This window comes from Spodoptera frugiperda, chromosome 14 (genome assembly GCF_023101765.2).
Source record: "Spodoptera frugiperda isolate SF20-4 chromosome 14, AGI-APGP_CSIRO_Sfru_2.0, whole genome shotgun sequence".
NCBI lineage: Eukaryota > Metazoa > Arthropoda > Insecta > Lepidoptera > Noctuidae > Spodoptera > Spodoptera frugiperda.
In genome coordinates, this window is record NC_064225.1 from 2,809,048 (window position 1) to 2,930,943 (window position 121,896).

Consider the following 121,896-nt stretch of genomic DNA (forward strand, 5'->3'; position numbering starts at 1 on the left):
TTCAAGAGGAATGTTTTTATGTATAATACATGCACAATATATCACTATTGCACCCATGCGAAGCTGGGGCGAGTCGCTAGTCAAATATAAAACAAAAAACTACATACTAGAGAAAGATTTACCAAGCAAGACATTCAACTTTGATAAATATTTGAAACCAATACCTACTATATTAGTCACATTCCTATTTATTAACCTTAGGAAACTAGTTTCATAAACCTGTTCGTAAAAACCGCATCAAGTAGATAGGTAAGAAGACTCATTTGAGCGGTGATATTGACACATCAACCGGCGTGGGGGGCAAAAATGATCGGCGCTAGCGGAGGATTTATCTTCAACAGATTTTTGTTGGCAGTCAAAGTATTAAAAAAGGGCTTCACTAACAATGGCATAACTGTGTCTTTTAGCTGATTGTAAGATATTTTTAGGGTTAGCTTTAGAATATCTTAATTTCTCATGAAGAATCACATACATAATTCGCTTAGTGAGAAACAATGTTTGACAGTAACTATGATTATACTAATATTATCACAAAGGACAAAATCGGGTAGACGAAATAAACCCAGAAACTAAAACACAAAATAAATGTGGGTAAACTAATAAATTAATCAATCAGAAATATAATAGGATAAGTTTCTTATTATAATAAAAATTGGCGTGTGATAGGCTTACAATTATGCGTTTATTCAACCTCAAATTATACATAGCTAGTGTTTGTACTCAATTTCATAATCACATCACACAACAGCCTATAAGTGGCCACTGCTGACCAAAGACCTCTACTCACACGAAGTAGTTTTGAGCATTAATCACCACGCTTATTATTATTAGTGCTCAATGCGGGTTGGCCATTTCAAACTTATAATAAGAAATTATAAGCCCAGGTTTCCTTACGATGTTTTCCTTTACCGCTTGTCAGTGGTGTCTAAATAATCTTTAGAAAGTACATTTAATTTGGAAAAAGTCATATTGGTACCTGCCGTTGGTAGGTTTCGAAACCGCAATCTCATGCATGAGAAGTTTAAACCTTCGAGCCACCAGGACATCATAGTTTTCGAGTATCATACTAGTTTTATAATAATATCATGAAAGCGAAAGAGGTATATACCTAAGACTCGTAACATTTGGCGTTCCATTGTCTCTGTCTACCCCTATAGGAGACAGGCGTGAGTAGTCTATGTATGTATGTATTAATTTTATTTTCACACTACGCTTTTCTCCTAATTTCAGGGTCTATTTACAAACACTTTCTCATGTATATATTACACTCAGATTCAGAACAATAAACAATTGGTGAATCACAAAGAATGAGCTATTGTCTTGGCTTGTGTATCGCAACCTGCTACACGTTGCACAGCAGTAGTAGCTTACAGTTTGAGTGTGTGAGTGACCAGGTGATACGGAGTCACATGGTTCAGTAAGTATGTGAGTGGCTAGACTGTATGGGGTCAGACAGACTGACAGACCTATTCGATAAAAAAATCTTTCATGAGACATTATATTGTCTACCTATATTTATGATTAACTACGTCTTGCCACCACGTTTTCGACTAGGTTCTAGCCAGTTTAAGGACTCAATTTAATGAGCAGCACTGCTCGACAAACGATACGACGAGATAGCTATACGACAAACTCGTATGAGATAGCTATACGATATATGTACGTATTACCTTGCAAATTACGTAAGTAAGTGAGCCGTTAAAAATATAAGTAGGATAGAGAAAAAGGAATAGTGGGTAAGTAAGGTCCTAGGTATGTTGTCCTCCCGCGCGTGCGGCGCATCGCGTTCCGCGCGCGCCTCAGAGAGCCATCAGACCACCACAGATGGGGCCCAGTAGGGTTGATGCCTGATCCGGAGCTGCGGACTACCTAGCATGCTACCGGTGCTCCGGCTCGAAAAACAGGAGTAGGAACGGGGTGGTTTTTAGTCAGTAAGAGTCTAAAACTCTTTCTCGCCTCGCCCAAGGTAGAAGTCATTGGATGATCTTCCCCTCTCAAAACGAAAAGGTATGTTGTATAATATTAAATATGTTAAAAGGCCGGCCGGCTTAATAAGGATAGGTTGAGGTTATTCGTCATAAAACCATTTTGGTAGATGACCTCAGGTACGATAATAATATATATTATGATATTAATTGAATATTTAACTATACAAGTGCATTAATTTAAATACCAAATTTAATATTATACCGCACCGTGCATTAAAATTCAAATGCACATAAAATACCTTAATGTAGACATGTACCTACTTGCATTTAATTGGAATAATTAGTCTTTAATTTATTATTTAACCGTTACAATGCAAGTACCTACATAGTAACCAACTTTTAATAAGGAAAAAACAATTCTGTTGATACAGGCACTAAGTACTAATTTCCATGAAGTTGTCCTGTAAATGTTTTCCTAAAGAGTTACTGGAATATTTCTGTGTACCAAAGCCATTACTTAGGTACTTTTCCAGTGCACACCCTTGGAGCTATGAGGTAATTTTTCCACCACATCACATCATCAGTAGCCTGTTTCCGTCCACTGCTGGATATAGGTCACTCTAATGACTAATAGGACGCCATTCAGTTTGATCTTCAGTTCTTCGTATCCAGTCATTTTGTGGGTATCGTCACTCCACCTAGTTATAGAACACTCTTTCTTTCTGTGGAAGGAAATCATCCAATTACTTCTCCCAACTTGCTTGGCTAAACCACCGCGGTGTTCCTCCACTGCCTGTGGCCGTGATCCAGGCTCACCGCACCAACTAAAAACCAGCCTGTTCTTACTTCTGCTTTCCGAGCTCAGGAATCATTGCTGAATTTATATTAAAATACCACGGTTTTTTTGAGTGGGGGAAAATCATTCATTGGCTTCTCTCGCCTTGGTAAGGCGGAGGGACTCTCAGACTTTTACTGACTAAAAACCACCCCGTTCTTCTCCTTTTTTAACATTTAATGGGTCGACTTTTGACCGCTATCTCGCCTGATGGTAAGTGATGATGCGGCCTACGGTGGAGCACGTTTGCCCATAAGCAACCTATTCACTCGGGCCTTGAAGACACCCAGGTTTTACTTATCAGGAAACACAGACTCCTGCTTTTCCAAGCGGAGCCCCGGTAAACCCGCTAGGTAGTCCGAAGCTCCGGATCAGGCATCAGCCCTACTGGGAACCATCTGTGGTGGTCTGATGGCTCTTTGAGGCGCGCGCGGAATGCGACGCGCCGCACGCACGGGTCTGGTTCTGGTCGGGCGGCGAGCTACCCTTGCTCGCCGTCTGCAGGCCCGCACTTACGGTGGCCGGAGAATTAAAATAGCACATAAAATACCTCTTTTATACATAGCCACAATAATCTTTTAATAATTCTGACGCTCGTGTAGGTTTTATATACGATTTCCTTTAGCAACTACATAATATAAGTATACGCCATTACCTCATATCTATATTTATCCCTTAGGTACCATACCGTCATCGACGATAACAGGACATGCGTGAAAGTTATTTTCCTGTAGTTAATTTAAATTATTACATTAAAGTATAAATTATTAAAATACAATATATTTATATGTTAAGTCAGAGTTATACTCTCATGAGACATCATTATTATTAGGTATATTACTGTATAACTGTTTGAACTATTTCACGAGGTAGCACGACTGGTTTCAAGCTACGCTAGGGACTCATAGTTATGTCACACTTTATCACGGTGATATTATTATATTGTGCGATATTTTTTTAAACGTTGCTCTACATTAGGATTTCTTTCGGTGTCTTGGGTGCGTTTACAAACATACAAAATCACATGCACATGTTACCCAGCACTAAAACAAAAAATTTGAGGATCGCACAAAGAGTTGCTCCATGCGGGAATAGCCGGCAAAAGCCGGCAACACGCTTGTAACGCCTTTGGTGTTTCAAGTATCCATAGGCTGCGGCGATGCTTACAATCAGGTGATACGTCTGCTTGCTTGCGTGTTTCATAAAAAAATATAATAAAGTAACCGCTCTCGACTATAACCGCCTTGTTGGTCAAGTGGTCGCAAGTGCGACAAGGGGTCTCGGATTCGACTCCCGGGTCGGTAAAGTACTACTGGGCTTTTTTCGATTTTTCGAAAATTTCTCAGTAGTAGTACGGAGTCTTGAATTGTGCCCAGTATATGGCAATAGGCTCACCTCCTATTACATGGGACTTATAACACAAATGGTAAAAAGTGGGTGTACATTGTATAACGGCATTACGTGCCGTAATGTGCACCTCTGGTACCCCTTTGGGGATAAAATGCGTGTCGTTGTTATTATTATTATATTATAAAGTAACTGTTTAAGTACTTATGCACGCGACATGAGTCATTTCCGTCTAGAGACTAATCTCTAAGGTCATTACGTTGGTCATACTAACAAGTATTGTGGAAAATAAACTCTGTGTCAAAGACTAAAGGTTGGTTGTTATTTATCTACTTATATGCCTAATGTAATTCTAGTCATTAGACCTAAATGATTAAAGAAAATATACCTTGTATTGATGGAAAAACGATTGCTTTTTGTATATCAAATCTTGTACAAGTCTGTGGTTTGGTTATATCTTAGACTTTTGTACACGTCGTGTCCCTTGAGTAGGTAGGTACATCTATTTGTAAGTAAAATTAAACTCAATAGTAGTAGGTAGTAAGTCAGAAAAATTAAGCAATTTTCAACCTTATCACTTTTATAATAAAGGCATAATAGGTAGCCCTAAGCTTCAGTTAGGTACTACATACTCCAGCTCTTCCAAGTGAAAAGCAATTTATTTTTTCTCCAACCGAATTACATTTTGGTCAACAAAACATTCTTTTTTACTGTTATGATTAGGCCCAAAATCGCTTGAATCAAAAACATAAAAAAATGTCCAAAACGCACGACGCTTGATACGAAAAATAATTTAAAAATCAGAAACGCACAACGGTACCTTTTCAATTTAAAAACTGGGGTCGTTGAACTGTTGCTGTCAAAAAAGGTTGAACACATGGCCTCCATTCGAGAACCTTTTTTGCGTCATCAGCTGACCCAATTGTTTTTAAATACTTAATTATTGCCTCTTATGAAACATGTAATTAGATAGGTAGATACATTAAATACCCTTATGTATATAGGTAGGTACCTAGACCTACATAATTATATTTGTACGCGGACCTGCGGACTACCTAGTGGGTTTACCGGGGCTTCGATTCGAAAACCAGGAGTAGGAACGGCGTGGTTTTTAGTCAGTAAGAGTCTGATACACCTCGCTTCGCCGAAGGCGGAGAAGATATTGAATGATTTTCCACCTTCAAGAAAAAAAATATTTGTGGTATTGTTACTCATTAAGTATTAATCAAAAAGGTTTTTGAAAATTCACCACAAACCCACATGGGTTTTTATAATAATTAAATAGTCCTTAACCTAATTCAGAGTTCAAATTTTTCCCAATTATTCCGGGAAAATATTATTTTTTCAATCCTCAACGTAATTAGCAACATAAAAAGCGATTGAATGAAATATTAACGACTGCACGGTTGATGCTGTGGTTGGGCTACCATCTGCTGTGCAACGGGTAGCGGGTCCGATTCCCACAAGCAACTCTTTGTGTGATCCACAAATTGTTGCTTCTGGTCTGGGTGTCGTGTGTATGTGAACTTGTATGTTTGTAAACGCACCCGCGACACAGGAGAAAAGCCAAATCCCTAGGGCAACCTTTTTAAAAAAATAAACGTCACGACAAGGCTCTTAAACTATAGGAAAATCGGAGCTACTAATGGCCCACTGAGTAAACGGGGCTCCGGCTCGAAGCAGGAGTACGATCGAGGTAGTTTTTAGTTAGTAAAAGTCTGACACTCCCTTTCGCCTCACTCGAGGCAAGAGACATGGGTGAGTGAGTATGGGAAAATCGCTAGGTTTGTTGGTAGTTATGTCATACTTACTCATACTTAATTATAAAACAAAATTGAAAATATTCCTTGAAAATCCATTATTGACTGGGAAATTTTGGACCATACTCGTAGAAACCCCACCACAAATCCTGCAAAAAATCAGCCGCCTTCCAATAGTGGTTAACCTACAAAAAATCTGGTATTTTTTAATTATATTATAGTATATTCGTAACTAAGTATTATCTACTTGCGTAAATAATAACCACAAATAAGTTTAACGTAATGCTTAATAAATAATTTAACCGCAGACTACCTACACATATAAAAAATATAACTTGCAACTAAAATCAAAGTCATCGTTGTATTTTCCATTTTTGTTTCCAATTGCTGTTAATAAAAGCATTTGTCTTATATACGTAATATACTAACTGATGCCTGCGGCTTTGCTTACGTAGATTACTGACTTTGTGATTAAGAAAAGAAGCCTAAATTATTTATTCGTACATCAGGTATCTGCAAATAAAAGTGCCGTCTAAATCGCTCCAGCCATTTCAGAGACCATTTCAGTAGGGCTGACGCCTGATCCGGAGCTGCAGACTACCTAGCGGATTTACCGGGGCTCCGGCTCGAAAAGCAGGAGTAGGAACGGGGTGGTTTTTTAGACAGAAAAAGTCCGACACTCTCTCTCGCCTCGCCCAAGGCGATAGAAGACATTGGATGAGTTCCTCTGCTTCAAAAACTAAGTTACTCTTTAGTACATCACTTGACCATAAAAGCACCGTCAAAATTGATTCAACCATTTCAGAGATTAGCCAGAAAAAACAGAAAGACAGATAAACAGACAAAAATATAAAAATTATATTATTTTGGTGTATGTATCGTATGTATATTCATAATTATGTATGTAGTAAAAAGCGGTTATTTCAATATTACAAACAGAAAGTCCAATTTTATTTATTAGTCTAGATTGTATAATTATAATGTTGTTACGTAATGTAACAAAATACCTACGTGTTTCCCCTCATTGGTCGGGGTTATTACATAATATTATGTACCTATATCGTTATTTCCTGTTATTAGCTAGATATAGACAAAAGTGCATCTGATTTTAGTTATTATAGTTAGGCAGTTGTCCCACCAACGGCGAGTGAACGACTAACTATCGGCTATTTTCTCGCTCAAGAAACGTACAATAGATATACTTTCCGTGTAAACAAAAGAGATGCATATACAAATAGTTGATCGCTGACTGTTCACACTGCCGGCGAGTGCTCGCTTCACTAGTTTGTCAAGTTGACAAGAGCTATGAAAGATAACACTCGCTCGGCGACACTCGCCAAGCTTATTAAAACTCACGCCGAGCGAGCAACCAGTGGTCATTTCTCTACAGTGCGTATCGTAGTGCGAGTAATCGCCCGCCTCACTCGCACACTCGCTTATAGCCGAGCTACACAAATATCAGAACTACACACTCGCTCGCCACGTCTCGCTTAACTCGTTTCTAGTTCTAGCTCTACTCGTTACTCGTTCATCGTTGCCGGTGGGACAACTGCCTTACAGGGCAAATTGATACAGGCTTCTGGAACTCTAAGTGATGACAAAAATAGGTATTTTTTTAATATCCTAAGCATATTTTTAACCTGAAAAAAAACCTACACAATAAAACAAACTTAATTGTGCGGCTAAAATGAAAAAGAAACTATCTATACTTCTATACTAATATTATAAAGCTGAAGAGTTTGTTTGTTTGTTTGTTTGAACGCGCTAATCTCCAGAACTACTGGTTCGATTTGAATAATTCTTTTTGTGTTGAATAGTGCATTTATCGAGGAAGGCTATAGGCTATAAAACATCACGCTATAGCCAATTGGAGCCGAGCAGAGCGGGTGAAACCGCGCGGAAGTAGCTAGTATATTATGATATAAAAGGACGAGATCTGCATGTTTTTTATTGTTATAAAACGAGCAGACGGGTCACCTGATGCTAAGCAATCGCCGCCGCCCATGGACACCCGAAACACCAGAGGCGTTATAAATGCGTTGCCGGCCTTTTGGGGGTTAGGAATTTAAGGGTTGTTGGGGAATCGGACATTGAAAAGATTGGGAAGGGACCACCCTTTCCTTGTGCCTCCAGTAACCTCACTCACTCAACAAAACACAACGCAAGCGTTGTTTCACGTCGGTTTTCTGTGAGGCCGTGGTATCATTCCGGTCAAGCCGGCCTATTCGTGCCGAAGCATGGCTCTCCCACACTTAAACACTTAATGTTCCGTTAAAATTGAAAGGGTGCCCTAAGTGAGGATTTCCCAAGACTCGCTAGTATCGGGAATCCCGAGAAATTAATTTGCGCGTAAGAGGTCTCGGGCATTAACCAATACCTTGGCAAACATGGCTATTCCAATAAAAAAGTGCTGGGAAATATCAATGGGAAGGAGGTTGTGAGTTCCTAAGCTACTATAAGTACTTACATTAGCCATAGTTTTGTTTTAATACTAAACTTTGGCCCAGTGCCGGCGTAAGGGCCACTGACACCCCGGGCAAAAATATTGTGGCGCCCACTTGAGGGAAGCAATATCAAGTGTTAGTAGTAGTTTTTAATTTTTTTGGCGCCCCTCAGAATTTGTCGCCCTGGGCCATCGGCCCATGACGCCCCCCCCTAACGCCGGCACTGCTTTGGCCTAACAAAACTGCGAAGAAAAATAAAAAAAGAAAAAAAGTTATATAAGAAGTATAATATGCTCACATGGGACTTATTTATAACACAAATGGTGAAAACTAGGCGTACATTGTATAGCGGCATTACGTGCCGTAATGTCCACCTCTGCCTATCCCTTCGGAGATAAAAGGCGTGACGTTGTCAAGAAGTACAAGCTTATTATTTTCTTTTCTTTTTATCCAATGATAGCTTCTGATTTATTTCATTCGTGGGATCAAAGAAAGTAGTTCAATAATCCTGGGACATGTCGGACTTCACTTGTTTCGTATTCTCACGGTTGTATAGGTCTTATGCCCGATTACTCAAACGCCACTTAATTTTAACTTGTACTTAAATATCGTGCTATCTCTGTCATTTTATAAAGAATTGATAGTGACAGAACTACATTTGAGAGCGTCTTAAAATTGAGTAGCGTTTGAGTATTCGGGCATTAGGTATACTACTGCAATAGTAACTATAGTAGCTCAAAATAGTAAACGAACAAAAACGTTACCTACAGAAAAAATATTTAAAAAAGGCAGACAAAAAATAACTATCCAAATCGGTACAGCCGTTTGGTAGTTACGCGTCGCGTACAAACATTTCGGCGAATAATTCTGTATACGTAGATATAATACGAACATAATAAGCATAGTAGTTAATGTTGAATCAAGTGTGACCATGTATCTCGAACCGGTTTCTTTAAATATATAGTTTTTTTTTCTTATAATCACAACTTCAGAGTCAGGAAAACCCCCGATAGGGCTGTCAGAGCTAAACTTTAAAATAAAAATGGCGATTAAAAGTTTAATTCTGAATGAATAATGATTATAGTGGTCACTTATTTGCGAGTAATTATCTTTGCTAAAAGACAGACTAACGGACAATTAAATTTTGTTTGTTCAAGAGTACCTAGGTAACGATTAATTGAAGTCAATGCTTCAAAGAGACATACTTTCGTGAGACATACTAAATTAATGATTATATTATCGGCTTACTCACATAACTGTTTGACGAGGAATTCGACTAGTTTCAAGCCATGCTAGAGGCTCATATTCATGAACAGCATTCCGCGACACAAAACGCGGCGATTGTCGTGTCGCATCGTGTGTAAAACTAGTGGAGTTCCTCGTCAAACAGTTACGTGAGTAAGCCGATAACATAATAATGAATCAATGATTTGACTTGGACTTTGCAAGTGTGATTGTTGAATCGGAAACAACAAAAATTCTTTATTCTATATTCCCTGTTCCGTAGTCGCCTACAAATACAACAACAATACCTACGAGTTAGAAAATTCTTCCTTCTTCTGCCTGACTCATAAAGTACAATTTAATCTAAGTAGCAAGATTTTAACACTCATTCAAAGTGACTCAATAGTAAATTGGAGAATCCATTGTAACACCTAAGAGTAACATACTAGGGTTACCACAGATGGTGCCCAGTAAGGCTGATGCCGCTGATCCGGAGCTGCGGACTACCTAGCGGGTTTACCGTACCTCCGGCTCGACAAGCAGGAGTAGGAATGGGGTGGTTTTTAATCAGTAAGAGTCTGACACTCAGGGCAGGAGAAGTCATTAGATGATTTTCCCCCCTTAAAAGTAAAACATCTTAGCTATTCCATTCGATGCTAAATCGATAACTCAAATACCTAATCGATTACTTTTTCACGGTTAAACTAAATCGAATTAAGCTGACGATTCATAGACGCAATTGCCATAAAACTATTGTAATTTACGATTCACTTGCGTCATAAGATGATGATGAATTGTTATTTAAAGTACCTAACCTAGGTAGTAGGTATTATAATGCACTAGCTCCCTTCTATATCTGTCTTCATGAAAAAGTTGAATATTTAATCATGATTAAGCCTTTGAGTGCTGACAGAAAATACTTGAAAGGCAACTAATGCTACTGTGGTTCATAAATTGTCCCCCATGATGACTTGCGGCGTTCAACGTGTTAATCATAATATCTAGAACTACTGCATGCGGTCCGAACGCTGGAAGTGCGCATCGCGCTGTGAAACCTCGTCGCATCGCGCGCTTGCAGCTCGCAGTCGGCGCGCCGTAAGCACGCTGACAGCTAGCGGTAGCCACTATTCCAAAACCACGCCATACCAGAGCCTAACCGGAGCCGTATTTGTTAGGTATGTGTGTTTTATCCTTTACTCAGCTTTTACGACAACCAGTGAAATAATAGATGGCAGTATGTTTAAAATTTCTACCTTACCTGGATACTACCTATTCTGACGTCACCACGCGGCTTGCAGTAACTTAGGTATCAATAATTTCCATGACGTAACGTCTGTATCAAGATTATAATGATTAAGTACCTCCACGTGTTGGTTACACTTCGACCTTCCAAGCTAATTACTAATGAAATTTCTAATTGAACTGTAACAATCGACATGTATTGGAACGATATACGCAAATTGGCTTTGCATTGCTTATGATGTAAGGCATTTTTGCGGATGAAGCTGCGACGTTGTGAGAAAGAAGCTAGCTTATATGTATATGTCATTCTTCAACCTCCTAATTATCTCTGGTTTAAAATCGTAATAATAGGTATCCTGGCTTTGACTACGTGGTTGTGAGAACGAAGATAACTTATACAGAGCATTTTTCAGGTCTTTAACTATGTTTGGGTAATTATCAACAAGGTATAATAGAAAACCACTCGTTTTGATGTAAAAGCTAAGACAAACAAACATGCACACAATACTGATATATTTTACAATTTTTGTCTCTCTGCCTGTTTGTCAAATCAAAAACGACGAAAGCGAATCTCTGAAATGGCTGGACTGTTATTTTTGACAGGCAGCTGATGTGACCAAGTTATTGTTTGGTAACTTAGGCTTCTTTTATTAGTCACACAGTCCATAATCCACAAGCGAAGCTACGGGCATCAGCTAATAATAAAATAAACATTCAGTTTAAAATACAGTAGGTAAGAAATACTTGGAAAAAATGTATTTACGAGTAGGTGAGCATAGTCATATTAGGTACATCAAAACATAAACAACATTATGTCATTTCGTTGCAACCATCAGCATTTAGTAATTCATGAAGTTACTAAGGTACGTAAAATTAATTATTATCCTGTTTTTTTTCTCTATAAATGTATCTACCTACAAACCTTATATAGCTACCTTGCGGGTCGCCAGATGGAGATTGCTCATTTTAGCCTAAGGTTTTCATTCATTAGGTAAATGAATTTTTGTTACATCTAAGTTATATTTGAATTGCTATAAAAAAATAAAACCTTAGAATGTGCCAGATTTCCGATGAAGAGTTTTATACCTTTTTTTTAAACTATGCCCCAGATTAGGATTTTCTCCTGTGTGGTTTACAAACATACAATTTCACATACACATCACACCCAGACCCGAAACAATAATTTGTGGATCACACAAAGAATTACTCCGTGCGGGAATCGAACCCGCTACCCGTTGCGCGGCAGCCAGTTGCCCAGCCACCGCACCAACCATGCAGTCTAACAGTCAGTTTTAGTTAGTAAGAGTCTGACCGTTCCTTCTCCTGCTTTTCGAGCCGGAGCCCCGGTAAGCCCGCTAGGTAGTCCGTAGCTCCGGTACATACATATATACTAAGATCTCACAAATTATATCCGGGTGAACAAAAATTGTTAACTGGTTTTATCACATGTGACAACCCTACACCATTTACAGAGGTCATTAAACGTCGTCCATAAGTCGAGTATGGCGTTCTGGGAAAACCAATTACTTGCGAACAAGATTACGCAATACTACACCTTGTTTGTTGTACGTTATGATTCATTTTCCATTGGGTTTGTCACGGCCAGTTGGTCACCTCAGATCGATAATTTTATTTGTTTTTAATGTTGCGTTGTAAGTGTGAAATAGGGTAGATGTAGATGTCCGTCTTGTAGAATACTTTTTAATATTAGACACGTTTTTTTTTAATTTTCTTACGAAAACAATTACTTTCAAAGATATATTGATTTGTTATATAGCGTGATGTCACTTCTAGAGTCGTTTTATACGAAGAATTGACGTATTTCTAAACTTTTATTCGTTTTATCTAAGTATTGTTGTTATCTTATGAGACAAACAAAAAACGTGTCCAATATTTTTTCATAACCTAACCGACGGTCTAAATAGAGTTTTAATTTTCATCATACCTATTGTTGGTTTTATGTTAATGCTGTGTAATTGTACCATTTTAGGTTAATCCCCAAGTTGTTTTGCTAAGTTTGGGGTTTATAGCAGGTTTGGTGAGGTCCCGTTCGGTGAGGTCTTTGTTAAGTAGTAGACGTCTATAGGCTGATCATGATGCAGAAGAGAATGCCTAGTTTACGTCATTTGTTTCGCGGTTTCTAAGTATGACGGGGTATGATGAAATATAAAAATCTGTTTAATCCGTCAGTTAGGTAATGAAAAAATATTAGACACATATTTTTTTTATTTTATCATATGACATAATAATACCTAGATATGTGTAACGACATCCAAGTTTAGGAGAGGGAGCTAATTCGTGATTTCTACTTATAAAATGTGAATATACCTAGAAGTGATGCCACGCGATATTTCAAAGCAATATATCTTTGTCTTTATCCCTGAACAGCTAGAAACAGCAAAAATAATATCAATCAGTCAGTATTGTAATACTATATTTCCATCTATACTAAGGCCAAGATTGATTGAAAATGTTTGTAAAAAAATATTTGACAGTACTAAATACCACTTTTCTGTGCTTCTATACTTTTGATGTCACTCAGGTATTCTTAAAATAGACTGACTGCCGTACTGAGAGACAGTCTATGATTACCCAAAGTATTTCTTACTACCTAACGTTTATGTTCAGAAAACAATAGGGTAGATGACTAATTTTTATTTTAATGTCCGTCTTGTAGATTATTTTAAAATATTAGACACGTATTTTTTATTCTCTTACGGAAACAAATACTTTCGAAGATATATCGATTTGAAATATCGCGTGACGTCACTTTAGAGTACGTTTTATACTCTATAGTGACGTAGTTAGCTCCCACTCCTAAACTTTGATTCGTGTTATCTAAGTATTGTTATCTTATATGACAAAATAAAAAAATACGTGTCTAATATTTTTTCATTACCTAACTGACGGACTAATTAGATTTTTAATTTTCATACCCCGTCATCATCCCTATTGCTAGGGACTGGGTTAAGCAATTAATAAACGACTCTGAATACAATAGTAAGAAAGCTAACGTGAATGGAGAACAAACGAGACAGTATTCCATTACCCTTTTTATAGTTTTTCATCGATCTTGCCTTAAGCAGATATAGTAACTTGAACAAAACGCTCTTTACGTAGTTTGACTGCCACATAAAGACCTGTGAGATGCATATGTTGACGAACAATTTAATAGGAATTTACATTTTTATCGCAGTATGACGTGTATAAATAAACTTTACTTATATAAAACTATTAATAAAATGTTTATTCCATTATTTTAATGAACTAACAACAACGATCACTGGCGATAAGCATATCGCTCACTAGCGTCATCTAGTAGCAAGATTGAGAATAGCTGTCGTTGCTTAAACTTGGTTTTTGGAATTGTTTTAAGTGTGATTCATAGATGGCACTGTTATATTATGGCAAAACCTTTTATGCAAAAGGGGCTCATAATAGTTCAGCTATGTACCGTTGTTACTACGAGGTGTTTGATGGGAAGCAAGCGAGAAGATGGATCACCTAATGCCAATTGATGAGAGGCGGCTATGGACACTCAACAACATGGACACCCATACCAACACTAGTGGGGTTATAAGTGCGTTGCCGGCATTTTCGGAGTTATAAGGTATTCGAAGAATGAAGTTTTTGGGGAGACGGGAAGGGGCAGGATTGATCCTCTGATATCTTCACTCACACAGCGAAGCACAACGCAAGCATTTTTTTCACTCATGAAAAACACTCCGGGCGTCGGAAAGTGCGGATCTGCGAAAATTCCTAGACAACTTACAACATTACAGCTCTTCTATTGCAAGAAACATGGAGCTGTTCGTACAGAATTTAATACAAGATTTTTTTTATTAATTTTTTTATGTTTGATTTCCGTTGAACAGTGCTGGCGTTGGGGGGGGCGGGATAGGCGATGGCCCAGGGCGACAAATTCTAGGGGGCGCCAATAAAATTAAAAACTACTACTAACACTTGATATTGCTTCCCTCAAGTGGGCGCCACAATATTTTCGCCCGGGGTGTCAGTGGCCTTTACGCCGGCACTGCCGTTGAAATATTTAGCTGTAATATGGTTCTGTGTATGAGAATTACTAGTTTCATTTAAGTAATATGACTGATCTCCACATTGTATGAATAAAGAAATAAAATATCAGTTTATATTTCGGACATCACATTTATTATCATCTATCAATAGTAATCATATTATAGGTATATGGCTACACGGGATACATTTTGGCAGTTTTTATTTAATAATAACTATAATAAAGTAATAATAACACACTTATTTACTAATAACAGACTTTACATATATACTACAAGCGTTTTATTTACATATTTAATTCTAATTAGTAAGCAAAGACTGATTTCGCAATATATAATTAGTTTCTTAAGAAAACATTAATTTTATTTTGTTCTATACAATATTAGACATTATGTAAATGCATTTAAGTATCATTTTCATTTGTAAAGTAAAAGAGATGAAGACATTTCTTCTATCATTTAGGTAATTTTACTTTGTTTTATACAATATTAGATGTTATGTAAATGCAATTAAGTGTCATTTTCATTTGTAAAGCAAAAGAGAAGACGACATTCCTTCTATCATTTAGGTAATTTTACTTTGTTCTATACAATATTAGACATTATGTATCTTTTTCATTTGTAAAGTAAAAGAGACGACGTCAATGTATCGGACTGACATAAATGACATAATAATTAATATAAAATGTCCATATTAGGGTCATTTTCCACCAGAGATGTGTTACGTTGCTGTGATTGCGTTTGGCTTCCACCAATCACATTCTTTGGTACACATAGTTATTAGCGCTGGTGAAACGGATTCAGCTAAACTATGTTATATTTATATGGAACGATGCGTGCTATCGATGGCATCCCTACTATCAATACATCGCATACTCGAGCTGCGCATCTTCCTCGCACAGCAATATAGCTTAGTATCAGTGGAAACGGTCACATAGTTTCACAGCTTAGCTATTACATTTTTGTAGCATAGCTACATAACACATCTGGTGGAAAAGCAACCTTAATCCCATACATTGACTTTTCTATTTGTCTTTATCGATCTCCATAATAATTAATTTTACAAGAATTATTTAATAATAGGCTACACTTAGACCAATTTTGTTTAGTTACAATTAATAATTCTATTTTTTAAACATACATTAGGATGAAATACTTACAATTAGGTCCAATTCATTCATTAATTTCTATTATTTACTAATGTAGAAAACAATTTACAGAGTATGTAATAGGTAAATAGAAGGGCTTAATAACTGATAACCAGCTAGATATTTTGCTGCGGACTACCTAGCGGGTTTACTGGGGCTTAATATGATGTTGTTTTACTTTGAACGAAAACGAAATGAGAGCGCTTTCGACGCCCTATATATATATATATACTCTACTATACTCTTACTGTCGCACTCAGATACATTTAATAATTATTTAAACTATTCCTTAGTAACGATTTTGTATCGAAAACAATTGCTAAGGACTGGGTTAAGTAACCATTAAATGACTCTGAGTGTGGCAGTTAATGCGAGTTTGTTTTACGTTTAAGGGGATCGAAACGAGAGTGTGTCCGGCGCTAGTTTCTCTGTGATTATATTTTCACAGTTTCTAGTAATACTAGAAACCAGTGTAACTGTAAAACTATTTCTGTCTACCCCTTATAAAAATTACAGGTGTGAGAGTATGGCGTTCCATTGCCTCTGCTAACCCCCATGGGAGAGATGCATGAGGTTATGGATGTATGTAAATTTGAAAGTATTATATCTTGGAACGACTATGACATAAAACATATTTATATAAGTTCGAGTAAATTAGACTGAAAATTACCTTTCACCAAGTACATATATAGCGAAGAAAATAATGTCTGACACAATGACGCAAGATAGCCATACATACATGACGCGTCATTAAGTTTCAACAATTTAATGACGCGACATTTCTAGTTTACCTTATAATACAAAATGTACTAAACAGCATGTCATCGTTCTCCTAACCGAGCAAATACGTATTAATGGTGACTGAATCGATGGTGTCATTAAGATTATTTAATGACCTCATGAATTTAATATGACTTCATGAATTTAATATGACATCATCGTTTTATAGGAATTTGAAGAATAACAATTCTTGTTTAGTAATTATTAATATATCCTTTTACCTGTTTGTTTAATTAAGTATGGAAGTTTATCTTTTCATATATTTATTTATAACACTCTAAAATTATATTTTTAAACATTACTTATAAAAATAAACAAAATAAAAATAAATAAAAATAAACTTATAAAATAAGAAGTTTATCTTTATTATTAGTAAATTGAATTGAAAAAATATTTATGTATTAAAATCTTTAATTAATTCTGGAGTCGGACGTTTAATTACTTATTTGTTTAGAAATGTTACTAGGAAATATTTTTCAGTTTGTATGAATGTAACGCTTGAAATATCATGAAATACGTGGTGGAGGTGGATTCAAGATTCCACTTGGTACTTAATTGGCGAGAAAAACGACCGAGAATCGTGAGATTTTTGCCCGCTATAGCCGCCCAAAGCCGCTGCAACTCCCATGCACCAGGATCTATAGTAGATACAACCATGTAAACACTGGAGCATTGAAGTCTGGCACGCCAGAGACATGAATAACTGACTTGAATTTTGCTATGAAATAAATCGGAGGTCAAGAAAAACGATAGTTTTCACTTCCCACGGTGAATATAATTCGCGAAAACGGAGTAATCTTGATTAAGAGGAGGCCGAGATCCACTTGTGAAAAACAGTAATAAGAGGTATCGAGATCGCCATCTGACCATCAACAGAGGGCTTAGAACGAGTTTATTTTCCTTTTAGCGAGATGGAAATGAGAGCGAGTTTGGCGATTGGTTCATTCATTCGCACCGTCCTATCAATACCTTTAGTACGAATTAATCAAAAAATTCGTTGAGCGAAATCGAAATGAGACTGTGTCCGGTATTCTGATTGGTCAGTTTATTCGAGCCGGCCAATCAGAGCGCCGAACGGGCTCTCGTTTCGTTTTCATTTAACATAAAGCAAACTCGTACTAAGGGTACAGAGAGTCGAACGAACTCTCGTCTCGTTTTATCATATCGGATGTTAAACAATGATGTAACCGACTATAATTAAGCGAACAAAACCGCAACAAAGAGCTAGTATTAACATCACATGATATCAATTTGCACATACTTAGTTACGTTAAGGAAAAACTTTATTTATGTAGTGAATAACAAAATAACAATTTTAATTATTATTCATGTTTGTGCAATTTATATTAATATTGCACCATTGTTTATTGAGTCTGCATTATTTTTATCGCAATTATAATGACGTGGTGGTCATGTTATATCTAAATGGAGAGACAATATAATGTAGGTTATATTTGTATGATTCATGTCCCCATTATGTTGCAATATCGATATAATAGGGATGATGACGAGGTATGAAAATTAAACAACTATTTAGTTCGACAGTTAGGTAATGAAAAGATATTAGACACGTATTTTTTCATGTTGTAGTATTTTGTAAGTGCAAAGTTTCAATTCTTTGCTGACTAGATTAGGGAGGTATTTACAAAGAAAATACTAATAAATATCATTCATAGTGACTGTCGTGGTAACTCGGAGGTTAAAGACCAATGGCAAGTACCAATGTGACTTTTTCCGAGTTATATGTACTATCTAAGATTATTTAGACACCACTGAGAAATGGTGAAGGAAAACATCGTGGGCTTATAATTTCTAATTATAAGTTTGAAATCGCCAACCCACATTAAGCAAGCGTGGTGATTAATGCTCAAACCTTATCTGTGTGAGAAGAGGCCTTTGGTCAGCAGTGGCTACTTATAGGCTGTTGATGTGATGATTCATAGTTTTAGACATCGAACAGCTTGTTAGTAATATTTCATGTTTTTGATATTGTTAATTTACATTTAAGGATAGATTGTAAACATCTTACTGTCGCGCTCATCGACATTTAATGATTACTTAAACTATTCCTTAGTAAGTTCTGATAACAATTAGTATAAGGACTGGAATAAGTAACTATTAAATGACTCTGAGTACGGCAGTTAGTTTTAGAAAACTTCCAGTTTTTAAAGAAGCAGAAAAGAAACACAATTTTTATATTGACAATGATTTGAAACTACTTACAATCTATATGTACAGAGATCTACTTAAAACTAAGATACATTTAAGAAAACATTTCTTAGAACATTGTATTCTATAACTTATTACTATGACTTACAAGGTTTACATTGCATTGCTAAGCACTTATATTAAGAATTTAACACTATAATTACAATATTAATTAACTATTATATTATGATACAGGAACAAAAACTCTATTACTTAAGTATTAAGTTGCCAATTTGCGTAGCGGTGATTTTTTGGTACAATGTATACATATAGGCCCTAAAGTCCCTAGACAAACTTGTTGTTTTGTTATTTGCATGAAAACACGGGTGCTTTTCCACCAGAGATGTGTTATGCTACGTTGCTGTGGATGCGTTTGGCTTCCACCAATCATATTCATTTGTACACATAGTTTAGCACTGGTGGAAACGGACTAAGCTAAGTTTATTATATGAAAAGATACGTGCCATGGATGCCCGCTATGGATGCGTGCTATGGATGTGTGCTATGTATGGCTTCCCTACTATCGATACATCACATACTCGAACTGCGCATCTTCCTCACTCTGCTACGTAGCTTAGTATCATCTTCGTAGCATAGCTACATAGCACATCTCTCGTGGAAAAGCACCCAAAACTCTTTATGGTTTTGTTATTGAAATGAAACCTCATCAAACCTCATTTTAGGTATATTATAATTTAATTCAAACTAAGAAAATATAAATATGTATTGCACGCATGTTTTGCGCATTGCATCGCATTGGTAAATAAAACCTTATTTACCAATTTCGACGTCACATTGCAATGCTATTTACGTAAACGTTAGTTTTCCCTTACAAAACAAAAATACGTGGCACGTAAAATATTATCGTACGATTATGAGTAATCAATCACCTCATAATTTCCATTACCAGACTTGTTTGGACATGTTCGACCTAGAGATAAGTTCTATACATGTATAAACAGGTAAGGCTAATAAATTATTAACTCATACCATGTTTGCAACAGTGCCGAAATATCGGAAATTCGTAAAAACTAATAAATATGGTAGAAATCCCGTTTCGAGCATGTCAAATGATAAATGATAAATAAAAGGCATACTTTTGCTGAACGTGGAAATCAAGCCCCACTTATATGTATAGAGGATGCCCAAAGCCCATGTACGTTATGGCCATAGTAAATGGACTCTCACGGCTGTTGATGTTGACGAAAATGATGATGAGCTTGAACTTTTTATACAGTGATCTAACGGTTTTATGCGAAGAGTTCTCATATTAACTGCTCTAGGGTGATTGGACTCCAGAGTTGCGGCCTACCTAGCGGGTTTACGGGAGTTCCGGCTCGAAAAGCAGGAGTAGAAACTGGATGGTTTTTGGTTTTGATGCAAAAGAAGGAGCCAAACCTTGTGCTTATTTATACAACATTAATTTTATGGGGACTTGTTGAAACATGTTAATATAAGTTTTGCTTTCAATATACTTCGTGTATAAATAGGTAACACATATTTCTTTGCATACTCTGGAATCACCATGACTACATCATTGACGCGGTGGCTGGGCAACCAAAAAAAAACACTATTACATCCTAAACTAACCTTAAAATCTTAGTATTAATTTTTGTACATATCAGCCAAGACCTTTTCCATAGGGGTTTGTCCAATGGTCTTCGCGAAGAATTCTCTTTCTAACTGCTGTGGTGTGACTAGACGTAAGAGAGGGAGTAAGAGAAGGAGTCTTCCGAACCTGGCCGGAGCTGTTCCATGAGCCGTACGAGCATGCGTCATCAGCATCACCTGGGCTTGGTCTTGGAGATTTTCTATTTGCAGCGGGTCTTTTAGGCCTCTGGTTTCTGTGAAGTAATGTTTTGTGTGTTAGTAGTGATTGTAGGGTTAGTAAAGGGGCTACCTAGCGGGTTTACCGGGGCTCTGGTTCGAAAAGCAGGAGTAGGAACGGGGTGGTTTTTAGTCAGTAAGCGTCTGACACTCCCTCTCGCTTCGCCCAAGGCGAGAGAAGTCATTGGATGATTTACCTCGCTCAAAAAAAAGGGTTAGTAAAGGGGAAGACAGACAGAGAAAACCCAAGTAATTTTATTTTACACGCAAAAAAAAAAACATTGACAGGTACAGTTTTTGCAGACATTTGACAATGTATGGATTTTATATGCGGTGAAATGGGAGTTTGATCTACAATGGGATTTTAATTTCTCTTTTAACTGGTGAAAAGTTTATAGCGCAATTTCATGTATTTTATTTTACAAATATTGTGTAAAGAAAAGTTTAAAATGCATTTGAATTGAACCTTTGACGGAATATTTTGATATTTATTTCAAGTTGTTTTTTTACTGCCTTATGAAAATGCGGTCACAAACCGCATTGGAAATTATTGGGCTTTACCGTTACAAAATTCTCACTTATATCATTTCGTCTTTATGACCCACTAAATAAGCCTACAAGTCCTATATTAATTTAAATAGTCTAACTTATAAATAAACTTTAAACAAAAGTATCTCATATCCTTTATTCAATGAATTAGTCTAACTTACTGATTATATTGACTGCCTCGCTGGCTGAGTGGTCGCAAGTGCGACAAGGGGTCTCGGGTTCGATTCCCGGGTCGGGCAAAAGTATTGCTAGGTATTTTTCGGCTTTTCGAAAATTTCTCAGTAGTAACACGGAGTCTGGAATTGTGTCCGGTATATGACAATATGCTCACCCCCTATTATATGGGACTTACTACATAAATGTATATTGTATGGCGGTGTATAAATGTACGTGTCGTAATGAGCACCTCTGCCTACCCCTTCGGGGATAAAAGGCGTGACGTTGCTTTTCTTTTTAGTCTAACTTACCAGATTTGAATAGAACGATAGCCTTCATGCAAGCGAACTCGGCGGGATCGACGAGCACCGTCCTGTACCTAGCCAGCACTTCCCTCAGACGGCGCAACGTGGCCGAGTCCACTCCGTTCTCTGCAAAACCATTTATAGTGATGCAATGAAGGCGTCGTATTCTTTCTGTGTACAAAGTTTTTACGTGAATTTTTGATGTCGGTGTGTTTTTTATTAATGTTTGAAGGTGGAATGATACAGATAAGTACAGAAAATGGTGGATAATTGAGGGTTGATGGAATACTGCAATAGATTTACAACCTTAGAATTTTGTGATAAACTTGAAAATCTAAAAAATTATCGATTGAACAGTTTTTGACTTTTGTTGTTGTCGTCGTCGACAATGTATAAAGATTTTTTTATAATAACTATCGTGAGACTAAATTAACTAAATAATCACGGTTTACTCACGTACATTAATGGAGAAAAGCTCTACTAGTTTCGAGTCACAGAGTGCTTTTCATCATGAGGGACACGTCTGCACATGCTGCTCAAGATGAAGAGTCCCTCTGTGACTCCATTTATGTACGTGAGTGAACCGTGATTTTTAGTCATTGATTTTTAAAGTTATCGGTAGTAGTAAGTAGTAGTACCAAGCCTACATAGTTTGTTGCAACAGGCTCAGTTCATTCGTGGTTCTAAGAGATAAAAGATGGTGGTGGAGTGTCAATTACAAAGTATAACCTATCTACCTTGGTCAAGTTGATCACTTCCAAAGAGCGCAGCGCACGCAGCGTCGAGTGGCAAACACCATTGTATGGCATTCAGTAGGAACAACTCCGACCACGCTTCTTCTAAGAGAATCACCTAGAAATAAAAATAAGTATTTGAATATTAAAGATGTAAGAAAGATAAAGGCCTATATTTAAAAAAAGTATGCACAAAAAGGTAATATTTGAAAGTGAGTTAGTTTCAACTCTGCTGAATGAATTTCCAATACTTTAATCCCAGCAGGTTAGCAACGAGCAGACGGATCACCTGATGGTAAGCAATTGCCGCCGCCCATGGATACCCGAAACACCAAAGGCGTCACAAGTACGTTGCCGGCCTTTTGGGGGTTAGGTATTTAAAGGGTTGTTGGGTAATCGAGAATTAGGAATGGGGGAAATCGAGCCTGCGGTAACCTCATTCATACAACGAAACACAACGCAAGCATTGTTTCACGTCGGTTTTCTGTGAGGCCGCGGTATCACTCCGGTCGAGCCGGCCCATTCGTGCCGAAGCATGGCTCTCCCACACTTTACACCATTTTAGTTTTCAGAGAGGAAGGCTACCGTAAAATGATGTTGCGCCATCATATTAAACATGTTTGTACATGATCAGAAACGTACTTGTGACGCATATTCACAATGTTCGGATATGGCAGTAATTGTCATTGTTTCTCCCTCTCTTTATGGGAGACAGGTATGACGGTGCGCGAAACCCCACTTTTCTGCTTGGTAACATGATACTCAAATTGGTGTTTGTAACCGCAAGCTTCTAAAGGGGAAATCGAATCTGTTGTAATGTAGCAACAAGCCATAAACAGACATATAAAACCACCATCATCAACCAAAGTGTGTCAATAAAGACCATTTTTTGGGCTTGGGTTTTTTTTTTTGAGGGGGAAATGATCCAATGACTTCTCTAGCCTGAGGCGAGAGGGAATGTCAGAGTCTTAGAATCACCGCGTCTTGTATCGTGGAATGCTGCTCATGAATATGAGATTCTAGCATGGCTTGAAACTCTGGAGCTGCGAACTACCTAGCGGGTTTACCGGGGCTCCGGCTCGACAAGCAGGAGTAGGAACGGGGTGATTTTTAATCAGTAAGAGTCTGACAATGACGTCCTGGCGAGAGAAATCATTGGATTCCGCCCTTAAAAAAAACATGGCTTGAAACTAGTCGAGTTCCTCGTCAAACAGTTACGTGAGTAAGCCGATAATATAATGATTAAGGTACAAACCTGATCTCTAAAAGCGAGGCTGGCGAAGGAAGGAAGGTTCTTCGCCCATTTCACAGCCATGAAGAGCAGTCGAGCCGCCGACTCTGCTGCACTCTCTACTCCTAAAGGCCTGGAAATTAAAAAAATAATACGCTTAAAATAATCATGAGTTGACAGGTCGTGAGTTGAATCTTTGGATTTCAAAATTATTGGTGATAATACCGAAACACTGTGAATGATACTTGTTGTCTGACCAAAGATTAATTATCAATGAACAGACGTAGGAAAATTTAACAAAAAAAGTATATCGACAATCTCTGTCTGCCCATTCCATCAATATAACGTGAAAAGAAATATTAATTAAAGGACTAGATATAAATTGTATTTTGTAACACATATAAACATAAAATATAACATAAAAATATATTTGTTTAGATATTGATCATCAAATAGGGACGATGACAGGGTATGAAATTAAAAATCTAATTATTGCGTCAATTAAGTAATGATCAAGTATTAGATACGTATGTTTTAATATGTCATATAAGATAAGAGCGGGAGCAAATACGTCATTTCTACGTATAAAATTTACCTAGAAGTAACTTCACGCGATATTTCAAATCGATATATCTTCAAAAGTATTTGTTTCCGTAAGAAAAAAAAAATACGTGTCTAATATTTTAAAATAATTTACAAGACGGACATTAAAATAAAAATTAGTCATCTATTCGACTAAGATCTTTTGTTCGGCTAGAAACGTCTACGATATTGCTACATTCGACTACGAAATGCTACGAAGGGCTACGCTGGGCTACGAAAAATATTAATACCTGTAAGAAGCGCAGTTTTGTTGGTAGTTGATGGCGGCCGGTGGAGAGTATGAGGTGGAATCTTCTTCGTTAGTCACGTCGATACTGTCATCTGGAATTTTATTGTGAAATTGGTATTTAGACATATTTTATTAACGGTAAAAGAGAAAATATTGTACACATAGCTTAGCCCTAGTCGAAATGAAAAGGCTTCCCTACTGTTGATACATCGCATACTCGAGTTGTGCATCTTCCTCGCACAGCTACATAGCTTACTATCAGTGGAAACGGTCACATAGTTTCACAGTTTAGCTATTATATCTTTGTAACATAGCTATGTACATAGCACATCTCTGGTAGAAAAATACCTTTCAACATGAGTACTTAAGTTAGTAGCAATTCAATTAAGCAATCCCCAATTCTTACGTCTAATTTAAGTGTGGGAGAGCCATGCTTCGGCTCGAATGGGCCGGCTCGACCGGAGTGATACAGAAAACCGACGCTTACATTGTGTTTCATTGTGGGATTGCTTGCCATCAAATGATCTATCTGCTCGTTTACCGGCTTATACCATAAAAAAGGTTTCAAAGTAATATAAGTGTCCTCACCATCACTATCAGTATGCACGTTTCCCTCCTCATTGTGGTCGTGTGAGGAGTCCGGTTGAGGTTGCTGCGTCGGTTGGGGCGGCGGCAGTGGAGCGTAGTGGGGAGACAGCAGTGGATAGCGAGCTGGCGATAGTGCCATCGCCAGGGATACTGGTGGTCTGTGGAACAATTTATCATTTGTTTATTTTATTGTATTTTATTAGAAGTGTGTGTAAAATGCAATGTAACATTTACTTTGTATAAATTATGTTGTAAGTCCCATGTAATAGGGAGTGAGCCTTTTGCCTTATATTGGGCACAATTTTATTCTCCGTGCTATCACTGAGAAATTGTCAAGAAATAAAAAATCTCCCATGGACTGCCTAACGTTGGTCGAATGGTCGCAAGTGCGTACCCATCCAAGGGGAACTCGGGCATAAGCATTGCTGGGCATTTTTCGGGTTTTCAAAAATTTCTCAGGAGTAGTACGGAGTCTGGAACTGTGCCCAGTATATTGCAATTGCCTCACCACCTATTACATGGGACTTATAACACAAATTATAAAAAGTGGGTGTACATTGTATAGCGGCATAACGTGCCCTAATATGCACTTCTGCCTATCCCTTCGGGGATAAAAGGCGTGACGTTGCACAAGCACAATAATACTACCAAACAAGTACTGCTCAGATAATGCGACCACATACGTCACTTACCATTACTTTAACAAATATTTTAAACCCACAAGTTACGTCATACGAACTATTTAACGTTAGAACAGAACATATTTTCTAACCACAAGTCTGCATAGCACATTAAAATAAACGCATAAATGCACATATATGAACATTCATTTAATTTTCCTCTACATACCATCACCAAGTAAAATTAAGGTAAAAGTCAATTTAAAAACATATAACTACGTAATATTAAAACCACAAAAGGGATGATGACGGGGTATGTAAATTAAAAATCTATTTAGTCCATCAGTTAGGTAATGAATAAATATTAGACACGTATATTTTTATTTTGTCATTTATTAAAGTTTAGGAGTGGGAGCAAATACGTCATTTCAACGTATAAAATGTACTTAGTAGTGGCGTCACGCGATATTCTATTCTATAATATAAAAATAAGTCGGGTTTTCCTTCCTGACGCTATAACTCCAGAACGCATGAACCGATTTCCACGGTTTTGCATTCGCTGGAAAGGTCTCGGGCTCTGTGAGGTTTATAGCAAAGAAAAATTCAAGAGAAAAGCAGGAAAACAGGGAAAATCATTGGAGGCGAAACCGAGTTCGCCAGTTTTCTAGTTTCAAATAAAACTATCTTCGAAAGTACCTATTTGTTTCCGTAAGAAAACAAAAAATACGTGTCTAATATTTTAAAATAATCTACAAGACGGACATTAAAATAAAAATGAGTCATCTACCCTATTATCTCGTAATCGCTGACGTCTATAAGTTGTAGGTAAAATGCCACTGAGTCACCTTTGATGACGCCTGCGAGACGTAGCGAAGGTAAAAATAGAACATTTTATATCAAAGTCTATCCTTAAGCGAATCAATCTATTTATATCTTGTTTGACGTCAAATGTGTTTAGTAATAACTGTGAAAGGAGGTTTGTTTGTTAAGTTTTTTTAATATTATATCCCCGATTCCCCAACAACCCTTAAATTCCTAATCCCCAAAAGGCCAGCAATGCACTTTTAACGCCTCTGGTGTTTCAAGTGCCCAAGGGCGGTTTGTTTTTGCCCAAGTTTGAAATCGCCAAGCCGCATTAAGCAAGCGTAGTGATTAATGATAAAACCTTCTCCGTATGAGAAGAGGCATTTGGTCAGCAGTGGCCACTTATAGGCTGTTGATATGATGTGATGATATGATTTTATTTAAAAAGTTCAGGTTTATCTGGTCCCTGTCAAATGTGTAGTAATAGTGCTTTAACAATGTGGAAAGGGTAGTGAAAACTATGAATGGCCAAAAACTGAATGCCGATAAGCACGCCACGGTTTTCCAATCCACATATGTATGTACATTTTTAGAGAAATACGGGTGTAAAAAAATTGTAAAATACATAGTAACTTTCCGCTCGCAGTTTTGGACACGTTTTTTTAAGGGTTGGGGCAGATTTCCAAAAATAAAAGACGCACAATTTTTTGTTGCTTACAAATAGTCCATATATACTAGAAGAATGTTCCATACAAACTCCCACTCCCCATAATAATATTTGGCAAAGTCAAAGTGACAAGAAAGATGGAAAGAGACCAAAAGTAGCCATGTCACTCTACAGCGCGTTATAAAAAAAGGACAAACAAACAAATACAGTTTCCCATTTATAATATTAAGTATGATTGCAATTATGCTTACTGGAGCAAATAATTAATTAGGCTTTTCAAATATCAAAATTCTGGCAACCTCATATCTAGTCACAGGGAGTTCATAACTCACAAAAATAAATTTCATCTTTCATCTCACAAGCAAAGCCGCGAAATCTTGCAATGCTATCCCAACAACCCTTTACAAACACATAGAATTAAAAGTTCATCATAATACAGAGGATAATTAGCTATAAATAACCAGCTCATGACGTCAAGTTGTCGAGCCGTGCCGATCAAGTGACCGTCAACTTTGATCAAAGGTTGCCAGCCACTGACCAGTGGCGCTTGACGTCCTACGGCGGGTGAATGAGCCGCCATCTTGCTACCGTTTTCTACTCGAATGACCGTTATTTTAAATTGTTTTTGTTTTTAAATTTAAATTTGGTATTTGTTTAGGTTACTTGTTTATTTTTGTGGGTTTTTGTAGTTGTCTAGCTTTGAGAACTGAACAACTTACTTACTGTTTTGTGGATAGGGCGTGAAAATCTAGATGTACTGCTACAACTATCTCGTATGAAACTAGCTGTTGTTGTTACTGTTAGCAAAGGTATTTGTAGTTTAATAGAGACTGATTATTGTTCGTATCCATCATTATTATCATTATTTTATGGTACATGTACCCACACAGTCTCTTTTATTTACCTATTATTGGAAGCAAATATCACAGGTTACACTTAGGACCCACTTAGTCCCAAGTCAAACCGTGGTGCTTGACGACTGGGCTGCTCCCAGTTGTGCAGTATTTTTGTGGCTCTATCTCCTGCATTAAATTCACCGAGGAAAGTAAAAAATATCGTTTTTTTCTTATTCTCCGATAATATCTTCTGATCAATTTTGTTGCGGGATCCAAGACATATTCATGTCCCTAACGGACTACGCGCCGACTTCAGTATTTCATGGTTGTTTCAACAGAACCCTGATTCATATTATAATCTCTTTGGCATATCATAAACATTCATACACAACCCTGAAATAAGAACTCGATCAAAATAACAAAAGCTCTTACCTTTACTATTCATGGCAATAAAAACTGAATCTACTATTCAAATTGGCAATCATGGCTAGTGCGTTCCCATGTCCCAAATAAGTGTGGTGTTAATACTCTCATGGTTATGTTAAATTCATGGGGTTTTTATGGATAGGGGGCAAGTGAAGGTGAGACTTACAAAATATGATTATATGTATCTAGAGTAGCGTTGAAAGTGATTGGATGGAAAGTTTTAGGGGGTCTTTCTATTTCATTGGTTATATTTATGTATTAGGTTTATTGATTTCCAGAAATCTCATGCTAATGTGGGTGAAGGTAGGTTTTGACGCTTTGAATACTATTTTTGGGAATATATAGGTATTTTTATGGAATGGATGATAAACGAGCTATTAGCAGATAGATCACCTAATTAGTTAACAGTCAATCTAGCTAGCGACTTTTTATTTTAATGTCCGTCTTGTAGATTATTTTAAAACATTAGACACGTATTTTTTATTTTCTAAGGGAAACAAATACATTCGAAATGGGATTCACTTCTTGGTACATTTTATACGTAGAAATGACGTTTAATTGCTTTCACACCTAAACTTTGATTCCGTTTTATCTAAGTATTGTTATCTAATATGGCAAAATTTAAAAATACGTGTCAAATAGTTTTTCATTTTCAAACTGACGTACTAAACAAATATTTAATTAATAATTTCCATACCCCGTCATCATCCCTATTCAACTCATACTAAAATCCTTTCGTGCAGCAAGCTAGTAAATGCTAAGCAAAAATAAATGAACACAAATTGTCAAACAATGCTTGTGTGTCTGTAGTCTTTGACTTGTCTCTTGGAAACTGCGTGAAACAGTGCGGAACGCGCTCTGTTTTAGATGAATTTTTCATTGAAGCTGTTTCTAGTCGCTTTTGAAGATATTGTTTTGTACTATTGTCGTGTTTGCTTGAACTATATTCTAGTAAGTATATGATATTTCTGTCATATTAAAAAGAAGTTCGTTTGTTTAGATTAAATAGTCTCTGTAAGTACTGAACCGAATGGAAAATCTTTTGCGAACGCTGCTCATGATGAAGAGTCCCTCTGTGACTCGAAACAAGTAGAGGTTTTCTCCATTAATGTACGTAATTGGACAGTTTTAGCTCAAATTGGGATACTTACTAATCAGGGACAACGTCTGTTACTACAGCTTGTTTAATATTCCAAACAAAATCAACTCTGCATTTGGCGTCTTTATTTTTTTATTCTAACTGCTGCACTCAGAGACATTTAAAGGTTACTTAAACTATTCCTTAGCAACGATTTTGTCTCAAAAACAATTGCTAAGTATTGGGTTAAGTAACTCCCAACCTTTCCTAAGTATATGAGACAACGATAGAATACACATTGTATCGTCACACTAATCAGTGCTTCAGCATACGACGGGTTAAATGACTCTGAGTACGGCAGTAAGCGTTTGACATTCTCAGGTCTTGCCTTGACGAGGTCTCCACTCTTCAACACGTCTACTCCGCACCACAAGTAAATCAATAGCATTATTTTATTAAAGAACTCACCCAAACACTCCGACGGCCACGGCGGCTTCTCTCAAAGCTCTCTCCTGGTCCATGTCTCGCAATGCTTCGGGTCTGATGGTGGCTGTGTTGCGGGGCTGACGCTCGTTCTGTACCGCTGCAGAAGATAATGTTGTGTTAGTAAATTAGTTATAATGTTTACAGGTACTACCTTATTAATGTAGCTATCTCAAACTTTTAGATGTTTGTTCCCGTGTGAATGTTATAAAGTTCTCAAAATCAAAGTCAATATCAAATCATTTATTCCAATTAATCCACATATTGATAGAAACCGGTAATAACTGTATCGGTAGTAGTTTCATCTGTGCTTTTTCTGGCTTTTAGGTAGTCTCAAGATTTTACATACTTAAATTCGAACACAATTTTATTATATTATTGAGAACATTATTATCACAATCTAAAGCCATAGCTCGGAAAATCTTTACTAGACAAATGATAGGTAAATAACTTCATGATGTGAAGTATTGTATATTAGCTTAAGCAGTAAAATTACGCATGTATTTTTTTACTAATAAATTAACAAATTAATAAATAAATAAATGTGGAGATATCTCCAGCCCTGAAGTAATTTTTGACCATTCGACGATTAACAAAGACGCAATCACAAACACCTATAATTTACCTACACCACGCAAGCCTCACAGATGCATATACTAAGTATATAACTCTATACATGTACGTTATGATTGATAGTAGGATACAGCGAGCAGAGATACGTGCGCTCTGTAAAAATAAAACTCTTTTGCGACACTCGCCCCTTTGTGTCGTAGGGCTGGCACGATGACAAAATGTTAAGTTGCATGTGTTTTTTGTGCAGTGTGTTGACTGTAAGCGGCTTACAGCAGAGTAGAATATATTTGACACTAGCCATTCTCTGCCATATAAGTACTGTCTTAGGAATTGTACGTTCCGATCGATCAGAAACGCTTTCTAATAAGAAAAATAAGGATAACAAAAACTTTACCTCAATGAAATGTAATATCTACATCTACACTAATTTCTCTGTTTGTAATATTGACATAACCCCTATTTACTACTTGCGTATGAATATACGATACATAAACCAAAGAATATTATTGTCTGTATGTTTGTTTTGGCTAATCTCTGAAATGGCTGGACCGATTTTGACGGGACTTTTATCGGTAGGTAGCTGATTTATTAAGGAATAATTGGCCATTTTATTTCAAAAACAAGATTCTGTCTGATATCATTATTCTACGCGGGCAACAGCTAGTATGTGACATATAAATCAATGATTGCAGTAAAACAATTCTTAAATAATACACTGTCAACCCTATAGCACTTATATTCAATCCACGTCAGTGGTCTAGTAACTTCCCGGGTCGGGCAAAGTTGACTGCACGGTTGGCGTATTGGCTGGGCATAACAAGTCGCTATTTCGATGCCTGCTGAGAACATCCCTTTGTGTGTTCTCCAATCCACAAATTATTAAGTATTTCGGGTCTGAATGTAATATATGTGTATTTTGTAAGAATTTATATATTTGACAATAGGGTAGATGACTAATTTGTCTGTCTTGTAGATTATTTTAAAATATTACACATGTATTTTTAATTTTCTTATGGAAACAAATACTTTCGAAGATATACATATTGATTTGAAATATCGCGTGACGTCGTCTATTAAAGGTGCTCCCACACAGCAGTTATATAACGTTATACAACATTGTGTAACATTTATAATAGCATGTAACATACTCTACAACCACTGTTATAATTTGTTTAAACACAAATGTTATTGTTACACATTGTTGTATAACGTTATATAACCGCTGTGTGGGAGCACCTTAAGTACATTTTATACATAGAAATTATGTATTTGCCCCTACTCCTAACCTTCGATTCGTTTTATTTAAGTATTGTTATGTTAAATGACAAAATAAAAAAGCCACGTGTCTATTATTTTTTAATTATCTAACTGACGGACTAAATAGATTTTTAATTTTCATCATCCCTAATCAAGACAAGACTACAATGAGAAAATTCTAATGTAAGAGACTATGTTTAAAAAAATACTATCTATCTATTAGTATTTTAAAATTGACAGCCTATCAATACGTCTACTCATATCTAATCGATCCCAAGATCCTTGAAACAATGACTCATCAATCAACAGACGTTTTAAATATGTTAATACCGAACCAATATGCAATTCACACCTCTACTAACCCCCATTCTACACAACGCTTGAAGTTACAAACAACCGCTGCAACTAATAGACAGACATTTGAACAAGAATTAATGCTCACACACACACATACACACACACACCCACACTATCACACCCACACCCCACTACACTTACACTATAAATCAAATCGCCCCTCCCACATCCGGCCGCAGCCATCTTTGAGATCTCACTTCCGGTGTTGGGAGAAAGCAGGACGGATATACCATAGTTTTATATGGGAGTGAAAGAGATGGATAGATGTTTCTGATTTTTGATTGATTCTCGAATTTGTATAGAGCTTTGTGGAGCTTTCGCGAATGGGATCATTGGGTAGGATTTATATATTTTTTTGTTTGTTTTAAGTAAATGTTGTGTTGTGAATTTGGTTTGAAGTACTTTATTGTGAATTGTAATTGGTTTATTTTAAAAATTGTTCTCTTGTTATCTTTTGCCATTTTTGAGCTTATGATTGTGGAAAAGGTATTAGGTATAAGATCGATGTCTTAAGGCCTGTGTACTTTTGTAAGTATAATGAACAAAGACATAATAGAGGTGATGACGGGGTATGAAAATTAAATACCATCAAAAACGTCTTGTAAAAAATCCTCCCGCATCTCATTTTACATAATTGACAGTTGTTGTACTTAGGAACGATGAAAATTAGGAATGCATTGATTGCCTGAAAGTTCCTTTGACGTGATTACCGAATCTCCAAACAACAGTTTAATGGCGTCAAATCCTTTCTTTCCTTTCCTTAGACTTTTCTAGATTATTTTAGAATAAGAATAATAATTTATGTAAGTAACAAAAAGCTTTGTTTGATTACACTAATATTACTTGTATATGTGAAAGTTTGTTTAGTTGTTTGGATGTTTGTTTGTCATTCACGCTGAAACTACTGAACGGATTTTGATGAAATTTGGTTTGCAGACAGGGTATGAGTTAAGTCGAATGATAGCCGCTGGCAGAAGTTAGGACTACATAGAAACTGTACAGTCGAACTGTACAATTAAGTCGTGAGTCCCTACAACCTACACACGTAAGATGTGTAAGCATAAAAATCACGCTTTTCCTACTCCTGCTTCGAGCCGGAGCTTCGGTAACCCATTAGGTTGTTCACAGGTGAGGAAAGTATGTATAACTGTTGGGACTCCTCGTTGGACACCATTGCTTGTTTGATCATATAACTACGTCCATTTAGGGCGTCTATGTCAGCTTTTGTCTCGATACTTATGTCATCTATTTTATAAAAAGTACGCAATAAAAACAAATGTAGCAATAATCCACTAAACATTTGCACAGAACAATCATAATTTAAAAATAAAATCACAAGGATCAGGTGCATATTCCAACCCCTAAACTGAAACGAACTAATAAAAATATATCTGTCTCTTTTCCCCTCACACAAAGTCATATATTACCATTTCACTTATAAACGACTTCTGTCAAACCCGGCGACTTAATGGTTATTGATTTCGATTTAATGGCGAGGGGATTTGAACTGTATTTTTATGATGGGTAGGATCAATTTTGTTTGAATGTAGCCAATGGAGCGTGGAGTATGAGGTTGTGGCCCGCAATTCAGCGATAATGTGTAGGACGTGTGGGGACTTTAAACAAAATATACTTGAAAACAATATTTACAGTGGGTAGGTAAGGGTGGCGAGTAATACAGATGCAAAATTTTGATATACTGAATGCATTATTATAAAACAAAGGTTCCCTATTGTAAAAGGAAATAAGAAAAGTGCATAAGTACGTAGTATACATACTTACCTATCCTAGCACACAAACATCACATAATCACTTTTATGCTCAGTTCGCACTATGCTAGTATTGAAGCCGAATAGCGGGTATTTAGTAGGTAAAGAGACTGACTAAATACTCGCTATTTGGCACAGCTCTGTCCTAAAATCGAAGCGAGATAGAGCTACCAAATATTAGCTACTCGACTAAAAACTTTACGTTTTTATTTCACCATATAGATTAGAAGCACTATCGATTTGTTACCATGCATCGTTTAACCTCTCATCTGTCGGTATATGAGACACAATAGAAAACACATTGTGTCTTGCGTAGATCTGCTTTTTAGACCACACGTTATATCAGATTTAATCTTTATCTTAGTCATTGAAAGCCAGTGACAGCTTATTGCTGGATTACTGATATCCTCTTCATAAAAGGATACGTTTGACAGGTGTAATTTGGATTAAATAAAATAAAATTTTAATATCGGCGCTTACTTCAAACTACCACGCAATAGAATTGTGAATACTATTGATGATATTCTCTTTTTTATTAAATAAAACCTTTTAGTTTGTAGTACATTTGTTTTATATTCATTGCGTTCAAAAAACATTATTTGAAACAACGTAACCAAACACAGTTTATGCGGCAACACTAACATAATATGTAATATACCAAAGTTGATAAGTAAAACAGTTGATATGTAATTAATGAAACAACTAACGCCAAAGTCCAAACTTTATAATCTCAAGTCAAATCCTCCTCTGAATAATCGCTCCTCTCTTAGCCCCAATCCGGGCCTTTTGAGTTTGGACTCCCACTTTAAAAGTTAGAAATTCGAGCCAAACATTCGCTTAACTCCACCCTTTCAACACAAAACCTTACCCTTTCACATCTAAAGTTGAAATTCGGTTGTCGGATTGAAAGGGACTTGTGACTTTCTGAGTTCGGTCGGATATTAATACAGGGTTGGATTTAGGGTTTTATGGGCGGATTAAAATCGCATTAATCAGTGTCCGTTACTGCAGATTTAACTCTCGGTATAAACAGTTAAGTGTTAGGGTATGAGTCTGCGGACTGGTGGGAGCAGTGGTGGTTTATGGATGAAATATATCAAAGGTAACATTGATGTGATGGTAGCTCTTTGTCAAACGGACAGGTGGGAGGAAATCTATATACAATGAAACTACTTAGATTAGTTTATGTTGTCGTGTCCAAGTTCGTTATCAATTTCATGATTATAGGCTTCGTATGGTTCCAGTGCTGCGGACTACCTAGCGGGTTTACCGGGACTCCAGCTCGAAAAACAGGAGTAGGAACGGGGTGGTTTTTAGTCACCAGCTCAAAACGCAGGAGTAGGAAGGGTTTTAGTCAGTAAGAGTCTGACACTTCTTCTCGCCTCGCCCAAGGCGGGAGAAGTCATTGGATGATTATCCCCGCTAAGAAAAAGGCTTCGTATGGAGAATATTGGAATAACAAATCTGAATAATGCTGGTTCATCTATATAATATAACTCAAGAATATGTACTTGACAGTCCAATGCCATTTATAGAACAAAGAAATATAATCCATCGACTGTTCAAAAAATATCATAACAATCATCTACACTCAAATTTCAACTTTAATATTCATACCATACAAAATATTATCAAAAGATTTCCCAAAACAAAGAGAAACACAAAACACTTTTGACCGCGACTTCCCCTGTAATACCGAGCTTACAATCGCTTACAGAAGGTACAGTCGGGGATTAAAGCACAAAATCATCGTCATTAGCATTTAATTTTACAAATGAATCTTTAATTCGCTGCCTTCTACTCTCTTCTGTTTTGCTCTAGTCAGAACGATGAGCATAGATACAAGATTTTGACTACACGGTTGGCGCGCTGGACAACGATATAGGAGAAAATCCTAGTGTGAGGCAATGTTTTATTTAAAAAGGTTGTTGTTAAAATATTCAAATAAAGTTCTCTAAAGTCTTAAAACTATATTTCAGTTTATGAAGCGCACAATTATAGAATGTTTCATTCTAACTACAAAAAAAAAACGGAGACAACTGTTGTCTATTTAATTAGCTTTTTTTGCGTGAAATATTGTTAATTGTAATAATACTCATTTCCTTAAAACAAACTCTCTTTCTTTCTTCTAACTACCAGAACGTATATCCACAATCACAAAAACCCCAAAACAAGAATTAAATGCAAAAGAAAAGTCAAAACGAAATTAACAAAACAAAATCAATCAAAACTCCTGAACATAAACTTAATAAAAGCCAGAAACATCCATTACAAAATTACCATAACGCATGAACAACGAACAATGAAAATGTGATCCAATTTGCGCGAGAAAAGAAAGTGTCAAAAAGATAAAGGTAGTAACGAGGGCGGGCCCGGCGTTGTACCCTGCGGCACGCCAGACGGGGACGCTTTTATCACTTTAAGCTTTGTATTATTTTGGTCTTTGGGACCCCCGGTATGAAAAGGAAAGTGTAATTTCGTTACGCTTTGAGATGTCGACGCGACAATCTAATTATTTTCGGATGGTGTGTTACGTTCACCTTGTCAAAAGCCTCTCAGTGTTCCACAGCATGATTTAATTAATGAGTGTTGGTTTAATTTCAAAGTTTTATTGAGAGAACATTGTTTAAACTAATTGGGATGGCTGTACAATAAATACGAGTTCCTATGTTTCTGTCTATGTATTTGTATTAATATAGTATGTTTTATACGAACTGTATCTTGTGTAGTATCCATGCAAATCTGGGAATGAAAGAAAAAATTGAATGTATCAGATACTCTTTGACATTTTCAATCTCTAAGAATTGATCATTTTACGTGTTTATTTTATAAACGTTAATCGCGAATTAGGCAGGAGAATCTAAACCTTGTTCAATCATACTTCTAGATAAATGAATATGAAATAGCTTCAAATGATTCTTTATACCAATGTATATGTATAATGTTATTAATAGAATATAAGTAGGTATATTTTTTTCCGTGTAAAGAAGTTAATTTTATATCAAATTACTTTGTGGAATTAGATCTACGATTTGTAATGGCAAATGTAATATGTGAAAATAAAAAATAATAATAACATCAAACAAAACACTTAAAACAAATTCATTCAACATCGCTTTATCCACAAAATTACACTAATGACGAGACCAAACTAGAGTGCACGTTGAAATTATTAAATGTTGCATTTCACGCGGTTAAACATCCCATTTTATAACGAAGGGTGCTCATTTGAATGCGAGTTTGGCCGCCTGAGGGCGATCGCTTTGTAGTTTTTCCTTAATTATCTGTTTTGCGGATTCCCACTCATTAAAATGTGGGTGTGTACTGAGTTTCGCCTTATTAGATTCAGCTTTAGGGCATTACGTGATCTGTGAATGGTTTAGCTTTGTGGTAGTTATTGTTAGTGTGTGAATGTTTTGCATTTAATTTTGTTTCTTTGCGGTCTTCTGTGATGGGATAGTTTATTTAAATTTTGTAGTGAGTAGTGACCCCTGCAGCTTTTCACGCCCCTACTTTATTATTTCTCGACACGAAGCTATGTGTTTGCAAGTATATTATGTAGTAAATTATTAATTTATAAAGGTTGTTGATCTATGTTCCAATAAAAATTGATTGATTAAGTATTTTCTTCTCTTATAATAATGATTACCGCTTGTAAGTAATGCTCAATACAAATAACATGTTTGTAGGAATAATAAAATAATCAAACACTTAAAATAACACACTCGCGCCTAAAAAACAAACAAAATCAACTATGCCGAATTAAAAGAAAAAATAACCTCATAATAAGTACCCAATAAAAAAGTAAAACAAAATCAAACATCACTTACTTACATTAAACAATTACCTATTAACATCAATTCTCTGGACATGACAGCAACAATATTAAAAGAGGCATTACATGTAACTATCCCTAATAATAATGACACCATACACAAATTGGTGACAGAATCCATTGTGCCTTAACAAGTAGCAGATGTAACAATAGGACATATCGCTGTGGGGCAAAGGGTGCAAGGTGACGGTAATGTGTGAACTAAATTGGTTACAGATTTGGGAGACTAAGTAAGCAATTTGTTGAGGATTGTTTTTTTTTTTTTTTTTTGAGGGGGAAAATCATCCAATGACTTTTCTCGCCTTGGGCGAGGCGAGAGGGAGTGTCAGACTCTTACTGACTAAAAACCACCCCGTTCCTTCTCCTGCTTTTCGAGCCGGAGCCCCGGTAAACCCGCTAGGTAGTCCGCAGCTCCGGATCAGGCATCAGCCCTGTTGGGCCCCATCTGTGGTGGTCTGATGGCTCTTTGAGGCGCGCGCGGAACGCGACGCGCCGCACGCACGGGTCTGGTTCTGTTCGGGCGGTGAGCTACCCTTGCTCGCCGTCCGCAGGCCCGCACTTACGGTGGCCGGAGATCGTCTCGGGATCCCCTACGCCCGGAGTGTCTTTCGCGACGGCTGGGGCGTGAGGAGGTTTGTTCTCTCACGCGCCCCGCCTCCTCCTTAGCTAGCATGACTACTTCGCAGAAGGAGGAGACGGCATCCCAGTCCCTCTCGCTCCGCACCATGGCCTGAACCAGTGCCGGGCGCGAGAGGTCGCCGTCGCCGACCACATCCCTGAGGACTTGGCGGTGCTCAGCCCACGCAGGGCACACCGCCACCGTATGTTCTACCGTGTCCTCCGGGCGGTCCTCACAGTGATGACACCCGGGCGTTTCCTCCCGCTTGTTGAGGATTGTAGGAGTGTGTTTTAGGGGTAATAGGTGTATAGGTGTTGATGATGATTTGGTAGTTGAACAATAAGATGATTAATTTTTATATTAATGTCCGTCTTATACATAGATTATTTGAAAGACAGGTATTTTCGAAGATATATTGATTTGAAATATCGCGTGACGTCACTTCTAAGTAAGTTTTATAAGTAGAATTGACGTTTTTGTTTCTACTTACTTGACAAATTAATTCTTACCTTATTTGACAAATTAAAAAACACGTGTCCAATATTTTTTCATTACCTAACTGACAGACGACATAGATTTTTAATTTTCATAGTCAGAGATTTTGTAAGTTTTATAAATGGCTGGATTTTTAGTGATTAATTTTTTTTTCTCTTTCGTGATTTACTTATATTTTAATATGCAATATTGTTTTCTTAAAAAATATACCGAAAACTACATAAATAAACAACATCTTACTACACAACCATTTACCCCTAATCCTTCCTAATCACCATTCTCAAAAAAATCCTTTACCAACCCATCGCTAGCATTTAAATTTTTACACCACATCTATTCTTCTGGAACCAATCATGGCCTAAACTAACAAACGTATGCACGACTTAGTTTCCACAATAAAAACTATACTTTTAACTGCTAAGCCATAATTTGTATACGCCGTAGTGTCGCCACGTGCCGCCACGTGGTCTAAAAGACCGTCTCTATTATCCTCAACCCTTCTATCTCTTGCTGTTTTAAGTTTCTGTTGGGTATTTTTTGGTGGTTATTGGAGTGTTTTTGGATTGACTGAGTTTAAGACTTTCGGTTCGGTTAAAGTATTAGAGTGTTTTTTTTTGCGGTTTCATTAAAAGCATCAATTGTGAAATTGTGTATCGTGTGTCTTTTTAAGGTATCGGTTCTATCTATTACAGTTTATTGAAAGTGGATTTAATTGTATATTTTCTCAGAACATTTCAATTCTATCTTCATTATCATCCAGAAATAATTACTTAAATCTTATATATAAAAATGAATCGCTAAAAGTGTTGGTAAGCGCATAACTCGAGAACGCCTGGACCAATTTGGCTAATTCTTTTTTTATAATATTCGTCGAAGTTCAAAGATGGTTTTTACGGCGAGAAAATATCAAATACTTGACGGAAAAGCCCTAAAAACAGCCCTTTTCTTTATCCCATACAAACGTTTTCTAACTAATACGTAGAGTCAATTTAAGCTTTATTTCTATTGGATAAAGTTCATATTGGATAAATACTATTGGATACTAAAAAACAAATGCTATTGGATAAGTGTGCGTTGGAGACTTGGAGCACAGAATCCCTACTACTATTATAAATGCGAAAGTAACTCTGTCTGTCTGTAATTACGCTTTCACGCCTAAACCAGTGAACCGATTTTGATGAAATTTGGTACTGAGATAGAATGATACAGACCTTACTTGATACTTTTTATTGCATAAAAATAGCGGAGAATGGGTAAAAATAGGGGATGAATGGTCATATAGAAATTCGTCATTTTTAAAGCTGTAACAGTGAAATTTTGTATTTATGTAGACACTTAATGAGGAGCGAAAGAACATAGGCTACTTTTTAATAAAAAGGGTAGAAGGCGTAGAATGCTTGATAGAGGAGATTAATGTTTGCTTGAAAATTCGTCATTTTCGTTAATACGTTGCCTGTGGCTTCACTCGCGTTCGATTCTTATTTAAATCGCCAATATCCCTACTACCATACTAATGTTATGAATGCGAAAGTAACCCTGTTTGTGTTGAGGTTATGCTTGCACGAATGTTTTTTATGGAATATAACAACGAAACAATGTGTTTTTTTATTGATAGGCAATATATAGGAAATTAAAGGATAATAATATAGATAACCTTGGCTACTTTTCATCATTTCATCATGATATATAAAATGATGAATCGTCGGTCGTGGTCTCTATGGAATACATATCTTTAAAAATGCTAACAGTAACATATTCTCAAGTAATTTACGTAGTACCTGACATGCGGCAGCATTTTGACCAGAAACCACGCAGACGAAGTCGCGGGCAAAAGCTAGATTCAATAAATGTTCATTTGTACATGTCAAATATTTGTTGTTTCTAAATTCAAATTTTGTAAATAATGATTGACATTTATGCATAAACTATTTGAAAAGGGTGAATAAACAATTGTCTGTATTTTTTTAAATCTATTGAAAATGTTGAAAAGTGCATTAAGCATTAATAGAAATTCCTCAAATATTTATGCGTGCGTTCAGAAATAATGACAAATTATCAACAGTTACGCGTGTGTTCAGAAATTTATTTTGTGTAAATTAAAGTTTCTATTCACGTTTTCGAACAAACGATGCTCTTTCAATATAGTCTATTGGTGTGAATGACATTGACATTCCTATTGTGCGTTTTTTTAAATATGCAAAATTAAATGTATATTTTTCAATATTTCTGAGAGATAATCTTAATATTTTTTCGAGTTTTAAAGACTAAGAAGATTCTTATTTGCTAATAAGTGTTTGTTAATCAAGGTAAGTTCACATCTTCATATTGATTTTTAGTAACTTTTGGTGACTACACAATACTACAATTTGATATACATGGTTATGCAGAAAATGTATGAGAGCTTTTTATTTTCAGTTGGAATTTCGTTTTTAACAATGCTATCAACCAGACGTACAAGCTTAGGCCGCAGAACTCGAAATACGGCAAGTCAAAGAAATATAAGAGCAAATCAAACTGATGAGCAACGCGAAGCGCGAAATGAACTTGAACTGAATCGATATCAAGATAGAAATGTTGTGTTTAATCCCCACAAAGCTGCATTCAGTTATAATGTGGCAATTGGGCAATTGATTACAGTTTAGAGCAAATTGTTGCTATTGGACTAATGAACATTGTGTGTCCACATTGGGATTGAAATTCAAAAATGAAGCCTCTGGATTGTGTTGCGCCAGCGGCCAAGTCAAATTGACGCCATTGGTACCGCCACCAGACTACTACTCACTCACTACATTCATTAGTTAATTTTTTGACTCATATCCAGCAGTACAATAATTGCTTTCAAATGACATCATTTGGGGTAACAAGAGCTATACGAGACAATTTTATGCCTACTTTTAGTAAGTAAGTATAATGGCAAACGTTTTTTTTTTAGTTTTAAAACCATGTAGCTGGTGCAAAATATGTCGAGTCAGTGATGTGTTTATTTTGTAAACAATAAGTCAAATACATAACATTAGTCTATAATGCGAAGACTTAATCAGCAACATTTTATAACATGTTGTATTTTATAGTGGCATGAGCAAGATGTTCTTGGTAAAGCCTACTACCTAAAGCTGCCGTGGAAGGCTGTTTAATGTCGAGGTTAAAAGTAGTTTTAATTTGAAATTATGTAAAGTATTGTGGCAGTATTTTGCGAGCCACATGGTGGTACAATTTGCTATACAATTGCCTGTATACATATTTATATTCTTGCAGATTCAGGGATTCAAATATATCATCAAAAAGGTTCCTTATTGCCAGTGCCTGTTGAAGACTATACATTTTTGCAAATATATTTTATGGACAATTCAGCAAGAGAAGTCAATCAGCGTTGCGCACACAACAACTCAGTAAAGAGATCCATTGTGATGAACAACTTCAAACATTTTTCCTTCAACACAATGAATTAGTTGCATTAGACCGATGCATTAGACCGCATGCCATCAGATAATCACAAAATTGTCATCAGAGCCGATAAGGCGCCTGCAGGACAGTGAAATGATTGAATCCTATGAAATAAACACTATTATGAAAATATATTTTGTTTTTTTTTTAAATTAGTGAAGTCCTTTTCAGGTATAGTGAGATCAGGAAATTATAGATTCATTTTTATATGGAGGATATTTATAGATTCCAATTCAAATTGAATAGGGACTCATACATAGCTCAGCTATACAAAATAAAGTAGAGCATCATTGCTACGCGAAAGCGGTACGAAGTTCGCTGGGTCAGCTAGTACCTCATAAAAATTAACCTTACCTACATACAACACATGAACAAATTATTCGCAAATTCAACACAATGCAAAATTAAGCCCTAATTCACGAGAAATAAGATTTCATATCCACTGACAATGAAATCAGAGGGTGGCCTGTCTATATGAATATGTTCACGGTTAATTGAGTTGAATGCGTGCGACAGGGCGCGTATAACAGATCTGTTAGCTTTTTATAGTACTATGAAATGTTATGACATGTTTAGACTTGTTCAGACGTGGGAATATTATTCTGTGTTTAATCTTCTTAGGCAAATATTGGCTTTGATTTAAAGTGTGGGAAATGGTGGTTCATCACTAGCTAGACTGGCCTTAGATGCGTAACTGCGTTTAGATGATTAAACAAGTTGCTAAAGAAACCGTTTCCTAAAGACATGGCAGAAGAATATTGCAGTGGTGTGACAACTGAACTGCGTTTTTGTTTCTTAAATCAAAGACAAAGATGTCTATTTAGAACAAGTGACAATTTAAAGTAACTGATAGAATTACAAGCTCAAACGATTAGATATTACTTCAAAACTTCTGGACCGACTAGAAATGTGACGGTCTTTCCCATTTTAGATCATCATGTGATTCTGATCATGTAATTATGACATCTGTACATATTATATTGATTTGATTTATAATAAACAGTCTCATACCAAATCTTAACGAGTACGGATCATTTCACTCCTTACACAACTACCCTTACATTCACGGCAATAAGCTCCATAGAAATTTCTTTCATTATGTTTTACTCCACAATATCCCCATATTCTTACAGGATTGGATAACTACTCGATATAAATCTTCTAATTTAAACCCGTACAAATGCGAAAAATTAAAAATCTATACTACTACAAATACGGAACGTAAATGTATGTATATAGAGTTGTTTCAAGGATCAATGTTCAGTTAGGTGTGAGTGATCACTCCATGGAAGCGCCTCGGTAATTATTTAGAGTTAATGCGGTGGAGCTAAATTTAGGTCTATTTACTCGTAAGTACGTACTGCTATAGTTATTTTTAGTATACAAGTGTAACTCGTGTCCGGAGCTGCGGACTACCTAGCGGGTTTATCGGGGCTTCGGCTCGAAAAGCAGGAGTAGGAACGCGGTGGTTTTTAGTCAGTAAGAGTCTGACACTCCCTCTCGCCTCGCCCGAGGAGAGAGAAGTCATTGGTTTTCCCCCTCAAAAAAAGGTAACTTGTGTATAAACTACTGTACTCATTATTGGCTGGACTTTAAAATGTAAATATTTACGGAACCATTGTTAAGTAGAACGTATTATTTCCTTCTGAAAAATGGTACTGGAATATCTCGTCGCTGATGACGATAAAGATAAATCTTACTTTGTACAGCTTTAGGGTGTCTTTCTACTAGAAACGCGCTATGCTACGTTGCTATGGAAACGGGCTGAGCTGAAATATGTTTTTATTATGGAAAAATGCGTGCTATGAATACGTGCTATAGATGACTTTTCTACTATCGCTTCATCGCATATTAGAGCTGCGCATCTTCCTCACACAGCTACATAGCTTAGTACCAGTGGAAACGGGCGCATAGCTTCACAGCTTAGCTATTACATCTTCGTAGCATAGGACCGAGCTACACAGCACTTTGAAATAATTGTAGAGCATATTACTCCGCTCGAGCCGACCCATTCGTGCCGAAGCATGGCTCTCCCACACTTAAACACAGGTACGGAAATAATAAACATTGACCAAAAATATGACTCACCATCTTTATTCATTCCCATCGCTAGACATTTCTTCAATCTGCAGGCTTGGCACTGGTTTCTGTGAGCTTTGTCCACGACGCAGCGCCCCGTGCCTGCTTGACATCTGTCGACAAATTCAGAATTAATTGCCTTGGTCCTATGGTACAGCTCAGCTAGAGTTTGTGCTTTGGTACTTAGTAGTATAAGCAGTTATACCTTTACTGTTATAATGCGCTGATTTAAACTCGTCCGAGAAATCTCAGTTACATTAACGGCTAAGTACTAATACCTCTTAACTGATAAAAGTCCAAATACACAAATTAAAAAAAAGTGCCGTAATGAGCACGTCTGATTACCCATTCGGAGATAAAAGGCGTGGCTTTGCATAATAATAATGAAAGAAACGTTTCATTTCTTGGGCCTCGATAAATTAGTAACTATTTCGATTAATGTCGAAAAAACGTCAGTTAGAAAGCATTGGTACTTCACCGTCGATAATATCTAGAGACTTGTACATTTTGTCTCCAAAAACAATAATTGCCGCTGAACCTAAAGATGGCTACCCTGAACCCTCAATCTTCTAATACAACTTAACCTCTATACCCCACAAAAATCTGCTACCACAGAAACTAATACAGATTAAAGATATTTCATTACCGATAATCCCATTTGTAATAGGCTTACGGCTTCGTTGACATTTGTTGCAATTCCATATAAAAGGGACTGGTCCCAGAATGGAACCCTGTTACACGCCACTCTGGTTTTTGAGTTGTAGTAGCTGTTTGGACGCTAGATGGCAGGCATTTTGATGTTATGTATAAGGAATAGTATTTTGAATACATCTCATGTACATTTTGGGGTATTGAGCAGATTTACATTATTATTTTGAGTGTTTAGTCAATTGAACGCTTTAGCAAAGTCATGTTACTTGGCAAGTCAAGTAGTGTTATTTTTATTAGGAAATTCAAATGGAATTGTAATAATAATAAGTTCTATGATGTCCCAGTTTTAATTTATGTTAAGAACTTATGTGTGTTACGTTTAGGACAGTATTTTTTTAATCTAAGAAGTCATGGGGTGCGGCTTCCAGACCTACTAACGGTAAAGTACCAACTATAGAACCAATTTGGCTTTTTCTGCGTCATATTTAGACACCACTGACTAAGAGTGAACGAAAACATCGTGAGGAAACCAGAACTTATAATTTCTAAATCGCCAACCGTATTAAGCAAGCGTGGTGATTAATGCTCAAACCTTCTCCGTGTGAGAAGAAGCCTTTGGTCAGCAATGGCCACTTATAGACTGTTGATGTGATATTTGGATTTTAAGAAGCGCAAAATTATCTTTTGTGGCCAAATGTTCTCATCAGCAAAATCATATGACACAGACAATTTTATACCCATCAACAGACTGATCGTATAAAAAATCATTCACCAACACAAAAGAATCTTCAGAAAATCAATTTGCGAATCATAAAGCCGGTACACATGTCACACTTGACCATCTATCATAAGGGTGGGGTTACATTAATAACATTAGGACGGGTAGCGAATTAATTGAATCGCCACTTAAGAGGGGAGCCAAATGTTAAACAGCTTTTAATGTTATCTGTGTATTCGATCAATTTTTTTTTGTTGAATGTGATTTTTTTTAGTTTGATAGGTGTATGATTTGTTTTAAAATAAAAGTGGTATTATAAATTGTTCAATTAATGTATTTTTTTCTAATTGCAATATATTTTTTTTTTGTTTTAAAATTTGTAAACAGATTTCCTATTAAGATCTAACTATTGAAAAACTCTGTAATGATAGATTTTAGGTAAGATTTTATAAATAAATAAATAAATATTTCACTTATATTTATTACACTGTATTGAAGTAAGTGTGAGTAAAAAGGAAATTGATGCCACGGTTGGCGCGGTGGCTGGGAAACAGGTTGTCGTGCAACGTGTAGCGGGTTCGAGCAACTCTTTGTGTGATCCACAAATTGGTATTTTGGGTCTGCTTGTCATGTGTATTGTGAAGTTGTATGTTTGTAAACGCACCCACGACATAGGAGCAATCAAATCCTAGTATTTAGAAATATATAAATCTTTCTTTTTTAACGTTGCCGGTAGATATTATTTATATAATACCTACCTCGAAAACTACAGAACATTTAACAAACAACCAAATATTTTTTTATTGTGGAAATACTAAACAAACACAATTTGTCATTTAAAAAAGCAAAATGTTTATAAATCACAGCCGTAATGCGCTGTAATTGAAACAGAGTTCACTTGTAATAAAAACTCAAAATAAAATTTACATCGAATTTTAAATGCCCCTCGATTCGCAGTCTTGTGGTGAGGACAGAGTGCATGAGCGATAGCGATTCTGTTCAATTTCAACGTCAATTCTTTCACGACACTTATAAAAATGATATTTGAAAGGACATGAAGATTGCAATTTATCGAAAGGATGAAGTTAGTGAAAATTGTGTTAAACAGCTCTATCATATCAAACACTAAGGTTGAACCTAAGCCTATGCAAATATCCTAAGCTGATAAAAATATGATTTCTGTAGTATACAATGAAAAACCTTTCGAAGATGCAGTTAAAAAAAAAACGGAATATTAATTTATCGTATAACGCAGAAAAGTCTAAGTCAAATTAGCAAGCATCACAATCATACATCAATTAATCAACAACAAACCTTAATCATCACAAATTAAAGTTCATTTTCATTTAACACCCCTTCTCTCATCCCGCTCCGCTCCCCAAAATATCCTCTCCACAACTCCGGTCTCAGATGTACCAAAAATTACAGAACAATGTTGCCAGTGCAATGGATTAAGTGGGTTCAAGTGCTCAAATCTCCCTGTTCTTTCTATTGTAATTTTTGGCGTGGCAACCCAGATGCACTATTGTGTTGTTCATCTCCCAACATGTTCGCGATTTGCGATTTTGTAATTATAATTTTTGTATGCTATGTTTGTTTTGATTTTTGGGTTTTTTCTAGTTACTTACTAGATTTTGTACGCTGCCATACGCATGAAGGCTAATTCTTGCTAATAATATTTTCTTAGGCACTACTTATTTTGAATAATTATGTACTTATAAATAAAAACTTATTTAGTTTCAAAGCGTGTGTTTTGTTTCTTTACATGGAAAGATATGCCCTATGGATTTATGCTATGGATGGCTTCCCTACTATCGATACATCGCATACTCGAGCTGTGCATCTTCGTCAAACAGCAACATATTTTAGTACTAGCTTTTGCCCGCGACTTCGTTCGCGTGGAATAGTGACTTCCGGCAAATTTTTGGTTTTAACCACATAGTTCCCGATCTCGCGGGATCTCTTCAAAAATGAGATGTGGAAGATATTCCAGGGAACTCTTCAAAAATCAACATAATGAGCTCTGCGTTTGAATTTAATAGATGTATACTCACTTAGGGCATTGAAAAAATAGTTTAAAAACGGACTTAAACTAAAGAAAGCTACGAATTACGAATTTATAACAATTAAAAAAGAAACTATATTACAACCTATCCTCTATGCTATAATAACCAAGCTTAAACTAAATAATTTAAAAGAAACGACTTAAATCTAATCTAATTAAAAAAAAATTTGACTTACAATTTTATTAAAAAAACTAACTACAGTAACTACTAATAATCGATATCAAACTAAACCTACGTTAAATAGTTTAACCAAAAAACCAGGAAAACCCAACAAATAAACTTATTAATTGACAAATACAACGAAACCAATTTAGAATATACGAAACAGCAGGACCACTACAGACAAATAATTATATTGATATTATTTTTTTCATACCTTTTTACTATTTATTTACTTTTTTTCGATGAATTAAAACAATAACATGAACCGAAGTCGTGTAACGATCGACATAGAATTATCTATACTCCGTTAGAGCATTTTCTTTGTACTAAATGTTTTATTATATTGATATTATTTTTTTCATACCTTTTTACTATTTATTTACTTTTTTTCGATAAATTAAAACAATAACATGAACCGAAGTCGTGTAACGATCGACATAGAATTATTTATAAATAATTTATTTCTTATTTTTATTTTTTGATTTTTGAAATAAAAATATATCTATGTCCTTTCTAAGGTTCTAAACTATATCTGTACCAAATTTCAACCAAATCCGTCAAATAGTTGCGGAGATTAATGGTATAAGCATAGAATGTTCGACGTGATTCTTTAATTTGACATAACTTTTTTATTTATGAACCGATTGACATGAAACAAACACTAAATGTAAATTTAAGCATCCCACAATATATTCGTGAAAACCGCATCCAACTCGGATCAGCCGTTTCTGAGATTAGCGCGCACAGACGAACAGACAAACAGACAAACAGACAAACAGACAAACAGACAAACAGACAAAAAAAAGTTAATTACATTTTTGGGTTCGACATCGACATAACAATAACCCCTGCTATTTTTTTTATTTTTATTTTCAATGTACAGACAGCACTTTTCTACGATTTTATTATATGTATAGATCAGTGGAAACAGTCACATAGTTTCACAGCTTAGCTATTACATCTTCCCACCGCAGCTACATAGCACATCTCTGGTGGAAAATCACCCAAGCAATCACTATCATAACAACAATTAACAACACACACTCAAAAATGACACACTATGTACTTACATGCGTTCTTTTGTTTCCGAAAATTGAACCAAATTATAAGTATTAGGTTATGTCAATAAGGTGGAAGATATTGACTCACACACACACACACAGTGTAACTAAACATGATAGTGTTTTGTTGTTGGCACAGCTTTGGTACAATTGTGTCGCAGCTGTGACCTGGTAGTAGCACCGTAGCACTTTCTCTTTTAATTTATTGGTGATTCGATGAAATTAAGAAAAACTGTGGTTGCATTTTTTATGATATAAGCCGGTAAACGAGCAGACGGATCACCTGATGGTAAGCTATCGCCGCCGCCCATAGACGTCCGAAATACCAGTGGCGATATAACTTTTACAAGTGCGTTGCCGGCCTTTTGGGGTTTAGGAATTTAAAGTTTGTAGGGCAATCAGTTGTATGTCTAATTGTTTTTGTGAGTGTAAGTAATTAAGTTAATCAAGACGATAGTTAGAAAAAGCTCCAAAACATGTATCGTTATCGGTAAAATTTACTCAATTGGTATCAGTCAAATTTTTTCGAAGATATATCGATTATTTGAAATATCACGCGTAACGTCACTTCTAGGTACATTTTATACGTAGAAATTACGTATTTACTCCCGTTCCTAAACTTTTAATGTTATCCAAAATAAAAAAATACATGTCTAATATTTTTTCGTTACCTAACTGACGGACTGAATACATTTTTAATTTCCATACCCCGTCATCATCCCTATTCCGCGAAAACCGATGATAAAGACTTTAAAAGACACATCATAAAACAATTGCTCATCGGCAACACAGTTGAGCAATCAAAGTATTTCCTAAAACCAGTACAAGAATACAAAGATCTAAATAAAATGGAAAATGTAACGCAAATACATGACGCAATAGAAGTTTCACATGTTAGTTCTAGATACTGCAATATAGCTAATACATTTGTTCAAATATTATAACTATGTTTGCGTGATCTAATTTTCTGGTGACTTACATTTTTTTTTGTCACTTCTAGATATTAAGTATTGGTGTTGTGTCATGTTTCTGTTTGATTGTGTTCGATAGATAGATAGGTATTTGATGGTGTATCGTAAGAAAATACTTACGTTATTTGTGTTTTCATATTTGCTTAAACAAATAAATTGGAAAAACAATTCGGATAACAAGCTCCGATTTTACAACAACTTTTTTGAAACGAGAAACCCTGCATTTTATTTATAGATAGGGCTTATTTTACTAGGGAAGTGTCATAACAGGCGTTGCACGATGCGGCTCCGGGGTTGATTTACTAAAAGGACCTGGTACCTTCTTTAGGTATAGATAGCGGCTACTGGGGAGGTTTTAGTGAGGTAAAAAAGAAGAAGGTTCCCATGAAGGTTTCCTAAAAAAAAGGCTTACTTCACAAAGTCTGAATAAAATGACTGTTGGCTTCACTGACACATATTCTGATACGATCCAGATCTCGGAAGGAAATACGCCAGATATCCGACAATCGGCTATTTTGAAAAATATTACCTAACATCCATTATACACCTAACCACAAAACTCTTAAAAACAACAAAAGATCAAAATGTAAATAAAAACAAACCTGTAAATAAGTTTCCTCCTGACAGATCGCTTGAAGAATCCGCTGCAGCCGTTACAAGCGAGGATGCCGTAGTGCTTGCCGGAGCTCGTGTCACCGCAGACCACGCAGATCAGACCTGAAGAATAAGATAAGGTTAATACGACGCTGTCGTGAAACCAAAGTGAAGATATCGATCTAATTTGTGGAATAACAATTAAAAGTATGAGGAAACTTGTGCTCTCTGCTGTGTAAGCGCAATTGATTTGTAAATAACCAATCTAAAATGAAAAAAAACAACGTATTGTTTTTTTTTATTCACGTATTGTAATTGTGAACCTGATTGAAAAAGACCAATGAAGTGTCTTGCTCGTTCTTCCCCATAGGAATCTACACTTTAGAACGAGCAAATGGCTTCTCTAGAGGACTAACTGAGAAACACATTTTGAAATAAATAATTTTGTCTTTGACTTTGAAATTATTTTCACGGGAAGGAAGATTGAGAAGACCCCAACCTTTTTAGAGGCTTCCAAGTCCAAGATTCGTAGTTTATAATAGAAGTATAGATTGTGTAACATTGTATTTTAGTAAAACAACTTTGCCAAAAATCAGGTTACAAAAGAACAGGTCGCACATTGATAAGAAGACCGTCTATACGAAAAAATATGTTTTTTTTTGCTAGCAGTGCCATCTCTTAGCGCCCGAAGATACATTGTTTTTTCAAAGACACTTTCCAAAAAATTGCTTTTTTGGTTAGGTAGATAATTTCTTGTCTCATGTATTAATAAACTAATTTGAGGATGACCGATGCCAACCTGTCTTACCCAAATGGTTGGTCTTCTTGCTGGGCGGGTCCGGCAGCCAGGGTCGTAGCGCTGGTGGAGCCAATGCAGCAGCCACCAGGGCAGCTGATGATGGAGGGGACCATCGTAACGGTGATGCGTTGCCTTCACCTGTTGAAGAGAAGTATTTAGTTTAAAATACCACTAAAACTAGATTGATAATTAAATTCGAGTGTCTGTTTGTAATAATGTCTAACTAATTCGTTTACTCTCAGTCTAACTAACTATGTGACAAATCCAGATAACCGCTTTTTTTAAAAGAAATAACCGCTTTTTACCACATGTATTATTTTAATGTAAGCATCGTACATACCTACACTAAAATAGGCTTTTTACAATTTTGTCTGTATGGCTGTGTCTATTTGTTCTGGCTAATCTCTAAAATAATTGAACTGATTTTGACGGGAATTTTATTGACAGTATCAAATTAACCGATAAACCAATATTGATTTCTTACAATTTTAACGATTTCTCATGAAGCACAGACAAGTCCAAAATAGTAAACACGAACTACGAACCCAACCATAGCAAGAGCGTGAACATACAATAGTATAATACTATCACATTGCCCCCCAAAATATTTAATCTCGATAAAGCTAATAAAATAACCATTGCAAATCACACCCTTTCATTTTAATAGATTCCTACATTTTCATACGAGGGGTTACAGTCAAGCGCAGGACTGAGAGTAAACGAATATGAACCTTATTTTAATCTAAATAAGAATGGTTTTTTGAAAATATATGATAATGGGTAGATTAAGACCAAATGTGTCGAATCAATTAAGTGATTGAGGTTCGCACAAATTGATTGCAACGAGTTTGAGGGTCCGGAGTTCATATTAAAGGAGTTGGCATATTGATCAAAATATTTTGGGTGAAGATTTGGTCAGTGGGGAAATGAGATAGAGCTAGATGAACATAGTATCATCTCTTTTTAATAATTATATTAGTGGGTCATCGTATTATTAAGAGTTTCTTAAGCTGGGAGGAATCATAGACTGCTACATTTGCAAGTTACCGAAGCTTTGGCTCGACGAGCAGGAGTAGGAAAGGAGTGGTGTTTAGTCAGTAAGATTCTAATACGCCCTTGCGTTCCGCCTCGCCCAAGGCGGGAGGAGTCATTTGATGATGGACAGTCGCAACACCAGAGGAGTCATAGGTGCGTTGCCAGCCTTTCAAAAAGGAGTACGCCCTTTTCTTAATGGTTTGAAGGTCTCTGTCAAATATGTCACTTAGTCGGCTCTTTTTACAGCTGTGAAAGCAATAGCGGAGGTGATGTCCACGGTACTCTGGCCATACGACGCTTACATAAGATTAAAATGGTTGATATGCAAAAACCAACCAAAAAGTCACAATTACTGACTGACAGTGACGACAAATCACAACACACCTAACCCCCAATCAACGTCAGTCCCTATTGTCCCCTAGCGGAGCAAAAATTGAGTTAGCAATTAGTACTGATGACAATACGAGAGTAGTTACAATTAATTGCTGGAATGCAATTGAAGTGCACTGCGGCCATTATTTACGTGTATCAAGTGTTGGGGTGTTGTGCACACGTATGGTGGGCAGAGTTTAGTTTGGGATAGAGGTGGCAGAAGGAAATTGAAACTGCTGCAAGTTTTTTTGATAGAGAATAAGAATTGTTGATTGGTTTAAAAGTTGTAATCGGTGATAGAAATGGGCATTGTTATTGGCTATATTTTTCTTTAGAGATATACTCAACAAGAATCTTCTTGTCATCCAAAGACTTCTCCCGCCTTAAGCGAGGCGAGAGGGAGGATCAGACTCTTACTGAATAAAAACCACCCCTTTCCTACTCCTGCCTTTGAGCCGGAGCCCCGGTAAATCCGCTAGGCAGTCTACAGCTGTCCATTTAATGCAGGACGAAAGTCTTTCCAAAAGCTCTTCACGAAGTTTAACCTTCAGCTCTTCATATCCAACCACTACAAACGAGCCAGTGTATATCTTTACCGTACCCAAAAACAAAACAATAAGCATATCTTCAAACAACAACAGAATTTCACCACTAAGCATTATTAAAACAGTAACTACATCTATCTCTTTCCCTCCTAACCGCATCTATACTATCCGAGCTCTGTGTCAAATAAGATAATTCGTGGGGGCGATGTCACACACACGCAGTAACTACATAACTACATTCAGTTGTGGGAGTGTGGGAGTGTGCTAATGCAATCTGCCACCTCTCGTTATTCGTGTATCTATGGTCTTTAATTGTCAGTTCTGGTATTGCGTTTGTTTTGTCGCTGGGATTCGGTTTTTCTTGTAAATTAGATAAAATAATGCTTTTATTTTAACAGAACTGTACTTTAAAACAGTTATAACAAAAAAAATATTATTATAAGTTTATTTTGTAAATGGGTTAATGAAGTAATGACAGTATAAAGAGATTTTTAATATTATATTAATTCATCAATTAAATCAGCAAAAACAGCGTAAAAACTAATCAAATCAAATATTTATTTAAATAAAAAGGAAAATTCTAATTGTCAGTACAGTGGATAAAATTAAATTTGCGATTTCAATAAAACGTTTTTCTTAGTTTAACTTCTCATTTAGTGATGTTTGACTGCCCAAAATACATTGTAATCACAAACCGAAAAACTCAAAAACCTACTCTTCAACACAGCTCCCAATCCACACACACATACTAGAAATCTCGAATCACACCGCAGTCAGCCCACAATATGTGAGCAATACAAAATCAATATAGACGAGATTGCTCCCTTGAGGCCGTCTCCCGTCGCATATGGGACCCTGGTATCGTTCGGTTCAAACGGTATATTGATATTATGATACGGCTTTGTGCTGAGATTTTTGGGTTCAGTATAGGGGTGTCTATGTTTAACATTTAAATGTTGGTTAAGATGTTTTTGGTGGTTGAGTGAATGTCTTTTGTTTTGGTTTGATCGATGACTGCAAACAATGAGTAAACCATCTCGAAGATATGGTACTGCTAATAGATGGAACAAGCAAACACAGTATCTCGCTTCATCATCATCATTAACAGCCTATAAGTGGCCACTGCTGACCAAAGGCCTCATCTCGTACGGAGAAGGTTTGAGCATTAATCATCACACTTGCTCAATGCAAGTTGGCCTTTTCAAAGTTAAATCAGAAATTATAAGTCCAGGTTTCCTCACGATGTTTTCCTGAAGATTATTTAGACACTAGTCTAAATTAATAAACACCCTCATGCATAAGAAGCGAGCGTCTTAAACCTCCGGGCTATCACGACAGGCAATCTCTCCACTCTCAGTCACAGTCTAACCAATAGCTCTTCTAATAACAAAAACCAATAACCAATATTTCGACCACACCCAAAATCACACACACACAAAACACACGAGACCAATGAAATAATGCCATCCCATATACCAGCGAAACAACGTTCACAAATAACGTTCCAATTTATGTCACAATACATTCTCTGCCAAGATACGGCGGAGGCTATAAAAGAAAATTTTATAAGACACATAAAAAGTTTCTGGGCCCGAAATTGGAAGTCGCGGGACGAGGAAGCGACGCCTAAATCCTGGGTATCAGGATAAATCAATGTTTGTTTGTGTTAGAATGCCACTTATTCGGGATAGCGAGGTGTGTTGAGTTGGTTGGCTGTGGATTTTTTTGGTGGTGGTATTTTTGAGGGTTTGGTGGAGAAAAACTTTACTGTAATGATGGTATTATTTTTCACTGATGATAGTTATCCTTTTCAAAAATGTGACTACTTTTGGCGATGGTGGAATTTGTTTAATCTCATGACCATGCAAAGCATGTAATTCTCTTGTTACCGAAATTAATAACTAACTCAATCCAATCAAAATTGATTTTTGACAGAAATCCCGTGCAATTAATATCAAAAATACATCAGTATCCTCATATTTAGGATTAAGTTAAAGATTCCTAAATAGGTTTTACACAGCAATAACTACTATCTTATTTAAAATCTAAATTTTCGATACACAACCTCACATTTAACAATCACACTCTGTCATCTACTTCCTGAACCGAACAATTATAAGACTCCTCAAAAATTTTAACACCAAACACGTCTCAACAGTGTCCCTATTCCATGGCAATAGAAACTTTGTCGCTTGCCGTTTTATTTGGTTTTCTTTTGACGCGGCAGCCCTTGAGCCGGTCTGATTAATTTCACCCCCTCCACCCTCTAGGGTTGGCGTTCAGAAGTGCCGCTACCGTCTGAATAACGGATTTTGTTGGCCTTTTACAGATTTTTTTAAAAGAGGATTTTTGGAATTTGGTTGTTGTTTGCTGTTAGTGCTTTGCATGAGCACCGAACATCAACGTAAATCAAACTCGTACTAAGTGTACTTGTAGTAAATAATCAGATCAGAGCACACCAAAGGACTTAACGCGACTGCCAAATCATTGTCATGATCTGATTATCTTATATTTTCTTTTTTTAAAGTTGATAAGTTTGTGTTGTGTTGATCGTGCTAATATTTAGAAATACTGGTTCGATTTAAAAAAAAAATTTAAAGAGGAAGGCTATAGGATATAAAACATCACGCTACGACCAAAAAGAGTCGAGTGGAGCAGGTGAAACCGCGCAAAAGTAGCTTGTTTCATAAAAAAAAACACAATACAGTTCTTTTTTTAATTTTCCCAATCGATATCGATCTAAATCAATACTGGTATATGTCCAAACTGGTAAAGTTACATACTTTTGACTTATGCATTCGACATTGGCATCCGACGGCGGAAGGCATTTGGTCCGATGGAAGAAAGGAAGAGAATAGTCATCTTACTTCAGTACAACAATTACAAGACTTTTTTCACGAAATTCTGTTAAATAATTTTGTAAGTAATTTTAACGAATACAAACGAAATGTTTAATGGAGTCTGAATTGTGGGTGTACATTGTACAGTGACATTACATGCCGTAATGTGCACCTCTGCCTACCCCTTCGAGGATAAAAAGCATGACATTACTAATTCTGAACTCATTATAATATACTCTATAAATTAAGTCCACACTCATATTAAGCCCCAATCATTACATAGCCACTAACATTACATTAAAGTGAGCATCTAAATCTATAATAATTTCAACCTAATCACATCAGCAGCTAACAACAAACAAAATTGCTAAGTCCATTACATTCCCAGCTACAAAATTATCCTATACAGTATACACAGTCGCAATACACACAGAGTTAATAAAATACCCAATATTCAAAACGCGGTGCCATTATGCGAAAATGAAATTTCAAATCCCCCCTCAATGTACCTATTGGTTATTTCGTATTCAACATGCACTCTGACCGGGTAAAGTGGCAAATCATGGAGAGCTTGAAAATCAGTCAAATAGACCCCCGAGTTACTGGCTGGCGAGATCTGAATACTAATGTTGCCTTTGCCTGTTAAAAAAAAGTAGCAAGAAGTATGGCGGCCGCGCGGGAATCGCGGAAAAATATTATCTGTGGCGCTTCGTTGTTTTGAGGGAATTTTATGGGGATATAGTTTTGTATAATATGTATATTGTATGCACATCTATAGATTTAAAAGTGTGTGTGTAATATAAAACATAGTAAATTAACTAAAAATCACGGTTTATACACGTAAATTATTGGAAAAAAGCTCTACTAGTTTCGAGTAGGCTGTGCTGGATCAGGAGTCACTCTGTAACTCGAAACTAGAAGATTTTCAGTTAAATTAGTATGTCTCACGATAGTTATTATAAAAAATTACCTATTATTCTTAATTTTTAAACAAAATTAAAGCTAAACTAAGCCTAACTAAGCTAAAATTAAACAAACAGTCGTGACCGTCGCTTCGTAAAGTTAAACATTGTCTCCACAATTTTGTAACAGCTATGAACCTACTTCAAAAAAGCCGATTCCTTGAATTATAAAACTACATTTTGAATGTTACTCTTTGTATTACATGATAATAATAATTCTTGATTTTTAATATTTTGTTGTTCCCGTCAAAATAAAATGTTGTTATCTTAATAATATGTTCCCGGAACATATGTTATACCTAAGTGATAATTTACTTAAAGAACAATGTTGTCAAAATTATTTAACACATTTAGTATTAGTTTCTGCCCGTGTCTTCACTCGCGTTAAAAAGTATTATTATTAATGGAATTTGTCAAAAACCTTTCTAAGCGTAAGCCGATATCAAAAAAAAGCTGGTCGCTGCACCATCCAAGTGTGGAAGAGCCATGCTTCGGCACGAATGGGCCGGCTCGACCGGAGTAATACCACTGCCTCACAGAAAACTGACGTAAAACAACGGCAACGCTTACGTTCTGTTTAATTGTATAAATAAGGTTACCGAAGGCCCAATCACCCTCCTTCCGAATCCGCAATTCCCCAACAACCCTTAAATTCCTAACCCCCAAATTACCGGACACGCGTTTGTAACACCTCTGGTGTTTCGGGTGTCCATGGGCGGCGGCGATTGCTTACCATCAGGTGATCAGTCTGCCCGTTTACCGGCTTATACCATAAAAATATCCATGCAGCCAACATAAAGTCAGTTTGATATAAAATCCTTTTACAATTGCTCACTTACCAGTCATTCTTCCGTCCGTATGGTCTTGCGTCAACTGCAAAGGAGTTTGAGCCACCTCCATCTTGAAATCTATTCTAAAATTCACTTTTATGCACTGAATTTACTGCTAGTTATACAATAGAATAGTTCATAGTCTTTTTCACTTTAGTTTTAGACCTATAGGAGTGTAATAAGTAACTTTAGTATCTAAACTGCAAAAGGACATAATTACCATAATTAAAAATTGAGATTGGGGATAAATTAAATTAAAGGAGACGATAAGAGTGCCTAAAGTGTCTTTTTTATATTGGAAATGTTTGACCAATATCTCGCCTGGTGGTAGCGATGATGCGGCCTCTGATGAACCTGTTTGCTCATAAGCAATTATTTATTAGTCTTTGAAATGTCTGGAGCTATTTTGGTGAGACTTTTATTGGTAGGCAGTTGATGTACTAAGGAGTAACTTAGGCTACTAGTATTTTAGATAAGATATTTAATTAAAAAAATATTAAATACCCAAATCCTGTCGGACGTCATTATTTTCCGCGGGCGAAGTCGCGGCCCTCAGCTAGTATCAAATAAAGTTATAATGGACAGGTTATTTGGGGTCTTAAAGACACAGATTATTCTCATCAGGAAACACAGACTCGGGCAACGAATTATGGGATTCATTTATTCAGACTTGTACCAACCAGGTTGATTGGCATCGAGTTCCAATTAGATTTGGTTCTATGTGAGTATTTCGCCGTTCTGGCAGAAAGCGGGTTGGTGGCCAAACGCAGACTTATAAAAGCTAAAAAAAAGTTCGCCCCTTTTCTTCCTTCAGGTGTTAAGGACTGATTAAGGAATTACCGACATTTGACTGAAACCTAGCAGCACCGGTTTCTAATATACCCGACTAATGATAAAGCCGAAAACCTCCAGTTATATCAAGTATGAATATATTGGGAAACCTTTTTATGTAAAGGAAGTCATATTTACCCATCTTCCCAATCCCCGATTCCTCAACAACCCTTAAATTCCTAACCCCCAAAATCCCGGCAACGCACTTGTAACGCCTCTGGTGTTTCAAATGTCCATGAGCGGCGGCGATAGCTTTATAAAAATATTTTTTAGACCATACTGCAATTACTTTCATGAAATATGTCTTCGAAATAAAATGTGTTGTCTGATCTTTGATAAAAACAAATAGTTATTCCGTCAAAGATTATTATTTATATATTACGCAGACAATCATATTGGATTCTAATATAAATATTTTTAAATGTTACCTATTTACGAGTATTTGAACAGATGATTTATTCAGTAACACCGTTAAGTCAATAGAGATTAAAATCATTAAACCTGTGACAGTCTGCTGCCATGATAGGCTATGACCCTTTTTACTTCAGAGGAGAACGAATCACCATGATTTCAAAACAAGGTATCTACCTTGTTCCCAACCTATCTAGGTTGGAGATCGTAGTTTAAAAGGTTTAGGTTTATCAGAGAATGAGTCGTGGATGGCTTGACAAGTTACTGGGGTTTCGGCTCGAAGACCAGGAGTAGGAACAGGGTGGTTTTTATTTAGTAAGTGTGTGACACTCTCTCTCGCCACATTCAAGGCGTGAGAAGTCATTGGTTGATTTTCATCCCTTAAAAAATAGTTTATTAGAAAGCAATGATGACATGAGTCTTAGTCAAATAATGTAGCCCTTAGTCGGCTCTGGTGACAACTCGTAAAGGTAAAATATAAGGTATTGTAAATTATAGAAAGTAATTATTGATTCTATTTGGGAATATTTGACGTAAAAATTAATATTGAAGAATCATAGTAAGGTTCTACGCCTACATATCTGATACCTGGTTTATGATCTTATTTTTACCGTGGAAATAATCTTTTCCTGAGACATAAACACTTGATTAGAATGCTTTTTCGGAAGCTAGTCGCAAATAAGTGCTTCCATTGTATTTAAATAGATAGGCAATTAAGTCCTTTTGCAATTTATCTATTTATAAAAAAAAAATAACAAAAAATAAACAACATGAATAGAAAAAAGTGCAAACCGTTTTCACACTCTAACAAAAAAACCCAACGGATTTCCCTCCAAATTTTGACAGAACAAACACGTGACGTTTCACTTTTGACGTTTATATTTTTTTAAGCACGGACGGGCAAAGACCCGCGCGCGTTATGCCACGGCCGGAGAACTTTTGACGCGATATTGCCTGTGAGCTTGAAGGCGTGGCATGGCTCCGCCCCGTTGCTTTTCGCGTCTGACTCTGTCCCCCAGACGGGGGGACACTTCGATTTTGGGTCAGCTGTTAACCGTCCGTTTTAAGCTTTAATTTGTGGCATTACGCCGCTGTTGCGTCGGCCCTGTCGTTTAGAATAATGCTCTCGTACATTTTAACGTGGATTGAACGTTCCGTTTTCCAATTACAACGCGAAACGCTTGTTCGAATTTATATGGAAACAATTGGTTGTGGGTTTGTGTTATTGAGGATTTTATTCCTTTTATTTTTATAAGAAAATTATCGGGTCTGACTGCAAATTATCATTCTACAATTTCCATGCACTAGACTTCCTACTCAAATAAGCTTTGTTCTTCTACTAAAAAATATCTAGGCCCATAGTCTTAGCTTACCTATTTTTATTTCATATGACCTATCTCAAATCCAGACAGTTTATTGATACACCTAAGTAAGAAAATACTTTGTCAATATATTTTTTCAATACGTGGCCTTTTCGTTTGATCCTCTATCGATCAATCTAGGCGGCCCATCTATCATCAATGTCATTTAATAGACTTTACCGTATTTATTTTGTCTTTTGGACATAATTTTGTAAGTAGGTGTATCAATGTAGGTGGAAGCTGAATATAGACCGTGTAGTTTATCCAATATTAAAGTTAATTTAATTCTGTTATTGCTTACCGAGCCCAGTCAAGATGGAAACTTGTCTAAAATATTTCTTGTTTCATGTTTGCTTTAGTTTCCTTTTTAATCTATTTTAATTCGATTTATTTGCAACTCATTTAGGTCTAGGTACAGTTAGTATAACATCACATCACTAGACAATGACAGTAGAAAAAATCCCGCAATAACTTTAAAATTGTATATCAACAATCAGAAAAGACATGTAATTATTAATCTTGACTATTAAACATTAAGTCGTAATTTTATTTACCTAAACTTTTTTTGCAATAAATACCTAACTTTACGTACTAAAGGGTACCTAATCTTGACTATTAAACATTAAGTCTTAATTTTATTTACCTCAACTTTTTTTGGCAATAAATACCTACCCTTACATACCAGTCTGAAACCAAAGCAGTTTACATTACAAACACATAAAATGACATTTGATATCACCCAATAAGAGTTCCCACATTTGGCAGGGCGTGGCGTGATGCCTTTGCCCGCGGAAAACAACCATAGCGTCATAGACGAAAAGTCAACCATTCCCGCGTTTTCATTGGACGCGCCGTGATTTGCCGCGAAATGTAACTGTCAAGATTGGGTGCTTTTTGATGTCGTTGTGTGTAGATCGTCTTTATATAAACGTGGAAGCACCTACTGCGGAGCTATTTACGTCAGGTAAAATATAAAAGTTGGTTTAACGTTTCAAAAGTGCCTAATTTGGGATAAACTGAAATAAATGGTTTGGCTTTGAATTTTCGCACCCTTCGAAAGACCAAAAACTGCAAGTTGTTAGATTGAGCCAGAAAGTCTCAGAAAATTGTAGTATTGAATACAGTTTAGTATCTCTTCCGTATTCTATGACATTCGACTGATTTTTAGTACATTTATGGATTAGATTTTTGGTTGTAGAGTATATTTTATGCTAGTTTATGATATAATTGAATGTTACAGAAATGTTGAGTTAAGTCACTTTTATTCTAAGGGTGTCTCTAAAACTGGAAATATTTACCTAAATAAGAAAATATAGATAATTAGGTAGATACCTAACTCGATTAGAATAAATTGTTGGTTTGTAGATATTAGATAAATTGGTTACGTTATAAGTACATATTATAATTCTGAACATTCAATCTGTAAAAAGATAAACCCTCTTCAAAACATCTTAAGCCCCGACCAAGAACTTCCCCATCACACAAGACATCCACACACAAAATAAAATAAAATAAATTCTACATTCAAATTCGCTCGCAATCCGTGCCAAAGGAACCCCGAAAACTACCCACAAGTCAATCGCCAAACTGCGAGTTCCACCCCACCACCCCCACTCTATCGACCTCCCATTTCACCCCGAATTACTACTCAACCCCCTAAAACCGCAGTCTTCGGTGACAGTTCAATAAGGCACGGCGACCAATCGCGGCAAACGTCGCCCGGTATAAGCCAATAGGATTAACGCTATTCACGTCCCTTTTTCTCTGGGCAAACATTGGATAAATCTGTCTTGCTCTAACGCACGGTAGACGGATTCTTGATTCGATTTCGATTGAATTCTTTATTCGAATTTTCTTTTGTTTTTCAGTTCGTTGAAAGGGCATGTCTTATAATATTAACTGCCTGTACTTTTGGTTTGAATTAAATGTAAGAAGATTTGCTTTGGAATCCAGGTTTTTGGCGTCGGATGTAAAACATTGAATGAATTGATTTTATTTTATTGCTGTTTTTATTTATGTATGATGTAATAGGGATGATGACGGGGTATGAAAATTAAAAATCTATTTGATCCGTCAGTTAGTTAATGAAAATATATTAGACACGTATTTTTTTTTTATTTTGTCATATAGGTAAGATAACAATACTTAGATGAAACGAATCAAAGTTTAGGAGTGGGAACTAAAACCTACGTCATTTCTTTTTATAAAAAGTACCTACCTAGAAGTGACGTTACTTGATATTTTAAATCAATATATCTTCGAAAGTATTTGTTTCCGTAAGAAAATAAAATAATATACAAGACGGACATTAAAATAAATATTAGTCATCTACCCTATTACTGTTACTTAGTTATTTTTTCTCATAATTCTATTTTTTCTTAAACAAAAAAGTGTTATTTGTTAGTACGATATTGATTTTTACTACAAGAAATATTGAACGCAAAAATAATAATCTACTTATTACAAGAAATATCATACTAACAAAAAAATATATATAACTGTGAGTACTAGATATTTTTTTCAGATTACGCCCATGTGACGCAAATAAATTGCTAAGCCACACATTTTAACTTAGTTCTAGAACTTGTGGAGTTAGGTTGTGTAGAATTAGGAACTTTGGTGTACATAATAAGGTCGTATAAGTTTTTGACACTACATTTCTAAGCAACATTTTATATGAGAACACTTTTAGTAGTTGTTATTATCTCCAAAACACTACAAACTCAACGTGTCTAGAATTTTCAAATTCAAATCATTTATTCCAATTAAACCATAAATACTTAGGTACTTTTAAAACGTCAACAAATAAAGAAATAAATAATAGTCTGTCAGTCTGTCCGTCAGTGAAGCTAGGTGCTCGTTCCAAAGTGTAGCTTCGAATGGAGAAGAACGAGCAAGAAACTCCACTCGTTACTCTTTTAAAAAAAATATGTTTACAATTACAATTTCTCTAATACATTTTCCCAATCAGTAATTGTACGTAATATATGTGAGAAGAATACAGAGACATTGCAACGTAGAGACAACACAAATGGTAGAACTTATACTATGTTAATAATTCTTGTGGTCAAATACTCAAACGTCACTCAATTTTAAGACGCTCTCAAACTTAGTTCTCTCTCTAAAAAATCTTTGTAAATGACAGAGATAGCACGATATTTAATTAAAACTTCAAATTGAGAAGCATTTCAGCATTCGGGCGTTACTAAGTTATTGTTCAGATTCTTTTCAAAATTATATCCGTTAGTAGTAGTTACCCTTTTCTTCACAGCTCTGCCCTTTTTATAATGCCATGCTACGTCGTAGAATGTTTGCTTTCCGTGCGTCGTAGCCTCTACTACGTAGGCGCTACGGCGTAGTATCATTGTAGCATCGTGTATCGGTACAATTTTCCATTGCTAGCAAATTATGACTTTATTTTGTTAAAAAAAGGTTGTTTCCTCCATCATAACAACCACGGGACGTCCTTTACTGGACATTAAGATCTGCGTGCAGTGGCTTCTTTCGGCCTTCATCAGGGTCGTCAGTCCAACTTGAGAGTTGACGTTCTGGGAGATTAAAAAAAATATATATTACAAATTATACTTAACCCGACTCGAGTATTAAAGCCATAATAGCTCTAACTCCTTGCTCGAGTGCAAAATAGTCGTGCAATATCACGCCTTACAGCCCCGTAGGGGTAGGCAGACATACACATTACGGCACGTACTGCTACTGTACAATGTACAACCACTTTTCACCATTTGCGTTATAGAAACTTTCCTATATTTTAGTATGTTTCTTTGATAGACATTATCTAGTTTTTTCTATTCCATACACATTATAATTTCCACATTTTCACCTTTCCTCCTTCAAAACCTTTTACTCAAATAAACCCAACAACAAAACCAAAGAACCCTACAACTTCTCAAAATCTCAACGCACCAATAAATTAAACAATACACCAATACACAATTTAAACATACAACACAACACAATACAATACAATACAATACAGAAGCATACGTTTATTAGACGAATGTCAGATACAGTGTGTATTTTAATCATCGCGTTTTGAGCACAGATAAATTGGATAATAAGCGCGGTAGGGGGCGCTTAACGGGCGGTCCTGTGAGCCCCGTAGCCCCCGTCATGCACAGAATCTGTCTCCTTTCATAGAAACTTGTGTTTTGATGTACAATTGTATCAAATAGAGATGTTTAAGGTAGATGGTAGAGTAATTTTGTATTGAATTCTGTTGCGAGTGACGTCGTTTTGAGTGAAGTGTTTAGTAAGATGGTTTTGTTGGAATTTTAGTGAAATTAAGTGATGTTATTGGGACGGTATAGTAGATGACTAATTTTTGTCTTCATGGGCGACGGCCATTGCTTATCATCAAGTGATCCGTCTGCCCATTTACCGACTTATACCATAAAAAAATATCACGAGGTACCTAGACAATCTCTTTATATTTTACTTTTAATTGAATGTATTAAGTACTTAGTGATTCGAATGAAAAAAATATTACTAGGTTACAAAATTACTCCTTAATTCTAACTTATTGGCCTCAAACTCTTGACAGTTCGAATTTACAGAAAGAAAAAGATTGCAGAATTTGCAGAGATAAGTCAGGTAGGTATCTACATTCTGAGGCTAGTTCAAAATTTCGATTTGATACTTTTAAAATGTAAAGGTCCCTCCAGTTTCAAACTAACGAGAGTCGACTGTACCTAGGTACCTACGTTAGCAATAGGTATACAGATACAAGACTCTTTTCTCTTTAAAACGTTGCCCCAAACTAAGATTTTGTCCAATGTTGTGGGAGCATTTACAAACATAATATAAGGTCACATACACATATTTCATGTGGATCACACAAAGAGCTGCTACACTTTGCACGGCAGCCAGTTGCCCAGCCACCGCGCCAACCGTACATTCATCTCATAATGTAAACAGAGTCCGCAACGCTGCATTACACAGTAAGCACTGCCCATCAGTCCAATGTGCAGATAAACAGCAAACTGAACTGATGCAATTGCACAATGTACACATCACAAAGGGATTTGCCACAGTCCGCTTCATATTACTCGCGTGTAATTCAATTGCGTATTAAATCTATTTGATTACATAGGTTGGTACCTAGTGAATCCCGAGCTGCGGACTACCTAGCGGGTTTACCGGGGCTCCGGCTCGAAAAGCAGGAATAGGAACGGGGTGGTTTTTAGTCTATAAGAGTCTGACACTCTCTCGCCTCGCTTAGGGCGGGAGAAGTCATTGGATGATTTTCCCTCGTAAATAAAGTACTTACCCAGTGAATTGTCGTAGTGGCCCGGTGGTTTAAGACGCTCGCTTCTTATGTATGAGAGTGCGGGTTCCAAACCTACCAACGGCAAGTATATGTATACTAATGTTCATGTACACATGAATGCAATAAATGATTTTAGTTTAAGTTTGAGTTTATTTTTTCCGAGTTATATGTACTTTCTAAGATTATTAGACACCACTGACAAACGGTGAAGGAAAACATCGTGAGGAAACCTGGGCTTAAAAGTTTGAAGTCGCCATCCCGCATTGAGCAAGCGTGGTGATTAATGCTTAAACCTGTAAGAACCATGTGAGAAGAGGCCTTTGGCCAGCAGTGGCCACTAATAGGCTGATAATGTGGTAGGTAGGTATTATGAATAGGGCTTTGCAATGTGAATTTGCACGGTGACATATCAAGCTATGCATAACCAGTGTAAATTGACTGTTGAATGTGCGGAAAGATCGTATAAAGCGAGGCCATGTTAAACTGGTTTTTTGGAATTTGATGTGTAGCTGTGTGAGTATAAGTATGGATAGGGTTTCAAGCAAAGGTTGGTATGGTTGTGTGTAAAGGTATGCGAAATTGTTAATGTTGGTAAAATGATTTTTGTCAGAATGCTGTTCTAGTTTCCAATTAGACGTAGTATAAAGAGAGTGTCCAGACTCGTACTGACTAAAAATCATCCCGTTCCTGGGGGCCTACTCCGGTTCTCGAATCGGAAGTTTTCTTTAATTTTCGGCCGTAGGTTTTATTGATTTACTAATAGAATTAATTGAATTTTATATCAAAAGTTATTTATTTATCTTCATTTCATTCGTTCATTTTTGTTCACGAAAGGTCGCAATAAATAGAAATGCAGTATACAATCTGCGAAGTTTCGTCCGAAACTTCGTTTTTCGTTATATTAGAGTAGGCCCCCCCTGTTTCGGCTCGAGTAACCCGCTAGGTCGTCCACAACTCTTAAGTCGTGGATTGTAGACGGTCGCCGAGAGAATGTAATAGAACAAAAATCTTAAGTTAATTATCGTAGATAGGATAAAATACCTTGGTTCTATCTAACACAAACGACTTTCCATTTAGTTTGGACTATCAACGCCATCTATTGTCAATGGAATACAATATTGTCAAATTTACAATAGCGCCATCTACAATTTTATATTGGATAATGTTGAGGTCTTGTTGTGATTTGTAGTTTACATAACGAAATACAGATACCGCTGATGTGAATGCGTAAAAATGTTCATTTGTAATTTTACTAATGCAGATTTTTTAAATAACAATATTTGAATAATTATAATTTCTAAAAATAATTGGTAATTAATTACCCTTTATTTATTAAAAACACTTCAAATCCAATTTAAATCAAGGTCTTTTTACAGAAAGTGTTGCCAGTCTGATGTTACATATGCTACAAAAACAGACAAATAAATAATTATTACTAATGTAATAAAATTAGTTTTAACCGTAAAGTAAACATACAAAATGCTAATAATAATTCATTAATTTGTAACTATGTAATATGAGTCATGTCCTGAACGTAAATGCTTTAGCTTCGAAAGAAGGCTTGTTGATAGATATTAAAAAAAATAAAAAAGTCGCCAAAATTGTTTGAAAGGGCGGGAAATTTATAAAATAAAAATAATTGATCCAAGGATTAAATATAATTATAACACAAAAGTGACTGTTTACCATGTAAGTTTCATAACAAATATATTTTTAACTTAGTATTTGACAAAACAAACATTATTTTCCGACAAAATTGTCGCTTCGTGACAGCAACACCGTTGCGAGTAAGCACGTATAATTTTATACACATGTAGGTCAATGGAAAAAATGGCTTAGCACCGAAGTAAGCTCATATGTATCGTGGCAAGAAATAATTTTATAATTTAAATGGCCTTCAGTGATTTATGTCACTTAAGTAATGCGTACAAAACCGTCGAAAATGAAACAGATCAGGTAAGTGAGTGTTTTTGTATAGTGCCATTTTTCAATGGGTGTTGTAAATGTCTTGGACTGTCAATCTGACCCGAAATCCGGGTGATATTACACGAAATATATGTTGGAAGTGCATTATTTTACATATGTGGACTATTACAAGTGCTAAACATGGTTCTAGTGGACGTTTGTTGTGATATTTTCCAGTGCCGTGTTCCGATATTTTTTTGACATAGTGTACCTAGGTAATGACATCGGGGAATGCACATAATATTTTTAGAATTATGTAGTTTGTACGTTAGAGGACAAAATAACAAGGTAACATATTATAAATATACTGTTTTAATGTGTGTGACGACATTTAAATGTTATGAAATACTGCAGTTTTGGGTGTTTCTTACATGGACAAATTGTAACACCTACCCACTTTCTATATTCGTTACCTGAGACAAAGTATACAAATACGGTTATATTGGTTGTGTGTGGCCACATCACGAGTGTAACATGCTGAATAACTTGTAAACTAAATAAAAGACCTTGTATGATAAAAACTGTAATTATAGAAATCAAATAACAGTGTCAGATTCCAGTAAGAAAACAATTGGAATGTCCTTGATGTAACTATTCATAAATAAGAACGTTTATTTAGTAATATAAGCGAGTATTGGTCTCATAAATACAGTATTTTTTGTTTATTTGCATTTATCTTTGACCTGCTTTGTCATGTCATCAAGATTTATTATGAAAAACATAAAATTATTTTGCAATGGATTTGTATTGATACACATATTGTTTATCTTGAAGATTTTAATTATTCATTAATCATACATAATTAATTACATTCTCACTTAATATACTTCTAGTATTTCTCTGAAATCAGAATATATTATACCTAATTTCGAAAAAAAGTAATTGTTCTGAAAGCATATTATTATGCTAATTCATTTCTTTAACTGTTAATCTGTGAAATTAGAATCAATCAATGTTCTTACTAACTGTTTCACTTATTTATTGGTTTCAATTCTTTGTTACATCACATTCATCATTCTTAAAAATGGCATATAGTATGGAACATACCTGATCCAATCAAGAAATCCATGTTATTACCGACTGGGAATTTTACAAATAAAAAAAAACAGTAATACTTCATAAATTCATACTAAATCTAACCAAGTTGCCATCTTTAACGGTCTAAAAAAGGGATTCTACGACCTCCAAATAGGCCAGCTCCAGAGTCCCCATTTTAATTATATGGCACTTTACCCCATTATGTGGCACTTTATGTTAACCCCATCAAGTGCCATAAGCACCGATGTTAGCACATGCTCCTAAGTGGTCAAACTGGAAATATCTAGGATCTAAACTGAGATTAAAGGTTTCTAGAAACAATTCTTTTCTTATACCAATAATGTGTTAAAAATCACATTAGGCATGTCAAATAATGTCTGTAATAAATAAGGTAATCTCCTTAATGTGTATATCTGTAAAAAATAAGTTCTTTGGGCAAAGCCATTGAACATTACCACACATACCTACATACCTATATGATATTTAGCCATTAGTTAGTTACATAGAGTGTGTTGCAAAGTCTCTGCTTTGTTTTCACATATGTGTACAATTATTGATTGGAAAAATGTAACTAACTATCAGAGAAATTTTAAACATCTGTGTTTTAAAAGAGTAACAAATGGAGTTTCTCTCTCATTCTTCTCCATTCAAAGGTGCACTTTGGAACGAGCACCTAGCTTCACTGACGGACAGACTAACAGACTATTATTTATTTCTTTATTTGTTGACATTTCAAAAGTACCTATTTATGATTTGACTATGACTTTGATACAATATCTTCTGGTGAAAACCCAATACATATCTTCGGAAAATAGAATGCACAATAATCTCATGTTCTGGTATTGATAGAGATCTACCTAATATCAAGTTATCAATGTTATTATGCAGTAATAAACATTATTACGTAGCAATCTAGATTATTATTTACCCATTAAAATGTACAATCTTATCTGATAAAACTATTCATATGAAACAAAATTTACATTGTATATGAATGATGTCACCATATTGTTTATTTACTTTGGCCTAAGCTTATGTTAATAGGTTTATGTAACTTTGTTGAAAGGTTGATTCATTCATTTAATTTGATTAAGTCTTTGAGACAGGATTTTGTGAATTAGTTAGTTACTTATTTATTAAACTAGCTTCTCGCAGAAGCTAGTTTAACAAATAAGCGGCTTCACTGTGTTTCCATGACATAAAAAGTATCCTATGACCTAAATCAGCTCATACCCTGTCTGTATAACAAATTTGATCAAAATCCGTTCAGTCACTTCTGCATGATTGATGGACAAACAACCAAACAAACTTTCATATATTAGTGTGATAACTTATTTTCAATTCTGTTTTTCTAGTGAATATTATTGGATGCACATAACTACCTACTATTTGTAGGATTTTCCAAGAGAAAATCTCCAGTCATATTACCCAAGCCCTTTGCCAATATGTAGTTACTGTTCATTAGATCTTATTACCAGTCAGAGACTAAGACATCAACCATTGTGTTGACAATACACATAACTGAGGGTGCTTTTCTACCATAGATATGCTATGCTACAAAGATATAGCTTTGCTGTGAAACTCGTTATGTGATTTCCACTGATACTAAGCTATGTAGCTGTGCAATGAAGATGTGCAGCTCGAGTAAGCAATGTATTTATTGTGGGGCAAGCAATCAATGAACAAAACGTAGGATATTTAACTATTTAAGTAACAAAATCCTTATGAAACTGGTCCCTTATCATACAACTAAACCACAATTTCCCTTGAAAGTAACCACATTTTGCATTACTCAGTTGGTTTTACCAACAAAACTTGCCTTTTACCAACAAAATTAATCACTATGTATGTTTCATTACTTTAGTTAGTTACCAAACTTACCAATGATTCATTTTCATACACATAACTAACTATCAACAATACAGGTTTTGCATAAATTAAAAAAAAACCCACATGTGTTGATTAAATGGTTATGATGTAATAACTACTTTTTGTTTACTGTTTACAATCTGTGCTGTTTACGTTTAAAAATTAATGCTTTTTCTTGAAAATTTCATGCTTTTCAATTCCAATAAGTTTTGATAATTTTGCATCATTTCTGAGTAAAGATAAAAATAAGTGGATGACTTTTCTTAGAATAAATTCTTATATGATCAGTACCTCTTTAGAATTTTAACATTGAACACTCATTCAATAGTTATTAAGAATCTTTTTTAGAAGTAACTAACTATACTGAGTGGGTTCCTAACTATAAAACGATACTTACTTCTTATTAACTACATGAGGCTAAACAAAAAGAATTGCCCCTCTACTTGGCCTGTAGTAACTGAACACACAGGCGTTGTTTCACGTCGGTTTTCTTTGCGGTGTGAGGTTCCTGTGAGGCAAAATATGTCTGTCCCAGGTTAAAAATACCTTTTACATGGAAGACTTGTTTTTTTGTGGGAGGATAGTCGTCCAGTTACTTCTCCCGCCTTGGGCGAGGCGAGAGGGAGTGTCAGACTCTTACTAACTAAAAACCATCCCGTTCCTACTCTTGCTTTTCGATTCGGAGCCTCGGTAAACCCGCTAAGTACTCCGCAGCTTCGGATTAAAAGTAAAATCTCCGAATTACAGACTGATTGACTGACCTTATCTGCTAAAGAATGTTGGGAGTTTAAGTTTAACTTAATATCTATATGTACTTTCTTTTTAGAACGTAATGAAATGACCTTAAGATGTCGAGTCTGGTCAAACAGCACTTATGTTGGTTGGAACCAATCACTTTCAGCAATTTGTAAGATTGCTTAGAATGTCTAGGTAATTTGTTAGCCACTTACTTGCCATCTATTTTGTCATTTAAGGTCATAAAACTTAATGTTATGACTTTTATTCATGTATGGAACTCCTGTTACTTAGAGACTGACATCCAATTTGTGGTTAAGTAACTAGTTACTGGTTGTAGAAATCTAAAATCGTATTTCTTGGGGAATGTAGGAAGCGTTAATATTTTTCCCGAAATACTTCCAGATGTAGGAAAAACCAGAGCTTTGTTAGGAAATAAATTAAAGCACATTGACTGCACGGTTGGTGCGGTGGCTGGGCAACCGGCTGCCGATTCTCGCACGGAGTAACTCTTTGTGTGATCCACAAATTGTTGTTTCGGGTCTGGGTGTCATGTGTATGTGAACTTGTATGTTTGTAAACGCACCCACGACACAGGAGGAAATACTAGTGTGGGGCAACGTTTCTATAAAAATAGTTACTAACTAGTTTGAGATACCGTTGTTGGCAACGCTTTGGTTTTGTGTTTGTTGTTAGAAAAATATTTAATAAAGCAATAAGGTCAACAGAGGTTCTTTCTTGGTATGGTTTGTACATCCACTTAACCCGTGGTATGTCAGAACGCAGATCTACGCGAGACACAATGTGTTTTCTATTGTGTATCATATACTGAAGACAAGGGGAGAGCTTAAATGACTTAACACTGGCTGTTCCATAAACGTATTTATTTTACAACCACAAATTATTTGATTTTGAACTGTGCTATAAAACATTAAGGTTGAAATTCTTAATCTCTTTGAGGTAACTTGACCTTCTGGATTTAAAAGATTATTTTAATAGAATTAATGGATTGATCTTGCTACGGAGTTGTATTACAAACTTTATTGCATGCTAAACAAAGTACCCACTAGTAGTTATCCTGGTTTTATGACCAACACTTAAATTAATTTGGCCAATGTCATACTCTTACTTTGTATTGGTAGACCGGTCTTTATGACACTTTGTTCATAGAGTCGTTTTTAGGGTTCCGTAGCCAAATGGCAAAATACGGAACCCTTATAGATTCGTCATGTCTGTCTGTCCGTCCGTCCGTCCGTCCGTCCGTCCGTCCGTCCGTCCGTCCGTCCGTCCGTCCGTCCGTCCGCCCGTCCGTCCGTCCGTCCGTATGTCACAGCCGTTTATTTCCGAAACTGTTGGGCCTACATAGTCGAAACTTTGTAGGATGGTGTATTTCGATAACCGCTATTCGAATTTTGAATAAAAATTATTATATTTAAAAATTAAAGGGAAGGAGGAAGACTCCATACATGGAACTGATTCAAAAAAATTTTTTTTTCAGCTAACATATCCGTGATGGGTGTCTATAGATAGGTCTTTAAAAAAGACATTAAGGTTCCTAAAACCACTTTTCGTCAAAATCAATCGTTTGAAAGTTAGACGCTTCCAAAGTGGAAAAATGAGTGTCCCCCCCCCCTCTAACTTTTAAAATAAGAGAGTGAGAAAACTGAAAAAAATATATGCTGTAGATTTCAATAGAAACTAACAACGAAAATTGGTTTGAACGAGATATCATTATTAGTTTTCAAGAAATAAAACATTTTCAAAAACCGCAAATATAACTTTGTCGTTCATACAAACACTATGTAAAACCAAGTTATTTTACAACTTTTATATTATGTCATCTACTTGCTGCTACGGAACCCTTCATGGGCGAGTCCGACTCGCACTTGGCCGGTTTTTTTGAATGGCATTACTAATTTCGGTTTCCAATTTTTGGGTCTAGTAGTGTGGCTTGGCTTAATTTAGACATATCACCGTAGCTCGACAGGTCGTGGTTAGGAATATGCTACGCTTTCGGAGCTAGTGGTTTTCGACCTTAAATCTTTAATAGGAAAGTCTATAATTAAAAGTTTAATACTGATCTTTGGTAATATGAATGGGGCCGTCGATAGAGGGCGCCCTAGACAGACATATAGCGACCAGATTAGCGATATATTAAAGAAGGGCTAAATTAAAAGTACCTTTAACCGATGAACATGCATGAAAAAATAACTAATGACTGTTGATAAAGCGAAAGAGGTAATTGGCGTTCCATTGTCTCTGCCTACCCCCATGGGAGAAAGGCGTGAGGTTATGTATGTATGTATGTATGTATGGTAATACAGTGGTCCAATATTACAATGATATGGTACTAGGTACTTCTATAAATTCATACATTAAGTAAAAACAAACCCCATATTATAACCACGTCAAACAAACGATGCATATTTCACAGTCTTCTAAAATAAAACTCACAAGAGAATCTCCTTCAAAGTCTTGGAAGTATAATTTCATCCAACGGTCGGATACCGAACATATTTCCAAGTACACAACCGATCACATCAAGCTATGCAATACCAGTTTATAATGGTCTCGCTTTGTATGAACTAACCGAACACTCAAAGGTCAGTTTATACTGGTTTTGTAGAACTTTATGTGAAGCTAGAGTACGTTCAATGTGACGGAGGACGGAGCGTGGTCGGAAACTGGGTCAATGTAAAATTTTGATCCCGATCCTGTTATGAAAGTTTTCAAGCTTCGCTGCAAATGTACCTACGTTGGAGTGGGGTTTATTATTACGTAATGTAATTTCTTTTATTTTTCTACCCCTTGAAGGATTTCTTTAAAGGGTTGTGGGTTGTGTAAGTTTTAATTGCCTTAGAATGCGATCAAGTAATGTTTATTTCTGTAAATACACACTGGATCCTGATTTCGCGAAATTATGTAATTTTGCTCCTGGGTTTTCGGATTTCAAACTAATATAGTAGGGTCTAGAATTTTACTTGATGTTTGGCGATATTGGTTCGCCATTTGAGTTGCAAGAGTCCATCGGGCGTTAGACCTTTATTGATCCAGGCGTCAGGCCAGAGACCAACCATTTGGCACTTCAGGGATCCACGTGTGGACGTGGATCAATCGTGCATCGTGGACACAATTTGACACTCCTTAGGGTGGCCTAAGGAGTGTATCCTACTATGTCGTAATCTTAAAAAGCCCGTAATGAGGAGTTGCGTTAAATTCGAAGCTTTGAAATTGTACTTATTGAATTTGTTTTCATGATAATATTGTACCTACCTAACTTAAAAAATCTGAAAGGTGTATAAAAAAAAATGAACTCGTATTTTTTGCTGTAAATTTTTGTACGTATATTTTAATTTAAACTCATTTTTGGTTGCAGTCGGAACGCATTATGGAAGAAAATACGATCGTCCGTGATCTCATCACAAAAATCCTCGACGAGACCGGACCATCAGAAGGGTGCAGGTGAGTTTCATTTAATTTAATACCTTATTACCTAAGTATAAAGTATAAATTTGTACAATACTGTTTTTCAATGACCTGCTAAGATATTTCATTTATAAATTCTTATTTGAATTTCAAAACTCTTTCAAACATTTTGTCTGACGTACATTTACAATTTCAATGCGAACGAAGTCACGTGCAGATTTGTTTAACATTTTATTCGAGTAGGTACCTAATTATATTATTTGAACACAAAATCATCATAATCATCTTCTGTAAAGCATTTTGAATAAGATACAGACCCGACAACAGCACGGCAAGCGACCTCAAAATGTATTAGGTAACAGAGGCTGTGTGGTTACAGCTGGATTCCTAGGCATATAATTTTATTCTTCTTGTGGATGTTATAAAAACCGACAGCGATTATTGATTTGATAAACACAGGACTGCAGTGATCTAGCAAACCTGGAACATTTTAAAATTTAATCCCAACTCGCTTGATAAACGTGGACAACAAACTCTTTTATACATATAGAGGAGGCTCATTATCCAAGAGTCACAGTTGAAAAATAGAAGATAATAGATAGAATAATTTAGATACCACTGACAAACGGTAAAGGAAAACGTCGTGAAGCCTGGGCTTATAATATAATTTCTAATTATAAGTTTGAAATTGCCAACCCGCGTGGTATATATGAGCATTAATGCTCACACCCTATCCGTGCGAGAAAAGATCTTAATGGTCAGCAGTGGCCACTTAAAGGCTGTTGTTGATGATGATAAAACTATGACAGGCAGGCAGTTGATGACGTTTAACATGTTTATGTTTTAAAAATTGGACACATAAAGATATCTTGATGTGCAAGTCCAATATCAATATCTCACGATTCAAGATAAAATATCCCAATAAGTACAATATTTCTCAATATGAAGAAGCATTCAATGCAGTGGAATCCTTTATAGCCTTGAATTCTCGTATAAAAGGATCTAGCGTTCCCTGGTGCTTCAATTCAATTTGATATGAACGGAAACGCCCTGTTATCGTACGACAAAGAAATTGATCTCGCTATTGCAAGTGCATAAACTGTATTGCACAACCAATTTAGCGTGGAATTTTTTATTCGTATGTAACTAGTAACACCCAATGTTGGTTTGGTTTTGACTACTGTGATTCGGATAGGTCATCCAATGCTTACGTAGTACGTACCTATCTTTCATTGAGCAATGGTTATAATTTGTATTTTGTAATGTGAATTTTGAAATGGATCAGTAATTTGGACAATGAATTTACGACTTACAACATTGGTTGCTATGTAAACTCATTCCAACCCGACATAACATGAAATCGAGCCTATGAAATAAAATTAAATGAATTTATTTTGCAAATAGGTTACAAATGTAAATTTTTACACGTCAAGATTATTATATGTAAATATAATGGATCAGGTGCCTAAAAGCACCAATTCAGTTAAACCACGCTTGTTGCTTGTGGAAAAGATCATTTTGTGGTCTTCGGACTTTAGTATACATTTTTTTATTAGAGAGAATGATTCCTGGGACAGAGATAGCGCATCATTCGTGAAAGCTAAGTAGAGATTACTAAAAGTCTCTACAAATTGAAACATGTGACTCACAGTAGTTCAACTAACAAACTATAGAAAAAAAAAAAACATGTTAGATCGAGCTGAGTCACCTAAAATATAGCGAGACGTTTCACCTAGTCAGCTTTAAAATATAAAAAACAATTTAAAGAATGCTCACTAAACTCATAAATAAAACAATGCCAAATCATTGACGCAATACTCTTTTTTAAGAACGACATTTTAAGGGCGCCGCGACCTCCAGTTATCTTGTCTTTTTATCAAACATCAATTTACGCATAACAATATGACGTGTAAAATGCTGCATCGCGCTTCTGATGGGTATCGTATCGGTCGGTGTAAATACTAAAAGTAAATATTTGTTTTGTTTATGTACTTTCTACTTTTTTGCGTCCTTGGTCGAGTTATCATGAGCGTGACTATCGAGCAAGCCGTCACTGGTATGAGCCCTAGTTTGGGTAAAGTATCAGATGTTTCAGATTGTGGGAATTCTCAGAAGTAGATTAGGATCTGGTAGTGCTTTTTTTTTAGGGAGAAAGATCGTGCAATTACTTCTCGCGACTTGGGTGAGGCGAGAGGGAGTGTCAGACTCTTACTGACTAAAAGCCACCCCGTTTCTACTTCTGCTTTTCGAGCCGGAGCCTCGGTAACCCGCTAGGTAGCCCGTAGCTCCTTGTCGGATCTGAAATGTCGAAAAAAAAATGTTAATGTGGTACTTACTTTTTTTGGGTCATAAAAGGTGTAACCTTATAATACTTTTCACTTGATCGATTAGGTTCTACGTCTAAGACTTGCATGTCAAGCTGTCTCCTTTGACCTGCAACCAATTACGTTGCGGTCAGCACTAAGCCTTAATCAGATTGGGCCTTGATTGAGCTTCAGACTAAACGTGAAAGGTCCATGCCGTCTATAAGTAGGTAACTCGTTGTTTTATGTGGTTGATGTGCAATGTACCGGGCAAAAAGTTACCTTGGACAACCCGAAATCGTGCGATTCTTCTCCGATCTCGATAGATTTTTCTCCTAGAATATGATCAGTACCCTTAGTACGAGTTTGTTTTACGATGAACGAAAATTAATGCGGTGCGAATGCACCAACCAATCAGAGCGCCGAATAGACTACTAAGGGTACAGGAGAGTCAGGGAACAGAAAGTACACAGCATAATTATGTATTATCATATCCTAGTTATCAACTAGGTAATCTCTTACGAGATTTGTCACCGAAATTGGTTCGAACAGTTTGGGCGCTATTTAGAATATCATGCTTCCTACTAACTTTATTATAATGAAGTTTTTTTGTTATTACGACAGCAAAGAACAACATCACTGTTTACATGTAAATATGCATAAAATTATTAATTTAAAATGTAGATTTGTGTTAAAATGCTCATAATATTAATTTAACCCAGTGACCTAGCCTTCGGTGAAGTTTATGTTTTATATCCATTAATAGTAGTCAATTAATAAAAAATATTGGTCAGATATTTTATGAATAAGGGCCTTGCTGTGACTGCAAGACAAAAATCTACCTAAAAATAACAGGCTTAAAAATCAAAACAGTAGTACCGTATTGTTGTGTAGTGGATACCTACCTAGACCGATTCTGACCGCACGGTTGACGTGATTCCCGTAATCCACAAATTGTTTTTTTGGGTCTGGGTGTCATGTGTATGTGAACTTGTATGTTTGTAAACGCACTCACGATACAGGAGAAAATTCTAGTGTGGGGCAACGATCCAGAACAACTATCCAGTACTTCTATAAATACTTTTTCTATACGGGAATTGAACTCGACACACATTACCTAATTGTTTACGTATAACCTTGACTTTAGCCTCACCCAAGGTGCAATGCAACTAACAGACATTCGTGACTTGTTCAAGTATCAAAAATTGCTGTATTTATTTCACCAGCACGCATTCAACAGGTTATTTCATGTTAAAAGTAAAACGAAGTATTAATCTTGTCGATGTATCAAGCAATTTCTCGTGTAGAACAATAATTGAGGTAGTTTTGTGACTTGAACAGTTTGTTTGAAGACATAATAGGGTGCAATAATGTTGTTTTTCAACTGTACTTGTTGCCAACTAATAATAAATGTCTAACTACCTGTTTTCTTGTAGTGGCATTCTTTTTTCTTTTAGTTTCGCTCATGACTTCGTTCGCATCATGAATTTTTTGTTAATTAGGCCCCAAATTCTCCAAATACAAGAATGTTTTGGTAATTATTATATGGACTTCACCTTCAATGTGCTAAATATTTGTTTTCCATTTTTCCAGCCCTACACAACCACCGGAAAAACCCGTAAACAGTATACAGCCGAGCCCTCAATATCCTAAAAATGAGGGCAACTCATTCATACCACCGCCTTACAACTCATACCAGAACAACCAACTGTTCAATTTCAACCAAACCGACCAAAACGGATTCAACTTCAATCTGCAAAACGGTTTCGGTAACAATAACGGTTTTGTCAACTACGATAATGACGTGAGTGCGTTACTCGGGATCGATCCCGTTGCAGATGCGTCGACCGAAACCGTGACACCAGAACAATTAAACCTTCTAAGGTTAGCCGCACAAGAAATTGGCGGTGCACAGTTCTCAACGCCGAACGAGAAATTCAACAACTACAATTTCTTCGAACCGAACCAAAGAAACTCTTTGCCTGAAGCTAATATGTTCTCAGTGAACAACTTTAACCGACCAAACAGTTTAAATCTCGATATGAACTTCAATTCCAACTTTGAAGCCCCTTTCAATAACACACAGAGGTTTCCTAACAATTTCATGAAAGACCAGAATCAGGAGACGGAAATATTGACGTATTTGAATCAATTGAACATGTCTTCTGATAGGCCTCGTGACGAAAATGGAATTAACAATGTGGATTTGCGGATGCAAATGGATTTAAACGGTCATTTTCCAAATGAGGACTTCAGGCAAGAGGAACGAAACAAAATGTTCTGCAATAGAAACTTCCAACAGATGCCGCCAAACAGGAATTTTGGGGAGAATAATTTCTACGATATGATGGCTCAGATGAACGATAGGAGTCCAATGGGTCAAAACTTCGATTTTTCGAACCAATCGACGCCAGTGTCGGCTGCCAATTCGATGAACTTTAATCGACCGAACGGGTTTAACCAGAACGATATGATGCAGAGACGTGATATGAATCCTATGATGCCGAGGGACAATTTCCAAGGGAACGGGAATATGAATGAGAGGAACAACTTTGAGAACATGGGTCGCGAGAATATGCAGCAGGCAGCTATGATGAGACAGAACCAGGAGTTGGCTCGCCAAATGAGCATTTTAATGCGCAATAGACCACCTCCCAGTCAGTTGAATGTTGATGTGTCGTTTTTGCACGAGAATAACCCCTTTAACCTTGGTAAGTTCTTAGTACTTATTCTTTTATTCTTTTTAAACATTCAGAATTTGTTTATTCAAATTAGGATTCTTTTATTTTGATTTCAATGGTATAGTGTTACCAACTGAAGATGCCAAGATTGGCTAGCTACGCGTGATGTGTTTGCTTTAATCACTAATATTGGACTGGTCAATGCAATTGACTGCATGGTTAGCGCGGTGACTGGGTAACCAGCTGCCGCGCAACGTGTAACAAGTTCGATTCTTGCACGGAGCAACTCTTTGTGTGATGCACAAATTGTTATTTTGGATCTGGTCGTCATGTGTATGTGAACTTTTGCTTCATGTGTATGTTTGTAAATGCACCCACGACAAATGTAAAATTTGAAATGTGGGCCAAAGTTAAAAAAAAAAACATATTAGACGAGTAATATTTTTAGACTGCATGCATAGAATGGCTCTTTGTATGATCCACAATTTGTGGTTCCAGATCTAAGTGTGATATGTATATGAATTAGTATGTTTGCAAACGCACCTAGAACACAGAAAATCCAAGTATTGGACCTAAAAAGATTTGTAGTTATAACTTTAAAGGACATTGTATAGTGGCATTACGTGCCGTAATGTGCACCTCTGCCTACCCCTTCGGAGATAAAAAGGCGTGACGTTACGTTAAGTTACTTTGAAATGACAAGAAATCCTTCTCAAGTCGAAAGATAAAGTAAATGTTTATAACATAATTCAGCTGAAAATGATTGACTATTCAATTATTGGCCTTGATTTAAACTTTTGTTATTCATGTAATTCACGGAGCGAGTCACAATGATGTTGTTCGCGTTCGCGTTACTCGTACTAGTTACAGTTCGTACGGTTCAAGGTGAAAAATATGGGCTGTATACCATTGAATAGGTTGTGTAGCTTTTTTATATTGGATTTCATGGAAAATGGGTTGTGTAGACTGTGTTTTTTTATGGTATAAGCCGGTGAATGTAACCTGATGATAAGCAATGGCCGCCGCTCATGGCAAACACCAAAGGCGTTACAAGTGCGTTGCCGGCCTTTTGGGGGTTAGGAACTTAGGTTTGTTGGGGAATCGGGGATTAGGAAAATTGGGATAAATAATTGGGCCTCCGGTAACCTCACTCACACAACGAAACACAACAGAAGCGTTGTTTCACGCCGGCCCATTTGTGCCGAAGCACGGCTCTCCCATACTTTAGATTTGAAAAATTCCTTGAGTGTTGAATTCAGTCCATTTAGTTAGCGGTATACATGTTCAAACAAACTCTTCAGCTTTATATAATAAATGTAAGATTACATGTTTTAAAATATTTCTTCCCATATTTCAGGTCTAGGCGCCCTGTTAGGCCCAAGTCCACCGGTCCCACCGCCAGTGTTGCCATCTCCAATGCTAGATCTGCCTCTCTTGGCACCCTTCTACGCAATGAGGAATATGAGGTAAGCAACATTAAATAAATCAGGTGACAGTAGAGAGACATTTGCCACCACTACACTCTACTAATACCGTGGGCGTCGTAAGACCAGACTCTCTTGCACCTTTTTAACTGCGATTTATAGTCCAACTGTCCTACATTTAATTCACCGAGGGAAGTGGAAACTATCGTTTTATTTTCTTCTCTAAAATAATATCTTCTGATTTATTCGAGCCGGACTTCTGTGTTGCGGTGTTTTCATGGTTGTATGTACTGTAAATCCTGGCTTACAACTGTTAATGATTACGGACTGTTTAAGATGATGAAAATAACTGAACAAAAATCCTTTATCCACAGAAGCGCAGCAACATCCTCAGGCATTCTCCACGCTCGTCTCGACGCCTGCTACGAACAATGGCGTCAATTGGAACGGGAACGCAAGCGTACTGAAGCGAGGCTCGCCCTGGCCTACCCAGGCAGAGCCGTGTCCTCGTCCAACTCGATACCCGTGCCACGACTGCCGCCCTGCCCTACCAGGGTAGATCGACTCACTGTTGATATGCTGAGGGAGCATACTAAGGTAATTTAGTAATTGTTTAGTAAACTTAATTAACTAAAATGAACGGATCACCGATGGTAAGCGATAGACGCCGCCGCTTGGATACTCGAAACACCACAGGCATAACACGTGCGTTGCCGGCCTTTCGGGGGTTAGGAATTTAAGGGTTGTTGGGGAATCGGGGATTGGGACGATTCGGAAGGGGAGTTAGAATAGAATTGGGCCTCCAGTAACCTCACTCACACAACGAAACACAACGCATTATTTTATAAAGCTTTTCAGTGAGGTCGGGGTATCACTCCGGTCGAGCCGGACCATTCGTGCTGAAGCATGGCTCTCCCACACTTATTAACTTATTTTGCTATTAGTTTTATGTCTTATTTGACTCTAGACAGTATAATGAAGTCGACTAAAATAAAAACAACATTATTCCTTATCACACAGGAACCAATGTCCTTTCTAAATTAATAAAAACAATCTCCAATATTCCAGGTATTAACACTAATGGGAAAAATGGAAACGCTTCGCGCGAGTGTGTGCGTGGCTCAGAACAAGAAGCCGAACAAACCTGAGGAGAATAAGATCACGGTACTGAAGCGGGGCCAGGATGTGAATGAGAAGGAGAAAGAGATCGGAGTCGATCCTGCCACCTTCGACCCTAGCACTTGGAGGGAGGATATTAATAACTTGTCGGAGATGTAAGTATTTTTTTTATTTTGAGGGGGCAAAATCGTCCAATGACTTCTCCCACCTTGGGCGAGGCGAGAGGGAGTGTCAGACTCTTACTGACTAAAACCACCCCGTTCCTTCTCCTGCTTTTCGAGCCGGAGCCCCGGTAAACCCGCTAGGTAGTCCGCAGCTCCGGTAGATGTAAGTATGGATTGGGTTACCGGGGCTGCGGCTCGACAAGCAGGAGTAGAAATGTGGTGGGTTTTAGTCAAAAAGGCTGACACTCCCTCACTCCTTGCCCACAGCGCGAGAAGACATTGGATGATTTTCCCTCCTTCAAATAAAAGTATAAATTTTTATAACATTTAATTGAGACTTTAAATGTATGTAAAAAGGCCTATTTTTTGCTGGTTGTCTAGGAATTCCATAAAGTTATTATTTGCTCTTATGAACATAATATGGGAATATTATGGACAAGTTTAAACTTTTTGCGGCGATTAAAATATAAAGTAAGAATTTAAATTTATAAGGTTTAATAGTGCTCCTATAAATTTCGAGCTTGGAAAAATAAGTGATTCTTATTACTATTCTGATATCCTACTGGAAATGAAAAATAATTGTATTATATTTTTGAAAGTATTCATTATTGTATCAAACAGAATATAATTATCCTCTATCTGACATAGACCTCCGATAACTTCAAGATTAGCATTCATTCAAAAAATTGACCGTACAAATGTCCATTCGATGTCTATAGCTTGTTATTAAATTCACAATATACTCTTGAATGTATAATCACAATATAATCTGACTATGTATGTCCCCCAGCGCCCCCCACAGCGAGGTAGAGAGCGCGATGTTGGCGTGGCGCAGTGCGGTGGGCGCGGTACAGGCCGCCAGGCGACGGGAACTCGCGCCACACAGGGCTCCCAGACCTGACCGTATGTATTACTTCTTTTTAACTTTGAATTATGGGTATAACCTGGGTGTCTTCAAAGCCCGAGTGAATAGGTTGCTTATGGGCAGACGTGCTCCATCGTAGGCCGCATCATCACTTACCATCAGGCGAGATAGCGGCCAAACGTCGGCCCATTTAACATTAAAAAAAAGAATATTATAACGTCCAGTCTGAGTATGCTTTTCCACCAGAGATGTGTTACGTAGCTATGCTACGAAGATGCAAAGTAGTTGTGTAAGGAAGAAGCTGAAGTATGCATTGTACCTATAATAGGGAAAGTCATCTATAGCACATATTCATAAAAAACATAGCTTTGTTTAGTCCGTTTCCACTAGTGGTAAGTTATGTGTACCAATGTATAAAATTTGTGGAAGTCAAACGCATCCACAGCAAAGTAACAGCATATTCTTGGTGTGAAAGCACCCTAATTTATTGTGGTATCATTATCAATACTGAGTCGAAAGAAATTGGCAGATGTCAGTTGTACACTTTCCCCCTCTTTTTCTCACATTTATCCTTTCCTAAATCCTTTCTATTAAAACTTTTATTATATTATTGTTATTACGATGATTCCAGCGATCCTGCAGCTAGCGGAGGCGGTGAAGGCGCTATGTATATGCGCGCGGCGCGCCCGCACCGCCATGTGGTGCGACCTCACGCTCACCGTCGCACTCGCGCCGCACGCACCGCCCCACGACGTCACCGTACGTACATTACTTACATAACTGTACTGTATGTACATAAACCATTCAGGCTACTAATGCACGGACTGCTTCAAGCAGTTGAGACCAAAGTCTAAGTCAAATCATTTATTCCAATGAAACCATATACTTAGGTACCTTACAAACGTCAACAAAAAAAGAAATAAATAAGAGTCTGTTTGTCTGTCCATCAGTGAAGCTAGGTGTAACTGACTACTTGAAGCCGCGACCGCGCGGTGAACTATAGTTATTAATTTGTCACCATACACCCGATTGCTAGAGCTGTCACGACCGCTTCAAGCCGTCAACTGCATGATGAAATTCCATCGTGTACGTTGCTCAGCCGTTAACTGCTCGAGCAGTCCGTGTAAAGCTGACCTATAATATTCATCAAAATCTATGGCTTACATATCTAAAATTATATTTGATTTCTTATGAAGCGGAATTTCACTATTGGTCTTATTAAAAAATAGGTACAGCATAGAAGAAAATAGATTATGCTATAAGATGATGATAAGTGGCCACTGCAAAGGTCTCTTCTCGCACGGAGGAGGTTTGAACATTATTTACCACACTTGCTTACAAATTAACAAGTCCAGATTTCCTCACAATGTTTTCCTTTACCGTTTGTAAGTAATGTCTATGTAATCTTTGGAAAGTACATATGACATATGGTAAATGTCACATTGGTACTTGCCGTTGGTAGGTTTCCAATCCGCGCTCTCATGCAAGAGAAGCAGGCGTCTTAAACCTTCGTTCTACTACGACTTTTCGCACACATGTACTAAAGCAAAGACGCGAAGGTTAACACAGGTGGAACAGCTAGTTGAATACAATACTGCGTATATTCCAGGTGGACACGGCGTCCCCGGTGTCCCCGCAGAGCCCGGCCGCCAAGTCCCCGGCCGGGGCCGACACCTCCTCCACTGCCGCCACTCCGCCCGCTGCACCCGCCGCCCAGCCCGCAGAGGTAAGCTGTTGTATTATTTCATAATATAGAATCTCGTAACAAAAAGATCCTTTATAATACATTTTTGAGGAGGGAAAATCAGCCAGTGACTTCTTCCACCTTGGGTGAGGCGAGAGGGAATGTCAGACTCTTACTGACTAAAATCACCCCGTCCCTACTCCTGCTGTGAGCCGGAGCCCCGGTAACCTGTTACGTTTTCCGCAGCTCCGGATCCCTTATAATACATGATACTGGCTTTCCAGTCGTAGCTTCGTCTACACGTTGTAAACTATATCACTTCAGCCTACTATTTTTTTTTAAAGTTGCCCCACTTTATGATTTATTTAGTGTCGTGGGTGCGTTTACAAACATACATTGTCAGATACACATGACACCCAGACACGAAACTACAATTTGTGGATCACATAAAGAGTTGTGGGGGGAATTACTATACGTTGCGCGGCAGCCAGTTCCCCAGCTACCACACTGACCGTGCAGATCTCTAGACACCATGAAAATACCTTGTAATAAGATTTTTAATCACTTAGCTTTTTCTAAGTCAAAGAGTTTCTCTAAAATATTCTTGTACGGGATACTGGTTATATCTAAGTCTATCGTCTTTCACATTATTTTTGACTTTTGTATTTAAAGGATATGTAATAAACATATTTTTTACATCATACCTTTGTTACTTACAGGAGAAACCACCCGCCGAAGCGCAACAAACAAAACCTGAAACCAAAAACGAAGCGAAACCCGCTGCAAAACAGACTGAAAACAAAGAGAAGAATCAACAACGACGCACACAGAACTATAGGAAGGTGAACCAACGTAGCGATTTCTACCAGAAGAACCAAAGGTATGACACGAGATTCATGCACAACAGACATCCCTACCACTATCTCGCGACCGGACCTATCAACTAAGGCCTACTTACAATACGTATTTGGCTATTTTTAAATAATATTTGTAAGGTAATAAAAGGTTTGAAAGGATAAATGCAAGACTTGAAAGTACTGGTTCTATGAAATGAAACAACTTTTGTTAAAGCACTCTGTATTACATGGGAATTGTAATATTATAACTCTACCTCTTCAAATATGACGCTACTAGTCTACGTTATATGAAAAACTATTATTTTTCTTTAATTTCCTAAAGTGCTTAAATATGTTTATTTTAATTTGTATGAATCAGTATATCAAAGAACTTGCGTTTATTCAGTCAAACTTTATATAATACCAGTTTCGGGGATTGTCCGATCAGTTTCGAACTACACTGGGTCTCTTAAAAGAGTATAAATATTATTTAAACTTACGAATAATATGTTAAACGAAACATATTGAACCTTATTTGAATTGACTTAAGAAATAGATTTATTCGATATTAGGTATATGGAATTGATGTTATGTCGTGTTGAATTATTCAAGATTTTTATTAAGAAATAATAATTTATGGTCTTAACGATGCTAGAGTCTTGCGTGTAGTCACTTGCGCTAAGTGAAATGGATGCGCTAAAGTTTGCGCAGCGATTAATGTCCGTTAGTTTAGATATTGACGATGGAAAATCAAATTATAGCCGATTTTTTTGTACTTTTCACTGTTAATTAGAATTTCTATGAAAATAAAGTGTCTAATAATAATAATCTTCTGCTTTCCGACTGATATTTGATTACATTTCCATATTAATAACTTTACCCGACTGCTTAAAAAAGGAATATTCGCGATATACTTTGATTTTTCGTCGCATAAACGTGTTTTGACGTAAGAAAATAAGCCTTAAGGAATTTAAATGTATTGATGTGTAGAACTTGCCTTATGATTCAATTGGAAATTATTGAATTAAATGAAAGATCTGAGAAACTAAAAAAAAATTAAAATGCTTTACTTAATTATTAAAATTCTCTAAACGACTGAGCGAGACAAAGCTATGACAGCTACGAGTTAGAAAGAGATAGGTGTATTTCAGCTTATTTATATAAAATACAAATAAGGTTCAATATTAATTGATGAGTTTGGTCCGAAGTGTGTTTATAGCCTTATTCTGATGTAGGAAGTATGTTCTTCGCTTTATAACGACTGTAGATGTATTTTTGGAGTTAAAAACTAATAAAAAAGGATTTATTTCGAAAATGAAAGAGATTTGATAGATTATGCCTTTCCTACTGCCATTTATAATACGCTCAAAATTCTCAACTGAATGGTCAAAGATATAGAATGTTGTTAAATACATATATAGTTGTTTCTTGTTTCAACGTGTTTTCAAGTATAATTCGTTAATCGAGTCCAACATATTAGAATTGAGCACTTAATCTCATGCTTCGCTCAATTTTTTATAATAAAAGCATATTTTTAACCGTTTTAATACTAAAAACACAGTTTTTAATAAAGAAGTTTTGACTTTATCTCACGCTCAAATGTTCATATTTTATGCTCAGTTTTTTTCTTATAATGCTCAATCTAAATGTTGTACTTGATTTTCGAGTGAAAATAAGCGATTATAGATACTTCTGTCATTATAATAAGGTTTAAAATAACTTCGGATTAGCCAATGTATGCATCAGCAAAAGCATTTTATCATGAACGTTTTAAATTCTTACTTTACGCCTCACAGTAATAAAAGTATGAAATTTAGTACAAAAAATAAATAAATAAACGTATATTTAATAATAATTCTGCTATAGTCAGTATTGAATGTTGGTAGATGAAAATTTTATGATATATCGATGTTTTAGAATTTTAATAATTAAACTTTAAACTATGGATGTGCTTTTTAAACCCTGCGTAGAGCGCATAGTGCCCAGTTTATCGGAATATGAGCTTATAATGTACCCTGATTCTAGACCAATTTTCTCTTAAGCAATTTACACAGATTTTAATCGAACACGAAATTTCATACTTTGATTACTAACGGCCGATAAAGGGATTGATGCAATCATAGATATATCATATCAACATACAAATAATGTAGGGATACGAAGTCACTTTTTACGATTGATTTGAAAAATTGCATTTATGTACGATTTTAAATGCTATTGACGTGTATATTAGGATGATTTTCGTTTATAAAAAAACTGCATATCTTTTGTACTTTCATAGATTTTAACAGTTCCGGTGTCCTTTATATGGGGTGACTGGTAATTAGTGAACGATATTTAAACACGTGATTGTACTCATGATTACAAACAACTTTACCGAAGATACTTTTTTGTATACTCATAAGTTTCACAATAACAAAATTTCGCTCGCGTGTGCTTTCGCATTATCAGCTGTTAGCAGCGAGGCGCCCGACTAGTAGGTATTTTGGAACACTAAGCGCGCGTGCTATAAATTAAAATAAAAAAAATAATCTAAATGAGTATACATAAAAAGTATCTTTAGAAAAGTTGTTTGTAATCATGAGTACAATCTTGTGTTTAAATATCGTTCACTAATTACCAGTCACCCTACAGAAATCTCGCGTTTCTATACTTATTTAATAATACTAAAAAAAACTGGAAATTTAAAGAAAAATCTTTAAATATACGCATCAGTATTTTGAAACCGTACACGATCTTAAAAAGTGTACTCGCAAAGACTAAAACAGGTATAATAGAGACCACACTTTAATTATTATAAAGCGATTATAATAATTATTTAATAACTACATTATTATCACTCTGTGTGTAGGTTAATAATTGCCAGTATCAGATTTGCATTATTTATTCAACGTGCTTAGCTGGATAACTTTAAAAGTATTATTACGAAGGCGTATTATTGGTCGTTACAGTGATACTTGCCAAATTATTTCGGTGTGAGCGATGTGAAAGGTAAAACGTTGGATTTGAAAAGTGAGGCGTAAACGTTAGCCATTTAGGTCGCTTTTTGAATTAAATGTTTAGATGCATTAGAATAGATAGAGCGAGTGAAAGGTACGAATTAATTTATTCAAATTTACGTTTTGATTGGATTATAAATGATGTTTGATACATTTCCAATCTCTACAGTACACTTAGAAGCAGTTTCTAGTCACATCGTTAAACAAAGTATTTTTATGAATGAATAGTTTGAAATGTACGTAGTTCTCGCTCACACCGACCTCAAAAATACCCTTAAAATGTGATGTTTCTACGTTATAACTAGTTGACACTATATTAATATATCACGTTTGTGCATATAACAAAGGGAATATATATAAAATGAAGTTATAAACTATTAGAGTGTAAGTGTACCACTTTTTATTTATTTAATTGAGAAAAAGAAAATAAAAAACAATGAATTTAAATTCGAATGAATTTGTATAGATGATAGTTAGCGCTTATTTGGATGTTGGGATGTACTGATCGTTATATAGGGTGGTGCGATGATATCGTGTTGTGAAAATACAATTTATTCCTATTACAGCTTCGGTATTTAAATAATTGCTTAACAATGTAATGGGGATAGATTATATTTTTGGCTGGCAAGGTAATTGTTGTTCCCACCCTAAGTGTTGTATAAGGGTGAAGCTTCAAACGACGAGTCGGCTAGTTTTCGTCAATTCTTTATAAAAAAAAATTAATTTGTACTGTAGCGTTTAACCCTTAACTCGTTGCTACGGTGCGATTGAAGTTATTATTAGTAAAATATATGCACCTGTGTTCTTATATTAAATGTTACGGCCAAATGAATTGACTTGCTGAGGGGTCAGTTCGATAATAATATTAGGTTAAATTTTTCTTTAGTCATTTTTTGCGTGGACGTTCAGAATCATTGTGGGGTTAACGTTTGTGTCGTATAGAACGGTTTATGGTAGATATCGGTACACTTAGTATGAGTTTGCTTTACGTTTAAAGTAATTTAAACGAGAGAGAGTTGTGTACTCTGATTGGCCGGCTCGAATAAACCAACCAATCAGTACCCTTAGTACTAGTTTGCTTTACGCTGAACGAAAACGAAACGAGACCGCGTTCGGCGCTCTGATTGGTTGGTTTATTTGAACCGGCCAATCACAGCGCCGAACGCGCTCTCGTTTCGATTACTTTAAACGAAAATCAAACTCCATACTAAGGTTAGTGATTGGTTGGTTTATTCGAGCCGGCCAATCAGAGCGCCGAACGCGCTCTCGTTTCGATTACTTTAAATGTAAAGCAAACTCGTACTAAGGATACGGTTCTAAATACATTTAAAATTTAACGTACAGTGCACAAACTGCTGACGCAGAACGTAACCAAAATGATAGGGTAACATGAAATCTTCCATCTTTAGTTTGTTAGTATGTAAGAACAAAATATTAGTTATTTAATTATTAATATTATTTTCACATTATTATTATTTGTTTAAACGTGTATTAGTACCGGTTTCTCCGTTTAATATTGACTCGTAATAGAGTTGTATTAAGGTTCGTTGTCCAATATATCTCTGCTAAGGAACCGGTAGGTACATAATAGGTTTATTTAATCAATTACGATGGCTATAGATATTTTTATTAGTATTCGTTGATTGTAGTGCCTTCCTATATAAATGTGCATGCATTTTAAGCCCTATGCAGTGTTGTACAAGCATTCAAATTAGTTGTTTGAGAAAACCGTTGAATTTTCATAGTTTTTTTTTTAGTTATACCTTACTTGTGATGCATTTCCGTGTGCAATAAGCTTTATTTATTTTTTTATACGCACTCGTTGTGCTCATTGGGAAGTGGGGTTGGTTTTAGTAGGAAAATTGGAAAATGGTAGGATTTTTTGGTAGAAAACGTGACATTGCCATATGAAAAAAATTTGGTGTATATTTTTTTGGCTTCGTTGTTATGACCAGTTTGCCGCCTAACTTTTGTAAGGTACATTCGATGTTCTGTGAGCGTTCTAGAGACCTGACCGACCCCATACATAGGCTTCCAAATTGATATATTTAAATGGATATTAGTACAATCAATTCGCACTTAGCGTTTATAGCATGTAGTCAAAGATATTCATGTTCTTTAATAAATAAAAAAAATATATAGCACAATATTTAAATGAAATATTTAGTTTTATAGCTAATTAGTAGATAGTTAATTTTTCGTCCTATCGAATGCTGACTATATTTGTAACTGAGAAAAAGAATAGATTTTTTACTTCACTGTTTTTCCAATGTTGCCATATAGTAACTATTTACCTCAATCACTGTCTTGCAAGTAGAAAAAAATCTATTTATGTATTTTTTTTTCTCTTTTTTCTTGTGCAAAGCGAAGGTACTAAGTGTCATTGCTGTTTTTAAAAAGTTTATTATGTGTTAGATGAATTCTTTAAGTCTTGGCTACACTGAAATGCGAAGCTATAAAATATACGAAGATATAAAAATGAATTTATATTTAATTTAATAAATTGTTGTTTATTTTAAATGTTATGAAATGAATTATTTTGGCATTAGAATTAAGTTAGTTGAATATTTTTGATGAAGTTCCGTGTGTGTTTTTGAACCTCAAGGGCAAGTACTGAGCTCAAAATTAGAGTCTTAAGCGACATAGGACTTTCAATTTGAAAAATTCTTTATAATAGCCTGGAATTCTAGAGAATTGCCTTCGGTATGTGGCAATTAAACTTGGTATTTAACTACTGTTGCATAGTCATGTCTAATGCTATCTATCTATAATCGATTGCTGTTCGTTAGTCTCGCGAAAACTCAAAAAGACTAGAACGATATTGCAAATTTTGGTCTTGAACTATTTGTGGAAGTCCAGGGAAGGTTTAAAAGATGAGAAAATATGTTTGAGGCGGTATGAAGTTTGCCGGGTCACCTAGTAATCTTATAAAGGACATCAGTCTTGCTCTTAGTATTAGTCTGATTAAAAGCTATTAGCTAATAAATTGATTGAAAATCACATTTATTTTGTAAATTTGTCCGCTAATTTACTTTCTATGTGCAATGAAGTAAAAATAAATAAATATTTATAGCCTCGCTTCGCATATTCACTGTAGCCGACACTTTTAATTAGGTTTCCATTGGACATAGAATGAAATTTTATTTACATATAAATTTAATAGACAATCAGGCTATGTAATGCTTGTATACCCTCTAGATTATTGTTAAGAAAGGAAAGTAAAGCACAGCTAGCTTCTTTTAAAATTATATGTCGTTATAGGGGCGTTGTTTCATATTTTACACCAAATAATCTCAAAATTGAGAGAAATACCTACTGTATAATTTTTAAACAACCTGTATTTGGCTATTTGGCTACCACAACCATGCGGTCATCGGTGGCCACTCTCGCGCATCTTTAGACTTTATTATAAACCAAAAGTGAACTGTTACTGGATGGTAGTGATATTGAGGCAGTGTCTCTTAGTGGGAAGAAACAAAGAGCCGCATAAGTCAGATTCCTTTATTTTAAAACCTACTTACAATCTAACCTTTGAATAGTTAACAAGACGAATTATGAGAATTAAAAGTGTCTTTTGTTCTTCTATTAACTATAATGAAACCAATTGATATTCCTGTTGAAAATTGTTTGCTATGTATTATTTTGAAAGCCCCTGCCGTACTTATCGTCCCGTACGATTAGGGCTTTAGATACAGTCTAAAAAAATTATATGTAGTGCTAAATAGTGTCTCATAGCACATGACTTATATTAAATGCGCGACGTTAAACATAGATTGGTTAAAGCACTATTATGTATTTCGGATCTCAGTGATAGCACAAGCCTAAAATTTTACCAGAATTTTTTAACATTTGAAAAGAATTTTAACGCGACGGGACGTGAGAATAATATTCTCACTAGACTTGCCTGCTCTTGTCACCCCAATTTTTATGAAATCTTATTTATATCCCTAAACAAACCATACAATTCTAAATAAAAATGGCCTACAAAACAAATCAGTATCAGCTTTAAAATAACTAAAACGGCTGTGACTACAACGCCCCCTAGCGACAGGCTCACCAACGAAGCCCAATTTGTTTTAGCTCAATAACATTTCCTTCCGTCCATATAATATTGGAGTTTTCATAGCATAAGCTTCTCCTTACCTATTGCATTTTTGGTACCAATCTCTTTATCTTGTCTTAGAGTGAAGATTTTAATCTAATTTTGATAGTCTTGGTGTCTATTATAATTAATACTAGTTTCACTTGTGTAAAATTAGCTTTTCGAGCATGCTCGATTAGTTTCAAGCCATGCAGGGGCTCATAATCGTGAGCAGTGTGTGGTATACATACAGAGTTATATAAAAGAATAAAATTTAATCGAAATGGCTCATGCAACGCTTGCTAGATGCAACAAATTGCTGCTAATACTAAAAATTTCGTATGTTATTAATAAAATGATGAAATTTTCACTCTAAGACAATACGACACAAAGCTATTTTCACTAATTTCTCTACAAATTTATTATGTTAGTCTCTCCTATTAAGGGTAAATGTTGTACGCTAAATATATAATTATTTATACGAAAGAAAACCTTATAATTATTAACATAAAGTATGATTTCTGAATTTCAATGACCAACGCTTATTACAGCATATCTTATAAGATTATTGTGTGATATAACCTAATTATATTAAAAAAAAAACGTAATGTCCTTACGTAGTCGTTAAATTGAAAAAAAAATATGAAAAAAAAATACCAAAACTATTCAGTACTTAATTTAAAAGCCAAGTATGATCGCTTAGAGTGAGAATTCTGAGAGGGATTTATAATCAGTAATTCGTCCTGCGATTTTTCCTGCGCCTCGCTTGTATGTCCTGTTTCAGAGTAAAATGTCGGTGCTAGATTACTCTTGGGAAAGCGATAGGATATACTTAGCGGGGCGAACATATAGTTAGTATAGTATACTAAATATACCTAGTATAATATACTAAACCAATCGCTTGAAATAATTTTTAATGTTAAAGATTTGAGTATTTTATATTTGAGGCCTTGTTTGGGGTTAGTTTTTGGAGTAGTTATTTGAAAGTCTTCTATCTAAAATTTTTGTTTCGGTTATTGTCTGTGAGATTTAAAGGTAAGCGTCCACAGGCCCGCATCGGACGCATCGCACGCAACGGATTGTCTTCTATAGAAACTCATATTCCGCATCGTACGGTTCGCTCATAAACAACCTACGTGCGATGCGTACCGATGACGTCATACGGAATGCCAATGCCAAATCCGAGTGAAAGTGGTTTGATGCGATCCATCCGATGCGTACGATTCGGACCTATAGATGTACCATTAGAGTCATTATAAATATAATAAGAGGGCTTTTCTCTTACACCATTTCTATATTGATGTCATCAAGAGATTAGACACAAAATATTTTTTGCGATCGCTAAATGGTGCTAGTGAACTATTAGGTCTTGTTTGTCCAATTTCTAAAGCAATTTGAAAATTGACTGACCAATGGCTTTACGATAGCTTATCTTATATGAGTAGGTGACTTAACGCGACACTAGCGCCACTAGTGCTAAATTAAAATGAACTTAATCTCTCATTACAATAAAGTCGAAATTATTCTAAAAACTAACCCTCAAAGTTTGGCCAGCCAATATACGCATTAAACCTAAGATTACCTTACAAACGCTAGATTTTGTAGGTAGTATAAAATGCATGAATAATCATAATAGTGTTATTAATATTTTGTTTTGTTTATTGAATAGTCAATGTTTAGATAAACTGAGATTTTAGTAGATAGACTTGTTCGCTGATATTTTCTTACATAATACATACGTCAATGTTTTGCGTCGATGCACCCGTGCTAAGTATTCACGTACATATTGCTTTTTTGAAGTCATTTGAAGACACAATGCCGAAAATGACCAAAAAGTTAACGGCGTCATTATCCTCAACCAAAATTTAACAATTGTGCAGATTGAAACACAATATGTATTTGGTTTCAATAAATTAAGCCGTGTGCTCTCAACCAATAAAAAACAAGGATGATAATAAGCTACCACGATGCTTAATAACGCGGGAGAATAATGATTTATTAAATAAAAGTTAAAGTTTTTTGAAGAAACATGTCCTGGATGTTTCTTAGACTTAAAATGTCTTCTCTTTTGATCTAAATCCTTGAAAGAACATAAACGGCACCTGTTTAAAAAAAATACCTGAGTACTAAATAATAATGCATTCTGTGTAATTGGCTAGTCTATTTGAGACTGAATGTGATGGAATTCACACGGAGAGCTAAGTATAGGGAGTGATACGACAAGCTTTGCCAACAATCGTTGCTAAAATCCTATGCCAGTAATGTTATTCCTTCCTGAATACTGCTCTTGTAAAATTCTCACTTTCAAATAGTATTCTGTGTCTCCTATATAAGTAGAAAAAGCAATATGATACGTGAATACTTAATAATTTATTGTAGAAACACTTGGATTAATTGCTGAGTATTTTAATGTTGCTCAAATCTTAAGCAAAATCGCTTTTATGAATGAAAATTTTCAGCTGTTTTGTATGATGGCCTAATGAACATATCCTGCGATTCCTGTATGCATAAGTGTTATAGTATTAGGAGAAATCTAAAATCTGTAATTACAATGAAGAAAATATTGTAATATGGACTTGTTTAGTCCAAAAAATTGTGTCCAAACTTCATGTAAGCCAGTGATCTGAGTGTTTCTATTTCACTATAAAATACTTCGCCCCTCACAAAGGTTTTGCTCCTAAAATCCTGTATGTACAAAGTGTGTGTCACATCACATTAGAGAAATGAGCTAGATTTGTTATTTTTATAGGAATGTGTAGTCACACCACTAGCAAGACTGGAATGGTTCTCTTTATTTTAGTTTTTATTTCTTTAGCTTCGCGGTCAAGTCTCGACTATGTCGTTACCTTAAGGTGTTGCTACACTAAAGCATCGATTCCCATCGATAATGTAGAATCGATTGTTGTAAGATTGAAACCAAAATGATTTATTTTTATTATATCATCGATCAGCCTGAGTACGTGCTCAACGTGATCGATTTTGATAAAATAATCGATTGTGTAGTAACGCCCTTAAAATAATTCCCGAGTTTTTATATTTAAGTCTTTTAACAATAATGTTCCTCGAATTTTAATACCGTGTCTCGATTAGCGACGGTTCGATATAGATGTCGCATTTATTAACTACCTAATGACATAATATCAGACTTATATTTATTGGGTCTAGGTTTGTTTTCGGTTGTGGTCAGACTATGACGTTCATCGCTTCAGTGTCTCGGTGTCGGCCGAGTAATTTTATGTGAATGTGGATCAATCTTAGAGCTTTATCAAATTTGATAATAATTTACGGAAGAATATTTATAAAAAAGTAAATAAATAACCGAACAATGAAAAAAATCTTTGTAGGAAACACATAAACACACTATTTAGATAGATATTCCTGCAAACTGTGTAATGTAGTTGGTTTTTTATCTATTTTAAATGATGCTAGTTGTGTAGTGGTCGGTAATGGTACGCCTTCGCCTCGGGGCGGGGATAGATATAGGTGGATATGGTCCTAAGGCTTATAGTACGAATCTGATAGTTACATGTTTTTAAATATAACCGTGTAAAGAATTAAAAGAATCCTCGTTTAGAAACAAAGTGTAACTATTTAGCATAATATTCGATGTGTCCTTTAGTAGGTGACGGATAGTTTGTATAGATGTTTATAACCGCCATGTGCCCACGTACGGGCGTCGCATCGCGAGCACAAAATACTCTAAAATTAAACAATTCTTATTAAAAGAGGTTTTAATCACTTTTTGATACTGTGGATTCGTTAATCCGTTGGGTGTTAAACTATAATGGGATGTTTATTTTTTTTATATTAGTTGCAAATGATAGTATTTGATAGAATGAGTGTGGACAATAAAGGTGGTTAGTCCTATAGATAGTTTATTGTGATATATGTTTGAGCCAGTCGTCTGTAGACGCGAACGGTCAGCCACCATTTTAATCTTACTCTATTAGTTTCTTAAGTTTAACATTGCTTCTACGTTTTTGCCGTAACACGTAGGCAGATTGTTTTTTTTTTTCTATTGGGTATTTAGTGGATTTGATATTTTGAGCCATTGTTTAGTGTGCATAGTCTACTAATATTTTTGCTACTCGTCAATACGCGAACAGTGAATAGTTCTGTCCAATTTATAGGAATGGCATCATGAATTTTATACTTGAGGACCAAATCTGGTTTTTTTGTATTCAATTGTGAGTTGAATAAAAAGGAGGTAATAAATAAAATAAAAAAGTCGAAACGGATAAAATACAGGATTTATTTTGCCAGTTCCTCTTAATGTAAGTGAGAATTTCTAAAATATTTTTCTAGTTGATAAGTGTTGGTGAATTAATTTTTTTACATATTTTAGGTAATTGGTGTGCAAGTATTAAACAGGTTTTTTATTAAACAGCACGGGGAAAAATTGATTATTATTTTTCTTTATCTTTAACTTTTTCTCTGAGGAATTGAAGCGCCAGCGATTTGTTAGGGCATACGTAAATGTATAGTTTGTATCGTGGTGCTAGAACACGACTTGTCGACACCAATAAGTATATTTTATTATAATTTAAGTTTTAAGTGACAGTGTTTTATTCAGTTAAACAAAATAAATGTAATGGGATGTGATTAAGTCATTATTCGTTCAGTGTTTGAAATCTCACTACATTTAGTCCTTGCAGTGATTGTCTTTATCAGATATTGCCATAATTGTGCTAGCGGTTACACTGGGCTTGCGAACGGTACCCGGCTCTCACTCCTAGAGAGCTGCAAAACATTTCAATGCAACCTATTTTAGCATTTCTTCGAACACTGCCACTGTTGATAAATGCCCGTTATAACCTGCATTCTGTTTTTATTATCATTGTTTCTTGTTATATTTTTGTTGTTTTTAGCAAAGCTTTGTAGGCGCGAATACTATTTTTAATATAAAAAGAAAATACATAAATTGATGATCGCTAGTCCTTATCTCATGTATAACTTTGGATCTGTCCGTGTAATAAAAAAAAATAATAGGTGTTTTTAAGATACTTAATGAATATATATTAATGGATACAAAATATTACTGTCTGTGGTGAATATCGAATTTTATGAGCTTATTAAAACTTAATTCCGTGGTATTGGTATCGCGATGGAAAATCGTAATGTGGTGTGCTAATAAATGTATACTTTGATAATGCACGTCTCTAGACGCCCGCCGCAAGATGTCACTGGAAACGGTATAAAAAATTTAAATAAAAACCTTCATATAGTAATGATAAAGTCCAATTTTAAATGATGATTTGTTCAATCTATTTCCTGTGGCAATTTTGGTGGGTAGCACGTTTTGGATGTAACTCAAATAGCTTTAAGTATACGAGAAATGATTAAATATATGTGTGTCTATCCAAATGTTAGCTTTGTCTTAGTAAATGCACAATATTACATTGTACCGTACATTTTTGTAATAGTTATTGTCATAGTAAGCTATGATATGATACACTTTCTATTCTGTAATAGAGTTTGACTCGACACTTCTGTAGCAAATGTCTATAAATGTTACCACGTAAAATTATACGTACGTACGTTGAATGTCCAATCAATAGTTGTTTATTGTTAAATATAGAGAATGTCCTAAAAAATACTATTTTTAATAATATAATTGGCTCATTTTTGTACTCGCTTGTAAAAAAACTCGATATTTTTACCTCAAAACTAAAACGTCGAATGTTTAGACTGTAGTTTTATTTTTTTATATAAAAAGAAAATTCGCTTCTTATTGTAATAGATTAGAGATGAGACGCGCATTATCGAAAAGCGGGTAAAACACTAATTTTTCAAATTAATAAAAAAAAATGAAGTGAAGATTGTAATGAAGCTATTTGTAACATATGATGCCAAGTTTAGCTCGCATTGGACCAAGGATATAATAAGATTAGCTCACATCACATGCTAATGGTACCTATAGCATTTGAAATAGATGGTTTAATAAAAAAAAATATAATAAAATATTTTGAAGGTTACTTCTGTCTTTCTTCATGTTAGAACGTGTATACATTACCTACAGTAATTTTGTGATTAAATGTTAGATGTACGCAGCATGTTGATCAAGTGACAGACTGATTTTAGGGCAGATTTTGCCGCGGCCAATGTCGCGAAATCTGCTCTTACGCAGTATTATAATGCGGGTAGTTATGTGCAGTTAAATTTTTGATGGATAAAATGTGTGACATTTTTCGTGAACGTACGAAAATTTTTGGTATGTAAGTCTTCGTACGTATTGACCAAAGCATATCTAATGAAGTGAATGACGAATGTATTGAGGAAGCGATTTGATTGGTTAATAATATCTGTATTGTATTTGTGTTTAGCGTAAAATATGTATTCTTTATATTGAGAGAAATATTTAGTGATGGCGTGTTTAATTTAATAAGAGTGAGAACACTAGCAGCTTAGATAATTGCCAAAAAGAGACATAAAATCACTAAGTAATTTTCTTTTTCTACAGCACTAATAAATAGTGATGTTGCTATATCGATGTTATCGATATTAAAATGCACAGCTGATTCCGATTTTGCTTTAAGTACCTGTGTAACTAAAAATATTGAAATTGACACAATAAATGGACTGCACTTATGAATTTGATTATTACATTGACACTGAGCACATAACTACCCCTATAATAATAATGTAGTGAAAAATATAAAATAAATAAAATATCCATTAGGCGTATCGGTGTTATGAGTCTAGTTCACAATTTATATATATTATTGAGAAAAATAAATAGTTTACTACGCCAACTCATGTTCAAACGTTGTGAAAATATAAGTGTTAAATGTTGTCCTACTTTCGACATAGGATATTGTTTATATATGGTATTTGAGTAGTTAATGCTAGATGCATTCTTGATTTTTTCGTACTAATGTTTTGTTACTGTTTTGGCACTGTATTAATTACCTTCTGACAAAAAATATATAATGAATAAAATGTTTTGTGCAGTTTTATTTCTTGTTTACCTTGTTCTAGGATATAATATATGGTGAGAGCAAAAATCGTAAGACTTTTTATGAGTCGGGAAAAAGACATCTCCACCTTGGGCAAGGCGAGTGGGAGTATCACACTCTTACTGACTAAAAAAACCATCCCGTTCCTACTTGTTGTTCGAACCGAAGCCCCGGTAAACCCGCTAGGTAATCCGCAGCTTCGGAAAAGATCGTAAGACTTAGCTATATTATGCTATGCTTAGCTATGAATGATTTATAATTTTTCGTGTTCACTAGAGGGCGCTAAAGAAGTATAAACTCCTGTTAGTCCTTTTACTACACCCAGTTTATGTTGCCATATGATGGAGCTCCCAAATGATTGTAAAATTTTTGCCTCACACAGCAAAATTGGAATGAGCCGTCGGCGGTATTTCCGTACCGATACGATCTTCAAACCTTCAAGAAAAGAGCATATTGCTTTTAAAAAGGCTGCCAAAGCACCTGTGACTCCTCTGGTTTTACGGGTGTCCATGGGCGGCGCTGATTGCTTACCATCAGGTGACCCGTATGCTCGTTTGCCCTCTATTCCATAAAAAATCTCTTTTTCTTGATATAAAATAATAAATAACACCCAAATATAAACAATAACATAATTTATTAAAATTACAAATATCTACAGTTCATAATCTACATATCATACAAATACACTTAATCATCAAACTTGAGAACAACTTTCCCTAATTTTCCTTTAGGCACATTGATAGAAGAGCGGGTCTCAGTTATAATGCCTGTGGCGACAGTAACATTGTTTTCTCGTACTGTGAAAGGCTGGCCAACTGTCATAACCATGTCTTCTAGAAGAGTTAGGTATACTTCTCCGTGATCGCCTGGCATCATCATCTGTTGTGTTGGTTCTGAAATATTCAATGTTAAGGTAAGTCATAATCATTAGCTTGAAGACACCGTTTTAGTGGGACGGGGTTGCAAATTCCATGTTTTTTTTGTGGGGGGAAACTCATCCAATCACTTCTCCCGCCTTGAACGAGGCGAGAAGGAGTGTCAGACTCTTACTGACTAGAAACTACCGCGTTCCTTCTGCTTTTCGAGCCGGAGCTCCGGTAACCCGCTAGGCTAGATTGTCCGGAAATTCCATGCTTAGCAAGTAATTACCTTTTAGCTTTGTAGGATAATTCAGAGGATATTAATTACACTCTCTTGATAGCTGATCGCAGCGAGTGTGAGGTAAGTAATAGATAAAAATCAAGAACATTTCCAATCTTCATTCACCTATAAGCGAAAATTCATCAATGGTCTTTATCAGTCTATTTCTAGATTATGGGCTTCGTGGAACAAATAATCTCCAAGTTTGACGGGTAAGAGATGACAGTTTAAAAGAGTTTAGGTTTATATCGCAGCGCTGCTGCATAATAACCAAATAACTGTGCATTTAGATTCATAGTCTGACTCCTCGGTTGGCGCGGTGGCTGTGCAACTGGCTGCCGTGCAACGCGTAGCGACTTTGATTCCCGCAAGCAACTCTTTGTGTAATCTACATATTGTGTCGGGTCTGGATGTCATGTGTATGTGAACTTGTATAATTGTAAACGCACCCACGACACAGAAAAAAATCCTAGTGTGAGGCAACGTCGACGACGAAAAGAGTAATACTCACCCAAATCAATCCTAACAGCAATATTCCAAGTACCGCTAAACATTTGTTGGGAATACTTAGAAAATATTGGTTTTCTTCGCCCTCCCTCATTTCTTGTTAGGAAATAAATCTTCGCCTTATAATGGTTAGTTAGGAAACAACTCTTGGCCGCTGTGAGAAGCATCCCAGTTTGCACCGATTTTATCTTCATACCGCGCAGTAATACGCCCACGTTATCGCCAGCTAATGCCTGGAAATTTAATTTTATAACATTAGATAGTGCATCTGTGCATTTAGATGTCACAAGACGCTCGTTATTAATTGAAAATAATAGTTTACTCACGTAAATATACTTAGAAAAGCTCTACTAAAGGTTAAGAATTATAGGAGAGACTCTTCCTCATGGCGCGCAGTGTACGAACATCTCGTAACTAGTACAGCTTGTCTCACAAAATTTACGTGAGTACTGTAGTTTTTAGTTAATTTAGTATGTCTCACGATAGATACGTTCTCACGATAAAAAACAGAACCACGATGTTAAGAGTATCATTACAAGCCACTATGTGTCATGTCAGTGTTTTATTACTGATAAATTCTGATAATGAAAACCCAGTACTGTTTTGTTGGACTTGGGAATTAAACTCAGAGCGGTGGGAATTAAATGGGTGGGTGGGAATTAAATTAAATTAACGAAAGCGCGTTCGGCGCTCTGATTAGTTGGTTTATTCGAGCCGGCCAATCAGAAAGCCGAACACGCTCTCGTTTCGATTATTTTAAACGTAAAGAAAAACTCGTACTGATGGTATGGTTCCCAATAAATTTTAAATTTACTAATCCTAGTTTATTTAGCTTAGTAAATAAATAAACATTACCTCAGGCACACTATTCTTAAATATCTGTACATCAGAAATCGTTGTTTTAATATTCTGCCCAAAACCCAGGAGGTCGGCTTCGGCATTCTTCTTCATAATACCTCTTTTGATTGTGCCAACGACAACTGTGCCCCTGCCGGGAACTGTGAACGCGTTGTCTATGGGCATTAGGAAGGGGGAAGATAAGTCCCTTACTATGGGGGGTACGTATTCATCCATTGTTGATAGGAGCTTTCGAATTGATGGTGCGCCTGAAAAAATAGGTTTAAGAAGTAATATTTACACTACATAATCATAAACAACTTACAATAACTTAAAACAAAAAAAAAAAAGAAAAAGTAATAAAGTAATTAAATCTTACTAATATGTATTACAAACTAGTTAACTATTTCCGAGTGTTTTCACCCACTCTGCTCGGTTCCTTATATTGGAGGGTGATGTTTTATAGCCTATAATCTTCCTCGCTAAGTGGACTACCCAACATGCTATTTTACACACGATTTTTCAAATAGGACCAGTAGTTTCGTAGATTTGCACATTCAATTAATTTCTAGAGGTAGAATACAGTCTGGATTAACACAAAGGTAACTTTTTATTATATATTTTTTTAACTTACCGAATTCAGACTCGTCTCCATTCAAAGCCTTCATTGCTGAGCCACAAATCATGGGCACAGTGTTGCCATCATAACCAAAGTCTGATAGCAGCTCTCTCATTTCTATTTCTACAAGCTCCAATAACTGAAAAAATTAAACAAAGCTCATAGTTACTAGGGAATTGAGTAACTATTGAATACATTTGTTACCCTTGCTGAAGCCCTACTAGTATGTTAAAGTAAAAACTACTTCTAATAAACCAGAATCTGGAATTCTTAAATGGCAACAAACTACATTTTCGTTATTTAGTCACCACTGACTAATAATTTCCGATTATAAGTTTGAAATTGCCAACCCGCATTAAGCAAGAGTGGTGATTAATGCTCAAACCTTCTCTGTGTAAGAAGACTTTGGTCAGTAGTGGCCACTTTTAGTCTGTGGATGATGATAATGATGAACTGGTTGCATAAGACTTAGTTATGGCAATATAACTGGAAGTAATTTAGTGCACTTTTGCTTGCCTGTTCAAATTAAATGACACACATTTATTCTATAACTTCATAATAATATTTAAACTTACTTCACCATCAACCAAATCAGCTTTATTAATGAACACAATAATATACTGTATGCCGACTTGTTTAGCCAATAGCAGATGCTCTCTAGTCTGCGGCATTGGTCCGTCATTGGCCGCTACCACTAGCACTGCGGCATCCATTTGTGAAGCCCCTGATATCATGTTGCGTATAAAGTCTGCGTGTCCGGGACAGTCTGTGTGTGCGTAGTGACGTAGCTTTGTGCTGTAGCCAATGTGTGCTGCGTTGATTGTTATACCTGTTGATGGAATTTAGATATTTAATAATTACATTAATAGATATTTATTTACATCAAGTGGTTTTTGAGTTCTGTATTATAGTAAAGAGTCGTAAGAATTTATGTTCTGTTAATACATATATTAATTGCATAAGAATATTTAGAAGTTCTTTGCAGAAGTGATAGATTAAACCAAAACATTTTATAATGTTATTTGGTAAATAAACCTTATTTTAAAGAGGATAAAGCATTGATTCTCTTAAAAACCTTGTGTTCAAGGGTTGGTGAGTGGTTGTGTATCCTTAAGATCTACAGAACAAGAATAATATGATAACATTACCTCTCGCTTTTTCTTCCGGCGCTCGGTCGATTTCATCGTAAGAAACGTACTGTGCTAACCCATCTTTAGCTAATATCTTAGTTATAGCCGCAGTAAGCGTAGTCTTCCCATGGTCTACATGCCCAATAGTCCCAATATTACAATGTTTTTTCTCAACAAACTGAGGTTCTGTTGCGGTACAAAATTCATTGCTTGAAACTCGAAATATACCGACATATAACCGATTTGAAGGCAGGAAACTATGTTTTAGAGGTACTTTTCTTGTAAAACTACAATATAAAGACTGTAATACGAGTCTTCCACTCATTTTTCTGTAAATATTTTCAATTTAACATTGAGAAATGTATATTTGTAGGTTATTTTTATCAATTTGACAGCTATTGCATGTCAGATGTGCTTGTCATTTTGTTGACTTGGAACAGACTGTAAATAAAATCACAGATACATTAAACCATACATTTAAAACTTGATTGATTGCCGCTATGCAAGTCTTCACGCCTATTTATGGTACGCATCCACAGGTCCGCATCGTACGCACCGCACGCAAAGGATTTTAGTTTGTCTTGTAGTCTATAATATACTTTTTTATATCATCACACCTTTTATCCCCTAAGGGGTAGGCAGAGGTGCACATTATGGCACGTAATACCACTACAATATACACCCACTTTTCACAATTCATGTTGTAAGTCCCATGTATTAGGTGGTGAGCCTATTGCCATTTACCGGGCACATTTCCCGAGTCCGTGCTACTACTGAGAAATTTTCGAAAAAACGTAAAAAGCCCAAAATACTTCGCCTGACCCAGGAATCGAAACCGAGACCCCTTGCTCAGCAGTCGCACTTGCAAACACTCGATCAACAAGGCAGTCTAGTAATTTAAAAATAAGTCGGGATTTCCTTCCTGTCGCTATAATTTCAGAAGTTCAGAACGCACGAACCGATTTCCACGATTTTGCATTCGTTGGAAAGATCTCGGGCTTCCTTTTGACGTTCAAAAGTGCCTTCCTGGTCTAATTGAAATAAATAAATAATTGACTTGATGTGTCCGATACGACCGATGCGTGAGATGCGTCCGATGCGTACGATACGTCCGATCGGTGCGATACGTACGATACGTCCGATCGGTGCGATACGTACGATACGTCCGATCGGTGCGATACGTCCGATCGGTGCGATACGTCCGATCGGTGCGATACGTCCGATCGGTGCGATACGTCCGATCGGTGCGATACGTCCGATCGGTGCGATACGTCCGATCGGTGCGATACGTCCGATCGGTGCGATACGTACGATACGTCCGATCGGTGCGATGTGTACGATACGTCCGATCGGTGCGATACGTACGATACGTCCGATCGGTGGGATGTGTACGATACGTCCGATGCGGATAAGTTATATACTTTGCCCACATTTTGGCAGTCGTGCTGGTTCTTCACTTTAATGAAACACATCACTCTTCCCACAGGGGCAGACTGAAATGAGAACATTTCCTAGTGCCTATAAGTTTTACATCTACTTATTCTGTCTATCCATCCATTAGAGAAATAAACCGGTTAATGTAGGTACCTTCTTTTTATGGAGGGACAATCATTCAATGACTTTTTTCACCCTGGGCGAAGCGAGAGGGAGTGTCAGACTCTTACTGACTAAAAACCACCCCGTTCCTACTCCTGCTTTTCGAGCCGGAGCCCCGGTTACCCGCTAGGCAGACACTATTTACTTCTTAGGTATTAAAGGAAATAAAACACACATACCACTTAAATTAACAACTTTATTTCAAATTGTATAATTACAAGCATGTCCCAAATTACAGTAGACATCACTAGAATATCTACAAAATTATCTTTCGCGTCAACAACTTGTGTTCTTATTATTGTGACAATAATGTCTTCAATAAAACCTATTTTCTGAGGACTATTTAGTAGCTACGATCCATTTCATGCAGTTTTCCTATCATACTGTGAAAAAAGTACAGTCAAAGAATTCATAATGGTACATTAAAGAATGAAATTCAGATAGGATAGGTCCTATAATACTAAAGTTTACATAGGTATCACTTAAATAAAATACAGTAAAACGAATTAAGTGAACTTATAAGATTATCATATCATACCTTTTAATAGAAGTTAGGGTAGGCAGAGGCAGAAATGCACAACAAATGCATACCAGTTTGATAAAATATCCCAATATAAGTAATTATAACTATAGGTACTATAGTAGTAGTTATTTCAAGAGGCCAATAATACCGATTACCACCTAGTCTTTTCAAGTCCAAAAACAAATGAAAGTAGGTAAGAAATAAAAGGACAGAAGATATTTTTTAAAGTTTGGGTGATAAGGACATTTGCTCGTTCTTCTCCATAGGAATCTACACTTTGGAACGAGCAAATAGCTTTACTAGAGAACTGACCGACAGACAGACATTTTTTTTAATATTGTAATATTTGTTTTGACATTCAAAAGTGCCTTCCCGGTCTATTTGAAATAAATAGACTTTTTAGTTTAGATTAATTTGTCAATTTAAGTAAGAACGTAAATAGAAAGCTTTTCTCTATAATTCGATACATTTTCGCCAATGAAATTACCCTTATCTAATAGTTTACTTGGATGCTCGTACCAAATTTTTATATTCTTATTTTCTTTAATATGTCTTACTTAATATACACAGCTATTTATAATTTCGAAGTATTTTTGCGATAATTTGTTATATTTATCTTTTAGACCACACCATTTTTTACTTTAAAAGCTAGCTTCAATAATTAAATTCCTGATGATTAACATATTTTTTATTGACTATAATTTTATATACTATGATCTGTTATAAAGGATACATCTTTTTTTTTGTTTAATCTACATAATAGCTATGTATATGGACTTAATGAACACTGTATACCTATTTAGTCTATGGGCAAAATGTTTAGGTATGTTAATGGTACAACAAGTACGAGTTCTATAAATTAACTATGTAAGCACATTTCCATTGAACCTGTATATGTGATATTATTTTTAAGTAATTATTGTTGTAGGAGACATTAACAAGTACGGTAAAACGGGGTGAATAGATGTTAGAATATTTTCCCAACATTTATTCACCCCTCTTCTGTATCTATTCACCCCGTTTTACGGTATATGATTTTACAAGTTACCTATCAGCCTGATTATAATATATTGTAATCTTTAAAGCCTTCTTTTAAGTTTATTTATAATAAGGGCCAGTCACTCTACCGGACTGACACGCCACAATAATATGTATTATGTAGGTATCATATAAAATCGCCATTTTGTTTTTAATATTGCGTGAACTGTCAAACATGGCGCCAAATGTGACAGCTCGAATACCGCATTCTTATTGGTCACTTACATAAGTATCGGGCCAATGAGAATACGTTATTAAAATGCAGATAATTTTTAATTGGGTTATAATGAATTAATGAGGAACAGATTTTTGTTTATACTATTCTATATTTCACATTTTTAAATATTGGATATTATAATAACACTTTTAGTCTATAGTTTTTACAATGAACCAATCATAGCACAATATTTATGTGCAAAAATTGTTTTGTGTTCCAAATAGAATAAGTTCCTTTCAATAATATTTTCCAAGCATTCTTTAGCTTTTGTTTCTTTCAAATATATTTGTTAAATACACATTTTTTATGTAACAATAGCACTTTTAGTCCGTCAGTTACAGATTGAAAAAATATTAGCAAGAAAATATACAGGGTGTAAACGGATAGTCTCCGAAAGCCGCATTTGGTTTTATTAAATGAAAATTATGAATTAAATGTTTATTTGGTGTAATACTCGTTGTAATCAACTGCTTAAGGCTGAGTAACACGAAATCAAAAATGATTTAAATTATAAAAACCGGCCAAGTGCGAGTCGGACTCGCCCATGAAGGGTTCCGTAGCAGCAAAAGTATAAAATGATTAAGATCATAGGACATTAATTTCAACCCAATACAATCTCGAAAGTTATAGCAAGAAAAGAAAAAAATACGTATCTAATATTTTTAATGAATTTCCTAGACGGACATTGGAAAAAATCTTTCTTTTTAGTTATATCTGTTTGAATAGTTATCTATTACAAGTTACATAACGTATCATATTTAAGTATTACAATCTTTATTCTACGGCAATAAGAGTCATTTTCGCTGTTTCATCTTCTAGTACATCGAATATTAAACCTTAACTAAAGCCAATACAGATGATTATTGAATGACAACTTTCGTGAATAATAACTATATAGTTATCCTTCATTCAAATACAAGGCTTTAAGGATGTTTCAAAGTAGTCAAAACTGAATAAATACTTTTTTAAATTGAAAATCTTACTAATATTAAAAATGCCAAAGTTTGTGAGTTTATGTGTATGTTTGTTACTCAATCACTTCAAAACGGCTGAAGGGTACGGTATGAAATTTGGAACAGGGGTAGATTATGATCTGGAATAATACATAGGATACTTTTTATCCCCAGGGAACGCGGGCGAAGCCGCTGGCAGACGCTAGTATTTGTATACAGTATGTATAGTAAATAAAGTTGAAGGCAGTGTATATTTGACTACAGAAACATCCTAATTACAACAGAAGCTGAAAAAACCCGCAAAGAAAAATATCAGCAAGGAAAACTCCGTAATTATCGCAATCTCTTTCCCTCTTGAATAATTATAACCATCTTCCTTCTCACTCAACAAAGCATATAAAACTCATAGACACTGTAAGATACCGAAAAAATAAAAGAACTTCACTAGTAGCAGTACTTTTAACACTTATTTTTCTGAAAATGGTACTTTTAACACTATTTATTCTGAACATCGGTACTTTAACACTAAGTTCTGGATAACAGTACTTTTAACACAATTTCTTCTGGATAACGGTAGGTACTTTAACAATATTTTTCTGGACTGTAGTACTTTAAACACAATTATTTTCTGTATAAAGGTAATTTTAACACTTTATTTTCTGGATAACGATACTTTTGACACTATTTTTTCTGGATAACGGTACTTTTAACACAATTTTTTCTGGATAACGGTACTTTTAACACTATATTTTGGAAAGCGGTACTTTAAACACTTTATTTTCTGATATCACCTTTAAACACTTGTTTCACTGTCTAAACATGCAATGGAAAGTGCAGTATTTCCTGAATTGATCTGAGTAAATAGGTTTGTTTCATTGTTTTAGAACTCTGTAGTGTAGTGTGAACTCTACGTTGGATTTCCAAATGAAATGGCGGACCGTTCTGAGGTCCATGTTGGGGTCCAGCACCTGGAAATATTACAAACTTGTATCAAGACAATTTTTTTAATTCACTATGATTTTCTCTTGTGTTTTGTGGGGATGATTTACTTTTTTTTTTTGGGTGGGGAAAATCATTCAATTTTCTCAAAGTAGTCCGGACTATGATCTATCTAAATTAAGTCTCTAAAATCAGGACCAACCTTCAGGGTATTAAACCGTTACCAATATGAAAAATAAAATATAGAATGGTTGGTTACATGTCTTTCTACAGACAAGACCCACTAAAAATTCGCTTGCAAGTTGCAACCCACCAATGGGTCTTAACCCATTTGGGAAACCCTGATTCAATGACTTCTCCCGCCTTACCCAAGGCGAGGGAGAGTGCGAGAGGGAGTGTCAGACTTTTACTGACTAAAAACCAACCCATTCCCTCTCCTGCTTTTCAAGCCGGAGCCCCGGTAAACCCGCTAGGTATTTATCCGGAACAAAGCATCACTACTGGGCCCCATCTGTGGTGGTCTGATGGCTCTTTGAGGCGCGCGCGGAACGCAACGCGCCGCACGCACGGGTCTGGTTTTGGTCGGGCGGCGAGCTACCCTTGCTCGTAGTATAGCTACATAGCATATTTCTTGTGGAAAAGCACCCCAATCCTATTTTTCAGGGTTCCATACCATTAAATAAAAAGACAGATCCCTATAGGCAGAGGTGCACATTATGGCACGTAATGCCACAGTGTATGTTGTAAGTCCCATGTAATAGGTGGTGAGCCTATTGCCATATACCGGGCACATTTCCAGACTCCGTGCTACTACTGAGAAATTTTCGAAAAACCGCACCTCTGCCTACCCCTTCGGGGATTAAATACGTGACGATATGTATGTATGTAGATCCTTATAGCACCATAAAATAATAGTTTACCTGATCACAGCACAGCAACTCGACTCGTTCCTCCGGCGCGTCGTTGCCGCTGTCCTCATTGGCGCTGGCGCGACCACTGCCCGCGCTCGCACCGTTCACGTCGCCACCACCGACGATCTTTTCCACCACGTGTTCAGCCACCTTACGGCATTGGATGAAGTCATTTGCTACTAGACGGTCCTGTAACATGTTATGACGTAGGTTATATCTTTTGTTTATGATATAAGCCGGTGTCGATCCGTCTGCTCGTTAAGGCAGATGGATTACGTGATGGTAAGCAATCGCCGCCGACCATGGACACCCCGCCCGAAACACAGAGGTGCACATTATGATACGTAATGCCACTGTACAATGTACACCCAATTTTCACTAATTGTTATATAAGTCCCTGTAATAGGGGGCGAATCTATTGCCATACACCGAACACAACTCCAGACTCCGTGCTAGTACTGAGAAACTGTCGAAAAATAAAAAAAAAGCCCAGTCATACTTTAGCCGACACGGGAATCGAATCTGAGATCCTTTGCCCGGCAGTCGCAATGGCGACCATTCGACCAACGAGGCAGTCATACATCCAAGCAGAGCAGAGAGTAAATAGCGTAACATATTTATAAAAATGAAACAAACCAATACCTTCTTTTGCCGATCCTGTTTGCTCTGACAGCTGGAGTGTGGTAGCAAATAGAAAGGCAATTTGTTCAGCTTGGGGGCCGCCATCTCTATCGCCACGTCCACCACCCACGACGGCACAGTCTCCACTAAGAGGTTGCCTTCTGTTTCCCCACCGGCATCACCAACCTGGAAACCATTGGAAATACATGGTGATACTCAATATTCAATACTTTATTGCTTTCCACATGCAAGGCTTAGGTGGTCAACTTAACTTTGACACAATGTGGAGGGTCCACATTGTGTCGACGCGTAGCGTTCCGCGCGCGCCTCAAAGAGCCATCAGACCACCACAGATGGGGCCCAGTAGGGCTGATGCCTGATCCGGAGCTGCGGACTACCTAGCGGGTTTACCGGGGCTCCGGCTCGAAAAGCAGGAAAAGGAACAGGGTGTTTTTTAGTCAGTAAGAGTCTGACACTCCCTCTCGCCTCGCCCAAGGTGGGAGAAGACATTGGATGATTTTCTCCACTCAAAAAAAAGCCACTCCCTGACACTCCTTCTGAAGTGAAGTGAACCAGTTTGTTTTATTTTGTTATCTGACTCAAGTTAAATTTGAAGCTTAAATATCGATATTCTTATTATATTACCTTGTAGTACTTCATCGATGTTTTGGCAAAGAATTCAAATTATTCCCTATCATGTTATACCTTATCAGAAAGCTGAAGAATTGTAGATATTTTAACGCACATTTGCAGAACAGTTGTCATAGATTTTTTTTTAAATATCTTACAAAGAAAAACAACTTATCACAAATTTATTTACTTTTTTTAACATTCGATCGTCTGCTACGACTCAGTTGGTACAGTTATTTACAGTTTTAGTTTTCTAAATAATAAAGCAACTAATCTACTACACAAAAAAAGCAAAAACAAAACAAAATTTAGCCACGAAAGACAAAACAAGGGAGAAATAGCCAAAAAAATGGGAAATTTTATCAAAAAAGTTAAAATGCCGATAATTTGAAAACGGTTAAGTTTGGGATATGGGGTCCCATGGTCAAATCAGTCAGGAATGATGTAAACTATCACGTCTTAAAGGATTTAGGTCGACTTACCCTTTAACCCTGTATATCAAATGAATAATTACAGTTATAAAATTAATTAAATTATCTAATTAATCAATTATGATATTATTACTTCCGTGAGACATACTAAATTAAGGGTACTTTTCTACCAAAATGTGGTATGCTATGTTGCTATGGATGTGTCCATCAATCATATTCATTGGTACACATAGCTTAACACTGATGGCTACAGACTCAGCTAAGCTATGTTTTTTATATGGAAAGATGCGTGTGACGGATGTGTGCTTTGGATGGCTTCCCTACTATCGGTACATCGTATAGTTACTCGAACTGCGCATCTTCCTCGCAAGGCTACCTAGCTTAGTGGTTATCAGTGGAATGCTCACATAGTTTCACAGCTTATTTATTACATCTTTGTAGCATAGTATATATCGACACGTCCTAAGTATAAGTAAGTAACTGAAAAAGTTAAATTTTACAGGAGAGCGAATTTAAGATTGCAAAAATTATAAATTGTCATATCTTTGTCATTTTAAGGATTTATGGTTTGAAATTTGGTAACTGAGTTTAAAATTAAGTACAGTTTATGTTTACAAGGAAATTTTGTTTGTAAAGGTTTATGGTTTTGTTTTATAACACATAGATAATTTTACTCCGGTCTTAGAATGTATCAAAATACTCTAACTGCCACATCCACACTTTTTCAATGGAATATTTATCGAATATTTTACGCGATATCCATGGAATAAGTAGTTAAGTGCCTAGATACATTTTACAATTAAAATTGAATCCAGTGTATAAATGTGTAACTACGTAGATACATATGTACCGGGAATGGCTAAAATTCCATAATAATTATCATTAGGACTTACTTTGTCTAGGTGACGAATAAATCTCATTTGGTGGTGACATGGTGAGATTCTGTCGCCTTTTATTTGCATTTTGCTTTAACGATACTAAGAATTTATAGCGTTCACTATATTAATAAAATATAACGCACCGCTCGCGCGTGCCGCTCGCTGTTACCGCGAAGAACTGAGCGAGCGGCAGATGCCCGCACCCCGCGTCTCGATCCCCCCGCGTACTACTATTTAACTGGAACTTACATATTTGTACGTTGTATTTATTTCCTAGCTAATTCAGATAAATACTTATGCGTCTGAAAAAAACCATGTTCGGCTGTTACAATTTTTTTGATATTTTTTTATTGGATAGATACAGGTACGTTGAAGCTAAAAATGCAATAAAAACCATTTCGTGTATCTGGCAGATACATACTTATACTTAGCGGGTGTCGATATAGCATTCTTAAATCGTTGTACTTTTCCAAATTCATCAGATTTTACTAAATGTTTGGTCAAAATAATGCCAGGCAAAAATACCACATGATTTTTCAGCCCTGTATATTACTATGATATGTGGTATGGGATCAGCTGATAAAGTAATTTTGACATTATTGTGTATTATACATATTGACAAACAACTACATAGGTAATAGAATTACTGGTTTTATTATTTTGTATTTAACACCAACTAGTTTGACTGATAAGAATTTAATAAATAAATAAATAGGTAACTAATAGACTAACCAATGTTTAATTGTTATTATCATTACAATAACGAGTGTTTAAATAGAACTAAATTAAATAAATCATTATACTAGCCGATCTGGTAGTCATTAGGGACAGTCACATTCCATAGTGGATGTTTTGTGGGAGCCTATATTTGGCTGTGGATGTTTTGTGGCTGATATGATTATATGGGTTCTTTTCCACCAGAGATGTACTATTCTATGTTGCTGTGGATGTGTTTGGCTTCCACACATCATATTCATTGGTACACATAGCTTAATACTGGTTGAAATAGACTCAGTTAAGCTATGTTTTTTAAATGGAAAGATGCATGCTATGGATGGCTTCTCTACTGTTGATACATTACATACTCGAGCTGCGCATCTTCCTCGCACGGCTACATAGCTTACTATATCAGTGGAAATTGTCACATAGTTTCACAGCTTTATAACATTTTCATAGCATAGCTACATAGCACATCTCTGATGGAAAAGCATACTAATGATGAATAATACTCACTTGCAATCTATAAAGAGTCCTTCCACCAACTTCGCTAAATATGAGAGGAGTGTGTTGCGGTACACTAAAGTAATTGTTCCCAATCACTCTCTGTCCCGCCTCGTTCACTCTATTCGGATGATTCCAATGATCCAAGAGGGCCTGCAGCAGTAGAGCTCCGAAGTTCACCTTCTGATCATTCTCCGTAGTTAATCCAGCTTCTTTTGCGCTCACCCATGCACTCAAACAATCTGTCTCGTCTTGACCCAAGTGTATTGTTAACATTCCTGTCTTCAAATCTACGTTGAACCAATTCGGTACGTAAACCATCTTAAATCGTTTCTTCACTTCTTCCTCATAATCTACTTCTCCTAAATCTTCTACTTTACAAGCTTTAAGCACATCATATAATGCTACGTTGTTTGCGGTATCCTTTGTTACCACATGTCTTTTGTCATTTAATACTGTGTAATGTTTGATCGCAGGTCCGCCAGGAATGTTGTGTAAAGGCTGTGTTTGGTACACATTGTTAGTATTATAATTATTCTGATTATACATGTCTAAAGAATTTAGTGGGGGCAGTTTCCAGCAACGGACATCGGATTCGGATGTCGACACCCAAACCCCACTTTGGTCCGCAGTAAAGCATAGTTTAAGTATAGGGGCAGTTTCTTCACATACTATCATAAAATTATCAGGGTTTCGTAACTCTGTTATAATGACTAGCCTGTCTCTTCCACCGGATATGATGTGTGAGAAGGTTTCGGTAGCTAACAAGGCCCATACAGCTTCGGAATGCACTCTTATGGTGGAGACACACCGTTGCTGTGATAGGGACCATAATTTAATTGTTCCGTCGGAGCTGCCCGATACACACTGTGTGCCATCTCTGCTTACGACTAAAGCTTTAACATTGTCCGCATGTCCTTTTAACTTCATAAGTCTTGAACAGTTTCTTGGATCCCACACACGGAGTACTTTCTCTGTAGAACCACTCACTAAGATCGTCCCAGGAGGGTTCATAGCCAAACTGTATATGGACTCCTTGTTGCCAACAAGACTTGATGTTGTTACAGTGTTGTTACTGGCCGTTAGAGCTGTCAATGTGTTTACGTCCCAAAGAAAGATTGCCCTGTCCAGGCCCGCGCTGGCGACTTGCTCCTTGTCCTTAGCGTACGCTAAAGTCCGTACATAGTCCTTATGAGTCCGTAAAGTCGACATACAAAAGCCTTTAGGGGCATTCCATACCTTTACAGTCGTATCCGACGAAGCGCTAATTAAGTTTTTACCGCCGCAACATAACACTATATCGTTCACCCAGTCGGTGTGGTGCTCCATACTCTGGATGTACCGGTCTTGGACTCCGTTCGCAGTACTCCACACACGAATAATACCATCCCTGCCGGCCGAATACAGTCTTCCCTGTATTGGATCAAGTTGCAGTGAACTAACACCATTTTTATGCCGTCGTTCCTCCTCGTCTCTGATCACGAACGACACTTGAGTTTTCTTACGCATCGTGCCCATTTTCCGACATTGTAAATTAGAATTTGACTAATATTTCTTACACTTTTGTGAGAATTATCGCAAAATTCTTGAGATTTGTTTCAGAATTGTTTGACATTTGCGTTTGACAGTTTGAGGAAAATGGCTGGTTGGCTACGATTGGTTGTAATTTCCTGCCGTGAGCGTAGACCAATCATAACGATTGTTTGACGCTGCGTTCATGAGAAATTGTATTTTTGATACTTAATACTTAATTTTTACAATTTCGAAGGAGTGTTTATAAATTCAGTGAAATAAACAAAAATAAATTAATTACCTTGTATATAAGTATAAAATATTTTGTTTTCATCATAAACTAGGTTTTATTTGCGATGTAGATGTAGTTGAATCTTAAAATACATAAAACAATTTCGCAAGCCCACAGTGTAAGATAAAAATCTCAATTTTGAGATAAAAAATAGAGTGTAGATAACAATATCTGTTGAATCTGCAATGGAGATTGTGGAGAGCTAGTAAATAAGTACGTTACCTACGTATGTTCATATTTTTAGTAGGAAGGTAGGTGAGATAAGCCTAAACATTTCAATCAAAATATTTTAAATGTTGATGTGCATTAGGCTTATAATACATACAAGAAAACCCATTATTAGTGTCAATGCCATTGATAAAACTGTTAGTTGGAGATTTGAAATGGAGTTCATTGAAATAAGAAATTGTTTACTTAGGTATTATTATAGTTTTATTTGCTAAAGAGCTGAGCAGTGTTGCTTTGACTATAAGGCAGGTAGGTCAATGCCAAGAAAAAAAAATAGCAACACTGCAGCATAGAATATTATAACACAGAGACTGCAATAGGCTCGCCCCCTAACAAATTGTCTGCCAATGTCGAATTCTGTCTAAATTTCGGCGTATGTAAGGATGTAACATGTTGTGTTTTTAATCTCTGTGTCGCCACACACAGATGCACTGGGGGCACTTAAAAATTAAGTAGGTATCCAAAACACAAGTCCGAGGAGGGGCAATGCTACCGATACGTTTTCTTTTTAATAGGAGAAATCAACCAATGAATTCTCCCGCCTTGGGCGAGGCTGGTCTGACTCTTACTGACTAAAACTGCCCCATTCTTAGTCCTGCCCTTCTAGCCAGAGTCCCAGTAAACCCCAGAACCACGGTAGGTAGTCCGCAGCTCCGAATGCTACCAATACGCCAATGAAAGACACCCTTGCCGTCCTGAACCTTCTTTGTTTTAAAGGTACAAATTCTTTCATATTTAAAACCGCTACGAAACTAAAAATAACAATCAACACAATAGAATAGCTGTAGTCTACACTACACCGAAAAAAAGACAATTAAATCAACCAAACAAAATAATCGAATGAACAACCAGAAGCAACTCACTACCTATAATTGTTCAATCGATTAAAAACTCGACTGCTGACTTTAATCGAGAAAGGATTGGCAACAAATCATCAAGATAAACAGTTACTGTAGTCGGAACGGCTTAATAAATTGTGTTGAACTTTTATCGATGAGAATGAACCTCGAAGTGAAATGTGGATTTAAAGAATCTGAGTGCTTCGATTGTTGTACTTTTTGTACGGGGTAAATTAATGTTTTTGCTGTTTTGTTGTGCTTTTTTTATTTGTACGGTTCGTTCTTTAAGCAAATCAAATGAAGAGATAGAACGAATAAAGGATTGTGGTTTTTAGTATTTAATATTTAATATATTAATAAACAGTAGGTAAATTTAAAAGTACCCTTAACCGACAAGCATGCATAAAAAGGCTGCTGATGAAGCAAAAGAAGTAAATAGGTATGTAAGATTCGTAGCAATTGGCGTTCCATTGTCTCTGCCTCTCTCTGTGGGAGACAGGCGTGAGGTTATGTATGTATGGAAAAGGTAGGTCTATCTCTAGTGCATTAGACCCACAGAAGTACCTAGGTTTTAAGCGGAAGAGGGGCTCAAAGTCACTCAAACACAAATCATGGTATCAAAATTAAATATTCATAGGAAGTTAATTAATATCTTAAAATAAGATAACCACAATTTAGATATGCATATAATACTAATAATCTTGTAATGCATTATTTAATTATTAATATCTTAGAATAACAAATCATCAAAACAAACGACCAATGCCTGCCGTAGTTTTCATAGCAAAGATTCTATTACATTCATTGCTATTAATTACCATCAGGCGTTTACTTACAGCATTTAATTTCACGTAGTCACTATAAAACCTTAAAATATTCAAATATAAATCCGAAAATCCAATCACACAGTACATTTAATGGTCCCTAGATAGGCATCGATTCGTTATGCGCACTTACAAAGAAATAGTAAGCAGTAGTCTTTTTTCCGCTCGAACAAATCTTAAGGGCATACTATATTTTGCGCGTATTGTTATTCTAAGGTGAAATGGCTTCTTTCCTTATATCAACTGTTATCTTGTTGGATAAAAGTACACGAATTGCGAAAGGATATCCTTGAATCCTTTTTAGCTTACGTAAAATTTATTAGTTTTTTTTCTGTAGCAGTTCGTTCTAGTATGTTACCTGTGGCAGGATTTCGCGAATGGAATGTGTTTATGAGAAATAGTTTTAGTGAATAGATTATATTTTTTTAGGTCGTCTCGGGACTGTTTGTTGACTTAGATATGGTACCTAAATGTTAGGTATAAGGATAATATTAGCTAGGTACTAGTTTTTTGCTAGAGTTGGCCAGACTGGGGGGAGACTACCTCCTAAATTGAATGATTATAAGAGCGAGGAGTCTAAAGTTTGATTCCCGTTAAGCATTGTTTTTTCGGTTTTTCGAGAATTTCCAGATCCGATGTAAAATGACAATCGCCTCCTGTTACAAGGGACTCATAATATGCGCTATGATTTTTGACACTCTTGGTGAAATGTGCATTACAAAATTATATCCCTTTTTTGAGGAGGGGAAAATAATTCAATGACTTCTCCTGCTTTGAGACTCTCACTGACTAAAAAGCACCCTGTTTCTACACCTGGTTTTCGAGCCGGAGCCACGGTAACCGGATAAGTAGTCCGTAGCTCTGGGTCGGGCATCAGCCCTATTGGGCCCCATCTGTGGTGGTCTGATGGCTCTTTAAAGCGCGCGTGGAACTCGATGCGCTGTACGCACAGAGAACGGGTCTGGTTCTGGTCGAGCAGTGAGCTACCCATGCTCGCCTACCTAACCTATATAAAACCTATAGAAATATTATGTAACTTACCTATGTAACCTACCCACCTAAAGCATAATAATAAAGTATAGTACCTACCTATACAAATAAAAAGTGCAAATAAAGGGGTTTGAGTAACTTTGTATGGACTTGTGGCGTCATTTTTTTTTTCAGCGGCCACCAATAATTTTCATGTTACTTTGTTCTGCTGTGTTCATTACACATATATGTTCAATTATTTTTATCCTAAGTTATATCAAAGCTGAGATATTTGAGTTTGAAGAATTTAAAAATGTAGTCTCTATAAATACTTCAAATACCGTCCTGTGTGAAAAAAATCTTAGTTATTGTATATTATTAGAAGATTGATATTAGTTATTGGCTTTACTGTTTCTCGACCCCTCGTCTGTCAATGTGACATTAGTATTGGGCCGTAGGAAATAATAAAAACACAGTATTATACCTTATTGCATTTATTACATGATTTTTAAAAACAGATTTACATGTTAACTTTCTTCGTTCATTTCGTTCTCAATGTCATGTCGAATAATAGTATCTAAAAATTGTGCCGGCGGAGTCAGATTATTTTGATATCTGCCCCATCCCATGTACCATATAATGGACATTATATGCGAACAGCAGCCTGTCAAATTATACGATCTACGACGAGTGCCGCCAACACGATTTAAGCTGCGTCGGCAATAGATACAAAATGCACCGTTATTTTATTTTTATTTTTTTGTACGCTGGGTCTGTCCGATTCATCTACGTCACTGTATTTGAATTATTTTATTTAGCATTCCTAAAAAAATATGGCAGACACCCAAAAGAGTGCAATAACATTTAATAACTTCTTCGATTTCAATGACCAATATAAAACCAAATATCTCAGTTCCGATATGGTTTAGAAAAATATGGTCATAATAGGTTTTGATCGCTGTATTCTGTTCTTTCATAATATTTAAGTTTCATCACTGGCCGCTCAACTTCAAAACGACGCCAACTTTACCCAAACCCCTTTATCACGATTATCTCAATTACTTGCCCACTCCATAAAAAAAAAAACACTAAACTGCAACCGCTCCAAAACCCACTTCTCACACACACCCACACACACACACAAACAAATCCCAAACCGCCTATTTCAGCGTCATCATTGAAACCGTTCACACTTGGATTCACAAATTAAATGAATATCCACCATGAGAGTTTATGAACTGTAATAATTTATGACCGGCCGCAATCAACAGTCGTGACATAATTACTATTAAGCCCAATGCTGGACTCCTGGGGATATAGTTGGGAATGGGAGCTATGGCATTGTAATGGGAACATCGACTAATCGGTGTAAATGCGTGTTGGGAGATTGGTTTTGGCTAGTGGTTAGATTGGGGTGTGAATTGAGTGTTAAAAAAAGATATTTCAAGATATGTACTCTGAGTTTGTTTCGGCATTTCTTCTCAGAGTAGTCCGATAGGAAATGCCGGCCTCATCTAGTTATTTAAGAGATTGACGTGTAAAAGAGTTACATTGTAACCCATTTGCAAAATAAATATCATTTATCATTTATGTACATTGTACATCCTTCATAATTTTTAATGTTTGATCATTGTGGTTAGTAATGGATTGGCAGGGTATAAGTATAGATACCCGGAGCTGCGGACAACATTACAGGTTACCGGGGCTCCGGCTCGAAAAGCAGGAGTAGGAACGGGATGGTTTATTAGTCAGTAAGAGTTTGACACTCCCTCTCGCCTCGCCCTAGGTGGGAGAAGTCATTGGATGATTCCCCCCCCTCTCAAAAGGGTTAATGCAGTCTATGATGTGTGTGATTCGATTTAGTTAAAACTGTGCAGTTCGACTGTATAGGTAAAAGTACACAATTAAATTGTTTGTAGCCGCTGGATGATTTTCACCCTTTCAAATAAAAAAAAAAACAAAAAGTGGTGTATATTTTTTTTAATATTAATGTGATAGTGTGATGTACCTATATCTGAAATGAAAAATAGACTTCTATTAAATTGATACGAATATTTAGTCCACAACGGATGCCTTTTAAAAAATATTTGCAGTGCATGTTTATATTTCAAATATTTACATTTATTTATACAAAAGGCACGTTTATAAATAGAAAAACATTTAATATTCAATACTTCCAAGAACTTTCGGAATACCAAAAAAAGCTACATGGTTTCTATGTCCGAATTTTGAATCAAAACCTACCTAACCCCACCGAAACGGAGCTGCGGATTACTGGGGCTCCGGCTCGAAAAACAGGAGTAGGAACGGGGTGGTTTTCAGTAAGTAAGAGTCTGACACTCTCTCTCGCCTCGCCCAAGACGAGAGAAGTCATTGGATGATATTTCCCCGTTAAAAAAGTCCTACTGAAAATCTCGATATATCGTACCCCCATGAGCACCTCTGCCTAAATATTCCTTCAAGGTTAAAAGACGCTAAGTATGACCCTAATGTTTAACTCAGAACAGACAGATAGATATCGATTATACCTCTTAATCGAGTTGTTAATTCAATCGATTAGTCGAATCGACAATTGATTTGTTTGGATAACAGTTACCGATTGGGAATTTATGTAGATTTGTGCCAATTAGAGGGTATTATTCAGGCTATTCAGTGTTATGTGTATAGAGTTTAGGTATTAATGACTGATTGTCTCGTTTATTGAGTGATTAGAAGTGCGAATAATGAGCTGTCTTAGCTTGGATTCCTGGATTAACTGTTTTTTATTTTACTTTTTATTCTTAGGAAGGTTTACAGATTAATTACGTTTTAGAAAAGAATATACAAGCCTCCGCACTATATAATCACACATCTGTATACGAGTATATTATTAAAAATGTGAAAGTTTGT

General features: G+C 36.1%; 4 protein-coding genes across 5 annotated transcripts; 1 reads left to right on the forward strand and 3 right to left on the reverse strand.

Annotated features, from left to right (window-relative positions):
* Positions 1-20,514: 20,514 nt before the first annotated feature.
* On the reverse strand, positions 20,515-60,274 carry LOC118279126 (photoreceptor-specific nuclear receptor). Its single transcript, XM_050698495.1, has 12 exons — positions 60,152-60,274; positions 58,127-58,282; positions 51,543-51,671; positions 50,743-50,857; positions 44,521-44,624; positions 30,069-30,183; positions 25,170-25,327; positions 24,583-24,673; positions 23,774-23,882; positions 22,522-22,636; positions 21,791-21,910; positions 20,515-20,791 (listed from the first exon to the last, which is right to left on the reverse strand). Exons 2-12 carry the CDS (start codon positions 58,185-58,187, stop codon positions 20,553-20,555), a joined length of 1,356 nt encoding a protein of 451 aa, XP_050554452.1. The 5' UTR covers positions 58,188-58,282; positions 60,152-60,274; the 3' UTR covers positions 20,515-20,552.
* Positions 60,275-67,774: 7,500 nt separating this feature from the next.
* On the forward strand, positions 67,775-88,357 carry LOC118279280 (meiosis-specific coiled-coil domain-containing protein MEIOC). Of its 2 annotated transcripts, none has more exons than XM_035598924.2 (10): positions 67,775-67,963; positions 74,991-75,076; positions 78,937-80,054; positions 81,382-81,490; positions 81,823-82,045; positions 82,517-82,722; positions 83,522-83,634; positions 84,228-84,355; positions 85,206-85,322; positions 86,000-88,357. In XM_035598924.2, exons 1-10 carry the CDS (start codon positions 67,898-67,900, stop codon positions 86,225-86,227), a joined length of 2,394 nt encoding a protein of 797 aa, XP_035454817.2. In that variant the 5' UTR covers positions 67,775-67,897; the 3' UTR covers positions 86,228-88,357. The 2 variants fall into 2 exon arrangements, with proteins under 2 accessions (XP_035454817.2, XP_035454818.2); XM_035598925.2 differs by lacking the exon at positions 67,775-67,963 and adding an exon at positions 67,976-68,260.
* A 12,412-nt stretch (positions 88,358-100,769) lies between these two features.
* Positions 100,770-104,809, reverse strand: LOC118279383 (elongation factor Tu-like). The gene is made up of 6 exons (XM_035599073.2): positions 104,404-104,809; positions 103,831-104,084; positions 103,271-103,394; positions 102,655-102,905; positions 101,804-102,032; positions 100,770-101,045 (listed from the first exon to the last, which is right to left on the reverse strand). The coding sequence occupies exons 1-6, from the start codon at positions 104,708-104,710 to the stop codon at positions 100,840-100,842; spliced, it is 1,371 nt and encodes a 456-aa protein (XP_035454966.2). The 5' UTR covers positions 104,711-104,809; the 3' UTR covers positions 100,770-100,839.
* Positions 104,810-108,471: 3,662 nt separating this feature from the next.
* Positions 108,472-115,986, reverse strand: LOC118279272 (WD repeat-containing protein 48 homolog). The gene is made up of 4 exons (XM_035598916.2): positions 114,356-115,986; positions 111,205-111,369; positions 110,572-110,751; positions 108,472-109,680 (listed from the first exon to the last, which is right to left on the reverse strand). Exons 1-4 carry the CDS (start codon positions 115,859-115,861, stop codon positions 109,585-109,587), a joined length of 1,947 nt encoding a protein of 648 aa, XP_035454809.1. The 5' UTR covers positions 115,862-115,986; the 3' UTR covers positions 108,472-109,584.
* Positions 115,987-121,896: the final 5,910 nt, after the last annotated feature.

Coding starts and splice junctions, on each gene's coding strand:
- LOC118279126 (XM_050698495.1), bottom strand. CDS start 58,187: ATGGAGGTGGCTCAAACTCCTTTGCAGTTGACGCAAGACCATACGGAC. Junction 51,672..58,126: donor TACGGACGGAAGAATGACTG/GTAAGTGAGCAA, acceptor TCTCTTCAACAG/GTGAAGGCAACGCATCACCG. Junction 23,883..24,582: donor CAAAACTGCGCTTCTTACAG/GTATTAATATTT, acceptor TTTAATTTCCAG/GCCTTTAGGAGTAGAGAGTG.
- LOC118279280 (XM_035598924.2), top strand. CDS start 67,898: ATGGCCTTCAGTGATTTATGTCACTTAAGTAATGCGTACAAAACCGTC. Junction 67,964..74,990: donor TCGAAAATGAAACAGATCAG/GTAAGTGAGTGT, acceptor TTTTGGTTGCAG/TCGGAACGCATTATGGAAGA. Junction 81,491..81,822: donor TACGCAATGAGGAATATGAG/GTAAGCAACATT, acceptor CTTTATCCACAG/AAGCGCAGCAACATCCTCAG.
- LOC118279383 (XM_035599073.2), bottom strand. CDS start 104,710: ATGAGTGGAAGACTCGTATTACAGTCTTTATATTGTAGTTTTACAAGA. Junction 104,085..104,403: donor GCCGGAAGAAAAAGCGAGAG/GTAATGTTATCA, acceptor TTCCATCAACAG/GTATAACAATCAACGCAGCA. Junction 102,906..103,270: donor TGGAGACGAGTCTGAATTCG/GTAAGTTAAAAA, acceptor CTATTTTTTCAG/GCGCACCATCAATTCGAAAG.
- LOC118279272 (XM_035598916.2), bottom strand. CDS start 115,861: ATGGGCACGATGCGTAAGAAAACTCAAGTGTCGTTCGTGATCAGAGAC. Junction 110,752..111,204: donor AACAGGATCGGCAAAAGAAG/GTATTGGTTTGT, acceptor AACATGTTACAG/GACCGTCTAGTAGCAAATGA. Junction 109,681..110,571: donor AGTTGCTGTGCTGTGATCAG/GTAAACTATTAT, acceptor TAATATTTCCAG/GTGCTGGACCCCAACATGGA.